This window comes from Neltuma alba, unplaced genomic scaffold, assembly GCF_004799145.2.
Source record: "Neltuma alba isolate B1F8T4 unplaced genomic scaffold, ASM479914v2 tig00012190_pilon, whole genome shotgun sequence".
Lineage (NCBI taxonomy): Eukaryota > Viridiplantae > Streptophyta > Magnoliopsida > Fabales > Fabaceae > Neltuma > Neltuma alba.
The window spans coordinates 11,831-115,084 of NW_021636730.1; the positions used below are offsets into that span (position 1 = coordinate 11,831).

The 103,254-nt window shown below is 35.7% G+C and overlaps 9 protein-coding genes and 1 pseudogene across 11 annotated transcripts in view; 5 read left to right on the forward strand and 5 right to left on the reverse strand.

Moving 5' to 3' along the window:
• Positions 1–5,448, forward strand: part of LOC114724487 (RRP12-like protein) — a 10,569-nt gene extending 5,121 nt beyond the window's left edge. For all 3 annotated transcript variants that reach the window (XM_028910842.1, XM_028910843.1, XM_028910844.1), the window contains exons 6-18: positions 168–349; positions 423–641; positions 1,112–1,284; positions 1,857–1,950; positions 2,061–2,117; positions 2,198–2,332; positions 2,460–2,531; positions 2,658–2,771; positions 3,362–3,523; positions 3,614–3,742; positions 3,823–3,924; positions 4,531–4,604; positions 4,733–5,448. In XM_028910842.1, the coding sequence (XP_028766675.1) occupies positions 168–349; positions 423–641; positions 1,112–1,284; positions 1,857–1,950; positions 2,061–2,117; positions 2,198–2,332; positions 2,460–2,531; positions 2,658–2,771; positions 3,362–3,523; positions 3,614–3,742; positions 3,823–3,924; positions 4,531–4,604; positions 4,733–5,051 (1,832 nt within the window). In that variant the 3' untranslated portion in view covers positions 5,052–5,448. The remainder of the gene's footprint in view (positions 1–167; positions 350–422; positions 642–1,111; positions 1,285–1,856; positions 1,951–2,060; positions 2,118–2,197; positions 2,333–2,459; positions 2,532–2,657; positions 2,772–3,361; positions 3,524–3,613; positions 3,743–3,822; positions 3,925–4,530; positions 4,605–4,732) is intronic.
• A 7,798-nt stretch (positions 5,449–13,246) lies between these two features.
• Positions 13,247–19,774, forward strand: LOC114724488 (pentatricopeptide repeat-containing protein At2g41720-like). Its single transcript, XM_028910845.1, has 10 exons — positions 13,247–13,692; positions 13,916–14,088; positions 14,358–14,463; positions 15,105–16,214; positions 16,323–16,428; positions 16,522–16,726; positions 17,605–17,737; positions 17,903–18,007; positions 18,483–18,603; positions 19,341–19,774. Exons 1-10 carry the CDS (start codon positions 13,330–13,332, stop codon positions 19,409–19,411), a joined length of 2,493 nt encoding a protein of 830 aa, XP_028766678.1. The 5' UTR covers positions 13,247–13,329; the 3' UTR covers positions 19,412–19,774.
• A 1,388-nt stretch (positions 19,775–21,162) lies between these two features.
• On the forward strand, positions 21,163–25,380 carry LOC114724485 (AP2-like ethylene-responsive transcription factor At2g41710). Its single transcript, XM_028910840.1, has 9 exons — positions 21,163–21,475; positions 22,378–22,460; positions 22,616–22,624; positions 22,734–22,822; positions 23,008–23,081; positions 23,156–23,206; positions 23,754–23,815; positions 23,992–24,626; positions 24,936–25,380. Exons 1-9 carry the CDS (start codon positions 21,243–21,245, stop codon positions 24,987–24,989), a joined length of 1,290 nt encoding a protein of 429 aa, XP_028766673.1. The 5' UTR covers positions 21,163–21,242; the 3' UTR covers positions 24,990–25,380.
• A 4,112-nt stretch (positions 25,381–29,492) lies between these two features.
• On the forward strand, positions 29,493–55,324 carry LOC114724493 (ABC transporter A family member 1-like). Its single transcript, XM_028910847.1, is given in 42 exon segments — positions 29,493–29,510; positions 29,593–29,690; positions 30,199–30,278; positions 30,582–30,750; positions 31,390–31,472; positions 32,288–32,504; positions 33,320–33,549; positions 33,661–33,721; positions 33,911–33,997; positions 34,494–34,726; positions 34,810–34,924; positions 35,010–35,099; positions 35,775–35,995; positions 36,086–36,198; positions 36,681–36,787; positions 37,323–37,385; positions 38,366–38,452; positions 39,110–39,208; positions 39,286–39,470; positions 40,588–40,642; positions 40,765–40,836; positions 41,805–42,494; positions 42,632–42,810; positions 44,130–44,340; positions 44,929–45,012; positions 46,238–46,279; positions 46,364–46,460; positions 47,191–47,318; positions 47,394–47,498; positions 48,497–48,643; positions 49,278–49,368; positions 49,371–49,531; positions 49,640–49,775; positions 50,591–50,670; positions 50,769–50,876; positions 51,868–52,018; positions 52,414–52,550; positions 52,917–52,991; positions 53,080–53,380; positions 54,183–54,316; positions 54,729–54,787; positions 54,873–55,324. Coding segments are annotated over 41 exon segments (5,652 nt in total). The 5' UTR covers positions 29,493–29,510; positions 29,593–29,603; the 3' UTR covers positions 54,955–55,324.
• Positions 55,325–56,364: 1,040 nt separating this feature from the next.
• Positions 56,365–62,067, forward strand: LOC114724495 (thioredoxin reductase NTRC). Its single transcript, XM_028910848.1, has 10 exons — positions 56,365–56,626; positions 57,621–57,828; positions 57,925–58,030; positions 58,236–58,501; positions 59,473–59,752; positions 60,254–60,361; positions 60,661–60,747; positions 60,886–60,990; positions 61,506–61,636; positions 61,816–62,067. The coding sequence occupies exons 1-10, from the start codon at positions 56,392–56,394 to the stop codon at positions 61,874–61,876; spliced, it is 1,587 nt and encodes a 528-aa protein (XP_028766681.1). The 5' UTR covers positions 56,365–56,391; the 3' UTR covers positions 61,877–62,067.
• Positions 62,068–67,295: 5,228 nt separating this feature from the next.
• LOC114724494 (ABC transporter G family member 15-like) lies at positions 67,296–73,177 on the reverse strand (annotated as a pseudogene).
• A 751-nt stretch (positions 73,178–73,928) lies between these two features.
• On the reverse strand, positions 73,929–78,211 carry LOC114724460 (short integuments 2, mitochondrial). The gene is made up of 8 exons (XM_028910813.1): positions 77,996–78,211; positions 77,393–77,720; positions 76,711–76,788; positions 76,155–76,296; positions 75,949–76,019; positions 75,320–75,416; positions 75,015–75,232; positions 73,929–74,541 (listed from the first exon to the last, which is right to left on the reverse strand). Exons 2-8 carry the CDS (start codon positions 77,660–77,662, stop codon positions 74,302–74,304), a joined length of 1,116 nt encoding a protein of 371 aa, XP_028766646.1. The 5' UTR covers positions 77,663–77,720; positions 77,996–78,211; the 3' UTR covers positions 73,929–74,301.
• Positions 78,212–80,862: 2,651 nt separating this feature from the next.
• Positions 80,863–82,164, reverse strand: LOC114724492 (protein MIZU-KUSSEI 1-like). Its single transcript, XM_028910846.1, has one exon. It carries the CDS (start codon positions 81,913–81,915, stop codon positions 81,067–81,069), a length of 849 nt encoding a protein of 282 aa, XP_028766679.1. The 5' UTR covers positions 81,916–82,164; the 3' UTR covers positions 80,863–81,066.
• A 3,261-nt stretch (positions 82,165–85,425) lies between these two features.
• LOC114724462 (agamous-like MADS-box protein AGL18) lies at positions 85,426–87,767 on the reverse strand. Its single transcript, XM_028910816.1, has 8 exons — positions 87,561–87,767; positions 86,868–86,949; positions 86,617–86,678; positions 86,383–86,482; positions 86,116–86,157; positions 85,941–85,982; positions 85,710–85,861; positions 85,426–85,529 (listed from the first exon to the last, which is right to left on the reverse strand). Exons 1-8 carry the CDS (start codon positions 87,740–87,742, stop codon positions 85,427–85,429), a joined length of 765 nt encoding a protein of 254 aa, XP_028766649.1. The 5' UTR covers positions 87,743–87,767; the 3' UTR covers position 85,426.
• A 2,980-nt stretch (positions 87,768–90,747) lies between these two features.
• LOC114724476 (beta-1,2-xylosyltransferase XYXT1-like) lies at positions 90,748–93,048 on the reverse strand. The gene is made up of 3 exons (XM_028910831.1): positions 92,618–93,048; positions 92,452–92,529; positions 90,748–92,158 (listed from the first exon to the last, which is right to left on the reverse strand). The coding sequence occupies exons 1-3, from the start codon at positions 92,835–92,837 to the stop codon at positions 90,912–90,914; spliced, it is 1,545 nt and encodes a 514-aa protein (XP_028766664.1). The 5' UTR covers positions 92,838–93,048; the 3' UTR covers positions 90,748–90,911.
• Positions 93,049–103,254: the final 10,206 nt, after the last annotated feature.

Genomic DNA, 103,254 nt, shown 5'->3' on the forward strand with positions numbered 1-103,254 from the left:
GGTCTGGTTTTCCTAACAGTGGCAACAATTGTTTGATTATGAATAATTTGGTTGCGTGGAGAGATGGTCTTCTGTCTTGCCTAAAATGTTCGTTCCTTGTTGTTATCTGGTTTCTCACCTTTACCAGCTTTAACTGGCCTTTTCCTTTTATTTTTTCCCCCTTCCAGTAAAAAAGTCAGCGATTAGCCAAGATCTGCAGGTTCGAGCTCATGAGCTCTTGGCATTGCTGCCTAGCTTTTGTCGTCATGCAACGGATACTTACCAGAGGTTTTCCAGTCTGTCTGATATTCTTATTACTTTCCTCAAGAAGAACCCTTCTATGCATGAAAATATTTCCATGGCATTACAGGTCTCTCTCCTTCCAAACTGATTAGCCCTATATGATTTAAGTTGTACCTTTCTTACTCTTAATTTTTGTGTAGATTCTTGTAAATGAGAACAGAAGTGTGAGCCAGCAAAAGAGTGAGTCAAGCTGCTATGCACTACGAGATTCTTGGATGGAGTTTGGAACTTCACCTTCCTACTCAAAGAAAGAAGCCAATAGAAACATTAAGGCTCTGGCCTCTTGTTCTAACCAATTGCTTCGTGTACTATCAGACTTGTTTATAAATTCACACTCCGGCAATCACATTCCTTTAAAGGTTGTTCATTTATCACTTATTTCGCTCCCTGTCTTAGATAAGCCCTTCTCTTCTTTCCTTGTGTTGCTTGAAAAATGCATGACTTATTTCTATTTTTCAATAATTTGCACAGCATTACCCTTACCTGCCAGTTGGAGTTGCTATCTTTCAGGCCTAAATTTTATCTCAATTATGTCATTGAATAGAGCCTGTAATCAAGAATTTGTTGGCATTATCATCATTCTAATGAATATTTATTCAGGGAGGTTTCAAGTCAATGCAGCATCTAAACTTTTAGGTGTCATCTTGGCTGGAAACATTACCTCTAGCTCTCCTTATTCTCAATAATAATAAAGATTATTTTTATGGTTTTGTATCTATCACACTCTTTTCAATTTCTCTCTGATATTTCTTTAAGCGATTGCCTGATGATTTTTGTTTATGGACAGGATACAAGTAATTTGAATTGTTTGATTTTTTTTCTTTCTCAGGGAGCAGTTGGATGTCTGGCTTCTATCACTGATTCTTCTGTAACTAAAGAAATCTTTGCGTCATTACTTAAAAGGTTTCAGTTTATTGACTATGAAGGTGAATTTGAAGAGCTGAAGAATGACGATCAAACTTTAGATAGTGAACCAAGTGACACAGAGGGAGATTCTCAAAGGTAACAGTGGAAATTTAATTTTCTAAGGATAATTGAGTCAGTGGTCTTGCATGGCAGTATGGATTTTAATACAAGGGCAATACGTCATGCATGTCTCAGTTTTGCATTTAATGCTAATCTCATAGCATCCTTATTACTTTCCCTGTCTTTTCTGTTTTAAATTGTTAGTTATCTTTATAACACAGGTTATTTTATCTCTGAAGCCTTATAATCCTTAGCAAAGTACCTTTTTTGAGAGAGAGGATGGTGCAGGTATAAGTATATTTTAAATCTAAGCTGATGAACACTTGCAAACATAAATAGGAAAGAATCCATTGATTTGTTATAAATACCAGTTTGTAAATTTTGTCCTTTTACCAACTTTTCGCTTTGGCAGCCTTCATTTTATGTCACTCTTATGCTATAGTCAACCATCTTATCAAATAGCTGATGTTAAATGTCCATTGCTGGCATCATTTTCAGACTATAATATTTGAATTGGAGAGCCCAACAATCGTAAATGATGAAAACTCACTCATTTCATTTATGTGATTGTGAAGTCACTGAATGTTCATAATTACTTATTTGTTCAGGCAATTGATATTGGAATTGGCATCATCTCTTGTTGAGGGAGCCAATGATGATCTTGTTGAGATGATCTATGCTTTAACTTTAAACTCTTTTCAGGTATTTCTGAGCGATGGACATTTCTTTTTTTGTTTTTACTGCTTTTTTAATAATTCTGTTGACTATCCCATATGGTTTAACCTTTTACTCAAATATATTATGCTATTTAGGCTGCTAATGAGCGGGTTCATCATGAGGCTTACTGCACTTTGAGCAAAATTTTGGAGGTTTGCATTTGCGCAACATTCTCATGTTCCATAGTCGTTTTTTTTGGTTCCAGTTTCATTACTGTTGCTGGTTGATGCAGGAACACACATCTTTTTGTTCTTCTCGATATGGAGAGCTTATTGATTTCTTGCTAAATCAGAAGCCTCCAAGTGATATTGCATGTCTTAGAAGCCGATTTGCTTGTTTCCACACTTTGATGATACGCACAATGAAGGTCAGAATTTTGTTCAATTAAGATAAATAAATTTTCTGTAATTTGTTAAAGCTAGACCAATAAGTGAATAACTGGGTGGCCCTTTGAGGGGGAAAGAATATAACTAATTCTTCTACGCATTCTGCAGATGAGCTTGGAGGAGGAGGTGGACTCAAAAGCCTTTTCAATTCTCAATGAAATAATTCTCACATTAAAGGATGTAAGATTTGAGTGAATATTGTTGATGTACTTGTCAAAAACTTCAGATTTAAGTTTTGTCTGTCTTTTTAAATGAAAGAGGAAAAATGTTGGCTTTATTAAACTGACAACCAATTGTAATTTGTAGGGCGACGATGAAGCTAGGAAACAGGCATATAATGTACTCCTTGATATTGGCTCCGCGTTGAGAGACTTATCTTATGATGGCCCGACTGCACCATATCATAAACTCATTAACATGGTAAATGCATATTGTATTTCACTTTGATGTTCCTTTCTGTAAGTGTTTTTTTTTTTTTTCAGTAGTTGCTTGGTTAAAAGTCGATTATGTTCTATATATAAACTACTTCCTCTGGTCTTATTTATAAGCTTTACTTTGGGAAGAGGTGTGTGGCTCATTTTATAAGCTTTAATTTGGGTTGGTCTTAACATTTAGTACATTTTTTTTTTAATTTTGCCCTTAATTATTTATCCTCTCTCATTTGCCATTCTCTTTCTCATCATATTTCCTCATACATTCCTTTTTATCCTTTTTCTCATTTATTATAAGGGCATATTTGGAAACAAATGTATATTTTTAACTTATTTATTGCTTTTAACTAGTTTTAACCGGTTGTTTGTTATCCACAAATTAATTATTTGAATCTTATAATAAGGACTGAAGGGAGTAAAAAAAATAGGTTTATGCAATGAGATCTTATCTTTATGCTGTTTTCAAATCTTTATTTGGTTATTGCACTATTGAACTTGGTTGTGCTATTTTTTAATTTCGCTTGCTTTTTTTATCCATTGGTCGTAAATAGTAAGTGATTGACATTCTATAATATTCAGATAATGGGGTATCTTTCTGGTTCATCTCCGCATATACAAAGTGGGGCAGTGTCTGCACTGTCTGTTTTGGCGTACAAGGATATAGACATCTTTCTCTCAGTGTCTGATCTTGTTCCATCTCTTTTGTCTTTGCTGCATACCAAAGGTGTTGAAGTCATAAAAGTGAGTACTTTCCTACTCAAATTTCAAAGTCACAGTACTTTTAGAGGATCTATACATAACAACAACTGAGCTGACTTACATCTTTTACAGGCTGTGTTGGGCTTTGTAAAAGTGATTGTCTCCTGCTTACAAGCAAAAGATCTGCACAACTTCCTCTCAGATATTGCAACTGAAGTCCTTCCCTGGTCGTCTGTCTCAAGACATCATTTTAGATCAAAGGCAAGTGCAAATTTTAGTGTTATGATTGTAAAATTCTAATCAATGCTTGAGTGTGTGCTTATATAGACAGTTTTGTGCAGGTCACTGTCATATTTGAGATAATAATACGGAAGTGTGGTGCTGCAGCAGTCAAGGCGGTTGCCCCTGGGAAATACATGGGTTTTATCAAGACAGTGCTAGAGGTATGCCCTTTTCTGTTAGTTAAGAGACCACTGCTATACCTTCAACTTGGCCTGAGCCTATTCTTATGTGACAGCAACTTAAGCACAAACGCAAATTTTTTGGACATGTGGACTTTGAAGTTCAAATGCATCAAAGTCACAAACTTCAAATCTCAGTTTTTTTTTTCTTTTTTCACTAAGGCAAAAATATAGTGACTAAATTTAGGCAATGATCAATTTATAAACTACGTTCTTCTTTGCTGCCATAATGAAAACCTTTTATTGATTTACTAATGGTTACTAAGTTTACGTGGGGCCAGACTGCATTTGGTCTCTGGTTTGACTCCCCCCCGGATAGTCATCCTTTTGTTTTGGAGCTTTAAACAATTATTTATCTCTTATGTAGAATTCTTTTCCCCTTGTCTGTTTTTTGTAAGGTGAATTCTTCCTTTCCTTCTTATCTATATGCCAGCTATACAATTTATGTTGTGCACCCATTGGATTTCTTCGATTGGAGTTTTGTCTGAACTTTGTATTACTTTCAAGTTCATTTTATTTTAGTTAAATGGTAAATGCTGACCAATTTTAAACATTTCATTTCACTGTATTGCACTCTTTGCCCTCCAGAACCGCCATGGCAGATCGAGTGCAGTGGAAGATGTCAATAATGATGCAGAAAGTGTTCCTGAATCTGCGAAGGGGTATAGCTTCAACTGTTTGTTAACTAGTTTTGTTATTTACTTCGTTGGTTTTTTTGAACGTCATCCTTGATCCTACAAACCCGAAGCAGCAGCCTTTATCTGATCCTTCTTTCCCCCTTGTATCATAGGCCAAAGCAGAAGAAGCCCAAGAATTTAGATTCTCAGGGGAATGGTGCAGGCAAACTTAAAAAGAGAAAGGAAGAGAAGAAATCTGATCATGAATCCGATTCCGCCAAAAGAGCTAGGCGTTCTTATAATAATAATAATAATAATTCAAAGAAAGGAGGTCAAGAAGGAGGTAAGAAGGGCAATTGGAGTAGTAAGAATAAAGGTCTCGCTGGTGGTGGGAAGAGAAAAGTAATGCCTAAGGCTAAGAGTACTGGGAAGGATAAGGCAGCTTCTCATGGATCCATGAGATCTTCCAAATCCCACAAGACGAATAGGTAAATCACAACCAAAATGAGAAGCAATCTGCATCAATCAGAAAAGCAAGTGCTACCAGCAAATGTGCGAAGCATAAAGTTTTCCTGGGGAGATTAGTGAATCCCCATCTGAGTGGGGGAGATGACAGGTAAAATAGTATCTGCAGGTTTTTTAATGTCTAAGCATAAAGTTTTCAGGCTAACCAAGTGTAATTGATTTGCTGGCTTTCATCAAGTTCTAGGTTTGAATCTCTTGGCTAACTCCTCTAAAGGTTTTTAAATCATAGGACTATTATACTTCGATGCATAAACCGTAAGGTTGCAAATTTTGTCCATTGTTACATGTATTCATATTGTTAATCTACTAATATCTATAAGACAACAAAAAGATCTGTAATGATTATAAGTATTTATCCTGCACATTAGTTTCTTGATTGTTCTCGTACTGTTTACTCGTTAGGATGTTTTTTTTTTTTTTTTTGACCAAGCTCGTTAGGATGTTACTAAATGTAGACAGCTGAAGTTTAATATATTTTTGTGTGAATTTTGGTCGTTCCCTTTGCTTTTTTTTTTTTTTTTTTAAAATTGGTCGTTAGTTTTTTGTTTTGCAATTGTATTTTGTCTATTCTAAAATATAAAAAAAAAATCAAAGATCTGAATAATCTAATTTTAATTTAGATGGGAAGGAGTTGGTAATGTGAGTAGAGTGGATTGATTTCTGAAGTTTTCCACTGTCCTGGAAAAAAATCATTCAAAGATAAAATTGTGTTTTCCTGAAATTTATAATTATAATTTCAAGTGGATTGAATTCGAAAGATAGGGGCTGGCCGAGAAGGGGGAAAAAAATCCAATAACTGAGCCAATAACAGTTGAATTTAATCAATAATAATAGAATAGAATGCGGCTATTGTATACTCCTCTGGTTCTTAATATAAGATCCATTTAACTAATTTGATTAGATTAAAGAAGTTGGGTAAATTAGTTAATTATAAAAAAGTGACATATTTTTCCTAAAACACTATAATTATCTTTCTTAATGCTTCTTCTTTCTTTTTTACTTGATTATGGTTGAGAGAATATCTATATGGGTAATTTATATAAAATTGATAAATATGAGAAATAAGTCTTATATTTAGGACTAAAACTAACTTAATAATTGGGTCTTATATTAAATATTATTATTTATATATAATAAATAATAATATGTTAAACATATCGATCCAACCTAGAATATATATGTGTGTGTACATGTATATAACAAAAATTTATGCTTCGTTCCCTTCTTATATATATATTTTAAATGTGATGAGGAAAATGTTATTTTCAATTATAAACATAAAAAGTGTTGCAAATTGTCATATGTTACTTAAATACTTAAAGGTAATAAGAATTTTGCAGAGCTTAATATAAATGTAGTTATTGATGAATTTTATGTTTAAAAGATCGTAAAAGCAAATAAAAAGCATACCATACACGCTTCAGAGTTCGCACTGGGTTTGTTTTCCGTACATATTGTAACGCACCGCTCATGTTTTGTCCAAAATACACAAAGGCTCGCTGCCCAGAACTGTCCAAAGGTGTCCACAAAAGTCTTGGGTAAGTCTGGAACTCTCTAGAAATGTGTGGAGCTTGTTGGGGAAGCTTGGAAGGTTCCAGAATACTATAGATAGTTGTAGAGACACCTAACCCCTTTGTAAATATCTAGATATTTTAGTAGAGTATTCTAGATACGACATTGTAACCGTCGGATCAAGTAGATCTTAGCCGTCCATTGAGGAGGTGGAGAACTATAAATACCCCCTCCCCCTCATTCATTTGAAACACTCAAGAAAGTGAGAGTGTTGTAAGTACTTTGAGAGATCAATACAAAGTTCTTTCTTTGAGTATCTTGTTCCTTCGTGTTCCTTCGTGAGTAGGCTGACTAGCAACTCGAGGCAAGAAGTTTGCTAGGCCGCACGGTTCGTTGGAATTGCGACCAAGTCCGTGACAGTTGGTATCAGAGCCAAGGTTTGAAGATCGTTGGAACATAGAGGTAGATGGAAGGCGGAAGCGAGACTATCAATATGTCCGAGGGAGTCAAGAAGAAATCTAAATCCCAGAGATCTAGTTCAAGGGAAACCATGGAGGGTTTTGAGACACGGCTAGCCAAGGTGGAGCTTGCAATAGCCGACGGGGAGGAGAAGTTCGAGGAGATGGGGCAAAGCATGGACGAGTTCCGTGAGGAGATGCAAGCCGCCATGAACAAAGTCCTCGCCCAATGTCTCGACAACATGAAGGCCATGGAAGAGTCTCACAGGGATGAGGTTTCTTCGATCCGTGAAGAACTCGGGAGGGTCTCGCGTAAGTTGGAGAGTGCCGAAGAGGAGCTCATCTTGTGCAAGAAGGCTCTTGTAGGGGTGAGTATTCGGTTATTCGGTTCGGTTATTGGTAATAACCGAATTAATCGAATAACCGAATAGCTCATATTTTCATGACCGAACCGAAACCGAACGCTACTAACTAACCGAACCGAATTAACCAAAATAAATCGGTTCGGTTAGATTATTTGTTCGGTTATTTAATAGAAAAGCAACCAGTCTCACAGCATACAGATGGGATCGAGAGGCTAAGAGGAATTAGAATGCAAGTTCAAAATATAACCAGCAGAGAACATACAAGCAGAGGCGACAAGATGGACGAATCAGAAAATATAAAAAGTAGAGAGCAATAAGAATACAAGTTTATAAATCTAATAGCAAAAAATCTATAAGTAGAGAGATAAAAGGAATTGAGGAGGGAGAGAAGGTAGATGGAGTCACCAAGAGAGCAAGTATATAAAGAACAAACAACCGAAAACTGGAGAGTAAGGACAGCGAGTCTGCAACGGCGAATGTGAAGCATGAGACTAAAAAGGGGAAAATGCGATTTGAAGAATGACGATGGAGATTGAAAGAACCAAGAGTGAAAGCTTCTGGAGTTCCACGGTTGAGTGATTGTTTGATTGATGCCTTGATGCAAGCTGTGAAGGTGCATTGGGAATGGGATTTGACGATGAGGAGTGATAGTGGAAGATTGGAAGTGGAGTACAGCTGTATGGGTTTCTTCTTTTGGGCCTGAGGCTTTAGTTTTTGTAAACTGGGCTTTATTTTTTTAAGATAAAATTATTAGATATTTGGACTTAGACTGAATAATAGCCCAACTGCCTAATACAATTCGGTTTTTCGGTTAAAACCGAAATTTTTTTATTCCAACCGAACCGAAAACCGAAAACCGAATTTTTTAAAAATAAAAACCGAAATAAAACCGAACACCGAATTAACCGAACCGAAAAAACCGAATTAAGTTCGGTTCGGTTCGGTATTTGGTTTCGGTTCGGTTTTGCTCACCCCTAGGCTCTTGCACAAGAAAGTCCGTCCATGTCTGATGTAAGGACTACATCCTCTAAAGTAGATGTTCCACGACCTAAGGCTTTCAAAGGGACAAGAAATGCGAAGGAACTAGATAATTTTCTATGGAGCATGGAGCAATACTTTCGAGCGAACGTCGTTACCGACGATACAGTTAAGGTTAGCATGGCATGTCTCTACCTCGAGGACACCGCTATGGTATGGTGGAGGAGGAGACAAGGGGACATAGAGAAAGGCACTTGCACCATAGACACTTGGGCTGAATTCAAGAGTGAGCTCAAGAAGCAATTTTATCCTAGCAATGTTGAAGAAGAGGCCAGGGGTAGGCTAAGGCGTCTTCAACACAAGGGAAGCATTCGCGAGTATGTGAAGGAATTCACTGAGGTACTACTTGAGATCCCTGACTATCCTGATAAAGAAGCTTTCTTTGCCTTTATGGATGGATTGCAACAGTGGGCTAAACTTGAGATCCAAAGACGTGGTGCTCAAGACTTGACCACCGCTATCTCCATTGCCGAGTCCCTTATTGAGTTCAAGAAACCCGAGAAGCCAAAGCTGAAAGATAAGGGCGGCAAGGGAAAGAGTGGGGGAGAGCATCACCGAGGCAAGGAGACCACGGACAAGTCGAAGGGTCCCAAGGAGTACAAAGCTGGAGAAAGGCCATCACTTAAATGCTTCTTTTGTGAAGGACCACATAAAGCCAGGGATTGCCCAAAGAAGGCTAAACTTTCGGCATTGATCGAGGAAAGGGAGGAACGGGAACGGGAAGAGGAGAGAGTAGGATCCCTACAACTCCTCAATGCAATTAAGGCAAAAGTGGAGATGCCCAAATCCGGAAGGAAGGGACGGTTATTTGTGGAAACCGAGATTGGAGGACACACCGTCAAAGCACTTGTGGACACGGGAGCTTCCAACAACTTCCTTAAAGTGGAAGAGGCTAAAAAGTTGGGCATTCACTACCAAGGAGAACGTGGTTGGCTTAAGGCAGTCAATTCAGAACCGAGGGCTACCTTTGGAGTTGCTCGCGATGTCAAGGTAAGCTTGGGCGATTGGAACGGCCTCGTAGACTTCTCCATTGTCACCATGGATGACTATCCAATTGTCTTAAACATGGAATTCATGGACAAGGTTAAGGCCGTGCCAATCCCCTTTGCCAACACGATGTGCATCTTGGAAGAAGGTAACACCCGACTAGTACCTCTAGAACGGGAAACCCAACTCCGAGAGAAGCAGATTTCGGCCATGCAACTCTCCAAAGGCATAAAGAAGAAGCAGCCCACATATCTAGTTGCTTTGGAAGAAGAAGCAGTAGCCTCGCCAACTAAAAACCTCCCGAGGTGTATTGAGCATGTCCTAGAAGAATTCAAGGACATGATGCCGCCCGAGTTGCCCAAGAGGTTGCCACCAAAGAGAGAGGTGGACCACAAGATAGAGTTGGTGCCTGGTGCCACACCACCTGCGGCGGTGCCTTACCGTATGGCGCCTCCAGAGCTTGAGGAACTTAGGAGGCAATTGAAGGAGTTGGTGGACATGGGATATATCCGTCCATCAAAAGCACCTTATGGAGCCCCGGTATTGTTCCAGAAGAAGCATGATGGGTCACTTCGGTTATGCATCGACTACCGGGCGCTTAACAAGATCACGGTGAAGAACAAGTACCCAATCCCACTTATTGCCGATCTCTTTGATCAACTTGGCCAAGCTCGTTGGTTTACCAAGTTGGATCTAAGGTCGGGATATTATCAAGTACGGATAGCTGAGGGAGACGAACCAAAGACAACATGTGTCACGAGGTATGGTTCGTATGAATTTCTTGTGATGCCTTTCGGACTCACAAATGCACCAGCAACATTTTGCACCCTCATGAATCGAGTCCTACAACCGTTCTTGGACAAGTTCGTGGTGGTATACTTGGATGACATTGTCATTTATAGCAAGACGTTGGAGGAGCACGTGAAGCATCTTAGGCAAGTCTTCCAAGTCCTCAGGGAGAACGAGTTGTACGTCAAGAAGGAGAAATGTGCCTTTGCTCAACAGGAAGTAACTTTCTTAGGGCACATTGTCGGAGGGGGCAAACTACGGATGGATGAGTCCAAGATGCGTGCTATACAGGAATGGGAGCCGCCAAGGAAGGTACCCGAACTTCGTTCTTTCCTTGGATTGGCCAACTATTATCGAAAATTCATCAAAGGTTACTCTGCGATAGCCGCTCCCCTCACTGATCTTTTAAAGAAAAACCGAGTATGGGATTGGGACGATAAGTGTCAAGCCGCTTTTGAGGAGCTGAAAGCAGCCGTGATCAAGGAACCGGTGTTGGCCTTGCCTGACCACACCAAACCATACGAAGTACAAACGGATGCTTCGGACTTTGCCTTAGGAGGAGTCCTAATGCAAGAAGGTCATCCGGTGGCTTACGAGAGTCGTAAGCTCAATGATGCAGAACGGCGTTACACAGTCCAAGAGAAGGAGATGACGGCCGTGGTGCATTGCCTGAGAACGTGGAGACATTATTTGCTGGGTACCAAGTTCATTGTGAAAACCGATAATGTCGCCACAAGCTACTTCCTTAAGCAGAAGAAGCTTACACCGAAGCAGGTAAGGTGGCAAGCCTTCTTAGCAGAGTTCGACTTTGTGATGGAGTATAAGCCAGGAAAAGGGAACGTCGTGGCCGACGCATTGAGTAGAAAGGCCGAGCTTGCCTCCATCACTAGCCCGAGTTTCCCTTTGGTTGATCGAGTCAAGGAGGGACTAAAGCAAGACCCACAAGCCAAAAGTTTGATGGAATTGGCAAGTCAAGGGAAGACACGCCGGTTTTGGCTTGAGGATGGGGTGCTCATAACCAAAGGAAACCGAGTGTACGTGCCAAAATGGCAAGGCTTAAGGAAGGAGATCATTAAGGAGTGCCATGACTCAAGGTGGGCTGGACATCCTGGAGTTCGACGCACGATGGCACTCATTGAGCGAGCATACTTTTGGCCCCAGATGCGAGATGATGTTGAGCTCTATGTAAAGACTTGCCTTGTGTGTCAGCAAGACAAGGTGGAATAGCGCCCCGTTTCTGGCTTACTAGAGCCACTTTCGATTCCCGAGAGACCATGGGAAAGTATTTCCATGGACTTCATCACTTGTTTGCCGAAGACAGAAGGATGCAGCAATATTATGGTGGTGGTGGACCGGTTTAGCAAGTATGGAGTGTTCATACCAGTCCAAACCAAATTCACTGCAGAAGATGCTGCGAAGTTGTTCTTCAAGTTCGTGGTAAAGTATTGGGGCATACCAAAGACTATTGTGAGCGATCGGGACACTCGCTTCACAGGAAGATTTTGGATGGAGCTCTTCAAAATTATGGGGTCCGAACTTAACTTTTCTACAAGCTTTCACCCGCAGACCGATGGCCAAACGGAGAGGGTGAACGCTTTACTCGAATTATACTTGAGGCACTACGTAAGTGCCAACCAGAAGGACTGGGTCAAGCTCTTGGACATTGCCCAGTTTTCATACAACTTGCAGAAAAGTGAATCAACTGGGTCAAGTCCGTTCGAGTTAGCCACGGGGCAACAACCGATGACTCCGCACACTTTAGCTGTTGGCTATAAAGGCCCGAGTCCTTCAGCCTTCAAGTTTGCCAAGGGGTGGCATGAAAAATCAGGGCGACTTAGCGTACTTAAAAAGCCGCGAAAAAGATGAAGAAGTGGGCCGACGCTAAGAGGAGGCACTTAGAGTTTGAGGAAGGTGACTTAGTCATGGTGAAGCTCCTTCCTCATCAAAGCCGAAGGTTCGCCAAGGTTCATAAAGGGCTAGTGAGGCGCTATGAAGGACCGTTTCCTATAGAGAAACGCATTGGTAAGCTAGCCTATCGCTTGACTCTACCTTCACACTTGGAGATGCATCCTGTTTTTCACGTAAGTCTACTGAAGCCATACAACGAAGACAAGGATGAACCAAGTAGAGGTGAGTCTAGAAGAGCCCCTACAGCAATTACTACGGTGCCAGAACGGGAAGTTGAGGAAATCCTCGTGCACCGAGTAATACTGAGACGTGGGAGTCATCCGAGCTACATTGAATACTTTGTTAAATGGAAAGGATCTCCCGATAGTGAAGCAAGCTGGGAACACGAGCTGGCTTTATGGGACTATAAGGAGAAGATTGAGGCATACAAGAGGGATGCGCCGAGGACGTCGCCACATTAAGTGGGGGAGAATGTAACGCACCGCTCATGTTTTGCCCAAAATACACAAAGGCTCGCTGCCCAGAACTGTCCAAAGGTGTCCACAAAAGTCTTGGGTAAGTCTGGAACTCTCTAGAAATGTGTGGAGCTTGTTGGGGAAGCTTGGAAGGTTCCAGAATACTATAGATAGTTGTAGAGACACCTAACCCCTTTGTAAATATCTAGATATTTTAGTAGAGTATTCTAGATACGACATTGTAACCGTCGGATCAAGTAGATCTTAGCCGGCCATTGAGGAGGTGGAGAACTATAAATACCCCCTCCCCCTCATTCATTTGAAACACTCAAGAAAGTGAGAGTGTTGTAAGTACTTTGAGAGATCAATACAAAGTTCTTTCTTTGAGTATCTTGTTCCTTCGTGTTCCTTCGTGAGTAGACTGACTAGCAACTCGAGGCAAGAAGTTTGCTAGGCCGCACGGTTCGTTGGAATTGCGACCAAGTCCGTGACAATATGCGGTGTGTCCAGAAAAAACTTTGTTTGCAGGGCATATTGATTTTTGACTAAAAAAATATTTGCTAATCATTTGCCCGTTTATGTGCTTTCTAGGGGGAAACTAAAGACGCGCGCATACGCGTTGGCGGTCGGCGCGGATAGTTAACGACCCATGTGAACCCTTCGAAGGGAAGGCTGGAGTTTTTTTTATCTATAACCGCCATCCACTCGCTCCAGCCAGCTCTATTCCTTGTCGATGGCAACTGCACTTCACCGATGTTCTTTCAAACTCGCCATCACCGCCGAGTCGACTCCACTCGACGCGCCAAAGAAGAAGAAGAAGAAGAAGAACGAAGCGGCGTTCAAGGAGACGAAGCAGGGTTTCGTGGACTACGATGGCGGCAAGCACGAAGTCTCCACCCGGCTGAGTGGGCTCCGCAAGAATGACATTCCTCAGCGCTATCGCTTGCGAGTAGAAGGCAGACGCTTCCAGAAGGACTGGACGGTGTCTGAGGTGGTGGACATGGTTTTGATGCTGAATCTGTCGGAGGATATCGAGGGACTCCTGAATCGCTGGGTTGGACGCTTTGCTCGGAAGAATTTCCCTGTGCTTATTCGGGTATTGTGAAATTCTCTGTTGGCATTTTATGCTTGCTGATTTTGTCTGTTGCGCGTAATTGCGCTGATATAGCTCATTTTGAATTTTCATGGTCACCGGAGTCCCCTGAATTTCTTAGTATTTTGCATTCGCATTTCTGAATACAGCTGCAAAAATAATTCTATTTACCTGTTAAGTTTCAGTTTGATACGCCAAAATCTAAATCTGCATTTTGATTATGTAGGAGTTGGTTCGAACGGGATCTATTGAGCACTGTAATCTAGTGTTCCGCTGGATGAAAAATCAGAAAAATTACTGTGCTCGAACTGATATATATAATATGATGATAAGGTTAAATGCTAGGCATAATCGAACGGATCAGGCGCGTGGATTGTTTTTTGAGATGCAAGAATGGAGGTACCAGGTTTTACTTTGGTGCAAACTCTCATTTTTAGTAAGATTGCGTTCAATATTTGTACGCTCCATATGCCTTTTATATTCATCTCGAATGTGGATATGGATGAAAATGAGATAGACTTTTGCTATTGTTGATGCCTCTTAAGTATGTTTTGCACTGGTTTGCTCATGATTACTCTTGCAATTGATTTTCTGAGTTTGCCTGATTTTCTGTAGTCACTGTTCAGGTTATCATATTGCATTCATCTTTTTTTTTTTTTTTTTTTAAGGTGCAAGCCTGATGCGGAGACTTACAATGCTCTTATCAATGCTCATGGGCGAGCAGGACAATGGCGTTGGGCTCTGAATATCATGGAAGACATGCTTCGTGCAGCTGTGTGTACCTTGTATTTTTCTTCCCTAATCAATCTTAGTGGGTCTAAATTGATGTGAGCAACCTCCTTTTTTCGGTTTCCTCAATTTTTAGTATTAGATTTCCTCAATTTGTTTTTTGTTTTGGCATATTATATCTTCTATAGCATTCATACCGTATCTTTTATCTCTTACAAGTCTTAGGAAGCATGCTCGCTAACCTGGAGGGATGGAAGCAAGTATGTTTAAGTAGTTCACCATATTGTTTGATGATGAAGTGTAATGAATGAGCTTTTTTACTTGTGCCAGACAAAGTATGCCCCATGAAATTCATTCCTTTGAAAAAAGGAAAAGAACTTAATAGATTAATGTTCATGGTTCTCTCATACGAAATACTTTAGATCTCACTGTTAGATACTCTTTGAAGTTTGAATTTGCTTAACATGATGGTAGAGGATCTCTCTTTCTCTCTGGAACTATTTATGTTTTTGTTCTAACTGTTGTTGAGTTGTTGGAATGAGTAATTAAGTCTGGTGATAGATATTTATCTGCTATCTGGTTCAGGGGTTGCACTGTTCTAAACAACTTAGAAAAATAATTGATAGGTCTTGACAACTAGTGTTTTCATTTCGAGTGCTGTTTGTAACACTAACAAAATATTGCAGATTCCACCAACCCGATCAACATATAACAACTTGATTAATGCTTGTGGATCTAGTGGAAATTGGAAAGAAGCTCTTAATGTTTGCAAGAAAATGACAGACAACGGAATTGGGCCTGATCTTGTTACTCACAATATTGTGTTATCAGCATTAAAAAGTGGGGCTCAGTATTCCAAAGCTTTGTCTTATTTTGAACTAATGAAGGGAACTAACATTCGTCCAAACACAATTACGCTTAATATTGTGATTCATTGTCTAATAAAGCTTCAACAATATGAGAAAGCTTTTGTCATTTTCAATTCCATGAAGGAAAAGAGGTCAGAATGTCACCCTGATGTTGTCACATTCACTAGCATCATTCACTTGTATTCTATGTGTGGACAAGTCGAAAATTGTGAGGCTGTGTTCAATACAATGCTGGCAGAAGGGTTAAAACCTAATATTGTATCATATAATGCACTAATTGGTGCATATGCCGCTCATGGGATGGACAATAAAGCAGAGTTGGTTTTTAATGAGATAAAACAAGCTGGTCTGCGCCCAGATGTTGTCTCCTATACATCTCTGCTTAACGCTTATGGAAGATCTCAAAAACCCCAAAAGGCAAGGGAAGTATTTGAAATGATGAAGAAAAACAACTGCAAGCCCAACCTTGTTAGCTACAATGCGCTGATTGATGCCTATGGATCTGGTGGTTTGTTAGCAGATGCTGTTGAAGTGTTGCGTGAGATGGAGCAAGATGGAATTCAGCCAAATGTTGTCTCAATATGCACCCTCTTGTCGGCATGTGGACAATGCAACAAGAAGGTGAAGATTGATACGGTGCTTTCAGCAGCTGAGATGCGGGGTATTGAACTGAACGCAGTTGCATATAATTCAGCAATCGGAAGTTACATGAGTGTGGGAGAATATGACAAAGCTGTAGGCTTCTATAATTCCATGAGGAAGAAAAAAGTTAAGCCTGATTCTGTTACTTTCACTGTGCTCATCAGCGGTTGTTGCAAGATGTCAAGATACAGTGAGGCACTCTCTTTTTGGGAAGATATGATGCATCTAAAACTTCCTTTGTCCAAAGAGGTCTATTCATCTGTCATATGTGCCTATAGCAAACAGGCAAGTACCTTGTGAATATGATACTGCTTAATGGAGTAATTATAAAATTTCATGACTCTGGTTCCTTTTGTCATATTTTTTATTCATATGTTTTGGGGTGATTTTTAGGGTGAACTCACAGAAGCAGAATCTACATTTGACTCGATGAAAAAGTCAGGCTATTACCCTGATGTGGTTACATATACTGCAATGCTTCATGCATACAGTGCTGCAGGTAGGGTAGGTTATTAAGTTATTAACCATTGAAACAATACTATGGTAAATGGAATTTATATATTTTTGGAGTAACTTTGTGTGTGTTTATCAGGTCATTGGGAAAAAGCATATGCACTTTTCGAAGAAATGGTTACAAATGACATCAAACTAGATGCTATTGGTTGTGCTGCTCTGATGAGAGCTTTCAATGAAGGAGGCCAACCCAGGAGGGCTTTGAATCTGGCAGAAAGCATGAGAGAGAAAGAGATTCCATTCACTGATGCCATTATCTTTGAATTAATATCTGCATGTAGCTTGTAAGTTGTAACCATGCCCTGCACTTTACAATGATCTTTCATGGTTGATTCTTTGTGAAACTTCTGTGATGTCCATCTCATCTTATTCTCCTGGACTGCATTCTTCTAATCCAAACTGGATTTTTTTCTTGTTATCTTCCTGATCTGGGCTTCATTGCGCATTCACCTCTTTGGCAAAAGTTTAATAGCTAATTTTTATTATTAGAAGTATTTTGCTAGCCATGTTGTTTGATATATAAGATGGAGGGGTCTTCAGTTGTGAGACATAAAGATACTTGTTTTGCCTTCCCTCGTTTGGTGCAATTGGTCACTGGCTCATTGTTGCCTATTAAAGGCATATTTTTTAACTATAAAATTTGATTTTGATGTTACAATTTTGCTTATTTAAGCACGTGTTGCTGGGTAGATCTTCAACTAGGATGTCTAGATATTTGATTTTTTTTTTGGCCTTTGGGAATGTCCCATGGTATGGTATTTTGGTAGAGTTCGTTCTACTTCTAGTTCTTAATATAAGAACTAGTTGGGGTTTGGTCCTAAATATATAAGATCTCAACCGACTTTATTTCTCAAATTTATAAATTTTCTGTTGAAGTATTCTTATTGATTGCAAGGAGTTTCCCCCAAAAGGTAGTTTTAATGTACAAATTAGAGAGGGTAGTTTGGGGAAGTAAACACATATTTGTTACAAATAACTAAACTAATTTTCTTAATATCCCCATATTAGTTTTCTAGCTCTTATATTGAGGACCAGATGTAGTATTATATATATGTCTATATGGTTTTTTTTATATATCTTCCCTTTGATATTTTGGCTGCAAATTTTTTTTTTTTTTTAAATTGTAGTATGTCTGTCTTGCTAAATTGTCTTTTGCTGTTAGGCTACGTGATTGGAGGACAGCTGGTGAACTAATTATCTATATGGAGCCCTTCCTTGCTGTAGCTTCAGTTGGACTTATTAATCAGTTCCTGCATTTTTTAGGAAAAAGTGGAAGGACTGAGACTATGATGCAGGTATCAAATCTTCTACATGTTTATGCTAAATGTTGTCGTGCAATTTCAATATGTTTTGCCACTACATTTATTTAGATCTCTTTTTCTCATTTAATGCATGATTCGAAGTGGTTACTCATCTGACATTATCTTGCTTTCTGGTCATCTTATTTTCAAATGCCCCAGTTGTTCTACAAGATGGTTGCTTCAGGTGCTGAAATTAGCTTTAGCACTTATTCTGTTTTACTGAAGAACCTTATATCCTCTGGAAATTGGAGGAAGTGCTTAGAGGTAACCTTAATTTCCTTCATATTCTTTTATGTATTGCATTTGGGTGTTCATCTAGCTCTTTCTTGAATATTTAATTTAAAAATGCATACAGCTTCAAAGTTCTTGGTTTTCGTTGGATGTGTGCAATTTTTTCCCATGATGTTAACAATGGTTGGTAGGTTTGTTGCTTGGATTTTGGTAAACTTGTGGAACACTAATTCAAGAGTTTTGACTCTTTGAATGTGAACTCTTGTTGCCAAAATTCCTCCCACACTTTTATATATTGGCCCCATGCAATATCTTAGGGTAATGGGATAATGCTTTTCTCTTCCATACCGGTGCCAGTTCAGAACATGGGAGGTTGCATTATTCTTCTGTTTTTCTGGCTGCAAGGCAAATTTGCATATCTGGAACACAACATTTGTTCATTCCTAGTTTTCCACTAATTCCCTCTTTTATGAATGCCTGTAAAAATTAATGCAACCTCTTTCTGCAGGTCCTGCAATGGATGGAAGATGCAGGAATTTGTCCCTCATGTGAAATGCACAACGATATATCCTCATTTGCACGGAAAAGCTGTGGAGCTGAAAGTGCTGCTGTCATAAAAGAAAGACTTGGTATGGATTATTACATATATGATTTGGGAGAATCACATCTAAGTACCTCTAAAATACGCATATGAAATGGCCTAATACCAATAAAGTCCCAAGTGAATTGAATGCTAAATTTTTTGGCACATTGCATAAAGGGCCTTCACTTTTTTTGGGGGGAAAAAAAAACCTTCCTCGTCCATAGTTATTGCCGCTAGAGCTACCATCACTGGCAGCCGGCTACTACTGCCAGAGCTAGCGATGAGAGCTCTGGCAACCGGAAATTATTTGAGAAAGGGGTAGTCAATGTGGAATTTTGATTTCACCACTTTTGTATATAATAACAAGTAGACGCTCGTGAATGACAACTACTATAACAGCAATTATGAGCATATACTTAATCACTACATAGAAGCAAAGTTGTCATTCATGGAACGTGATTGAGAGAAGTCAAAATTAGACAATCCTTGTATGGTTATCTTCTGTAAATTCTTTTTTCTCGCAAATCAAGCTATTTAAAGGTATCTACGCCTGCGTAGTTTGTGCTTTTGTTTTCTTAAATGCCAAAACTGAAGACAGATAATATTTTACAAGAATACAATCATCTTCTTTAATTATGCCTTTGTTGTTTTTTTTATTTTTTGAGTAGGTTTAGATTTTTTTTTTTTTACGTCATTGTCTTTCAAGTTAGAGCATCGTAAGACTGTCATGGTGTTATGAGATTCTTTTGACCTGAAATTCATTTCGGTCGTAAATTTGTACAGAATCATTGAACAGGAAATTTAGGGATCAAACGCCCACAGGACAGTCGTCCGGATCTCATCTTTTAAGTTGATCACTAACCATGGAACAGTTTTACATCACCGCAACCTGTGTTTCTAGCCTTCCGCAAGATTTGCATTTAAAAGCTTGAAGAATGTTAGTCTAGTAGATGTGAAGTTGATGTAAGGGATAGCTGCCGTTTATTTATTATGATGCTGGGAAGAATTATCCCGGGGAAAATTGACGGGATTTTGTTTGACCTGCTCAGTCTGTATGTACGTTTCTCAACTGCATTGATGTACAACTGATGAGTTGTTTGTAAAATGTAGCTTCTGGCATAGCACTTGAATCACACCTGAACTTGAGACTTCTTGCAGATCAGACCAGATTTTGCTCCCCGGAGATATGAGATGAATAAAATTCTATTATAGTCGAACATCTGATATTTGACAATAGAACGTTATAGCGGGTATTGATTGGAAGCAACAAACTTAGATAATCAGGCAAAGAAAAGAAAAAGCAGTGTTTCTCGACTGAAACTACTAATTGTTTTTTTCTCTCTCGCAACGCTGCAAAAACAAACTGTCGTCTTCGAGACTCAAGTGACACAATATTATAACACGGCGTATCAACTGCAAACCCTGCCTTCTTGCTAAAGTAATTACGCTTTCAATTCTTAATATAAGACTTATTTAACTAATTTGATTAGATTAAGAAAATTAGGTAAGTTAGTTAATTATAAGAAATGTGACACGTTTTTCTTAAAATATGATAATCATCTTTCTTAATACTCTATCTTCCTCTTCTACTTGATTATGGTTGGGGGAGTATCCATAGGGATAATTTAGAGAAAATAGAGAAAATTGATGAACATGAGAAATGAGCCTTTTATTTAGGATCAAAATCAATTCAACAATTGAGGACCGAGTATCTCGTTATGTATTTTTAGTACTTTACACATAAAAAAGTAATTTTAGATCATAACCGACCAAACATATATCAGTAGTCACAGTTCATTCTGTTCATTTATGATTGTTAGACTAACTATTTCAGGATTAAAGAATAAAAAATATATTTTTTAAAATTAAGCGGTTAAAATTAAATGGATATTTTCGTAAAACCTTAAAATATAATTATGTCATTCTTTGAACCTCAAGAAACGCCTGGATTTTTAATCAAGCACTAGCATTTAAGTGTAAAGTCAAAATTAAGCTCTTGCAAAAAGGATCCCTGAAAAAAACTAGTAAATCTTAAAATGGGAACCAAATGACTTGACGTGATAGCTTTCCATTTATTTAGTAACAATTATAATAGTCCACACACATTTTTGGGCTTCGTGACCACGCTGATTTCTTAACACAGGCATGAAATGTTTGAGTCTGTTTGATGCATCATGTATTTTTTATTTTTGGCAATAAAAGAAGGTAAAAAATTTCTACTATATTAATTATAAGACTAACCTCCGAAAATTTCTCGGATTCCTTCTGCTCTTGAAAGGTGTTTTTTTCCCGCCTGTCATGCAACGAAGGTTGTTTGCTTTGAGCGGTGGCAGGTGAACCTTGCCTCCTTGTATTTGAAAAACCAACAGACAAATGGAACGTGCATGATCATGATCATAATAATTGATAATACTTTCAAAATGTCTTAAATGACGTAATTACCCTTACGGTGTCCTAGCCGTTATTCTGTCCCCAGACGGCCACAGGGCCAAATACCCACTCGTCATTTTAAATCCAGGAAAGGTTATATCTGTAATTAGAATTGCTTCTCCCCCCTCGCTGAATTTCTGTAGTTTTCTCCCTCCATTGTGAATCAAAATCAACATACCATCTAAAAAGGGCGGACACTGAACTATCTTTGTAGCTCTCTACATCTCTATTCTAGGGTTAGGTTTGGATTCTTCCATGGCTTCCTCTTCTTCTGACCCGAGCAAGTCTGAAGTTGGCTGCGGCGGCGGCGGCGGCGGCGGCGGCAGTGCAGAGGTTTCGGATGCAGCGATGGCAAATGATAAACTCTTACTCTATAGGGGATTGAAGAAAGCGAAGAAAGAAAGAGGGTGTACAGCTAAAGAGCGCATCAGCAAGATGCCTCCTTGTGCTGCGGGGAAACGCAGCTCCATATATCGTGGTGTCACCAGGTACAGACCTCAATTTTCCGTTTGATTGCTACGAAAGTGATCCAGTAGGATAAATATGTAATGGTAAAGCGAATTCCTTCGCAAAGGAGAGAGGGAAAAACTGAAACCTATTCGTTTTGCTTCATGAGTAATAATAATTGACTCATTGACCTCAATTGCTTACGTGGAATGGGAAACTTACGAAGGCAGCGTCACGGCGCCAGAAATCTTATTTGATTTTTAGTGACACCTCAAAATTTATACCAGTGATGGAAGTGGCAATCAATGTCTTCCGACATCCTGCATTGGCATTGCTTTTGCTGACTTCTAAAGTCTTTACCTATCATTATACGCAATTCTGCCTGCCAAAGAAAATGTTATAAATCTCTGGATGCACCATTCTAGTGAAACTATTCTTGCAACGCAGGTAGCAACTAACAAAACGAGAAGCAGTTCTTTGTATATGCGTGATATGCTTGCGTCAATTCCACTGAATTTGATGCGAACTCTAGTTTCGTCAAAATAAGGGCTACCTTCTCCCTTTTTCAGTTTTTTCTTCAAGCGGAAGAGAGGATATAGCTGTCTCTTGTATGTTTACATCGTTGTAAATGACAATTGATAGATGATGTATAAGCAATGTTATAATGCCTTAGTTATATGTCTTAAGTCGTCTCACCTTACGGCTTACGCTATCATTTGACTGCTTTTACACACGCGCGCGCACACTTCTTATTGATCATTTTACATTCCCTTTAGATGATTGTAAGCCGAAACACTTCTTTAAAAAAATTTTGATGTCTAGAACTGTTTATAACACTTTTTCTGCTGTTTCAAATTATCCTGCAAGTTTCTCTTGCACTGCTTTTGAAATGCAATTGCTTCTCTAAGCATAGAACCATTCTTCCGTTTTGATGAATAAACAGGCATAGATGGACTGGTCGTTATGAGGCCCATCTTTGGGATAAAAGTACGTGGAACCAGAATCAGAATAAAAAGGGAAAACAAGGTCTCTTCTTCTCTCTGTCCTCCTTTTGGTCGTGGTACAGAAAGATGTTGTTGAACACTTGACGTACCAAACTCACATATCATTACAATCACTTACATCATTTAATTTTCTGTTATGCATGGCTTGACTGGACAACAATTCATTTATGATGTCAGTCTACTTGGGTAAGTTTGCCATATGGTGATTCCTTCCTTGTTTTCTTTTTAATATCTTTTTTCTTTTCAATTGCTGCGTCATTCATATTGATGCTTGCTTCTCATGATATTTCAACAGGTGCATATGATGACGAGGAGGCTGCAGCTAGAGCGTATGACCTTGCTGCTCTAAAATATTGGGGTCCAGGGACTCTAATCAACTTTCCAGTAAGATATCTGTTTGAATGATTATTTTGATGTGGAGGACACATTACTAGAGGAAAGATTTCCTTTCTTGTCACCCTTATCGTTCTCCTATTTCTAGATGAGTTTAAATCTGTTAAGATGGAAAAGACGCGTCAACTGTTCTGTTGTAAATACAGTATTTCTGTATCAAACTTTAATCCGTGTAGGTGACTGATTATACGAGAGATCTTGAAGAAATGCAAAATGTTTCAAGAGAGGAATACCTTGCGTCTTTACGGCGGTGAGTATATACTTGACTAAAATGATTTTCTAGCACTAAACGAAATCGTTGCTAATATGGGATGCTTTCTGCAGGAAGAGCAGTGGTTTTTCTAGAGGAATCTCTAAATATCGGGGACTCTCTAGGTATCAGAAAAGGATACAAGATGCATGTGATGAACACATTTGTATGCATAAATATGTATATCTGTTACCTGTTCATTAGTGTTCAAACTTAAGTAGAAACATATTACATTGATTTTGACAGAGGATTGTTGCCTAGTGAGCTTTGCATCACACATTTTGAATTCTAACACTATTTATTTAAAAAGAAATTTATACATCAGAAAAACTTTTTTTAAAAAAATTATTATTTTGCAATGGTGAAGAATCAATTTGAGGAAAAAAAAATTAATGGACCTCAATGTTTTTTTTTTTTTAAAGGAATCCACTTGAATTATATTATTAATTGAATGTCTCTGCTCGAAATATCATTTAGTTATCCGTACAGAAACTCTTTTTTACAAGCATTTCCATTTATGTTTGTGTGTATGGTTCTTCAATGGTCTGCATATTGCATGATATATGAGCTTACTAAGTAGTGTATCCCTGTAACCATATGTTATTTTGGAGACGTTTGACATTGATTTGACGCTTAAACTTTTATTCTGCATGTCCTGGTGCCAAAAAGCAGCCGATGGGAGCCATCATATGGTAGAATGGCTGGATCTGATTACTTCAACAGTATACATTATGGTAAATAGAAATCAAATTTCACGTCATCTTCCATTATAAAGACTGCAGAGCTGTAACCACAGTCTTAACTATGCTTTTGTCAATTAAAAAATGTATTTTTACGTGAATTCAATTTACTCCACCTGTTCTTTATCTGCTCACAACTTGAGACTTTTCCACTGTTTTACAATATTAAGGGACCGGTGATGATTCAGCGGCAGAAAGCGAATATGGTAGTGGTTTCTGCATAGAACGAAAGATTGATTTAACAAATTACATCAAGTGGTGGGGATCCAATAAAAGTCGCCAACCTGATGCTGGAACAAAATCATCAGAAGAAAAAAAGCAAGGATTTGCGGGAGATATTTGTGGTGAGTTCAAAACGATGGAACAGGAACTCCAACCCACTGAGCCATACCAGATGCCACAGTTAGGCTTGCCCCATGATAGGAAAAAGCATGAAAGTTCTGCAGTCTCTGCCTTGAGTATTTTATCAAGGTCAGCAGCCTACAAGAGCCTGCAGGAGAAGGCGTCAAGGACACAAGAAAATTACACTGATAACGATGAGGATGAGAACAAAAATACTATCAATAAGTTAGACCAGGGCAAGGCACTTGACAGATCACCACATCATAATGGTGTGGATGAAAGACTTGACATTGCAATGGGAATGAGTGGGGCATTGTCTATTCAAAGAAATGTTTACCCATTGACTTCATTCTTGTCTGCACCACTTTTGACCGCTTATAATACTGCCGACCCCATGGTAGATCCTGTTCTCTGGACATCTCTTGTTCCTATGCTTCCTGCTGGCCTTTCTCGGACAGCCGAGGTTGGTATATCTGCTCAAATATGCTTTACTTTCTCCGAAGTTACATGGCCTCATAGTTGTAAAATGTAGATACATTACTAATCTGTCAGATTTTCTTATTTGTCCGGAGATCAGCTGCAGTTCCATATGACCCAAATTTCCTATTATTATGCAATGATGATATGTCAATAAGTCTAAATTATACCTTCAGTTTTCACCAAACAATTGATTGATGCAAATTCTTTAGTTGACTGTATGGTAAGATGCAAATTACTAGTTGCTTTCCATGTAGATTCTCCTCACCACGAACATATACGAATTGATATGCAGGTTACCAAGACCGAGAGCAGTTCAACTTACACCATATTTCAGCCAGAGGAGTGATTGGACATCGCCTTTTGGGTCTCTGATTTGACGAAAAGCAAGACATCTGCTTAGCAGGAGTGGATTGATACGTTCTTCCCTCGGTATTGAACAAGAGCACTACAGCAGCATAAGCATCTGAGACCTCGACTAGTCCGAGAATACCCTGAGGTTCAATTTTTGTAGGCACCGTATGATCCTTTGAGATTATAGAATGGAAAATATTGCATTGTGCATTAGCTTAATTGATATCTCAATCACATGTATAGAAGATGATAGTGTTACATAAATAGGGGGTCTTTTTAATTTTTTTTTATAGTGGGAATGTTTTTCTATTGCATGTACAGGGTTAGAGGAGAAATCACCAAGATAAGGGGTTATGGCTATTTGTTAATTATTATTAATTATTTTCATAAAATCGAGTTTATCAGATTGTATTTTATTATTTGCTCATGCTTGCTTCAGTGTTTTTTTTTTTTTTTGGGTTCAATGCATGCTCTTGGCCATGTAGGCTTCGCAAGTCTTGTTTGAATTTACATTTCTAGATGAAGCATGGTGCTCTTCGTTTTCTGTGTATTTTCACTTGTACGATAAACGAATGGATTCCAACGCCTTGCACAAAATCCAAAAAAAGATTTTCACGCTGGTTTATCACAAGATTTTTTATTTGCAATTTATTCATTTGGAAACCTAGTTAACGGATCATATTATTATTATTATTTGGTTACAAGAGAGGTAATTACCCAAAAAAAAAAACAGAAACTAAAATATTAGGGAAATTTAATCCCAAAGGCTCCTTAGCCACTACGGTCTGCAGATGTGTCAGAAATGAATCCGAAATGGATCGTCTTATTTGAGAATTAGCATTGTGCATTTTGTTAGTACAATAAATCTTATTCTTAAAGCACGATAAATCTTAAAACCTTTTTGACGCTTATTATATTGCTAGCATACAAGAGTGCCAACAAATCTTAGTACATGTTCTTGCCCAAAGAAAAAGAAAACAAATCTTAATATGATTGACTTCTATAATGATCCACAATTTCCTTATTTCTGAATCTTAAGATCTTTTTAGCATTCTTTTTATCCATCCCCTTTAACGCTTAGCAGAGAAGTCTGCTCTAAACCCAATTTCTCACTCCTCCCGCTATTCAAATTCGACAAAAACTCATCTATAATCTACATCGAACAATAATTAAAAAAATAAATACAAAATTTGATGTATGACATATATTTTTTTAATATTCAAACGTTAAGTGTATAAAACAAAAATATGGATAAAGAGATTTTTCACGTCTCTACTTAAAAAATAAGAAACATTTAAATATAAAATACAAAATTTTTCACGTCACTATAAACTAACAATGAAATAGATAAACTACAAGATTTTTTATCTGTATCTTTTTATCTTTTAATAAATTTGTCTTTTAATGAAAAAAACAGTAAAATTATACAATGACCATCATACAAATAAAATTTTAAAAAAAATCGCATTCCCTTTTCTCTTAATCATAAATCATTATCAACATAATAGAAGAGACAAAGACTAAGATAACATAAGATTTTCTTCTGTTAAAAGTAAAATACTCCCAAACTCCCTAAGATTTTAATTATAAAATTTCAATTCACTAGGTCTATTATATTTATTGTTTTTTTTCCTCAAAATAATATAAACTGGCATGTAATTTAATGTTATATGAATATTTTAGAGAGATTTATAATTAATTAATTTAACTTTCTTAATTTACTTTTATATTAAGAATATTTTTTATTTGCTCTCGTTCGGTTCAATGTGCTTACTGCGGAGGTATCCACGTGTAAAAGGGATATACCGTTTGGCGTTAAAAACTGAGAACTAAGAGAGAGATAAAGGTGCACGAACAAGGAAACGTTTTTCTTGCCAGCCGAATAAGAAAAGCATTCGAGCTTAAGAAAACATCAGTATGCCTTAATTGTTCTTTACCAATTATCACTCTAGCAAGTTATTCTTCGCTAATCTTTTTTTTTTTTTGAAAAAAAATTCTGACTTTTTTTTTTTAATTGTTATGATATCTCGCCCAGTCAGGCAAGGACCAGACAACTGAATTTCAAGTTGTAACGATGACATATAACATGCACAGATATTACCGTTTTACAAATGAAATTCTTGGTATTTTGCATATGATGTTTCCTGATTTAATTTCTATCATTGGGATGATAATTGGGAAGTCTCTCAGACCATAAGATCTTAGATTGTATAGGAGTCTTTTGCAAATTAATTTCCATTTTTTAATAGATGAAACCAATGTTTTATTTCTACTTTTAATAGGCTTTTGAGGAAAATATGATTGATTTTTATTTTTTTGTACTAAGATTCGTTTCTAGTGCTAGAAGCTTGGAACTAAATCGAGCATAATCACAATTAATTTTCCAACCATGCGATAAAAATATCATTAGCTACATAGCCAGATTTTAGACAGCTTAGTGCTTAGCATTTATAATTGGCTTAACATGTATCTAATATTTTAAAATATTTTTTTGAATCCATCCAACACTCTAAAATATTTCGTGATACATCTAGTACTGTAAAACATTTTCCAGATGTATCTAGTATTCTAAAATAAATACATCAAAAAATATTTTAAAATAGTAAACGCACCTAAATAAAACACTTTGAAGTACTTGATGTATTAGACGTATCTAAAAAAATATTTCATATATTAAGATGTTTGCATGTATCATAAGATATTTTAAGTTACTGGACACATAAAAAAAATATTTTAGGTGTGGGATGAATTTTAATCGCCTATAATTTGTTAATTGAGACACCTACTAAACACTACCAGCCATCACCCGAACTTCGAACTTGGACGGAAAGCTGGAAAGGCACGTGAATGATAAAGTGGCATTCCAGTGAATGGTAAGTATCTAAGTGACAGCACAGGGAATATTAAAATTAAAAAGAGCATCAATATCTGGCAAAATGAAATAAAATAAAATTGGGAAAGTTGAGGAAAAATTTTCACTCAAAGTTTTATTAATAAAAAAATCTCATAAATTTTTATATACAAAAATACCAACCCAAAATATTTACATTTTGATTTAAGTCATTCTCATAAGTAAATTTTTTTAATGAAAGCTTAACTGTCTTGTTCCGCAATTATTTTGTTCTTTATCTTGATCACAATTCTCGTGCGAGTTGGGCAGATTATTACCAATATTTTATTAATTAGTTAAATAATTAATTAATGGGAAAAGGACTTTCTCTTTTATATTAAGAAAAGACGTTGCCACAGGGCTAGAGGCCGCATCCCCGAACTAACCGGTATTTGTCCCTTTCAGTTTCAACTTTCAAGCCGCCCATCTTTGAATTTGATTATTAGGTGATTACTATATTTTTTATGATATTTTATTATTAACTCAAACCTGCTTTATTTTTACACCTCTTTACATTTATGTATCAATCAATAAAATGTGTGAACTGTTAGATGTAAATTTAATGTTCGGGTCAAATTAATTGGATAACTTACCAATTATATTTACATGACCACTGTAGCTTGCTGGAAAAAAATGACAGCTGTAGTTTAATCATCAACATTTTTTTCTTTTTATTCTTTAAAAATCTGTTGCATGAAGAAGACAGCAAGTAATCCACAATTACTTGAAAAAATGACCCAAAAAAAATAAAAATTTGTAAATATTAAATGAGAAATATCAATATATTTTTTTCGTCATTTACAAATTTAGTAGTGTTGACACTAAATAAAGTGTTGTTTCTAATCTCAATTTGAGATTTAGTAATTTTTAATTTATTTTTTTATCATTCTTATGGATTACTTTACCGTTTGATTGATGGATGATTCTCAGTGAACAAAAAACTGGTTCAGACCGACCGGTTCAATTGGTAAACTGATCAATAGACTGGTTTGGTTTGAATACTAAACTGGAAAGGAGTTGAACCGGTCAAACCGGTGTGAATCGATAATAAATTGATTTGAATGATCAAGTTGTTATTAGTCTTATTTTTTCTCATGCAGCTCCTGATATGTTAGCCCCTATAAATTTAAATGAATTTTAATGATAATTTTGGTATTAATGATTATTAATTTTAATTAATGATGAATTATAAAAATAAAAATTCTCAATGTTGTTATACTTTATTATTGTTACAATCAAATTATTGTCATATTTTCTTATATTTTGTTATTAGTGATTATTAATATTGTTATATTTTATTATTTTTAATTAAATTATATTATTTTAATATGACTGGTTAGATCCCGAGATGACTCGATTCGACTAATTGAACCTTGAACCACTATCTCAATTGGTTTAGTGTTTGATCCGGTTTTTTATTCCTTGATAATTCTCAGTTTTATTTATTACACTGTGAAGGTTCTGTTGGATAATTAATTAAAAATAAATGAAAAAGTTAATGATCAAGAGTTAAAAATTGAAATTGAAATTGAAAGAAATGTCTTGCCCAAAAAACAAAAGCAATAAATATCAATTTGCGGGAAGCAACTTGGACAGTTAATTGACCTCCGAACGCCTGCTCCTTCGGTATTCCATAGTCTCTCAAGCATCTGTCTCTTAATTCTGCCTTCCCTTGTGAAGTTATCATCGTCTGATGAAGGAATTGTAGGGTTTGCAACGATGGGCACTGCGAGGAGGCAATTGAAGGTCATGCTATGGAAGAACTGGCTTCTCAAAATTCGTCATCCGTTCGCAACAAGTGCCGAGGTTCGTCATTTGTCATCCTTTTCCTTTTCCCGCCTTTTCCCTTCCATTCTAAGTCTTGAAGCAGTCCTTGCTTTGATTTTATTTGCATGTTTCTCTAACCTGTTTTTTGTGATCCTGTATTTGTACCTGATCATCTATACTAAGTTTGTTTTCACATTTTACTCCTTCCGTGTTTTGAGTGAACCTTGTAGTTGAGTGATGTGATGCTTGTATTGAGCAATCCTAGTTTGCTTTTTTTTCCTGAGAGTAAGGTAGTCTACCCCTTGAAGCTGTTGCTTTATTAGTTTTTACCGTATATGTAATTTACTGGTAATTTCGTCTTTATCTTCCTGGAGTGAATAATGGGACAGGACTGTCTCTGATAGATTTGGTGTTGTTTCGCTGATAATGTGGGCGCGTGATCTTGTTTTCCTTTCTAATTTCGTCAACAGTAGTATTTTTCATTTGAATTTGGTGAAGAAGGATTCATCAATGTCAGAGTTCTGACATATCACTCAGTGGTTGACAGGTTTTGCTCCCAACTTTAGTGATGTTGCTGTTAATAGCTGTAAGGACTCGGGTTGATACACAAATTCATCCGGCGCAACCGTGAGCGTTCCCTTCTATTTCTCTAACTTTAATCTATTATCTTCTGGCAAAAAGAGAAACAATGATTTGTTTCCGAGTGTTTCCTCTTTTCATCTCTCACATTTAGGAATTCGAGGAAGAGAATAGAGTATATAAGAATGAAATCTTGTTTAAATTTGAATTCCATTATATGTTATGTAGTAAATCAAATTGGATCTCAGTACTTGGTCTATATGGAAGGAAAACGAAGCAAATAGCATATCTTTTTGAATTTTATTTTTCAATGTTTTTATTTAGAGTAATGTTTTTATGAAAATGGAACAGGCACATCCGAGAAGAGATGTATGTAGAAGTGGGCAGGGGTATTTCTCCTAGCTTCCAACAAGTTTTGGAAGTTTTGTTGGCCAAGGGAGAGTATATTGCCTTTGCCCCTAATACAACAAAGACTGAGCAAATGATAGACATAATGTCAATAAAATTTCCTCTCTTGAAGGTACCCTTTCGTTTTGTGTTAGCTTGTTGTTTTATGCGCCTAATTTTCTTGATTGATTTGTGCAATATTTTTCTTTGCTGGCTGTCCTATTTTTGACTTTTCACTTTTGTATCAGGCTTCACTGTGGTTGGTTGAGTGATTGCGTTTGATTAGTATGGCTGCTTAGGCTTTCTCTAGCTAGTGTAGCTTTGTCTATTGTTCTATGCTGCGCATAGAGAACTGAAATGGTCTATTCTACATTTCACATTACATTTTTCATCCTTTTAAATATTTCTAAATTCATTGTAGAAAAACAATTTCAGCAGTGATTTTTATTGCATTTTGTTTGAGTAGACATCTGAAATAAATATATAGAGTGATGATAGCAGTATATTAAAATACTTTTCTTGTGCATAGAGTTCGATGTACTATCATAATATGTGATTATTTGAAGTTCTCATGGCTCCATGCAAGTGTACATTTTAAAGCTAGCTCTCTAGAAACCTTGTTGCAAAGTAAATGTAGTGAACATACATATGTGTGTTCTCCATTCATGTTCCTTATAAATAATTTTCACAAATCAAGCTAATTAAATTTTGGTCATGATTGTTGAGCAAAAAAAAAAGAAAATGAAAAAAAAATTCCGGTCATGATTTGCAGCTTGTCAGTAAAATATACAAAGATGAGGCAGAGCTGGAGACTTACATACGCTCAGATGTTTATGGTAGCTGCAATCAAGCAAGGTAAACTCTTTTGTGGCGTTGAAGGCTATATGATGGATTTTTAGGTCACTTATTGGGTTAGTTGCACGGTTCAATGGAAATTTAAGTCATATGTTGTTTTGTGATTGATTGAGAGAGCAGATGCTATGCTAATAAACTTGTTTATATGGGCTTAAAACTCAGTGATATTTCTCCATAATATAGATTTCTATGTTTATTCAAGTTTTAAGTGAGTTTGCAAATTATTGATTTCTTCGGTTATATCGTGGTGTATGGATTCACTGTAGGATCTTATATTATGGCCTTTAGTAATCTCAACAGCCATTGCCTATTAATAATGCTTGAAGTGTTGTTAACCAATTGAAATTAGGGTTTGCTGGTTGTTTTGTGGGCTTGTTCCTGCGTACATTTATTTTTTGGTTACATCATTCTACCAACATTTAGGTTCGGGTGATCATACTACAGTTCTCTCAGAATTTTTGTTTTTGGGTGCGTGTGGATGAATGACATACTCACACCTTATGAGCTAATTTTACTTTCAAAGGAGCTTTTATTTAAGATATGCAGCGGAATAGGAGAATATTACGGAATCTTTAGCCTTTTTATATTTCTCCTTTATCTTCTTTTTTGTGCTTCTGTTCATGATCATTTCTCCTGTTCTGCCTCCCCCTGTAATCTTTGCTTCTCTCTTATTTTAGACACCCAAAAAAAAAAAAAAGGGCGTAAGATGAGATGTGTAAAATGTTGCCAAGTTAATAGTAATTAGAGGTTCGTTGATAAGTCTTAATGAGTTGATTCACTCATAATTTTTATCTCTTTACATTCTTTCTATTTAGGAATTGCATATATCCAAAAATCAAAGGAGCAGTGGTATTTCATGAACAAGGTCCCAAGTCATTTGATTACAGCATACGCCTCAATCATACCTGGGCTTTCTCTGGTTTTCCTGATGTCAAAACCATAATGGATACAAATGGCCCTTTTGTCCGTGACTTGGAACTTGGTGTTAGTGCAATACCAACAATGCAGTACAGCTTCAGTGGGTTTTTGACTGTATGTTTCACTTTCTTCCCAACCTTATATTGTTTTTGTCATCGGAGAAATATTATTGGAAAGAGCTGTATGTTTCACTTTCTTCCCAACCTTTATTGCTTTTGTCATGGGAGAAATATTATTGAAAAGAGATAAGAATTTGTGTGTGCAGGAAAGCACAAGTTAGAAGGATGACAAAAAAAATAAAAATAAAAATACAGGATAAAACATAAACTAAGAGGACCTAGAATGATTGAAAGCAGCTCAATCTTTGTATTTATTTGTCGCCTTTTGTGGAAGATATAAGAACACCAAGGTATGCTAATTATACTACCATAACTAATTACTGCTTCTGAATTTCGTATGATTAAGAGAGCTAGTTATGTCCAATGTTCATATTTAAGGACATAATTAAGGAAACATCTAATGAAGGAATTGAGTGATTTAGAAAGTTATCTAAGCCTAAGACCTCCACAATACATACTATTTTTCTTTCTCTAATCATGCCTTTTTCTATTTATGCCTTCTGTAGAATCATTTTTCCTCACAGATGTTTATATTTTGCAACATATACCTTGTGTTGAGAAACTAGAACCTCCTTTAAGATCGATAAGATGGCAAGTCTAATGTTCATGAAAAATACATTTGTCTGGGAAAAGGGTCATAGTTGCTATTTCGTTGTTTTATAGATCGTTTATGTAGATTTACATTACAATTTTGTTTCTCTTTGTCTCGTTGGACCCATGCCTTTGAAAATTTGAGGCTTCATTATCTCCTTTTTTGAATGTAATATTTATATTTTACAGGAGGGATTAATGATTTAGTATTTTCTGCAGCTCCAGCAAGTTGTTGATTCATTTATAATATTCATGGCTCAGCAATTTGACATAACCCCTATCACGGAAAGTGTAGAGCATCCTCTACCACCCTCCAATGATACCGATTTGTCTTTGAAAATTCCTTGGACTCAGTTTAGTCCCGCTCACATACGAATGGCTCCCTTTCCCACTCGAGAGTACACTGATGATCAGTTCCAGTCAATTGTGAAGAATTTCATGGGGATTTTGTAAGCTTCTCTCCAATAATTTTATATTCTATTTAATATATTATTTTCATAAGAACATTTTTTAAAAATATCCAACAAGCTATATCTTTTCTTTGGGATTTTGGCGTGTAGGTACTTATTGGGATTTCTGTATCCAATTTCTCGACTGATCAGTTATTCTGTGTTTGAGAAGGTTTGCTAACATTAGCTTTTGAATTTGAGAGACTGATTTACCTATGCCCTTCACTGTTTGTTACATGAATGTGCTTTTCTATTTTGAATTTCCTTTTTTATTAGATCTCTTTCCTCACAACTGATGTTTTAGAAGTCTTTTACTTACTCTTCTAAGTTCTTCGCCTGATATATTGATAAAAAATTCCAGGAACAGAAAATTAAGGAAGGGCTTTACATGATGGGCCTGAAAGATGGTGTGTTTTATCTCTCATGGTTTATAACATATGCTTTGCAGGTAAACTTTTGCTATTCCTTTTTTTTTAAAAAAATAAAAAATAAAAATTTCTTTTAAAAATAATATGGGGCAAAATACCCTAACGGTACTTATAGCATACTGTATTGTGGGTATGCTGTTATGTTATTCTGTGTGTTTTTCTTGCATTTTTTAAAATATATCACCAAAAATAGTTCAACTCATGCTTTTCTCTTATGGGATAAATACGTTGATAGATCCAAAATATAAATACCAGTATGGCTTTTTTTTTTTTGGGGGGGGTCAAGATGGGGAAGCATGATCGTTTTTTGAGATTAAGTGTTCTTCTCTTCCCTATGAGGCTGCCTTATCTTCTTTTCCCGTAATTCTCATTATCTCTAGCAATTTATTTTCTCTCTATTCGGAAAAAAATTAGAAAATGAATAGAGGCATACCCCATCTGCTCCACTCATTTGGGTTGTGTTAATGACTTAATGAGGTATTATAATGGATCTCCTGGTTCTGCAATTCTTTGCAGTTTGCAATCTCGTCTGGAATCATCACAGCTTGCACAATGGGGAATTTATTCAAGTATAGTGATAAGACATTGGTGTTTGCATACTTCTTCGTTTTTGGGCTTAGTGCAATTATGTTGTCATTTTTTATATCTACATTTTTCAAGCGGGCCAAAACAGCTGTAGCAGTTGGAACCCTTTCTTTCCTTGGTGCCTTTTTCCCGTATTACACAGTGTATGATGAGGGAGTCTCTATGTAAGTGTTCGACCTGTTCTGTATATTGTGCTAACTTATATTCCCAGCTACTGATATAATTAATTTGGGGTTGCCAACTTTAGTGTCTTAAAGATTATTGCTTCTTTGCTTTCACCTACGGCTTTTGCTCTGGGGTCTATCAACTTTGCTGATTATGAGCGTGCTCATGTTGGACTTCGCTGGAGCAACATATGGCGGGTAAGTCTCTGCAACAGGGCCTTTCATTTCTTATTTGGAGCTATTGTTTTCTGGTCCAAACTTAAATAACATATTGATCTTACAGGATTCTTCTGGAGTGAATTTTTTGTTTTGTTTTTTGATGATGCTGCTTGATACACTGCTGTATTGTGCGATTGGTCTTTATCTTGATAAGGTATGTCTTTGATTAGTTGAATCTATCCTCTGTTTTCAGTCTGTGATATAACCTGCAAATCAAACAGCGGAAATGGTAGAGAAAATATCCCTGTAACTTCTATGACATTGGGAAATGTAGAGAAATACATACTCTAATCACTCACTCACTATTGCTTATCACTCCCTAAGCTCAGAACACACGCCTCAATGGAAGAAAATAGGTTCATAGACCCAAAGCATGCAAAAAAACAACCTCATAGCTTGGTTTTTGAGAGACTAGGTCCTCCACTCGGCTAATACTACTAGCCTACCTCCTAATATTCCCCTACACCCCTTTTACACACTCCCACCTCACTGACACTATCAGAACATGCCTTAACCTTCATTGTCCCCATTCTGCCCTTCGCTTTCATGTGCTTGATCTTGGTCTTGGTCTTCTGGACTAGACCAACTCTCTTAGCCTATCTTGTGTACACTCAGCCCCATTTCTTGACAAGGCCCATCATCTTGATTACTCAAGAATGGGACTGTATTTATATTTAATTTCTTCTCTCCCTTCTTGTAGGCTAGCAAATTTCAAGAAGTCCATTTCAATTCTACGCTGCTTTTTACAGGGAAAAGAAGCATACAAGTCTAGAAAGATATACCTTGTATTTATTTATATAACTTCCATGTTCTCTTTCTCATCATGAAGGTTCTTCCAAGGGAGTATGGATCACAATATTCGTGGAACTTTATTTTCCAAAAGGGATTTTGGAGGAAGAAACAAGCTGTAAAACATTGTTTCTCCAATTCAGACATAGAAATTGCTGATAAGATTTCCAAGTCAAAGGAAAATTTTCTAGTAGAAAACGCTATCAAACCTGCTATAGAAGCAATAAGTTTGGACATGAAACAACAAGAGCTTGATGGCCGGTTTGTCTTATACCACAGAAGTGCATCGATTGTGGTGATATTTGATACTTTGTCTACTGATTTTTTTTATCTCTGTTTTGAAAATTATAGGTGCATTAAAATTAGGGATTTGCATAAAGTGTATGCTTCTAAAAGGGGGGCTTGCTGTGCTGTTAACTCATTACGGCTTACATTGTATGAAAATCAAATTCTCGCTCTTCTAGGTATGTGAGTTGAATCTATTCATTTGGTGACAATTTCTACCTGGGTCTATTTCTTTTGCTAATAAATAAGATAAATTACTATATTGAACTTTGATGTCTTGATATTTGATAATTGTAATTCTCTATAAGAGTTTGAAACATTTATTTCAAATATCTCCTCGTGAAATCTGGTGTTTATGGGTGATGACTTCCTGTGTTGTAGTGAGTTGTTCACTAAGATTTATAGAATTTTAGGTATTAGAGTCTGAATTTTTCTCTTATTTTTCACCCTATACATGTTCCTTAGTTCTATTCTGTAGACAGAATTCAGTCAGCTTTGCCGCATCCTTTCTCTTGTTACCATTCTTTGTTTTATTGTTTCTCAGGGATATCTTATCCCTCACCCTTGTACCTTCCTTCTCTACTTTAATAAGCTTTGTGCCTGTGTTAAAAGAAATTTCATTGCTTGTTGTATGTATATATTTTGGTGTGTTGATTTAAAGGGCACAATGGAGCTGGAAAAAGCACGACAATCTCAATGCTTGTTGGTCTTCTTCCTCCTACTTCAGGGGATGCGTTGGTGTTTGGAAAGAATATTTCAACTGACATTGTAAGTTGAAGTGGCTTGATGCTTTGCTTTAATTCCGATCATAATGAAACATTCCTTCGGAAAGGTTAAAACTAAGACGAAAAAAAAGAATCGACCGTTCAAGTATTCCAAATTGCATGAGAAAAACGCTAGGAGAGGCATCTAAAATATATATATGTGGTAAATTTACCAAGAGCTATAGTCATAGTGATCCTCCTATTCAACTACTTTCAACCATTTCCGAGCACCTCATAGCATTTTCAGTTTATTGAATTCTGATAGTCCTAAATGTCCTCAAATAAAAGAAAGGTGTCATCAATGTTACAATAGTGTAAAATGTAGTAAACTTGTATTATCAAATAATAGTTAAATGATGTTGACCAATGTATATACTAATTAGGTGATTTACATGCTTCCTTAATGTGAATGTAATAACTTGAAGCTTTGATCTTCAAGAGTATTCACATGAAGTTATCTTTTCTGCTGCCAGTGGGAAGGTCATCTGCATCTATGGGAGAAATTGTATTGATAATTTTCTTTATCGTTTGATGTGTAGGATGAGATACGGAAGGTTTTGGGGGTCTGCCCCCAAAATGACATACTTTTTCCAGAATTGACTGTGAGTTGTTTTTACTATTTCTAATGTTATTTCGGAGTGGCCTATATGCTTTTTGGAATAGGGACTTTTTACTAGCTACCACCTCAGTGGATAGAGTTTTGAGCTTCTTCTGACAGCCGGTGTGATGAACCTTGTTCTAATATAGTAGCCTTCATGATTATAGCGGGCGGCTCCTGACTGCCATTCCATTAACAACACTGGTCTTATCATCTATTTCTACAAATGTTCACACACATTGGGAATTTCTTTCATTAAAGAAAGGCAAATCCTCAAAATCCTTAGGCAGAGGAGTGGGATAAGAGGAAATGCTGACTGGGATCGAAAGCTTTGATGCTGATAACTATCTAAAACCATATGCTATTGGAGGTTTGGTTAGTTAGTGACTTTGATGGAAAAAAAGTTTTGCCCTTAAATATTGGAACAACGTCTTTGTTCTAATTTTGTAGAATTTGATCATGGAGGATAATAAGCCACGATGGGAGTGGGATTTGGTTGCTTTTATCTGGTTTGTATGGAAATAGCAGAATATTTTTATTTTGGGATGGAGAATTTCGTCCTTGTATTTTGTAAGGGGCACAACCATTTTTTTGGTGGTTGGGGCTTTCTTTGTACCAATCAATTATTGACTTCTTTAGTATAGGGGTGGGTTCTCTGATATGCTTGCAAAAGGATCGGACATATTTTGAGCTAATTTTTGCTTTCTGTTATCCTTAGGATCACACTGGCATTTTCTGCTTTTCCTCCGATTCAAAATTATTTCATTTTCGATTACAAAACTAGATAAAGTTGTCAACTATTTCACTCTGCTGTGTTTAAATACTCGGATGAGAGTATTGTTAATATTTATGATTTATGTCTTGTAACATAGCTTTCTAGTTTTTTAGTTTTTGATGATTTTGCTTTATAAAATAAATCTTTATGGTTTACCTCATGTTTTACCTTTTGCAATGTTCTGATTTTTCATTAACTGGACTACACAGGTGAGAGAACATCTAGAAATATTTGCGGTATTAAAGGGTGTGGAGGAAGACTGTTTGAAGGATGTTGTTGCTAATATGGTAGATGAGGTGAGTTTATTATTTCTCAGTTATTATATGAGGAAAACTCTGATCTGTTTAGACTTCAGAAAATCTTTTCTTTCGTCTAAACCCACTTGGTCTAAGTTGTGCAAAAAACAGTATCATACAAACTGGATTTCACTTGGAAAAACTTTTGAAGCCAAACAACTGCTTCAATTTTAGCTTGGTTAGGTCATTTCTAGTATTTCCTTGTATTAATTTTTCTCTTTTTAGAGCGCAAGGAGATGTTGCCCAGACATTGAGGTTTGAATGGGTGTGAGTGTGCTAAGGAGTAATCACCTTGTTTGGTTGGGAGGTGTTTTGTAGGCCTAATAAGGAAGGGTGATCTTGAAAGTTTGGTGTCTAAAAATTATTGTGCGAGACTGGTCAAATAGTTGTGGTGGTTTCCACTTGAGACATTTCTAGTATGAAGTTAGCATTGTTGAAAGGATTAGAGAATTAATGAATCTGTTATAATCCCTCATCTTGTCTGTGATAGTTTGATGTACTTCGTCAATCTATGATAAGACCCTTTTATGAATATGTATGATTGGAGTTCAATTTTTCACTTAAGAAATCCCCCCCCCCCCCATTTCTTCAATGATTTTCTTCTTTGTTATTTGGTTTACAGCCAACCTGGTTAGTTTGATTCTATTGCTTGGACAGGTAGGTTTAGCAGATAAAATTAACACTCTAGTGGGAGCTCTTTCTGGCGGCATGAGAAGGAAACTGTCTCTTGGAATTGCATTGATAGGGAACAGCAAGGTTGTGTTTATATTGAAGGCTCATCATTGTCTGTTCATGTGTTGGAAAAACTAGAATGTTTTGATCCTCTTTTGCAGGTTATAGTTCTTGATGAGCCAACTAGTGGAATGGATCCATACTCAATGCGCTTGACTTGGCAGTTAATTAAAAAAATAAAAAAGGGGAGGATAATATTACTGACAACGCACTCTATGGATGAAGCAGATGAACTAGGCGATCGGATAGCTATCATGGCCAATGGTTCTTTGAAATGCTGTGGAAGGTTATCTTCGTTTTAAATTTTCTTTCTTATTGTTTTGGAGCTTCATGAAGCAAGTATGAATAATGAATAATATATGGAATTTACTATTTAGGACTGGTCCTAAGTTTTTTTGGTAAAGAAAAATGAAGTTCAATGGGAGGAGAAAATGATCTTTCTTTTTCCCCTTTCTAAATTTCTGGAGTAGGTTTATAATTGATGGATATAGTGATTACCGCCTGGCATTTGAATCTCTATTTACTATGGCCAGTAGTTCAATTTTGGACTGTAAACTAGAATACTTGATTGTTGCTTTTGTGTGTCTCGTGACTTGCTCAGTGCTTCAGCAAGAATAAGAAAGCCCAAGTTTTATTCAGCATGTAATTTAGTCAGTTCTTGGTGTATTTGGTTGGAGCAGAATGCTTTCATCTTCAAGGTTCATTTTGACCTTGCATATGTGATGTGTATGGTTGCGATTAAGGCTTTTATTGGTTCATGCTTGTTTTCCATTTCTGGTATACAGCAATTGGAAAGTGCTGTAGCATTTTTAACCTTTTTGGTTCTCTATTTCCTTTAGATTCTGTTTCGGATTCATGTTAGCAGAACATAAACAGCTGAGGGTGTTGAAGTCGTTAATAACCAGTTCAACTGTCGCTGTTAGGAATTCAGTTGCCCCAACTGACTTCCACATAAATGAACCATGTGCCTGGGTGGGATAAAACACCAATGGACCAAGGAATTCGTCTTCCCCCTCACAACACTTCTCAATCTCCTTCCATTTCCTTATTAATTTATAGAGGAGCTTGATTGCTCTGCCTAGCTAGAGATTGTTTATTTATTGATCTTCTGTTGGTTTTGGGAGATTTACTTGCCCTCCATATTTTTAATATTTTAATTTGTCAGCAATAATTTTTTTTGTAAGGGATGCAAGGTAAATTATGCTTTAGTGTTATTTTCTAGTTGAACTTGTATCTTCTAAATATTCTTTAAAACCTTGAAATAAGTTACCATATCTTCTTATTTTGGTGTACTCAAAGTAGTTGATTGGTAGAAGTAGTGGGGAGTATATTCAAGTTTTCTTATTCTAATATTGGTATACTTTTTTCTTTCCCCTCATATTGTGTGATCATTTTTTTGACAGTTCCCTTTTCTTGAAGCACCACTACGGTGTTGGTTACACTTTAACTCTTGTGAAGGTTTGCTTCTAGCCCTAATATATGTCTTCAATTACTTTTTAAGTTGCTGACGCTTCATAATTGGAGAGTCTTTTAATAGTTTTTCTTGGATTTTGGTTTTGTCGTTCTTCTTGTCTTTTCAGTCTGCAACCACTGCTTCAGTAGCTTCTGATATTGTCAAACGCCATGTTCCGTCAGCTAGTTGTGTGAGTGAGGTATTTTCCTTGCTTAATATATTATATATCCATTCGGATAGCCTGCTCGTCCACAGTGTGTGTATGCTAGCTGACAAATAAATGTTGGTGTGATGTACTCTTCTTGTTTAATTTCAAGATTTCCATATAGCCTGCTCTTGCAATACATGTACGTATGGTTTTGGGGTGTGTGTGTGTGTGAGCTGTGGGCTCCATTAGTATTGTTTCTCCCTTTTTATGGTTATGAATTGAATGAGTGTGTGACTGAATGGGTGGGTGCGTGTGCATGCATGATTTCTTGACTGCATTACCATCTTCTCTTTCATTTTATGCTCATGAAAATGGGGCAATTCTCTGCTTAGTTTTGATAAATGTTCATTCTCGTCTGTATAAATTTCTCTGTTATTCCCTTTTTTGGTTTAGAAAACGAAAAATTAATTAATCTGGTGATCATTTATTGCTGCTTTACTAGTTTGCTGGACAGTTGTCTTGTCTAACTCTTTTTGTTTTTGTATTCTCTTCATGCTGGTTGCCATCATTGTTTTTTTTCGATTTGGGGTTGCTCAAAGAGACCGATTGAAGAGAATTGATACATAAAACATGGAACATCAAAAGAAATGGGAAAGGAATCCCAGAAATTATAGTTGTTATTCTTGTAAGAAAAATACATAATCTAGTGAATTGGCGCTTCTGACTTGACCTTAATGAGCTTTTGGTGAACTTCATGTTTGACATGCATCAAGCAGGCTTGATGTATCTACTATCTACATTTCATCATACTGTCACTCTTAAAAGAAAATCATATGCAGCAGTGGACTTGAGGCCTTTGTGTGGTAAACAGTAATAATTGCTTTAGTAATGTGTAATGTTCTTAGCATTCCATGTTATTTAAAACTTGATTTGATGCAAAACAATTTTTTTTTTTTTTTCATATCAGAGATTATGATTATTGATGTTCTTTTTACCATAATATACTGGACGTGTTTCAGGTAGGAACTGAGATTTCCTTCAGGCTTCCTCTTCTGTCCTCATCAGCCTTTGAGAGCATGTTCAGGGAAATTGAAAGTTGCTTGAGAACATCAGTTTCTAACTTGGAATCCACTGATCATGATGGAAAAGAAAGTCTTGGTATTGAAAGCTATGGAATATCTGTCACAACCCTGGAGGAGGTATTTCTGCGAGTTGCAGGATCAGACTATGATGAAGTTGAATGTTTTGAGGAGAAAAAGTGCGCTTCTGTATCAGATTCTTTGCCTTCTCATGCTTCTTATGATCATCCATCCAAAACTACAGGAACTTACAGGAAGATTATTGGATTCATATCTAGCACAGTGGCAAGAGCTTGTTATTTATTCTTGGCTATAGTGTCAAGTCTCATAAGCTTCTTGAGTATGCTGTGCTGTAGTTGTTGTGTTATTTCCAGGTCCACGTTTTGGCAGCATTCTAAGGCCTTGTTCATTAAGAGAGCAATATCTGCTCGCAGGGATCACAAAACTATTGTTTTCCAGCTTCTGATTCCTGCTGTCTTCTTATTTATTGGCCTTCTTTTTCTCAAGCTTAAGCCACATCCTGAGCAGCAGTCCTTGACCCTTACAACATCTTATTTTAATCCTTTGCTGAGTGGAGGCGGTGGGGGAGGTCCAATTCCTTTTAATTTTTCTTTTCCAGTTGCTGAAGAGGTCTGTTAATGACTGTTAATTTCATTACCATCTTTCCCCCTGAATAAACAGTCTTACGACATTGTGCTCTGTTGCTGCTTTAATTTAACTTTGGTCCTCTCTGATGGAATCTAACTTGATTTACTATCATTTTGAAGGTAGCCAATTATGTCAAAGGAGGGTGGATTCAAAGGGTCAAACCAACTGTATACAAATTCCCTAATCCAGAAAAGGCATTACGTGAAGCAGTGGAAGTAGCAGGGCCAAACCTTGGACCTGCTTTACTTTCGATGAGTGAATATTTGATGTCTAGCTTTAATGAATCCTACCAGTCTAGGTATGCAAGCTAGAACCTCCTTCTTCTTTTTTTTAATGTGTTTTAATTTTTATAATCTATTTGAAACAGTTAGGCAGTTAGGATAGGGTTAAGGATATAGAGAGGTTGCTACTTATAGTGCACTGAAGAAGGTTACAAGTTCCATTTTATAGTATCATAGGACAGCTCTTGTCAATCCAATTTTTGTTGTTTTGATTGTAATCAGATATTTCTTCCTTGCAAGTCTTATCGGTCACATTGTCTTGGCATCCCTGCGCGTCTTAGTTTGAGTGACCTTAAATGATTTCAGGAGTATTTTTCTCCTTTAATGTTTTCTCAGTTTGAGTGACCTTAAAAATTAGCATCTAGTCGCATTCAAGATCAAAGTAGTGTTTTTCTTGAGACAAAAGGTGGATGAGATGGGTAGCCACAAAATGACATTATATCCATTTGCAGCAAGGAAAATTCATAGTGCCCATGGACTCAACTACTATAGGCTATATGCCCCTTGGCTGAACATTTTGAAATGGATTACCTGTATATTGAAATCCCAATCTTTTTATCTTGAAATTCATCACTTCATTTCCATTTTCTTTCTTACTTTTATTGGATATTATAGCCTCTATGATTAAAACTCATCGAGGAGTAAAAAGAAAATGAAACTGCCCTGTGGTATCAAGTTGCAATCTGAACCAACTAGAAAAACCTTGGAGATGAGAAGTTCAGTTCAGTTCTCCTGGGAACCTATTTCATACAAGTGTGAAAAAGAGATTGGTCGTGCCAAAAAAGGGCTGTATTCAGACGGAGAATATTTGCTCAATGTAATCCATTTAGTCAATAGAAAAGGACAATCTCAGCTACAGATTAATTCAGTGAACTCACAAAGCACGGGCCAGAAATGCCAGTTCTATGGCATTTCTTTGATCTATCGAGTTCTTTCAATCCATTTTCCAAATTCTTATTGAAATTTCTAACCCCCAAAATTGATAGTATCACACCATTGACAATAATAACCATATAGCGAGGTTTAGACTCTACAGTTGACTGGGCGGGCACATGTTTCAGTTCTTTAATATTTAGGACAGCTTTCTTTGTTGTGGTAATTTTTGCATATGAATTGACAGTCATGTGCTTTTGACAATTTTTTAATTTCTTAAGTTTTGAAATTTGTGTGGGAAGAATTTTTAAAAATTTACTTTAGAAAACTAAGGCAGGATCAATATTTTTGTCTGTTGTACTTTACACATCTTTTCAAGAATAAAAAAAGGCATTTATTATTTAAGTCTAATGTGATGAACAAATCTGTTGTACATTTGTTTGCAATGTATTTTGCTAAACAGGTATGGAGCAGTTGTAATGGATGAGCAGTACAATGATGGAAGTTTAGGCTACACTGTTCTACACAACTGCTCTTGTCAACATTCTGGTCCAACCTTTATCAATTTGATGAATGCCGCAATTCTTAGGCTTGCTACTCGTGACATGAATATGACAATTCAGACACGTAACCACCCTTTACCAATGACACAAAGCCAGCTTTTACAACGCCATGTGAGCACCTGTGACATTTAGTACTGTTAGGTTGAAATTACACCGCATTGCATACTGTTATATTTTATTACTAATGCAGCATGTTGAATCCAGTTTTTACTTTATTATATTATTGCTCAATGAGGCTAAGACTTTTTTAAAAATGCTGATAATACACATTAAGATGCAAGTCATGGTGCTTGAGTGAAAGCTGGGGAAAAACCACAAGGGAAGAGAAAGGAGGACTTCTTTATCTATAATTGCTTGCTACTTCCACCATAGCTTCACATTTTTTAATGTATTAGTCATTCTTTTCTTGATGCAAACAATATATATGCTGTCTGAGGGGTAATGCTAATTGCTTTGACTTGGTGCATTAGACTCTGGAGAGATGAAAGGACCAAAGAAACTAAAAGTCTCAAGACGCATTGTATAACCTTAATATGAATATATTTTTTTAATCTTCAAATAGAAAGTACATCATGGGCTTGTTAAAGATTTTTTTTACTTGTGTGCTTGTGAGCTTTGTTTAAGCAACATTTTAGAGTTAGCAGTGCATTCTCTCTTTGACCTATCAAAGTTTTGATTAGCTAAGATGAAATTTTGTAGGATCTGGACGCTTTTTCTGCTGCAATAATTGTCAATATTGCCTTCTCTTTTATACCTGCCTCATTTGCTGTTTCCATTGTAAAGGTAGGTAACTTCTAATGCACAGCTTGAAGCCAACTTGGGATTTTTTACTAAGTTTGCTTGTAGCTTTTGGGTTAAGGATGTTTCTTTGAACAATTATTTATAACTTCTATTGTTTTTTCTAATAATTAGAAACTTCAAGTGGTATCAACTAGGATAAGTTGGGCCTAAAATATTATGGGTATAATGCGTCATTGAATCATCTGATAGAATTGTGTATTCCATGGTACCCTTTCTGCGTGATTGGCAATCATCCCTTTCAACTAAATGGGGTGTTACCCCTTTTTCCCATCCCGCTGGAAAAAAATGCTACCCTTTGCTGTTTGCTTTATGCTTCTTTTGGTGTAATTCCTACTGTTTCAAGAGTCAAGACAGTTGATTGGGATTTTTTTGTTATTACATGCTTGCTTTTATTCACTACTGTATAAGCATTTTCTAGTAGTAATAGGTGTTTTTGTTGGAATCCCATGATTCTTGTAAAGCATCATATGGGATATATGCTGTTAATGGGACGTAACTCTTGGGAAGAATTATGGTATTGAGGGCTGAAGTCAATTTTTTTGGTGTCATATGTTTATTTCCTTTTATGCCAATGATTGATTGGCCGATTTTCAGTATCCTACTTGATATGTTGAAGCTTCTGTCTTAGAATAGAATAAGAAATTTTCAGATTTTCATTTTGGAAGTTCAGCTTGGGGCAATATATTTTGACTTACTTTACTAAAGAAAGTTTATATGACTCATCCTGACATCACAGAAGAGATGAAAAGAGATTACTAAAAATAAGATCATTGCCCTTCAAACATATCTGCAAAACGCTGCAAAGACTGCGTATTATCCCGAATTTCTGGCTTTCTTGTTCCTGCCAAGAACTTATATCACCAATTCTCATATTAAACCTACATTTAACGGTACTAATTTTTTCATTTAATTTTTTTTTTTTTTGCATGTAAAATTCAGCTGTACATAACTTGAAATTACCCATTTTGTGATTGCTTTGAAGTGTGATTTTCTTCCCTCTTGTATGCTGCTTTTAATTTGTATACCTGCCTGCCAGCTATCCTAATCCTTGCAATGCTTTGAATTGTATTGTTGCTCTCATTGCTGTCGTTGTCCTTGTCATAGTGGCATGCCAAAGCAAGTTTTCTGCCACGTGAGTGTCTGAGGATTTTTATTCTCAAGCTTTCTGTTTTTTGGGATAAAGAATTGTAATGTTTTACTGGTGCAGGAGCGGGAAGTTAAGGCTAAGCACCAACAACTAATCAGTGGGGTAAATTTCAAAAGAAGCTGCTTTTTAAGATACTCTTATCTGTCTTAGTCAATACTTATCTGATGTTGATTTATTTTAATTCAGGTTTCTATTTTTTCATATTGGGCTTCTACATTTATATGGGACTTTGTGAGCTTCTTGTTTCCTACCTCCTTTGCAGTTGTTCTCTTTTACTTATTTGGTATGTTTCCCATTCTTCTATAAATTGTTTTCATTTTCGGTAATTTTTTGACATAATAGTTTGGGCCTCTTATTTTCCCCCAAAAAATTTTTACTTCTCAATTTTGAGTTTTTTTCCCCCAACCCTTGGGGTTATAGAAGATTTGGTTTATTATTGTAGATGTAGATATTACTCCTTTATTGTAGGGATAGGATATTATTCTGTATTTATGAGCTATTAAAGCAAAGGCTCCTCTCTCCTGTATGCATATCTCTCGTCAGAGTGAATAGATAAGATATTCCAATCATATCAATCTGCGAACTCCAAGAATACACGTTTTCTATCACATCTTCTTTAATATGAACGTGACAATTATACTGGGGAAGAACATGGCTGAGGCATGACCCTGCAGCCATTTAGAATTTGGGAAATGTGCTTAAAATTTTTGCCTAAAATAAAAGCTTTTAGTTTGGCGCCTATTTTTAAATATTATATACAGATCAAGCTGAGTTGGGCCAAACTGGCCACCTTGGCAAGCTCTGCTAATTTTACTTTTGCATTGACATTGCCTGATTTGGCGCAGTAGAACTAGTGGGCCAAGCCCATGTTCAGCCCTTGTAACCACCCCAACTCTACTAAAATCCTAATCAAGTCATCAAGAAAATCTAAATATGACCTTTTGACATTATCATTTTGTTTTGCAATATTATGATTGCCAATGCTTATTCGTGTGTATTTTATATTACCATAGGTCTGGATCAGTTTGTTGGAGGGCCTTCTTTGCTGCCAACAGTCCTCATGTTTTTAGAGTATGGACTGGCAATTGCATCATCAACATACTGCCTTACATTTTTCTTTTCTGACCATACCATGGCTCAGGTGCGGGGGGATTTCAATCGCCCATTTATTTAGTTGAACAAATTACAAAATTTAAGATATTCAGTTTTCTTGCAGAACGTGGTTCTCCTGGTCCACTTCTTCACTGGTCTGGTACTGATGGTTATTTCGTTTGTTATGGGACTGATACCATCAACAACAAGTGCCAATTCTTTTCTTAAGGTTAGAAACCCTTATTCTTCAGGTGCTTAATACTAATACGTCAGTTCAGGAGCTGGCAATATGAATCGCATCCTCTTGCTGAAATTATTTTTATCCCAACAACTGGCAGAGGAGAGGGACGTGGAAGGGTCTATCTAGGCTCTATTTTTCAAAGGGAAAAAAAATTCTGTCAATGACTAATCTAAGTTCTGAAAAATGATTGTTTGCGATAAATTTTGAATTACTATGTTTTTATATTCTGTGGTAAATATGTCCATTTTACCTTGATGGTGCAAATAGGCAAGTTTCGCTCTATCACATATGATCAATTGTAGGTTGGGATTTAATATGGTGCTCATTAAGTGGTTACTATCATTGGTTTTCCTTGTCTGATGTGCACAGGGATGAGCGAGCTTTAACAATAAAGTATTATTTCTATTGAGTTTCTCTCGTATGAAAATTTTATGATATTATTTTATTATTCCTCTCTCGTCTCTTACTAGTAAGGTTTTTTTTTTTTTTTTTGGGAGCAAAAATAAGATTGATGAAGTTGTTGGACTATATTGTTATGGATGTCTATTTATGCTTCTGTTTCCTTGCAATTTTTTTACTTGGAAATTATGTCAAAGATAGTGCTGGTATGTATTTTACTTGTAGGCAAACTAATTCTCTTAGTAGAGGTAGTCATTGCCCGGAGAATAACATAATATAGGAATATCTTAGTGCGGCCCTGAATTTCTATAAATAACTTCTAATTGCCCAATACTATAATTATATGCCCTGTTGTTGGATAAGGTTGTGTTTCAACTTTCAAGTAATTGGCTACAAAGCTATATAGCCGGCACTTCCTGGTCATGATATGTAGGGTATGAATCTATAATCTTGGTGGCAGTGATGACATGAAATTTGTTTTAACTATTTAAATCCTTGTATGCTCATTCACTTTAGTAAAGACCTACACTTAATGATGTCAAATATTAGCTTATCTGCAATGCTTAACGTGTTTTGTTCTCTTTCAGAACTTCTTCAGAATATCTCCTGGATTTTGTTTTGCTGATGGGTTTGCTTCTCTAGCTCTTCTACGGCAAGGGATGAAAGATAAAGCAAGTGATGGGGTGTTTGATTGGAATGTTACCGGTGCTTCTATCTGTTATCTTGCAGTAGAGGTTTGTGTAATTAATGTCATGGTTTTTTCCAGGATGAATTCTCCAAGAATATATAAATGTTTGCTAATATTATGTGTAGAGCATATGACTGAAAATTTTCTCCACGTCCTCTTATAATAATTAAAATGTGGGGGGTCATGTATGCTTGTCAGAAGGTTTTTCATATATTAGAAGAACTATAATAGTGTAAAGAAATATTCGAAACACGAGGAAAAGATGGCAGGACCAAATTACTGGTAGACAGTTTATTGGTTGCAGCTGATAAAAGTCACATGGGAGGACAAACTTAAGTGGCTTAGTTGCTTGAATGAAACTACTGATTGCAGTATAAATGTTGAGCATATGTATCTTTCTAGTCTCCACTAAACCCATCCCTTTGTTCACTTGTACTGTAAATCCCCCGTGTTTCATGCTTAATCCCCCCCCCCCCCGGGGGAAAAAAAAAAAAAAACTTCTCTTGTTGCTCATGGTATGGTTCTTTTCTATGTTGCTCACATGAGTTACATTTAGATCAATTTGAACCAAAAATTCTATTCCTCGGTTCTATCTTCTTGATTTGGATGCAGTGTCTATGCATATATACACATACGCATGAGCTTTGGTCAATCTAATCTTGCCCCCCCTTTCATGACAGAGCATTTGTTACTTTGTGTTAACACTTGGAATTGAAGGTTTTCCTTCTCTCAAATGGACTCTATTCGTGATCAAAAGGTGGTGGGAAAATATCATCCCACGTCATACTCCTCCTTATCTGGAAAATCTATTAGAACCTTCCCTGGAACTGTTGGTATGGACTTTGATGAAGATGTAGATGTGAAAACAGAAAGAAACAGAGTACTTTCAGGTTCCCTTGACAATGGCATCATCTATTTGCGTAATCTTCGCAAGGTATTTTCCAACATGATTTGATTTTGTTTGTTTCATCACCAATGCTGTTTTATAGATGATGATGGAATATTTCGGCATTAAATTACAGCGCTATTTTCCTCATTTTAGGTATATTATGAAGGGAAGCTTCACCAGCAAAAGGTTGCAGTAGATTCATTAACTTTCGCAGTTCAGGAAGGAGAATGCTTTGGTTTTTTAGGGACAAATGGAGCTGGGAAGACTACAACTTTGTCTATGTTGTGTGGTATGTCATATTTCTGACCAAAATACTGACACTGCATCTGCCACATGCGATGTTTGTAACACTCTAATTTTGAAAACCAGTTATAAACCATTATTTAAGTACTCTATATTGTGGTAATAAAAAACTTAACCCCAAACACCAATGACTACTGTTGTAGAAAGTTTGAAAGCTAACCTCAAAACACTAAAAAAACCAAACTTATCCAAACAATTTACAAGTGGGTTGTGGCATATTTGAGGCCCAAACGTTCACTGTTACTGAATATCCTTACTTACCTGACAATTTATGACATATTCTGCATTTCCTCCCTCTGTTCCTAATTATAGGTTAAAGTTTTAAACCCTATTTGGTCATAAATATGGGCCAAAGATGTGGTAGTTAATTTTTTTCAATATTGCCCCTTCTTAATTGCACCCAACCATCGGCAAACTTCAAATTGCTAGAGACATTTTATTGTGGCCATTAATTTTTGTGAAGAACAAAATTGGAAAATCACAGATTTTTCTAATTTTAAGGGATATTAACTATTAATCCATAAGAACCGTGAACTTAGTTAACTTTGCTCTATAATTAGGACTGGAGGGAGTACTTTATGCCTGGTGAATGTATTTTTTGTTTCATCAATGGGATTTTCAATTTGAGCAAGGCTGACAGATTGGATTATTGAGATTATTCAAAATCTTGGACAAGCATACTAGTAGGAAAGCTTTTGTAATTATACTTGCTCACACTGGGTTATTGTAAACTTACCATTTTGTTTCTTCTGTTCAAGAAGATTCAATTTTGTATATTTTTGTATTGCTCTGTCCATACAGGAGAAGAATCTCCATCTGATGGGACTGCTTTTATTTTTGGCAAGGATATATGTTCTCATCCCAAGGCTGCTCGCCAGCATGTTAGTAATATTTTCTTCTATAATACATGCAGAGTCAAAAATGAAGACTTGCCTGAATCCATCTGATACCGACTTGTTTGTTTGAATTCTCATTTCAGATTGGTTATTGCCCACAATTCGATGCTCTATTGGAATATTTGACCGTACAGGAGCATCTTGAGCTTTATGCTAGAATAAAAGGTGTTCCAAGTTGCATAATAGATAATGTATGTGTAAGAACTTCCAAATCACTCTGTATTTTTTCTGGTTAGGATCTCTCATGGTGACTATTTATTTATTTATTGCACGGAGGAGCCAGTCGTGTTAGAAGCTAAAATATTGAACTTTTCATAGTACAAGGAAAAAAAATTAATGAAGTTAAAGTCTTCCGTAGTCTAGATGTTCTTTTGATATGGAAATCGATACTTGGAACTCTGATTGATTAGTGTTGTAGTCTAGTATGCAAGTGTTCTCATTTGGACATCCATAGTTGCTCTATTTAATAATTAGAATGTTAAATTAAGATGTTCAGCACAAGGCATAAGCGTTAACATGAGGCATGGGGGCAATCCTTCCGATTAATACTTTTCTTGGAACCGACTTTGTTTCCTTGGACCATATGCCATTATATTCCCACTCAAGAGCAAGTAAGAGAAAACCTGAGTGAAATTTTACTTCTTTTATCAATGCAATCCAGATTAGTGGACTGCCAGACAGTCAAGTTACACAAAAAAATAATGGCCGTCTCACATGATTGAGGGTAATATAGTTCACAATGTTACCTAGTTTAATACGTGTCACTTTTGCTATCTAAATTCCCTCACTTCTCTCCTAATTCAGGCCTGAATAGTTTTAAAGGAAACAAAAACATGCCCCAAATGTCTCATATAGTGAATTTTCGCAATAATCAATCAATCAATGTATGATATAAAAACTCTAACAAGCCACACTATTCACGAGTTGTTAATAACGTGACTCATTTCTCAGGCTCTTTACAACATATACAACCTTAACTAGTTCTCATGAATAACATGTCCCCCAAACACTAGAGTTCAGTAAGGATGGCTATCTGCTTTCTTATGCATTCAAAATAAATGTGACTATTCTTTTTTACTTTTACCATCAAGGGATGGGAATATCAACCTTTTTAGTTCAATGACATGATTATTATTAGCTATGATATATTGGCCTTTAATGCCCATATGACCATCTGGACAGGTTGTTTTGGAAAAGCTAGAGGAGTTTGACTTGCTGAAGCATGCTAATAAGCCATCATTTTCTCTTAGTGGAGGAAATAAAAGGAAATTGTCTGTCGCAATTGCGATGATTGGAAATCCTCCTATAGTCATTCTTGATGAGCCATCCACAGGTATAATAACTCAGTTCTTTTTATTCTGTTTCATTATTTATCTCCAAACATCATAAAAAGAAGCCTTATCTTTTCATGTTGTTATCAAATATATTCTCAAACCCTTCCATCAGATCAAGCTATTGTTTGACGTGGTGGCAGCCACATATGCAACCTAGTGAGATTTCCTTGCGAGGGGCAAGTTTGAGTTATCAAAACACGTCCATGGACTCTTGCTTAATAGTTAAGCTTTTATGTCATCTAGTTTTTAACTCAAAGCAACAAGGCCTTTCATGTGATGAAGCTGCTTACAGATAAACAATATGAGAGCTTGTTGCATAATTTCTTATTCTTGATGAATTGCAAAAGCATCTGCTGTCAGGTCTGCTTTAAAATCTAATTATTCATACTTTTAGGTATGGATCCCATCGCCAAACGTTTCATGTGGGATGTAATATCTAGGATTTCAACAAGACGAGGAAAGACAGCAGTAATTCTAACGACCCACAGCATGAATGAAGCTCAAGCATTGTGTACACGAATAGGAATAATGGTATAAGTTTGCTTTTTATTTGCTTGGTTAGGCACTGACATGAACATTTTTGGTTTTTACTTGTATTATTTTTTTCCTTCAGTATTTCCTAGTCAAACCTGCTTATGATTTGTTTCCTTAATTGTCCCATAATTGGAATGTGCTATGATTTATTTTTATTTCTACTGCTCATAGGAATTGATTGGTCAAACTTGTGTGACCGGCTTTTCCTCTTGTAATTATTTAATGTCATAATTCTGAATAAGAAACTCCAGAGGAAGACAATCTCTCCCTCTTCCTGTGCGTCTTCTTACCTCTCCCTGCCCCAAAAAAAAAAAAAGGACGACGCCCATACTCATTTTTTAATTACATTGTCTCTGTTGTAAGGTTGGTGGTCGATTAAGGTGCGTCGGAAGTCCACAGCACTTGAAAACAAGATTTGGGAATCATCTGGAATTAGAGGTTACTTGGATGACTAATCTACGATTTCTTTTTTACTTTTTCAGATAAAAGCATCTTCATATATCTAACTATTGATTCATGAATTCAGGTGAAACCGACTGAAGTGAGCTCTGAGGATTTAGAATTACTCTGTAAAGCTATACAAGAAAGACTCTTTGATGTTCCATCTCATCCTAGAAGCCTGCTTGACGGCCTTGAAATTTGCATTGGAGGTGCTGACTCCATTTCATCAGATGCCTCTTTTGCAGAAATTAGCTTGTCACGGGAAATGATTGTCTTCGTTGGACGCTGGCTTGGCAATGAAGAAAGAATAAAGATGCTTATCTCTTACACACCTGTATCTGATGGGGCTTCTAGCGAACTGTTATCTGAACAACTGTTCCGAGATGGTATGTGCGAACCTTCAGTTCATGCTTTTTCTCCTCACTGATGATTATTTGTGTGATAATGATTGATGGCCCTTTTGTTTGGGCTGGAAGGTGAGTGAATAACTGAATGATCTCTTGTACACGGGTCTATAATCAGGCATACCATGATTCATCTTCACCTTCACCTTGCTTTTTATTTAGTGTAAAATCATCTTGCTCGATTTCATTTCCGTTGTACTTGGAGATATCATATGGAAATAACATGCCTATATGTTATTCAAAACAATAAAGTGCAACACTTTGACATTTTATAATTATTTTCCTTTTCCTTTTCCTTTTTCGGGGTTGTGCATTCTAACCTCTAATTAAAGATTTACTGATTAAATGTTCGATCTTTTTGTTTCAAAAAAATTTTAAAAAGAAGTTTCAGATTGTGGTATTTTTCAGTCATGCTGGCACACCTTTTGATGGACCCCTTTCGTATTGAAAAAATCATTTCTATTCTCCTGTCATTTGAAGAATTTGTCTTCTGCATGAAATCGTCTAGTCTATAGAAACTCTGAAATCATATTCCTTGAAGATCCTAGAATTATTTGTGTAACTTAGGCCATATAAATGCCTGTGACACCGTGACTGAGTTGAGTTCTCATGTGCACATGCGGGCGAACTTCACCTTTGTGCATGAATCATGTGTTTATGTGTTCATGACATTCTTTACAAGTTGGTGTCACTTCATTTACTTTACAAATAGGTGGTGCACGAAATTTGTTCTTTCATCGTTAAGTGCTCTCTACTTTATCGGTAACTGTTTGAGACTATCTAGGTGGCATTCCATTGCCGGTATTTTGTGAGTGGTGGCTGTCCAGAGAAAAGTTCTCGGCAATAGATTCATTTATTCTATCTTCTTTTGCTGGGGCAAGATGTCAAGGGTGCAATGGTTTGAGTATGAGATACCAGGTATTTGCTCAGTTAATTAGACTATTTTTTTTTTTTATGGAAAGTTCTCCCATGATGGTTGATAGCCTCAGTGCTTGTTTGATTTCCGGATGGAAATGGCGTTTTACAACTTTTGAGACAATACTACTCTCACATTGCTTTGATCAAAACTATGTTTTAAACCCGTAGTGGAGTCTCACTTTCTAACTGATTGATTAGATTTTCTGGTGATCAAACACCTGGCATATTTTAATTATTGTTCTGGTTTGTCTTATTTTTGTATCTCGGGTAATGTACGACATATATTTTCCAGGATATTCACCAGTTCAGCTTCACTTAGTTATTCCATAAACAGGCTATTTGCATATATTTATATGCAGTAGTGCAGGGGTTTTAATTTGTGGGGCATATATTAATTCATGGTTTACTGCAGTTACCATATGGTGAAGGTTTCTCTCTGGCGGATGTTTTTGGACTTCTTGAAGGAAACAGGTAAACTACACACAATACATTTCACACGTTTGGTCGTGATCGTTAAAATTAGAAGGGACTCATTTTCACCAAAATCTTTTTACAGAAATAGACTGGGCATTGCAGAGTACAGCATCAGCCAGTCAACTCTGGAGACCATATTTAACCATTTTGCAGCTAACTCATGACATGTGCCATTCATCACTTTCTTCTGGTAGAAAGTATTACAGTGATAATGTTGTATAATTTTTTAGTGATAGGCCATATGTAAATATCAATGACTGAAAATCGAAGAATCGTCAAGTCATGAGTTATGTAAGATGACTCAGCGTGCCGTCGAATTGTAAATAGATTCCTTATTATCCTGCCAGTGTTCCTCCATTGGGAGAAGTGTCGGGCGCTGATGTTTAATTTTATTTTTCTGCAAAGTTTTAAGAGTTCTCAAGGTCATAGTTTGATATGCGAAGATATTGACAATGATATCTTTATTTTGAAACTCTGAAGTATATAAAAATGACAATGAATAGATATTGTTACAATGACAAAATTCGATGCTAAGGGGATTTTTTTTTTTGGTATGGAAATCATTTTTGTTATATTCTAAGGAAATTAATTCCTCAAAATATTGTTGCATTATTTGATATTTTACTTTCTTGAAATAAATTTATTGTGCAATTAATATTGTGAGTTTGAGTGATAAATTATTTTGGCATGATTTTTTTGGCTAGATAGAGGCGTGGAGGTGATCCTGTATGGGTTCAAAATTTAGTTCACTATATTATAAGGAACTTTTTTTTTTTTGGGGCTAGATTCAACTCTCACTTGTTTATGGCATCTCACTTGTTTATGGCATGATCTCCACGAAGTCGATTTTACCTATTCTAAAATTCAGGCCATCTCAGCGCATACTGTATAGGTCGAAAGTTTCATCAAATTGATCGGTCCGTTTTCTTTGGCACAAAAATGGGTCGATTATTTTTTATTTCGCCTATGGATCCAGGAAGAAGAACTCGTGGCAACATCCATAGACCCAAATATTCGGCCCAAAACATTGAGCCGGGGTCCGATTGGACCATAGGGATCGACTCTGCTCACTGGCCCAGTTACAGATCCAAAGCCCAAATTAGCATGGGCCAACCCGACAGCCAATTTCCAGTAATAACAAAAAATTCATAATTAGTGTGGAAATGTTTTGTTGATTGGTCAAATTTTATTTTATTTAAAATTTTAGTAAATAAATAGGATTTCTTTTAAAAAAATTGTATTCTTCAAATTTTTTTAATTAAGGTAAAAAAAACTTTTTTTAATCAAAATTTTCCCTCCCTTGAAAATTTTTTATGATCTTAAAACAAATTTGTGAATTGCTGGGCGAGTTTCAAACAATCTACCAATCTACTTGCAAGTATTGATAGCGATTAATTATTACTACTACCGCATGACGAGTTATTAGTGTGGGTTAGTATACAGATTAATTTATTTAAAAAGAGAGAGAGAAAAGAAAAAGGGGGAAAAGAAAAGGACAGAAATCGAAGAGAACAGGTGGCAAAATGACTGCAGGTTGTCTGACTTTTTGTCTTGATAAATGGCCGTCTAACCCAGCAAGTCTGATTGCAGTCTCCCATTGTATGGTCCGGAAGCAGGCAATGTCTGCTGCGACGATAGGACTCGGAGTCGGAACCGTTCCGACTCACCGAGTCACCATGGCCACCCATTCCTCCAGCGCACTTCCTCCGTTGCACGGTATCATCTTTCTCAGGACGTGGCCGGCGAGGCGACGGCTTCTCCGGGTTAACTCTCTTAGAACCCGTTCCTCCCTGCTCAGTGTACAAGCGTCGTCCGCGGACGAATCTCTCTCACCAGGTTTGGCATTTACTTCCATGCTTGCCCGGTCTTCATACTGTGCTTCCTTGTTTGATGTCTGAGTGGTTGGAGTGGGAGTCCTGGTGAAAGGGACAATAATTTGCGGCAAGTGAGGGCGTTGTGTTCAATGGATGGGTTCGGTTCACGTTCTTTTCATTGACTTGTGTAGTGCGGCTTTGGAGAAAAGATATGCCTATTTTTATTTGAAGTCTCGGCTTACATTTGCAATTATCGGTTTGGGAGAATTAAGTCTGATGCTGTATTTATTTCGATGGGAAGAAGGGTCGAAGCATCTTGTAAAATTGCCTACAGAAGAATGAGAGTGCTTGTTAGTGTCATGGTAACTTGACTTTTGAGCGACCCACGCAGCCACTTGATTTATTTGTTGGGGAGTTAATGAAAATTTTCGAATTGGAATACACATCGGAATGCTAATCAAATCCTGGTTGCCTGACACTCTTTACTTATCAAACAACATTAGACATGAACTCCAAATTAATTTAAGGGACAGATGTGGTGGAATTAGTTAAAATGGTTTTGAAAATGATTTTTTAAGACGAAGTTATAAAATTTTCGGAGTTTAAAAGATGATTATGGTTTGCTGTGTGTTGGACAGATTTTGTGTTGAATTTCAGCCTTTTTTTTATACTGATTATTGAACGCATGCCATGACGTTATCATGGCTTCACCTTTCTAGGGGCAATTTTATGGTTTATGTTTCTTCCTTGTGTTAATGGACAATCCAGTGTTCTTACCTCAGGGATAGGGTTAAATTTCTGGCGTATGTTTCTGTTATAGCATTGCATAGAAGTTTGAAGTACCTGCTGATTCAAACACTGATGCCCTTATGAGAAAAAATTACGGATTTGTCAATTCAGATTCAGATTTATTATATATCATAATAATGTAAATCGTGTCATTGATCTTTCATTTTATTCTTTTTAGGAAAGGCAAAGTTAAAGTTGACTTCTTGTGTTTTTTCTTCTTCTCACAGGAAAAGGTCTTGAGAATGTAGTAATTATAGGTTCAGGCCCTGCAGGATATACAGCAGCAATATATACAGCACGTGCCAACTTGAAGCCTGTAGTGTTTGAGGGGTACCAAGTGGGTGGTGTTCCTGGGGGTCAGTTGATGACTACAACTGAGGTAGAGAATTTTCCGGGATTTCCAGATGGGATAAGTGGTCCTGATCTGATGGACAGGTATATGAAAAAGAAAAGGAACTTGCCATAACCCATGTTATATTGAAATTTAGTCAATCTTGGAATTCACATATTTTCTACCTATCTACTATCTAGGATGCGGCGTCAAGCTGAGCGATGGGGAGCGGAACTGTTTCAAGAAGATGTTGAAGTGATTGATGTAAAAAGCCGTCCTTTTACCGTACAAAGTAGTGAACGCAAGGTGATATTTTTGTTTAACTAGCTCTTTGTATCTGCTTTGTGTTGCTCTTCTTTGAATGAGTGAAAACAACACTTTTGTGTACATACTTGGTGATAAGTATTTTTAGATTTTAAATTCTCCTGTTCTTTGGAAGGCTAGTTGTTGGTGCAGTTTATTAGCTGTTATTGATTAAATATTTGTGTGTGTGTGTGTGTGTGTGTTTCAGATTAAATGCCATACTATCATTGTTGCTACCGGAGCTACTGCAAAAAGACTTAGGCTGCCCCGAGAAGATGAATTTTGGAGCCGGGGAATCAGTGCTTGTGCTATTTGTGATGGAGCATCACCTCTCTTTAAAGGCCAAGTTCTTGCTGTTGTTGGAGGTGGAGATACGGCTACTGAGGAAGCATTATACTTGACTAAATATGCTCGTCATGTTCACTTGCTTGTACGTGGGGACCAACTAAGGGCTTCTAAAGCAATGCAAGATAGGTGGGTCTGATGATTACGTCCCAACATCTGGTACTTACTAGTTGTTAAGGAATGTCAAACTTTACAGCTGCAATGCAATCAATGAGTAATGAATATGTTACTTATTAAGTAATTTGCCATTTATTCTGTTTGTACTGTTATCATTGAATTTTTTCCCTCAAATGCATGATGGCCATATGTTGAAGGTTTTTAATTACCTGTAAACCTTGAGGTGAACTTGTTCAAGTTTCTTATAATTATTCGTTTCTTAGATTTTGGTTTGGTTCTGATTCTTAAATCCTACTTCCTTGTTTGATCCCAAGCATGATTCACCATCCACTTTTTGCTTATAAGATACTCCCTCTGTTCCTTATTATAAGAGACATTTGATGCTTATGGCATGCTCCTATATATAAGAGACACTTAAAAGTTGTCTCTATTTTTTTGTATTGATTTCTTATTTTACCCCTATTTATTTTGTCTCCAACTCATACTCTCTCTCCCTCCCACTTCTCTTTCCTTTAATAATTTAATTGTTCTCTCTCATACTCTCTCTTCTTATTAATAGGGGCATTGTTGGAAAATATATTATACTTTTTACACATTAATTGTCCTCAACTAATTTTAACTAATTTTTTGATCAACGTAATTTAGTTATTTGTCTCTTATAATAAGGAACGGAGGGAGTATTGATTTCACTTTCTTCGCATGCCCAACAACAGACAATTACACTAAGGTACATGCATTGTACCATAGACAAGTGGTTGTAGAAAAATGTTATGTTTGACATAGTAAATGATTATAACATGAAACAAAACTCATATTGTATTTTGTTTCTTATTTTATTGTCTTTTACTTGCCATTATGTGTTGATTTAAAGTTACCTTTTGGGATTCTTTGATGATGGTGGATTATATACTAATAAATAATTGGTATGAGTTTTCAACTCCCTTAATCTTTGTTTAACAGGTTAATTATCACGCATGTTTCAGAGTGTACAACAATCCCAATGTCACCGTGCACTTCAATACAGAGGCTGTGGATATTGTGAGCGATGCTAAAGGACAGATGTCTGGTATTTTAATTCGAAAGGCTAATACTGGGGAGGAATCTGTGCTCGAGGCAAAAGGGCTATTTTATGGCATAGGTCATTCGCCAAATAGCCAACTATTGCAAGGCCAAGTTGAGCTAGACCACTCTGGTTATATAGTAGTTGAGGAGGGTACTGCAAAAACTTCAGTGGAAGGTGTATTTGCTGCTGGAGACGTGCAGGTAAGCAGATTAATATTTTATTTGAAAGAGCTTATTGTTTAATATTAACTCAAAGATATTAGTTGAATCTCTAAAGGAATAGCTGGAGGCCTGGAGCATGAGGAGAACAACATTTTACCAAGTTCTTTGCTTACATTATGTCTTAAGTTTTTTTTAACACTCTTTGTTTGTTTTGTCCTCTGCTTATGATCTTCTGAGAATATCAAATGGGATGTATTTTGAAGTGCAGATTTGTTCTCGGTAATCTACTTATAAGACATCCTTGCAACTGGCTAGAATTTGATCTTTTATCCTTAAACTAGACCATTTGGTTTTGCTTTTCTTAAAATTTCAGATGAGCTTCACTGTTCATGTTTGTGAACAGTGTGGCTTCCTATATTTTTGTATATTAGGTATGAATACAATATATTGTGAAATTTTGGCAAAAATATTGAGCATATGAATATGCAAATTTATGAGGAAGTAAAATTACTAAATTCATCTCATGTTTTGATCATGTAGGACCACGAATGGAGGCAGGCCGTTACTGCTGCTGGATCTGGATGTATTGCTGCTTTATCTGCTGAGAGATATCTTGTGAGCAAAGATCTTCTTATAGAGTTCCATCAGGTATTTAACTTCAACTTCATGTGCGCTTAATGTCCTTCAGAAATTTAGCACTTGATGATAAGCTCCAGGTATCTAATCACCCTGTATGCTATATACACCTGTAAGCCCTAGACAGGCATCTACCTTTTTTCAAAGAGGGATTTGGTTTTAAACTCTGAATGTTCTATGACTTGAAGAATTAAAAAGGACTGTTAAAGCCATTCTCAGTATTGTAAGGGACATAACATTTTTAGGCATACGTAAAATCAGTTAATTCATGCCGTAATTATACAAAATGCCTTCCTCTATACTTTTAACAGCCCAAAACTGAAGAGGTCAAGAAAGAACTCACGGACAGAGACGTTCAAGAGGGCTTTGACATCACACTTACAAAACACAAGGGACAGGTATATGCTTGCTTGCCCGGTGCTTATGCTAATGGGATTGAGTTCTAGCTTTTGTTGTGTTCAATCAATTCATTTTCTTATCTAGTTCCTGAGTTTGTATTATATATTTATTCTTTCCATTTTAATTTGTCTTCACAGTACGCCCTACGGAAACTGTACCATGAAAGTCCAAGGCTTATATGTGTACTATATACAGCACCAACGTGTGGTCCGTGTAGGACTTTGAAGCCAATTCTTAGCAAGGTATGTGATTCTCAGGGTTATTTCTGATCCTAACAGGTCATAATATTAGTCATTACTATAAGCCTCTGACATGATGTTTATGCAGTTATTTACATGCTAGGAATGGATGTGAAGGATAAAAATACATACTATATGTTGTTGAATATTGTCTATGGCTCAGACCTTTCTGTATTTCCAAATTGCACCCATGCAATGATGGTGTTAATTTAACAGAGTTCAACTTCTAGTGCAAAGATTCTCCCTTTAGAGGTTAGGAGAATAATAATACCAAAATGTTCCAGTGTTCTCAGTATTTGCTCAGCTATTTTGTACTTGTGATTGAGAATAGTGCATTTTAGTATACTACCATCAACTTCTTAAGTGCTCAACTTGAAAGTAGCAAGGTCTTGTTGCTTGTTACAAACTTTCACTAATACATTAGTAATTGTCGATATCCAAAAGCTTAAAGCATAAAGTATACATAGAAAATGGAGAGTTATGATAAGTCACTTTACATTCCTAATTTCCTGTGGCAGGTGATTGATGAATTTGATCAGGAGGTTCATTTTGTCGAAATTGATATAGAAGAAGACCCAGAAATAGCGGAAGCTGCTGGTATTATGGGTACACCATGTGTGCAGTTTTTCAAAAACAAGGAGATGCTTAGGTACATATTAAACATCTTTATTTAACATCCATCTATGCAATGTGAAAGAAAAATGGTAGACGTGGGGGAGACTTCTAAGTATGCTTGGTGCCGTCAATGTCTGTATTAACCAATTGGCCGGTGTCGAATATATGCTTGCTTAATGGTTATGTTTTGTTGCTGCTAATTGCATTTTGCAGGACCGTTTCAGGAGTCAAAATGAAGCGGGAGTATAGAGATTTCATTGAAGAAAATAAATGATGTATTTCAAACGTTCAAGGTTTTGATTTAATTTTGTTCTCTTTTAAGAAAATGGCCGGTTGGGTAATGCTGTCAATTTTGACTATTGTTCCTTTTACTAATTACCAACTTCTTTGATTGTACTTGTACATGCAGAGTTGCAATTGTTTTTTTCCTCTGGTGAAATGCAATTTTTTTTTGTGGGTTCTACTTCTGGTTGAATTGGATTTGAGCCGCTAGTGGCCACAAACTTCCCGTACCCTAAATCCCCGTTTTCAAGTTTCAATATGAGTTACCTGAAGCTAAATGGGCCTTGTTCGGCTTTTACTATTCTCATCTTTGTATTTTCTTGACAAACTTGATTGGGGAACTGCCCCATGAATCTAGTTTTCTCGCGGCAGTGTCGTATTGACTGGTTGTTTGGCAAACCATAAAATCACTTTAAAGAAAATTTTTAATATTTTACGAGACAATTTCTCTTATATACTTGGTATGCTTCGTACAGGTACATTTATGAAGTTAAATTCTTATCAAGTCCATATAACCATTTTTGTTGATGCTGGAAGGTTTTCTTTTCTTTTTATTTTATTTTATTTTTTTGGCTAAAATATAGGTATTCTTCTATTAGAGGTAATCCTATTAGAGGTACTGTCGGATACTAAATGTAGGAATCTTGGTTCTTTTTATACTTTTAATTTTGTATAGGATAATCACATATTTTGTTCTTGATATCATTGCGCAAGAATTGTGAGGGCAAATGTACGAGTCTCTATTTCTTTTTAAATTATTCATTATAGCTACTATTTCCGGTCCTAATTATAAAAGCCAGTTGACTAATTTGAGGAGATTAAGAAAGTAAGTTGAGTTAGTTATTTGTCCTAAAAAGGTGTTTTTCTTAAAATATTCTTACTAATCAAGTATATTGACTAAAACTATCATTATTAGAAGGGTTATTTTGAAAAAAAAATGTATAAATATGATAGACAAAGTAGATTGGAATCTTATATTTAAGATAAAAATAAAAATTAAACAGGGTTTTATATTAAAGAACGGAGGTAGTATTTTGCAAAGTTTGACCACCAGAGAGAGAGAAGAAGGGGGGAAGAATATGAAACATAAATCAATATGTCAGTACAAAATACAAAAAAGATAAAATGTTTAATTATAATCTTTATTACTCAACTTTCTTAATACTTTATCAAAAGTTAAATTAATTGATTCGTCCATAATTTCACTGAATTTTAATCGGCTTCTCTTCTAGGATAAACAATATTTGTATTAAGTTTATGCATAGTTTTTTAATCACATATGATTATATATATTATTTTTAAAATATTAATATTTAATAATATTTACTTATGAACTCATATTAAAAAAAAATTAGAACATATTAGAACACTTAACATAATAAATATAAAAAATATGCCTTAAATATAACTCAGTCTCTGTAAAATCTTTGTAGTTCTAACTTGCTAGTTGAACCTGCAATCCCATCATCTCCATCATACCCGACCCACGTTTCAACCCAAGCCCGACCCTACAACCCCTGAACAGTTGAACCTTGAACGTGTGTTATCTAGAGCAAGACGTATTACGTAAGATGCCGCTGGTGTGGAGACGAAGTGAAGCACGACCTTGCGACGGATTTGGCTTCTATCACGACAGATCTTCTTTTTGGAGACGAAGAGAAACATGAACTTGCGGCGGAGGAGAAATCGATCGGACACCTTGCAAATCCGATCGGAGGCATGAGAATAGCGAAGTCACTATTCTGATCGCAATCTTCTCCTCTTCCCCTCTTCTAATTCTTCAGATTAAGCAATGAATGACCAAGATTCTTCCGATTGATCCATGAAATACAAGGATGATCGTAGTCACAGTTAATATCTAGTCTGGTTTAGGCTGTGTTTGGATGACACCCCAAACCATGGTTTGGGGAATAAATCACCCAAACACCCACCCAAAAACCAAAACCATGGTTTTGGAAAAAGTAAAAAATTTTTGCTTTTGAAAAAAAAAAAAAAGAGTGTGAGAGCTTATAGGATATGTATCTTGTTATTTTTTTATAAACATATTTAATCTTATATTTTATAAATATATATACATATTAATTATTTATTAATTATATTATCTTATGTATTATTAATTATGTTAATAAAAAAATATATTATTAACAATTTTATTCTTCAAATTAAAATATATCATAAAATCTATTTTTCCTGTAATTATCATATTAACTTATGTTTTTTTAGTAATTTGTATATATAAAAATGTTTCTGATAACAACTATCCAAACACTCTCACTTCTCAAAACCACTTTTTCATAAAATATATTTTTCTAAAATCTATTCTTCCCAAAATCTATTCTTCAGAATCATTTTTTTAAACCACGGTTTGGTTTCATCCAAACACACCCTTCCGTTGTTATTCTTCTTTTATTAGGGGGAGAATAACGAGATTGATATTATATTCATGGGAGAAAACGCGTCAATATCTACTGCGATTCTATACCACGCATCGATATTAAAAGCTGAGTTGGTCGGTTATGGATGTATTGTGCTGCAGATTTGGGACTGCTGACAGCATCAAGTGTATATTGAGGATGATTCTTCCGTCGGCAGGGCCACACAACATAGTGTTATTTTCGGGAGTGTGATTGAACATTTTGGCATTGGATATGTATCGAGATAGGAGACATGCTCATTTATTGTATTTGATTCTTCTGTTGCTGCGCAGAAACTCGTTACTTTCGGGGTTACATGGTCGGGTTGGGGTGTTTGAAACGAGGGTGATTTGGCAATTGGTTGGTAGTGTAGCTTTTCAATGCCTTGTGAACGAACGAACATGGTTTCAAGTTAAAATTGAGTTGGATTGGATGAGCTAGGCACTGGGTCTGAAATTTTGTAAATTAGAGGACTAAGTTGTAAGTTTTTAATGGGCAAATCTCCTCACTTCTCTTCCTCTTTATTTCTATACACATCCTATCTCAACTGTTAAAATATTAAGAATAAAAATTTAGTAGTCTAGATTTCATATTTTTAAAAATAATTTTATAAAGTATTTTTTATTATTGTTTTGAATTATACATATTAAAACTTAGTAGTTTTATTTTATTTTATTTATTTATTTTTAAAATTTTAATATTTTATTTATAGTTTTATAAATATGGAATCTAAACCGTTAAAATCTTAATCTTATGGCTGAAATAAGAAGTGAATGAAAATGAAAAGAAAAGTAAGCGGAGACACTTTGCCCGTTTTTAATATCTAGAAATTTAATTGGCAATTCAGTGAAATTATAATGATAAATTAGTTAATTCTCTCTTATTAAATTTTATTGATGCTACTAATTGAATGTTACTTTATTATTGTAAATAATATATATGATTTATATCAACCGTAGAATAAAATAAAAGAAATATATATAAACACCTAACTAAATAGCGTGTGTAATTGAAAGCATCTTTGGCAATCCATTTCTTCTTATCCTCCCATTCCATTTATTAGGTCTCGGTCGACCCATTCTAGTCCTGGTCTTATTAGGATAGGATGGGCCCGATTGAAAAAATTTTCAGAACGGGACAAAAAAGGAACCAGGATAGGATGGGGTTGTCTTGTTTTGGTACTTTTTTTAATTTTTTATCATATTTATATAATTTCATTTTTTTCATTTTTTTTTAAGATTTAAGACTATTGTATAGAATTATGGATCCATTTATTTAGAATTTTTATATTTGTTGATGATTTGAGACTATTGATGATTAGAATTCTCGGTAAGCTTTTATTGTGTTAAAAGCTTTTATTTAGAGTTTTTAATGACTATTATATGTAATATTTTAAACTTTTATTTAAGGGTGCCCAAAGAAATAAAAAAAAAGATGTTTTTACAAGGACTAAGCCCAAAAAACTACAATTAAAAAAATCAAATTTTATTACAACAGGCCCAACAACTGAAAAAATATTTTTAAAAAACTATATTGGGACGTCCCGATCCTTAGCGGGACCGGGACAATATCGGGACAGGATGAAATGGGGGACAATTTTTTTATCCCCTTACTGTTCATTATCAAGAGGAAATCGGGACGGGTCTGTTGTGATCACGAGTGAGTGAAAACATTTTCAAGTATTAAAACAAACCCATGTCCCATCATGATCGCCAGCAAAGAATGATGTGATTTCGGTTGTATTGAAAGATACTTCTGCCTCTCTTATCAAAATTTAAAAAGTGGTTAAATCATAAATTATTGATTTTATATAAAATTAAAATAAAATTTTTATTTTATCAATAATTAAATAAAAAAATTTTATATTCGTGTTACGTTCTCTCTTATAATCAATAATTTTAAATTAACTTATAACAAAGACCATTCATTTTTGCTAGAAAGTGACTTGTTACGATGATAAAAAGAAGGAAACCATTATCAAACATTCGTATTTATGCATGTTTCCACGTTATTCCGCATGCTACGAAGTACCAAATGTCACCAGTGAGGAGACTATGCTAATATTAATTACCAAGGTACGAAGAAGGCCCCATTATCTGACTTCTTGCTCGTGGAGAAGGGAATAATTATGTACCTCACCTTTCAAATGAAAAGCCTTTTTTTCTTCTTCTGCTAATCAAATGAAAAGGTTGTTGCATTTAAGGCTAGTACAGGTTCCATCTATTTGATCAAGAACAGATGAATTGACGGAAGTGGCGTGGAAACTTTCAACCCTCGTTTATTTTGTGAAATGGAACGTAAGGGCAAATTGAATAAAAGATAATAATTTTCTACATATAAATTCTAAATTGTTAAAATTTGTTTGGCTAAGAATTTCTGGGCCCCAATTTTTTTAATATTCGATACACTGACTGCCAACCCTGCTCCGATAAACTCCCTATCAAGTCCTTCAGAAAATCTTAATATCGGCATCTGACATAATCATTTTGATGTGCATTATTACAATTGAGATTGTTACCTTTATTAAAAAGGTGTTTGGATGGAATCAAAACTATAATTTTAAAAATATTTTTACGATATACGAAATAAATATGTGAAAGAGTTTATCTAGATTTGTGAAACAGTGCTTTTTAGAAGCACTTCTAGTACTATCCAAACACCTCCTAAGTCCCATCAACTTACTGCCTTTCATTTTGATCTGAAGGGGAAAAAAATCCTTGTAACATTTTGCTCAAAAGGTTTTCCACTTTTTTTTTTAAGGTAGGATAGTCACACCCCTTTTGCTCCAAATGTCATTCCCAAACAATTAATTGCACGGGCAAATGGGATTCAAGTAATAGATGGGTCCATATTTTTTAAGTGTTTATTGTAAAGTTTTGGTAGGGTTTTGGGGGGAAAAAAAAAAAGAAAGAATATAAGGAAAAAGAAAAATAAATGGATAGTGGGTCTAGGGCTTGGGGAGAAAATAAGGAAGTATAGAGGAAGCTAAGAAAAACGTGAGCCAAAAATAGATAATCTACGAATAAGGTCTTGTAGATAAAACAGGAGATAGTATAATACAACACAAAGTACCAGGAATTACAAATCATGGAGAGATATAACACATACGTAGGCACTCTGCCCCATCCTAAAGACACAGAGAATAACCGTTTGAATTTGCATCACTGCAATATATACCCAGAAGCATCAAATTGTAAAATTCGGAGACATGAGACCCTCTTGAGAAGATAATGGCCGAGGAGCAAGTTGCTTCTTGGAAGAGAGCGATGGCTTTTTAGTTGGTGAAAATCTTCCGGCAAATGCCTTTGCGTAATACCACAGCATGCATATTTTGGGCCTATTGTTGTACTTAAGGACAACAAAGAGGAGCGTTCGATGAAGTAATAGTAATGAAAGCAGCGCTGTTAAGTCCCACCACTTGCCATGATCCAATGGAACCCCAAATATTGTCTTTAGGATTTGCTCTCCCTTCACTCTTGACTCACCAGGCAGCAGAGCATCAAACTCTAGCCCCACCATGTCATTCTTGTACTGTCCCTGCACTCCGAAACACGAAGGAAGTTCACTTGTACTCTATTGTTTCAAGCCAAGATGCAGCCATATATAAAGCAGTGTTCATCCCAGTTTCGGTGTATGAGCAGCGTTATTGTATTTGGTTTGGTTTAATAGGTCTAATGATGATAAAATTTCAGTAACTTTGGAGTTTGGACTATGATATAATGAACCTGTACAGCCCAGGTTGCAAAACTGAGGTAGGACATAGGATAGCGCCAAAAGAACTTAGGAATATCAGGAAGTGGTCTAAAGATTTGGGAAGACATCATCATAAAGACCTGCAACCACCACCAATTAAAGAGATCAAACTTTTGAAAACAGATAGGAATAAATATGTATGTTAGGTATTTGTTTTTCCATAAGATTTGTAGATGACATGTCTACGTACAACGATGATAAGTTTGACAGGAGCAGAGAAAGTGGTTTGCTTACTATTACACCAGTTCCTATTCCTATACCCATTAGGACATTGGGAACCATTGAAGCAACAACCATAATGCATCCCTCAACAACTGATAAGCAGCAGAACAAGTTGATGCAGAAGAATGCATAATGAGTCAAGCCTGGATGAAACTGCACCATGTAGTATATGATCGTGCCAGATAAGAGCGATGTAAGAACGAGGAAAGGGAACGAGGATATGAGGTTGACAATACAAACTCAGCCTCCCCGTAATGTCCTTTGGACCTTTCACCGTAGAACACCTAAATTTCGTTAAATATTGCATAAAAGAGTATTTCAGTATGATTTTTAAGTAGCTACTGTACAGAAACCAAAGGATAAGTTCTTAATTTACCTTCAATTCTTCAATGAAAAATGGCAATCCTCCACATGATAAACAAATCATGAAGCCGTAGATGAATGATATGCACTTTCCTCTGGCTAAGATTGAGGTGTTGTGTGTACCAATATGATAAAACTGGGTTCCAACACTGATTGAGACCATTAAGTAGAAAATAATCCTAAGCCAGTAATAGCCCATGTCCCTAGTCATGTTCAGGAAGGATCGTCGGGTCAATGTGCAGAGCTGCTTCCACCAAGTGCTAGTGCTTGTTCTCATGTCGGACTCAATCACCGTTTCTTCCTGCGACTGTAACAGTTTGCAAACTCATCACTTTTCTCATTCACCTAATTGAGGTTTTCCATCAATTGCCTCCCCCCAGACCTATAGCAGGGTTTTACTCCGGAGAGAGCCCATTCGAGTACACAATTCTAAGTGATTAATACTTAAACAAATTAAGCATCGCAGAATACATTTATCTGTCACATGTCGACAGCATATATGCTCATGTATAGCAATACGTGGAAAAACTGCATTTAATACCTTCAACTAAGGCCTAACTTCAAAGGTATCACGTGAACTTTAAAGTGTATTCAAACACTATTAAACTTAAAAAGATAAGAGCATTTTCTTAATATTATTCACCAACCACTGTTCCAGAGGAATGTTCAATTACATTCTAAAGTTTATGGGTGTTTTATTAAATTTTAAAATTCATTAATTGATCCGAGAAGTCAAATATAATTTTCTGCAAACAAAATAAGAATCTCGTACATCAGATATCAGATTTTGAATCTTTCTTCTTGCATTGACCATTGTCTCTGATGTTTTGTAACTATGAATAAGGGCCGCTCTACTCTCTGATGTTTTCAAGTCCATTGCAGAATTTGATGATGTTGCCTGTCAATGACAATTCACATTCAGAAACTTGACACAAAATACTTCCAAATAGAAACAATCTATCGACCCAAAACTTACGATCAATTCAAAGTCCAAATTGACGCACAGAAGGAAGTGATCTGGAGGGTTTCTTGTAGTTGGACAAGGGAAGCCTGCATTAGCAAAAAACTGTTCCAAGGATATAATCAGGAACTCCAAATTTCCACAAATTTCATCGGAATCTCAATGTTCTGCTTAAATCAGTTATACCTCTAAAGCCATCTTTGCTTCGCCGAAATAAACAGTTTCTCCACCTGAGAGCAGAAGCAAATCATCAAACAGGTGAAAGATTTCATTACTCGGTTGGTGAATCGAACACATGATTATTTTTCCACCATGAGCTATCTGTCTCAGGGAGTGGATTACGTAGAAAGCTGAGGCACTGTCAAGTCCGGTGGTAGGCTCATCGAGAAATAACACATTAGGTTGCGTCAGAATCTCGAGGCCAATGGCCAGCCTCTTCTTTTCCCCATTACTGATTCCTCGCAAGTGCCAGTTCCCAATATGATTATCAGCACAATCTTCAAGTCCCATTTCCATTATAGTCTGTTGAACCACCTTACTTATCTCTTCTTTTGTCATTTTTGAAATCAACCTTATCTTCGCAGAGTACGTGAGAGTTTCTCTCACCGTCAAAGTTCCTAGGAAGGTCTCTTCTTGAGCAACATAAGACTAAAATTTCCACACACACAAAAAAAAAAACGCCATTACAAATCAGTTGATTAGTTAATTTTTCTCATGAGCAATACATATATATATTGTCTCCATAACGTAACAACATGAATCGCAATAGATTACCATCTCCCTGTGATGCCACTTTCTCTTCTTTCCATTGATTAGAATATTGCCGGTCATTGAAGCATTCGCATCAAGTGTTCCTGCGCTCAAATTATCAATTCAGACTTCAGAGTCACAGCTATTGAGGGAAAAATTACACAAAATTACCCAGAGATAATTAATCATCCCACAAATGTTATCATCTACCTTCATTTCTTACCAAGTACCAATTTACAAAGACTTCAGGCTCAGAGAGAAAACTTGGAAAGAATTGATATATCAACACGATCAAAATATAAATCCTACACTTTCACATATCACAATCACAAATAATATACCAAAATCCATGAATTACTAAAAATAATTACTAAAAAGTATCAATATTAAAAGAGCAGCCTACAATAGCAAGAAGTTTTAGAGCAATAAATGACAACTACTCACTTATTATCAGGATTTACTGATAAGTAATTTTTTAGATGTTTAGTTATAATAAATATTATTGCTAATAGTCATTTATACTAATGTCGTCAATATTACTATCAATATATGTCAATATGGATATAAAACTTAAAGTAAGCTTTGTTTTTTTTTTATTATAAATTTTAAAAAAAATAGCTGATAAACTTGATAGCATATATGAATAAGTGTGTTCGATTAATATCAACATGTGACAATAAAATATCATTTTAGTATATAAAATTTACAACAAATTTCATTTTTTTTTATGGAAATGATATTAGGATTTAAAATGAAATAGTTCTTAAATTTTAAATATATTTTAACATATGATATTAAGTTATGGGATTGATTTAAAATTTTTAAACAACACTAAAAGTTTAAAAAAAATTTGTGGTTATTATAAAGTTAACTTATTACATAAAATATACTTAAAAATCCCATAAAATCACTCAATATTTATTTTAAAAAAAAGAGAGAGAAAACAAATACACACTTTTTTAAGGGCCAAGCAAACTACACTTTGTGGCTTGACTTAACTAAGTGTGACAAAGGATACTGGGCAAAACTTGAGTTCTGTTCGTCATCATGTTTGAAATAACTTATAAACATATTTTATGTAAATTGAGATAAAAGTTCTTTGATATATTTACTTCGTATTTCGTAAATTATGATTGAAAAGTTGTTTATAAGTTATTCTAAACAGGTTTGCCTACCGAATTAACTACCAGCACGGCTAATGAACATTAATTGAAAAGGAGAGAAGAATAAAGAAAGAATGGCGTTGAGGAAATAGAAATTAAAAGGCATTATGGGATCTGTTTGTGAGAGAACAAGAGGAAAAAATTCTACTTAATTTAAAGGACTATATTATGATTTTAAAAAAAATCTATTAAAGGAGTTTAACAGGAAGAATTTTTTGGGGAACCGCTCCACAGGCACACAGACACAGTTATGTCCATGCATGGTCTTCTAATTTTATATAAAATCTTATTTGATTCCTTAATTTTATAAAATGTTTTTTAGTTGTTTAACTCTAACACTATTAATAAATTATTGACGTTAAAATTTTAAGTGTTAATAAAATATTCTTATATAAATGCTGAAATTTTTTTTAAATAATAATAATCAGCACAAAAATTAATATTTGAAAGTAGCAAGAGATTAAAAATATTCTTATGAAATGAAGGGACTAAACCGAAATATCATATAAAATTAAAAATAAATAGTAGTGTAGTACACTAGTACTTTACAAACTAATTTGAGAGGGACGTGAGATGATGGGGAGCAGGCATGGGGGAGCGTCGGTGTTAATGCATGCATAGATCTGTCCGTCCCCAGCATTAATAGGATGATGCACGGCAGTGGCAAGCTTTTATTTCTGTTTAAATCCCCCAACAAACCCAAAACGCAGCCGTCTCCATCCATAAAAACCACAGCACAGCCATCACTGTACGTTCACATGGCTTCGTCGTTCGATTGCGAAGCCTCTGTATGGATGAAGCCCATGAATATTGTATTATGCTACCATTATATCTCCTACACATCAATCATCATCCACCGTATATACACATCCGCACATATATGAATTTGAGACGCAAACACAGACAGAAACATATGATGTCTGGCGCAATACCAAGAATAAAATAGAAAAAATAATCTTGTGAGCAAGAAACAATTATTTGTGCCCTAAATAAATAAATAAATAAATCTGGTTAATAAATATAAGGGGTAGTTAAATTTTAATGGTAACATAGTAAATATCAAAACACACATATGTCATATAAGACGCGAGACGGAGTCTCTCCACTTCGAATTCTTTGCTCTCCATTTTCCTTCACTTCTTAAAAATTTCTTGATATAATTAAAAAATCGTGAATCTTATGTCATGTGAAAATAACATGTTTTGTGGGCAAAAGGAAGAAGGAAAATAACTTGCCTTTCCCCAGGATTAGCAAACGGGATAAAAGAGAAAGTTGGTGGTGAATGAAAAGAGAGAGAATAAATCTGAGACATCACAATTAAAGTTGACGAATGATGTGCAGAGAGGAGAGAGAGGAGGGGGGGAAGAGAAAGACCAGCGAGAGAGTGGAGGAGGGTGGTTTTGCCGGAGCCGGAGGGACCCAAGAGAGCCAAGAGGCGAGCAGACTGAGCGAAGCCTGTGACTGCATGAAGAAGTGCCTTCTTCTTCTTATTGGCTTCTCCAAAAGCATCAGCAACCCGCACCGATAGATCTTCCCACACGATATAATTCCTACTGCCCACCGTCATATTGGCTGCCGCCTCCTTTTCTGATTCCTATATCTCTGCACTGCACACTACTCCACCATGCAAGCCCTCGTCTGCCGCTGCCATATATAAATAAATGTTGTACTCCTCATGCCCATCACCCATCACTTGCACTGTTGCACATTTATTTATCATCTCTACCCCCCCCCCCAAAAAGAAAAACGAGCATCTTCCCAAAATCTATGGGTCGGCCGTCATTTTCGTCCATAAAAATATTGATTTTAAAAATGTGCGTACTTAAAGACTTTTTTGACTGGTGTGTGATGAAGCATTATTAAGCCAAAAAAAGAAAAAAGAGGTCGTTGGGAATTGTTAACTAATCAACGTCAATTTTTGGAATTGGATGCCGGACACGAGACTGTGTCGGGACACACAAGCGTTAGTAGTCTCTATCATCATGTGATGAGCCGCTTCAAAGTAATTTTTTTTTAATAGATGTATAATTTTACGTTTCAATTATTATTATATTTATTTTGTTTATATAAGATATACTGTATATTAAATAGGAATAAAGTTGAAAAATTATGAAATTTTAAATAAGAGTTAATAAAGTTTAATGTTTTTCTTAATCTATATGAAATATGTTGAAATTAACTTATAAATAAGACCAAGTAAGTAAGATTCAACACATGATTCAGATGTGTAATTAATAGGATTCTAACGTATTGTATGGAACTTGAAAAGATAAGTCACGTTATGCGTAAGCAATATGCTAGCTAACTTCTATATCTTATACTGAAGATTATGGCAGCCAAAAATATTTTATATCGATGATTACTCAGTGAAAATGCGTGATAAAAATCAAGCAAAGCAATCATTAGAATTAAGTACGATTGGTTAAGGAAGTTAAGCTCTTGATTATTCATCAATAAACGTTCAATCACGTCACGCCAAGTAGTTACCGCCCTTTTTGGTTTGGGGGGGAAAATGGTTTAACTGAAAAAATATCAATTTACTCAAACTACTTGCAGACATGTCTGTTTAGACATTTTTTCAGGGAATGCATGGAGTAGAGTCTAAAACATGAACCGTATGAGTTGGGGCCTCACTGTGGTAAATGGGGGCCCGGGTAGTGGGGTGAATGACCAACCAAACTTCTATTTTCAGCCTAAGACCCACCAAACTTTAACACACAGGGACACAACCCCCCTTTCTTTTCCCTCCCTCCTCTTCTCTCCATCCCTCCCTCCCCTAAAAGCAGAATGGTCAAGCATGAGGAACGTCATCGAGAATGAAAGGTCCAAGTTTGCCAGTTCTAAACAGAGTAAGGAACTTCTTTGATACCATTAAACGTGCTTCTGAAGCTTTGTGAGGTATCTTCAATGCCTTCTGCAACGTCCCAAATTGCTGCTCGATCAGATCTTCCAAGTCACCCTCATCTTCTGTGTTCCCTTTGAATTCTGTTAGCGTCACATATAGTGCTCGTTGAACTTCCATTACAAGATCCTATAATGCATTAACAATAACAAACATAAGAGTGGCAGTCAAAGGAATATGATCCAACAAGCATAATGCTGCAGGCAGTGAGCTTCAATAAAACATTTAACTACAAACCCCTATCGAAAAGGCATGCTAAATTGCCGATTGACCATGAATATTATTGATATTGGGTCATTCAAATATTGATATTGTACCCTCCCAGAAAAAATGAAATGCATTAATGGCTGTGTTTTGGAGAACTTTTGTATATTTGAAAGTATTTTATGCAAGTGGCATTGTAATAACTTTGGACACATTCCCAACACAAAACAAGAAAAGATGAGACAATATGACTGTAAAAAACATATGCTACCAATGAACATCCATCCCACTCAAAAGCAGCGTGACGAAGCTTGGAGTAAATCAAATAAGGTGCACATGAATATTCCATTTACCCACAAGAGAAATTCAAAAAAAAAAAAAAAAAGGTGGCATGGTACCTCGATATAAACCACTTCAGATTTATTTGGTGGACTTGTGCTCTTTCGTTTAAGGCTTTTCAAATTGTATTCATGCTTTTCCTCAGATTCATATCGAATCCCTTCCATTCTCCTATTATTCAAGTGCTTCCAGTGAATTGGAGTCCCTCGGGTATTCAAAACTGCCAGTAAGTACTGAGCAATACGCTCCTCACCCACTACTGAATCTTTCACAGATCCTGCTAGCATATAGATAACTTGTCGTCAAATTACAAAACAAAATTAAGAAAGGAATCTAAGATCGATCATTTTAATGGATACACTACCTGCAAGAGCCAGCTTTAACCCTGTTTCTATGTCTGGGATACTTGGAACCAGCACCCCAGGAGTGTCTAAGACATATATGCTCGGGTGGTGTGCTATCTGGACATCAAGTCAGGGTCAGAGTATAACCACATGTCCATACGCATCATTAACCCAACATATGCGCATGCACAAACACACAAGTGATGTTTAAATAAAAAAAAGAACCAACAACAAGCAAAAAGATGGAAAGGGATGGAGAAAGCCAATGTACTATTATATCGAAAAGAGAATTGACAAAGCTAGCAAAAGCAAAGCAGTTCTCATTTCCCCTTTGCCTCTCACTCATAATCTTCTAGTCAAGATTCTACCGGTTCAATATTATGACTTTTCAAAATTGTGGCAACGGAAACGGAGACAAGAAAAACTAATATAATAATACTAATACATGATGTGATGAACTACAGCAAATCCAAAAGGACACGGCAAATACAAGGATCTAATGCATACCACCAACAGGAATGCAAGGCCAGCACTTCTCAGGTTCTAGACAAATTCATGTTTATCAAATGGCGGAACAATTCAAAACGCCAGTATATTAATGGGGAAATCAAGAAGAAAGGAAGAAATTATGGCATTCAGATCACTGGACCTTGTATCCCGCAATATCTTGAGTAACACCAGGCAGAGGACCCACAGTAGCTCTCTTCATCTTCTCCTGCACTATGAAAGCAAACTAAAACATCACCCATGCACATTCCATTAACCAAACTACGAACAAAAAAGTAACAACAAAAAAATCTGACAGCTTGACGTTCGTTAAAATTGAAGCTTTCAATTGCCGTGCAAAATTTTTACCTGGAAAGCGAGACAGTGCAATTTGATGAATTGAATTAATCAAAGCTGACTTCCCAACATTTGGAACACCAACCACCATCACTAGGAGAGTAGGTTCCCTGGAAATCACTTCCTTCAATTTGAACTCGACAAGATCAAGAAGCTTCAATGCACGGACAAGAAAGATCAGAGCAGGGGATAAATTAGTACAAATATATTAACTTTATGAAAATGACCTAACTTGTTCAGAATCGTGTTTTAGAACATGCTCATTGGACTTTCTTTTTTCTTTTTTTTTTTGGATGTATAGCGGGAAAGGTAACACTTGAAAGGCCGGCATTTCAAATTATGCACTCATTATCACGTAATTGATAGGCTTGGCTCAGCAGGAACAATGTCAACATAAAATCACATATCCCATAATTATATGGATTAAAGAACATTACAGTAGAAAATTATCAAAAAAAACGAAGGAGCACATTACGGTAGAAGTATTTTCGCCCTTCAAAAGATAGAAATCCACAGGGCAGTAGGCAGTGGTAGAAATGTAATGATCAGAACAATTATGCCAACTCACCTTCTTAACAGAGCTCTTGCTATGGGCACTTATAGGAACACAATCTTGCTTGCACGAGTCAAAATAGTGGATCCATTTCTACAGCAACAAAACCAAATGGCAACGTGACTCATAAATGGAGGGTGAACCGCTTTATGGTAAAAAAATACATTTCCTGAAAACGATACTGATGAAAGGTCACTAAAATTTTCCCGAACTGATACATCGAGTAAGGAGCAGGACATTTTGGTAAGGCATAAAATTGGCATCAAGCAAGCAAAAAGTTTTATCACGTAGTCACACAAAGCAAGCTTCTATTCAAGCTAAGAAGCGTAATAAGAATTGCATTCTTCAGTTCAAAAAAAAAAAAGGAGTTGCACTCCAATGCCAAAAACCAAATTTTTCCTCACTATTCTGCTTGGAAATATGATCAATCTTCACGTCGATGATGCCTTGGAATGTTGAGAAACATCGTATTACTCCCGAAAAGATAATTGAAACCATCAAAGTTTACTATTTATACATCACAGCAAGGAAATATTGATGCAACATAGAAAGATATATGACGCTAAAGTCGTGCGGCGAGTAGCCGCGCGACAACATCCAAGGAACATGTAACGGCTTTTAAGCCTAACCTTACCTGGAGAGGACACTAATTGAAAGTTGAACTGAAAATAAAGTTCGGTGAAAACGAGGGTTATACATGCATGATATTAGGGTTGGCCAAGTCCTTTTTATTAAGTGCAATGACACGGCGCTTCCCCGAGAGCTGAGGTTGAAGATCGGCATGAGCAGAGGACAGAGGAATGCGCGCGTCTCGAACTTCGATGACGAAGTCAGCAACCTTAAGGCGCTGGCGAATAGCATGAGTGGCGGCTGCCATGTGTCCCGGGAACCAGTTGATAACTCCGCCGTCGGCCATGAAGCCCATCTCCCCTAACCCTTTCTTTAAAAGTCCCTTCAACCCGCCCATTCTTTTTCACAACTCTCTCATCCACAAATCACAAGCACGCTAGCTGGGACTGTTTAATCTGTTCTCAGACAGGAAAAATACATCACTTACAGGGATTTAGGGTTTGAGTAGTAAAAATAGAAGTATGACATATGAACAAAACTAATTTATAATTAACAACTACATTTCGCTTGAATCAGAGTGGAGGTGTTGGCGGGCAGCAGCTCAATGCTGAGACATTTTATATGCTATTTTATCCTGATAAAAACAATACTTTTTTTATGCCTAATGAAGAAAATAGCCGGCACGGTAAGTTTCATCATTAAGTGATTCGTGGAAGACGACGGAGCTCACCCGGGTCGAAGTCTCGAGGACGACTAGAGGAGGCACACACGGACGATGGCGGGAGCGACGATCGACAGCGACAGTTCAGTTGGCGGCGGCCGCTGCTACTGGAGGAGGAGTGGCGGCAACGATGACAGGAGGAAGAGAACAACGCGCGAAGTAGGAAGGGTAAAATTGGGAGATCAAGAAATGGTACGGGTAATTTAGTCATCATGTGATAAATTATCTTTTTTTTTTTTTTGGTATACTGATAAATTATCTTTGCCTTATGTTTTCTTTCCCTCGCTTCTCCTCCCCTTCGGAAAAAAAAGCCCCAACCAAACACTACCCAATGAGAGGAAGTCGACATTGGACCTTGGGGACTGACTGTTTGTCGGAATGTGGGCCACAAAAGATGGGCCATGACAAACTCCTGGTTGAGGCCGACAAGAGTACTCAGGCCTAAATTCAAGCTTCATGGTGAAATGAAGGAGGAAAGGCCATTTGGTCCGAGGCTCCGTGTCGCTTGAGAAAATATCAAGCCTGGGCAGCATATAAAATATTTGACGGATAGATCCCTTTGGCATTTTCTTTTTAATGCATGAGTATATGTATGATTATCTTATATCTAATGTTGTTGGGTTTTATTTAAAAATTGTTAAATTCAATTGAGTGAGGAGCTCGACCAACAGCGTTTTCTGCATTCACATATGATTGAGCGAGCTGGTAACTTTATTTTAATAAGATTCTTTTGATTCTATTTATAAGGTATTCCTGATATATTTTATCGAAACTATGTACTCTGTGCTTAGAACAGATTTAACAGTGTGAACTATGGGTGTGATTTGTGAAAAAACTTTCTCAAGTAGAGGCAGAGGAGTAACAGAAATGGGCCGTGAAGAAAACGAGGAGGGACAATGGGAGGGAAAGATAGGGTCGTGGGATGAATAGTGGGGAAGAAGATGTATTATGGTGTATCCCACGAAGGTGATCAGTTTGCCCATGCGATGGGAATTCGGGTGCTCCCCCTCGCATTACTATGTGTTTACACTTTCCTCAACATTCACCGGTGCTTTCCATTCTCCACTCCTCCATTTCGCTGCTTCTTCCTCCGGATAAAGCCATTGCTTAACAAATATAACTGTTCTCTTTTAACCCACACACATATATATAACTGTCATTGTTAGAGTTGGTCCATTTCATAAAAAGTAAATCATCACACATAAAATCATTAGTTTAAATTTCATTGTTAATGTGAAGAGGTGAGTGACTATAAGTGTCTTTATAAGTATTTTTAAACTCAAGACATGTCATGATCTTAGCGAGCTTTTAAAAGCCAACTCATTTCTTTTTCTTTTTTTTTCATTCAGATAAAGTATGATTGTTCCCTAAATAGGTTAACTGCATTAACATCAAGAATCTATATACTCGTCTTTTAATTATGAACCTAAACGATTGGTGATACTTGTTGTATTAAAAGAGGAAACTATTTTGGAGTCATAAATATTGTGACTTGAAATACAATCATATTATATAGTCGTAATACTACCTTCGATCCTTTATATAAGATCTGGTTAACAAATTTAAAGAGATTAAGAAAACTAAAAAATTACTTTAAAATATTTATATTTATCGTTTTTCTTCAAACTAATTTGTTTATAAATTGATGTATAATTAATGATATACATAAGTTGTTTTTTAACTTTCTTAATCTCTCAAAATTAGTCAGTCGAGTCTTATATTAAAAAATAAGAGGTAGTATTGATGATTAATAATGTATGTAAATATCTATAATAAAATAGATATACTTGTTAAGTTATCATTGCTAGTGAAAAACAGCCATTAGGCTTTCTCTTTTTGTGCAAAAGAAATACAAGTGTAATAATTTTAACTAACATAAAAAAAATTAATGTCTACGCCCTACACATTCGTAAGTCATGTTTAAAGCTTTCTGAGTGAAAAAAGAAATGTTAAGCTTCTTCTTCTCGGAAGCTGATTTTTTTTTTTCCCCCAAGAATACGCGAAGCAATTAGTTTTTTTTTTTAAACCAAAAATGTCCACAACATAGGTAACTGAATACTATTTCTTTATAAGAATAATTGAATATTATTGAGTAAATAGTAGAGATTAATAAGACTGTCTTATAATTTGAAGAGGGCATGAACTAAGTTAATTAATTTTACTAATTTGCGTAAATTAATTAAAAGTAATTAATATAAAAAGAGACAAATAATACTTTGTCAATCCGCAAATATTGAGCACGTAGTTCCTTTAATTAATACTATCTTTGTTTTTTATTATAAAAATTTGTTTGACTTTTAATTTTGTCCTAAATATAAAATCTTAATTCACTTTATCTTTTATATTTATTTATTTTTTTTAAAATAGTCGTTGTAGTAGTTATATATATTAAAAGTTTTATCAAATAATAATTTTAACCAATATACATGATTAACAAAGGTATTCTAGGAAAAACAACACATATTTATAACAAATAATTAACTTAACTAATTTTTTTAATCTCTTCAAATTAGTTAATTATATCTTATATTAAAAATCAGACATAATAATAATAATTATCACGTCACCCATGCCAATGATCCCTTCCCTCGCAATATTTATTTTCCCGTCTCTCAGCTTCTAATTATAATTATAATTAAGAATTCCCTGTGCTGCGTGCACGACTGCACGTATACATTGCACACGCACACAATTGAACTCGCAATTATTTACAGCTTCTGGTTATGTGTTGGCCAATTACTTAAAGCTTCTCTAATATTACAACTCCTTTTTTTTTTTTTGCCAGATACAACAAATTTTGATTACAGTCATAGAGGGGAAGAAAAATACCACTCCACCCATATAATTAAGAATATCAGGATTTACGCACTCCTAAATACTATCAATTAAAAGTATCAGACTATCAATATCTGATAAATAAATCACATATGTATACATATATCGTCTCTCATGATTTTGTACCAAGACCAAAGGGAAAAGGGAAAAAAAAAAAAAAAACCAAAAGAAGGAAGAAAACACCAAACTGGCAATCCTAAACATTATAATTATTTATCTTAATCTGTCTCGAACAAGCTTTTCTTTCATATTCTCAACAGAAAAATGCTAAGTTCAGGCCCTCCATTACCATCGGGATTCAACATATAAAATGCCTCCGAGTCACGACTTCCCACGACTCGTTCAAACCTCGCTCTCATATACAGCAACTCGCCATCTGACCCGCCACTGCCTTTCCTCGCGCTTTCGTCCTCCACCACCGGAATCACTCCGGCTCCGACGGACACGCTCTGCACCGTGCTCAGCACGTGCCAATCGGGATCCCCGCACGTGCGCGACACCGCGTACCCGCACTTCCTCCCGTTACAGTACATGACCCAATTCGGCTCCTGGAACAGCTTCCTGGTCCGGCCTCCGGTCTGCGCCGCGGCCGGAAGCTTCTCGCACTCCAGCGCGATCCGAACCAGACCGGAGGACATCTCCTTGACCAAAGAAGAAGTGGACACAGCGAGCTCAAGCACTAAAAGAGGCTCCGAACGGGGGTCAAGCTGGACGGCGAAGGAGACGTGACCGCGTCGATGGCCGAAGAGAGTCCCGGTGACTTTGCGACCGAGGGAAGGTGCTATGGAGAGGTGGGAAGGAACGGTGAGCCATTTACAGGTGGGAAGAATGGTGGGAAAGGAGAAGATGTTGAGGAATGAGCGAAGGAGAGAGGAGAGCTTGGTCTGGGACCTGGTGGAGTTATGGTGAAAGGAGACAGAAGGAGAAGAGCCTCTGCGTATGAGGAGGTTGTCGGAGACGGAGAAGTCGTCGGGGTCTGAGGGACGAAGAGCGTTGTGATGATGATTAGAAGGAGTGATTCTTCTGCTGCCGGATCTGGTGGTGAGGGCGGTGGTGCTGGTGCTTCTCTGGAGGGTATAGTCTTGCTGTTTCATGGCGGAGGGGAGAGAGAGAGAGAGAGATGAAAGGAGTGAAACAGAGACGTGGGATTGATACAGAGAGGGTATGACTCAAGGCTGGCACATGAATAGAGAGAGAGGGAGAGTGATAAAGGAGCCGACAAGGTGATGATAGTGTTGGGGGAGTGAGGAATATAAAGGAAAGCTATGGAGGCTTGTGCATCTCATGATGATAGTTCGTGAGACTTTTGTCTTGTACATGGTGAGCCTGACGAGCCTTGGGAGAATTTTGTGTTAACACTTCACACTAACCCGGGCCTACCCAAAAAACAACGCAATAGGGCATCTGTAATACCGTTTTCTTTTCTTTTCTTTTCTTTTTTTCCCGGTTCAGTTGGAAGTAGCAATGACTAATCAATTCTTGCATTGTCGATGTTGTTCATAACTGTAGGAATAGAATGCATAATTAGATATTTAAGGAACTTAAGCAAGCGCCAACTAGGATGTGCCTAATATTGTTGTTATTGTTGCATTCACCAACCCCATTGACGAATGACGAGCGACGGCCTCATCTTTCCAGCTAGCCTGGTCCATAGAATATTCATTCACAGAGTAATTTCACCAAACACCTAGCAAACACGTATCTTCTCTCAATAATTTAGACTGTTTCTGCATCACTCGGGGAGAAATCTTGTGTCGGGATTCCATGTGTGCTCGATCTCAATCCAATCTAAAATATTCGTACCCTCGCATTAAACTCGGTAAACGAAAGGCTCTAATGAGCTGAGAGGAGATGGGCACAATAGTTTAAAGAAGCCGAAGAATATATATTGAGGTTGAGAAAGACCCTGAGGGACGTGTATGTAAGCCGTGAGTGAGCTGGTTTTGACGTTGTATTAATTAAATACTCTTCTGGTCCTTAATATAAGACCCATTTAACTAATTTGATTAAATTAAGAAGTTAGGTAAGTTAGTTAATTATAAGAAATGTAACAAGTTTTTCCTAAATATCATAATCATCTTTCTTAATACCCCCTCTCCCTTTTCTACTTGATTATGGTTGAGGGAGTATCTATAGAGGTAATTTAGAGAAAATTGATAAATATGATAAATGGGTCTTATATTAAGGACCGGAGGAGTATTACGTAAGTAAGTTGTGAAAAAGGGGGTTTCATGGTGACCGTTGGATGAAGACGAAAGGGGATGATATGATGGTTACGGAGAGTGACCCACGCAGAGAAAAGAGGAGAAAGAAAGAAAGAAAGTTGAAACTGCATGGTATGCTGCGAAACAAGGCACTTCATGGAACTTGAGAATGCAAGCGTGCGTATCACAAAAGGCCCTTTATATTATATGGAACGTGGAAAGTATGTGGGAGAGGGATGGTTCATGGTTGGATGCTATGGGAAGAGAGATATTAGAAAAGAGAGGGAAAACAAAAAGGAGGAAGGCGCGTGCGGGAAGGCAGGCTAGAAAGAAAGGGTAGGGGCATGGTCTGAGGATGTTGATTATGCTGTTTCTACGACCAGCTTTGCAATAAAGCCCACTTCCTCTCATCATTTTCTGTCCCTCTCCCTTCATTCCTCTTTTTAATTCTCATCTTAAACCTTCCCTCCTGTGTGTCCCTAGGATTCTTTCCGCTATTATTATATCCATAGAAAAGATGCTAACATCACCAACTGAGCAGGAATTTACTTTGGTTAAGAGGTAGCCTGCATATTTAACTGCGGGGGCTTCCATGCGTTATGCCGAGCCGTGAGATTATTGTTATTTATAAGACGATTATAGTATCTAATTAGAATTCATTTGTTGGCTTGAAATAATTAATGGTCGTCAACGTGCATTAAAGACGAACAAAATGTACTCTGTATTAATTTGCCTGTCCTGGACGGTTCCAAACCCAGCAGGCTTGTCTGTTGCGTTCTTCAACTAACAAGTCTAGCTTACCTCACCCTCTGCAATTCATTGGCTCTCTTATTACTTTTTTCCCTTTTCTTCTCGATTTGCATCACCGTCTACTTCGTTGCTGATCCTTTTCTTTTTTTTTTTTTTTTTTAAATTTGCACAACGATCTGATTTTCGATTAGGAAAAGAAAAGAGAAGTTCAGAAGAAAGAGGCTACGTGGAGGGAACCAATCAATCACGTAGGAACCACCACCCTCCCTGTGTGCCGTGCTTTTGTGGAACTTGTCTTTTTTGGAAGACTCGCCTTTCTGCTATTCTATGATCACGTCTCGTGGGTATACATTGTACAGTTACAAAGAGAAGATCATGAGAAAATTTATAATTATTTTTTATTTAAAGATTATTCAAAACAGAGTGACTTTGTTTGATACGATTCAATAGTTCAGTTGTCTTCATTCTCTTAAACAAAAGCGAAGTTTTCTCTTTGTTTTGGGTAAGTAATGCTAAAAATGCAAACAAGAGGGAGGAATATAATGATGGGTTCAAACGAAATCACACAAAGTCCAGTTTTCTGGGTTTGATTCATTTGTGGTATTTTGATGATAAATTAGAATTTCCCAGAACATATTTCAACTAACCTTTTTCTTTTGCCAACCGGGAAATAACTGACCAATTAGTAAAGTCGTGGCGCTGATCGGTTCAACTATTTATTTTAATGAAATGGTCTGTGGCTGATTACGTACATCTGTCCCAATCACACCGCCTTGAATCTGAGCAAATTAATAAAGCAATCCAAATTGACCTCCCAATAATAGTAGTTATAATAATAATGAATCCAATGCATTGAAAAATATAATAGGACAGCCTAGTATTTCAAATAGATTAGCAAGTCAAAAAAAATCTTCTTAAATTTTGCTTAAGTTACACAGAACACTGAATTTTTTATCTGGAAAACGACGTATTTATTTTTTCAAAAAAAGATATATAGTTCGATAAAAAAATAATTATACTAAAATGCCAGGTAATTTTTGTTACACGTATACATTCATATATTAAAGGCTAAAGTATACATTTGGTCTTTTAACTCTATATAAGATTTCAGTTTAGTCCCTTAACTTTAAAAAGTATACTTTTAGTTTTTTAACCCTAAAATTGTTAATCTTGAATGATGATTTTTTGTATCCATTATGGTTATTTTAAACATTAAACTTAATATGTTAGCACTTAGTAATATTTTATCAGCATTCAATAGCTCAATATTATTATTTTTTGTTAACAGTTTTAGGGTTAAATGACTAAAAGTTTACTTTTTAAAAATTAAGGAACTAAAATGAAAGCGTGTGTAAAGTTAAAGAACTAAAAATATATTTTAACCTATATTAAAAAAAGAGAGATGTGTATAATTTTAATAAAATAAAAGATGCATCTTACTCTTCAGAAAATAGCGCATGACTGGAATTTTAGCTTTGCAAAATGAAATCGATGGTCAACATGTAATCATGTAGGTAAAATATAAAGAGGCTGTAAAATATTAAGAGGCTTGCTTTAGCTTATAACGACCTTTTTACTGTAAGCTAATCTATAGATGACTATGATACAAGATACTGAAAAGAAGAAAATAAAATAAAAGGAAGAGAAAGAACTAGGGAATGTTTTGGGATGCAGAGGCCAGTTGACTGGCGGCTGAGTCGTTGCCGGCTTCTACTTTCGGTGCTTTCCTCTTCCGACCAAATTCTGTTGACAACCTATACGACACCCCACAACTATGAATTCGTTAACCGTCACTTATGTCTCTTAAATCTGGTTTTTCCCTTAGGTTTATGTGGTCTTATCATATTGCTGCTTCTAAGCATTATCCAAACTCAACTTCGATTATACTAATGTATATACATATATATGTGAGAATTTCGGAAGAGAGAGCATACCCTAACTGCAATGAAGTGTCAGAAAGGTCTTCTCTTTCATGGGAGGCACAATGGAAAATGGGGTTGGAACCATCGTTGATGCAGAACCCGCTGTCTAAGGTATTGAAATAAACAAAGTGTGTTGTGTTTGATTTATTCTGCATCTCCTCAATCTAACATATGTAATAAATATCAGATGATTGGGGCGTAGCAAGTTAATAAGAAAACACACATATATCCTCAAATTCTCACTTGTTTGCGCAGGGCTTCATTCTCCAGCATGGCTTGTTGCTCCTGCATAGCATTTTTTTTAAAAAAATGGAAAAAAATGTATCAAATCTGGACCAGCAAATTCTGTAAATTCCTGAATTTCTCTTAAAACTAGTAAAATGAGATTGAAAAAAGAATGATAATGCTAGTCAAGTACCTGTAATCTTGACCTCCCTAGTTGATCTAGAAGTAATTGTTCCTGCAATAGTTTTTTACATAACAAGTGGCTTAGGCTTTTGATAGCACATTCAAGAACGAGCCTTGTTCAGAGAAACCGATGCTGACTTTGCTTTTTTTTTTAACCAATATTGAAAAGAACATGAGAATATTGTATAACATTTGATGACATTAACTGAATCAGTTCATAAACACTTAAAATAAGCAAAGATAATTTTGAGTGCTATTGAGTTTTTGTCATTTGTACCTTCTTTTCTTTAACAGATAGTATCCCTTCACTCAGTTGATTTTCCAACTTCTGCAGCTCTTTAAATTTCAATCCATCAAGCTCCTTCCCCATCATTCTTCTGCAAAATTTGGAAATTAATATCACTAAGAAAATCTGAGCCAATTTTTAATTTTAAATTGTTCTTTGCCTTGAGATGTGTGTGTGTCCGTGTATGCATAACAGGCAACAGGCTCAAAAGTCAGAATAACTTACAAGTATGCTAAACGAAGCTTTCTTATTTCATCCCTTAGAAGGTCTGCATCAGACTCTGTCTCCTGCTCAGAGTGAAAAGGTAAGGACTAAATAAAAATAAATAGCACTTTAGGAATAAATTAGCCAAGAAAAAGATAGCAAAGAGGGAATCAAAATACTGTTACAAATTATTATTATTAAGAGTTATTTAATTTAATGATGAAGAGTGAAGCTTTCTAGAAGGGAAGTGGGTGTGTGAAAGTCATACATACCTCAGCCGGTGGCACCTCACAAGGTTGCTCTGTAAAATCCAATTCCACTCCTTTAGTGTACCTTGAAAGGGTGTGCTCCATGCTTCATGAATGAAATAAACTTTTTGATGATCATAAGAATAAAGAATAAAGAACCACTTTTTTTCAGTAGAGAATGTCAAGCTACAAAAGCATGGGCAGGAGTGCCCAAAAAGATAGAATAAAAGAACCTGAGCTTTGCAGTACTGGGAACAACAAATTATTTAATGGCTATTTTGGAAAGCAATGCAGCAGAAATCTGTATACTGAAGTGAAACCCAAAAGACATACCCACGTTTGCTTTCAATAATATCTTTTGCATGCCAAATAATCCCACATAAAAGGATTCTGATTCTAACATATCAGTAGGTGTCTCCTCTTCACCAATTGAACAGTACTTAAAAGAAATGGGGTTTGGACATTCTTTGATGAAAAGCACAAATGATTGAAACCAGTTCTTTACATGCCTGGAATTTTCCAGGATAGTTCTTTAGTATTCAGTTTCTCCAATAAAAGGATTCTGATTCCAATATGGTAGTGTGCAAGAGAACGCACCTCAAGTAAACAGAAAAATGAACATGTAAAACAAAAGAACAAAATCACAAACCCCAAAAGTTCTATTCAAATTCAAATTTCCAAAGAAACCTCGTGCTCTGGAGATAAAAGGCAAAGTACCTTGTGTTGGAAAACTCATAAAGCTTGCCGGTGCTGGAGAAAATGATGACAGCAACCTCTGCATCACACAGAACGGACAACTCCTTGGCCTTCTTGAGCAATCCATTACGTCGCTTGGAGAAGGTGACCTGCCTATTATTCAAATTCTCTATCTTCTTAATTTCAATTTTCCCTCTCCCCATTTTCCCTGAAACTTGCCTCCGACCACCACGGCCGCCGTCCCGCCGCCACCGCCAATGAGATGGTGTAGAGAGAGAGAGACTCAAGCCACCTTTGAATCCTTTTTCTATATATAAAGACGCAGAGGCGCAGAACACGAACAAAAGTATGATTGTTGCGTAATGTGGAAATGGGAGTGGGATTACTTCTTGTGCATGAAGAAAAGGCCAGAGAAGAAAAAAAGGAAGCAAAATTAGGAATTTAGAGGGAAAGGTGACAGATGGAATACTATATGTGGGTCGTGAATCCTAATATGGAATTCTATTTTACTTGAGGGACTGGCCGTCTGCCTCTTTAGGAATGTTCTGTTTCGCCAATCCAGTGTTTGGTTGCAAGTAGCAAATCCCCTTTATTTTCGAAAACCTCACATTCCTACATTCTCGTCGCTTTTTCTTAATTCCTACTAGATTCCTATAATGGTCGAATATATTTTAAAACAGTTTCAACCATTGCCTTTAAACTCATGCGACATTAATACAAATCTCGGATTTTAGTAAGTTGCTGTTTGACCACAAGTTCACGAAGGACTTAAATAAAAGGCATTATATCACCGAGAAGACTTCTGGAGAAACGTGGAGTGTTTATTTAGAATATGTTCTTGGAAAAGGAGGAATGAACAAGTAGTTGCTAGTCTTTTGAAAAATCACACATTACAAATAGGGAATTGGATATATAGGCTTTATATGTATGGGCAGAAGTTCATATATTTTGGGAATTAATAGCATGCTGTTCACGGAAGAAATATCTTTGAAGTAAGATTCCATGTGCACAGGAGACTTGGGAGTCCTGGTTTATTATTGATCATAACAAAGGCATGTGTTTATTTTAAGGACGTGATAATAACTTGTGAGCCTAACAAACTCCTCTCAACTACGTTAATTAACCACTTGGCTTAGCAAACCTCTCACTTACATTAACATGAATTAGTTATTGTTTGTCGGACTAAAGTATGTATTTGGTCTTTTAATTTTATGCAAAGTTTCATTTTAGTCCCTTAATAATAATACCAATAATTGTCAAGATTTTTTATTATCATTAAAAGATAAAAAGATATAGATAAAAAAGTAGGTCTGTTACAGAAAGATTATTTGTTGGGATTTCTTAGGATTAGGTATCAAGTCAATGATTTTTGTTAGCAATATAATGAATGAAATTGTTAACAAAAAGCATTGGCTTATGTATGCATGCAAGTAACTATTAACTACTTATCCAATCCTAAATGTACGAGTTAATTTGAGATTGAATTTTGTTTTAAAAATAAGATTTTAATCCATTATACCTTTTATCATTTTTCTTTAGACTAATTTACTTAACTAATAAATTAATATATACTCCAAGATTATATAGAGGTATTTTATGGAGATTACGTCACATGTTATAATTAGCTAATTTATTTGACCTTCTTATTCTATTTAAATTAATTAAATAATTCTTATATTAAAAGAAAAAATATTTTTATAATAACAAACACGACAAATAAGACTAAAATATATATTTGATCATTTAACTTTATGTAAGGTTTCATCCTAGCCCCTTACTTTTAAAAAATATACTTTTAGTCCCTTAACCCTAAAATTATTAGTCTTAAATGATATTTTTTGTAACAATCATGGTTGTTTTGAATATTAAACTTAATATGTCAGCATCTAGTAATGTTTTATCAACATTCAAGAACTCAATATCATCATTTTTTGTTAACAGTTTTAGGATTATAGGACTAAAAATTTACTTTTTAAAGTTAAGGGATCAAAATGAAACTTTGTGTAAAGTTAAGGACTAAATATATACTTTAGCCTATTATTAATGGTTCCTCGCCAAGTAAACGAACACCGTTGGATCATATCAGTGCGATGGCCAGACGAACGCAGGTCGCTCTTGGATGGTCCGAACCATATAGTGGCGGATGCACCAATTTTTATTTTGGGCCTCCGTCTAACGACAAGTAGGCTTTTATTGGCCCTATAGGTAGGCCCAGAAATCACTATTCTGTGTAATCCCGTCATTGTCTTACCTTATTCCATCTCCAAACAAAACTTGCGTAGCCTCCTCGGATTATAAAATATCTTTATTCTCTCCAACAAGGTTGTCTTTCCTAATAACAAGCTTGGCAATTGCATGTGAGAGAAGCCGCCATTGAATTTTTGATAAGCTAACTCTTGAAACATATACAGCAAAATGCCTGCAATGTTAAAACAATGGCAAGTGTTTGAGGCAGAGCCACAAGAAGAACTTCCAAATTAAGAGTCTTTTCAAGAAACTTGCATTAGTATTTTGATGGACAAATGACGCACGCAAAGGCGAGTTCAATTAGCGAATGTGATGGGAAGACTTCTCTTGCACGAGTGAAAATCTAGAAAAAGGGACAAATTGATTATTTTCATACAGAGAAAAATTTTAACTTATTCAAAGTTATGAATCAATTTTATTGCATCAGGGAAACACATCACCTGGAAAATGGTCCCCATTCATGAGATCTGCCTAACACAGAACTCGCCAACACAGAACTCGCCATTCTCTAACAAAATAATACATCTCTCCCCTAATACTGCTGTCCTAACTCACGTGGCCTATGGACCCCAATTTTTTTTTTTTTAAAAAAAGATATACATATTTCTTGATATGATCACGACGTTACCTCTCGAGCTAACACCAGCAGGCCATCAATTTTCAGAAATCTGCAAACACACTGCTTTAATTTCACATGGCTCAAGGATGAGTCAAGTTTTAAGTGTAACTTTTAACAGTACTTTTGCACACCCATTGATTCTGGCAAAACAGAAAACACAGTCAAACAATTAGTCTCTTCCCGGAAACCAAATGCTATTGGCCAGTCAAAAAGACATGGCTTTGAAATTCTGGGTCGCACTCGAGAGGTATTTATACCCCCTAACTTGTAATGGATGCATTGTATTCTAAGAGTTCAGAGTTGTACAAACTGTTTTTCACCACTGAAAAGGAAAGATGGAGATGCTGTTCCAGATCATATTGTTATTTTATTTATTATTAAATGTTTGGATTTCCACTGTACGCACATTTACAACAGAAGGAAACTCTGTGTTTCCCTATGCACAAGAATACAAGACTTTGAAATGTGAATTGTGAAGATCAAAGAATGAACACGAAGGATGAAATTTAATGTCGACTATGCAGATTTAATCTTGCCACAGTGTAGTCATACGCACGATGCAGCCTTTTCTGGAATCTTGTGAGATCTAATGTGACATTTTGGTGGTCTAGATAGATCTGCTTTGTGTATTCCCACCCTTTCTTTGTAATGCTTCTTGGGTTTGTCAGAACAGGATCGTTCTTATGGTATTTCTGATACAAAGAGCTCTCTTTGGGATGAATTTCATAGCCTATGTACTTCAATCCTAATTTCCTAGCAGGTTCTCCATAATAAGTTTCTGATGCCCATGGGGTACCTAAAGGAACCACTTGAATAAACACAGAACCAGGTCTCAAGAACAGAAAATGAGTCATAGCAGCCCCATGAACACCAATCATCACATCACTTTCATTCAATGCCTTGTAAATCTTTGCCAGTTCGGTTGTTTTATCAGGCCCTAGAACTTTCACTCGGAACCCAATTTCCTCTGCCATTTTCACCATCAAATTCTCGTTAGTTATTGCTCTTGACCCAGTTCTTGAGATAACAACCAATTTGGGTTTCTCCCATTGATTTTCTTCTTGCACTCTTTCTCTAACCTTGGCCTGAGCTTCCCTTTCCTCTTCTTGAATCAAGCTTTTGATTCGAGGCCAGTAGGAGCGATCCAGGAGGTTTCTAAAATCAACAATACTCTTGTTACCTTCCATCAATGCAGGGTTCACAGTCAACTCATCATGGATTCCTAGACCAACAATGGCTTCTGGGAAGCAGTGGGTCCGGTTGTCCCTGTTGAAATCGATGACTGGGAAATCTGATAATTGAGAAAGAATATCTTTGTACTTCAACATCCACCAATTATGGTATTGAAGAACCACAAACACAACCTTTTTGTTCAAATGCTGGGAAGTAATGTACAAAGGTATGATTCCATCGTTGAACTCGTGATAGACGTTGCCTGTATATCCCCCATTGGAGAAGAACACTGCTGGAACATCATGCTGAACATCACAACCATGATCCGTTCCCAAATTTTCTGTCCTCGATGTTAGGTGCAATTCATCGATGAGATTCATGATGCTCGTTTCCCATTTTCGAGTGTACGGCTTGATCCTTTCGTGTTGGGATTCCTGAGCTTCATCTTTGCTGCCTTCAAAATTCTCCCTTCTTGAGTTGAAAAGGAATACCGACGAGGAAGCAGAGTGTGTTCTTATATCTCCTTTCATTATACAGATATCAGAACGATAACCGCTTCTATCACAATATATGATTCCTCCTGAGAAAATAAAATGCTCTGTGAGCAATTCAGGTAGGTGACTCGGACTATGATCATGGAAAAGAACAAAGTAAGATGGTATGGAATACAACATAAAGTGTCGAACTCGGAAGTTTCTGGTATTCAAGACATATCACCATTTTCTTAGCATAATTTGGCCGACCAGGTTTCATTATGCTCGTACAAGATGACGGACCATCAAAAATGGATTTCATACAAATTCACCGCCTAACAGATAATATTACAGAGGCAACAACTAAGTGGCAAGAAGGAAAGGGAATGAGAATGATCACCATTTGAAACTGAAGAGCACGAAGAAGCATTTGCAGACAACCGCATAGAGGAGCTATCATTTTCAGCTTCAGGGGAATCTGAAAATAAGAAAACAAGATCAACAGAGATGAAAAAACGGGAAAATAAAAATGGCACGAGAGCATAGGACGACCAGTAGAAACTTACAGAGGAGAGAGAAAGTGAAACAAGAGCCAAAGAAAAGAGGAGCCAGCACAAAGCAGCAACAGAGAAGAGCGAGAAACAAGAAAGGGAAGGAGTTGGGCCTGGTTCTCTTGCAGTAAGAAGAGGTGGAGAAATCAAAGTTAAGACCGTGGGACTCAAAGATGCCATCTTTTGGGAAATCACCACCCTTCTTCGGCGCAAGGTAGCGGTGATACTGGACCATGTTGCAGGTAAAGTCGCGACGCAATCAGAGAGAGAGACAATCAAATACGCGAAAACCAAGAGAGCCTGCTTAAAAAAAAAAGTTAATGCGGGAATTGGATTTTGGGTCAAGGAGGCCCTTCTTTTGAGGAAAATACGGAGAATGTATGAAACAGTAAATTAAACGAGAAGTAAAGATGATTGACGATAAAGGGCTGAGGAAGGTGGGGGGCTTTTGAGCTTTGAAGGGATGGTTGGCGATAGAAGGAAGGAATAGAGGAAGGAGGCGTCTGAAAGAGGTTAGGACGAGAAGGGTTTTATATGGAAACGGAGGGCTCTGTTTTTCAACGTTGTGGGGGATGAATACATTATACAGTCGACAGCGTTCCTCGCATGAAAAGACGATGTCCCCTGTGACCCCAGGAGAGAAGGAGAGAGAGGAAATTCCGCAATAGCACAGCGTTTGGGCTTCATTCTGGGAACTAGGTGGCGCCTCCCTTTGAACATCAGCTCCACTATGCTTGATTACGCGCCTTTGGAGCGTGCACTACAGTTTTCTCGGCTTCAAGTTCAATGCGGCTCCTCTCCTGAGATGGTCTCAGAGCAGCAGTAAAGAGAGAAAATCCCCAGGCAAAATAGGGTATTAAACACCAGTGAAGAGAGTGAGGTGGCATTCATTAAAGAAATTACGTGATTGAATACTGCCTTTGCAACAACCAGTTTGGTACAGCATCGATTTGGCTCGCAGTTTGGCATGCAGCGTCGAAGGCTCCAGGAATAATTTCTGAAATATCCCCAATGTAAGGTTCATCCCCTCACTGTCGTCCGTGAATTTCGGTCATACCGATGGTTTTAATATTTAATTTCAGCCTATTATTCTTTTCGGTTATTGTGTCCTTTTGCTCTTTTTCCTTCTCGTGAATATCAATATTTTTACATGAATTTAAATTTAATATTAAAAAAAGTCAGTTTTAGTTATCTCCAATTTAATTAAAAATAAATAAATAAATAACCCAATCAATATAACGATCATTTGCGCTTTTTGCCCAACACATCATTCAAGATAGACACATCCTGTAACTTTTGAACCGAGAAGAATGCATTTCTTAGCGGAAAATCTAGGGTCAGGAGTATAACTGAAATGTAAAAGTGTTTTTTTTTCTTTTGTAAAATTATTCCATGCCGATATACTCATTCCTATTTTATGTATGATGTAATTTTTTTTAAAGATAAAATATTAGACATTAATATCATTTTTTATTTTTTTATTAATTACTGATTATTTTCACGGTATTCATGAATAGAGATACTTTTAAAAAATAAATTATGTTTTTTTATATGTTTATTGCTTGTATCCTATTTTTAATTAAATTTTTTTATATAATTTAATAGTTTGTATCATAGAAAAATGACTGTAGAGGAGCGTTAAGCGGGTATTGATACCTACGATGGCGCGTGGGAAGCGTGGAATTGGCCTGTTTCCGTGGACGGATGATGGAGGCTGGCGGCGCCTTCGTCAGCAAGCAGCCAAGCTCTTGAATTACTTCTTTTCCGATTCGGGTATATGACAAATAACGTTACTCCCAAGTCCTGCATTGCCCGGGGAATTGTTCATTTCTGGCCTGCCGCCTATTTGTTTTAAATATTTGGTTCAACCCTTGCTTTTCTCCATGGCAAAATTATATCTAATCCAGAATCGGATATTGAGTCACATCTTAGTTTTGTCCGCGTAAGATAAGATTCTTCGTTTGTTAGCCATATATATACACATAATTCCTCATAAGTATAAAAGCTAATTTATAATACAGTTTATATTACAAACTAAATACTCCTTCGGTCCTTAATATAAGACCCATTTAACTAATTTGATTAGATTAAGAAAGTTAGGTAAGTTTGTTAATTATAAGAAAAGTGACACATTTTTCCTAAAACACCATAATAATCTTTTTTAATACCCCTTTTCCTCTTCTATTTGATTATGGTTGAGGGAGTATCTATAAGGGTAATTTAAAGAAAATTAATAAATATGAGAAATGGGTCTTATATTTAGGACCAAAACCAACTTAAAAATTGGGTCATATATTAAGGACCGGAGGAGTATTATAATTAGGATTGAATGCGGTATAATATTAGATTGTTGGTAGCAAAGGCACAATCAAATATAAGGGCATGGCCTCGCCCACAGATTTGGTCTCAACGTTACCTGTGTTTGATTCTTTTGTTTTGCGTTTAGACTGTTTTAATTGTTTTAGTTCGTTCTCTTATGAATTGTTAAATATAACTGTACACATGACGCATATGATAGAGTAAATGTCATGTTTCATTTTTCAAAGCTGGGGTTGCTTAATTTCCATCATATTCTTTCAGCATGGTCCGAGTGTAAGATCTAGTTAATTAATTTAAATAAATTAGTTAATATGCTATGTTTTTTTCTTTAAAATATTATAAATATCTTTTTTATTTCCCTCCTCACTTTCCTGTTTAGGGGTGTTTGGTTTCCCCTAAAAGTACTTTTTAAAATCACTTTTAAATAAGTCGAGATAAAATTCATCTCATATACTCATTCAGTATTAAATATAAGACTTATTTTGTAGTGTAGGACTGAAGGAATATAAATTATACTACCAAATGAGTTTTACATTTATGACAGGAGGAGTACTTACTTCATATACTGTAAAATTACTTTTAAGACTATAATTTGATAACATCCAAACACCCATTTAATTATTGTTGTAACTTGTAAGAATATCAATAAGATTAATTTAAAAAAATAATAAACATATAAAATAAGTCTTATATATATAACTAATATCAACTCTCAAATTAAATTTCATTAGCCACCGGAGGAGCATTAAAAATATAATGTTGTCGGGGAAAATTTAAAACAAGAATGCTTCCATGCCTTCGCGGTGCGATCAGATGACAATATACTGCCCCACAATATTTGAATATAATATAAACAGATTAAAATAACACCATCAATATTCCATATAAAGCTATATAATTCACATAAATAAATTATAAGCAATGCATTTCACGCGAGTTCTTTTTTTGGAATTATCTCTCTCTTTTTTTCTGAGGTAAGTACTCATATCTTTCTATTAAAATTAATTCTGTTTAAGATACTGTTATACTAAAGGATTAATTAATCTATAAGTCCTTATAGTTTTAATTAATTTTGAATCAGATCCTTATAGTTTTTTTTCTTTTTATTAGATCTTTATACTTTCATCTATTTTTAATTAGATCCTTGCATTTATTCTTCTTTTTATTAAGTCCTTATAATTTCACTAAATTTTTAATCAGGTCCATCTAGCTTTAATTTTTATTTGTTAATTAAATATAAAATTAATTAAATAGATTAATATTGAAATATAAATATTAATAATTAAATTAAATTAATAATTATATAATAAAAATAGTAATATAATTAATCAATTCAGGAAAAAAAATTTAGAACAATTAATTTTTTTACTGAAAAAAATAAAATTATTATTATTCCTAGAATATTATTGTTTATAAACTATTATTAAATAATATATACTATTTTATGTTTATAGAATAGTACTATTGGAATTTATAAAATAAAGAATAAAAAATTCAAGGACTTAATTAAAAATAAAGTGAACTTATAAGGACTTGATTAAAAGAAAAATAAATGTAAAGACCTAATTAAAAACAGGTGAAAGTATAAGGACTTAATAAAAAGGAAAAAAATTATAGGGACCTAATTCAAAATTGGTTGAAACAATAAGGACTTGTAGATTATTTTTTAACAAAGAAACTATCTCATTTTCTAACTTAAAAATTCCCCCCTCTTTCCCTCGCAAAATAAACAATATCAATATCAAAAATATTTTGAAAAAGACATTGAAGGTGTTATGTTTTGGAAAAAAAAAAAACTCCATGATGTATTAGTTGGCATGAGGCAAATAGAGGGGATGGGAGGGGAGAAGATAGAAAGAAAAATTTTAATGAGCTCTATTTAAAAAATTGAAGAAACAGGGTTTTGAAATTTTAATAAAAAAAAGAAGTAATATAAAAAAGTAATAAAAATTAATTAAAAGTTTTTAGCCCTACTTTTTTAATTTTTTAAATCAAGTTTATCAAAATTTTTCTTCTCCTTCCCTCCTCTCATTTTTTCTCATACCAAGCAATCCCTAAGGATTTGTGTATCTTAATTTCTTTTACTTTGCAATTTATCTTTTTTTTATATGCAGGCAATATTCTTTATGGGCAAGTTAATAATGTTTTTTTTCCAGAACTTTACTTTTCTCATGTACATCCTATCTTTTCCCATCTGATTTATCATTACAGAGAACATCCATTACTCAATATTTCAATGATAGAATTATGAATTATCCTCATTTTTAATGATATGTCACTTTAGTTATTTACATGTGCTTTTATTTTAGACAAATAAATAATTTTAAAAGTTATAGGCGCTTTTTGGGACCCCGATTTGCAGGGGGAATGTGGATTCTGGGGCGAAGCATATGACGCGCTAATTGAGGCATTGATACCCACTTGAGCGACATCACTTTCAATCTTTCACGACCTCCCTTTGCATGCAATCCACATGCTTTGTTCTTTTGTTACTCGCTGCTCTTAGTTATTCCCAATATTTGGATACGTGTTAAGAGAATTTTCAATAAGAAAGTGTTCTGTTATAAATTATAAATAACTAAAAAAGATAATTCAAAAGACTGGGCACATTTTTTTATTACTATTTTCGATCTTTAATATAAGAGTTGATTAATTAATTTGAATATATTAAAAAAATTTGTTAAGTTAATTCTTTATAATAAATATGTGTCATTTTTTCTTAGAATATCCTTACTAATCATCTGTATTAGATATAATTAATTTGATAAGACATTTAACATATGCAACTATTAGAAAGATTATTTTAAAAAAATGAATAAATATAAGAAGCAAAGTAAATTGTAGTCTTATATTTAAAACTAAATTAAATGTCAAACTGGTTCTTATATGGAGAATCAGATGCAGTAATAATTTAGTTTTTTAATATCTACAAATTAATTAATTTACTTCTTAAACTGAGAACTAAGGTGAGTGATTAATTTAGTATTTAATCACCACGATTTGAAAAAACTAAAGACTGTAAAATAGGAAGGGGATGAGGCGCTAATCAAGGTACTGCGCCCCCTTTAACTAACAGATGACAACGCCTCACATCACATTCCTGTTCACTGCCAATCAAACAGTCTGATTCTCATTGATTTTGCAACATAATTATATTATTATTATTAAATTTAAATTTAAATAACATATAGACATTGCTCTCAGAGTTGTTTGGAATTATTTATGAACAACTTTTTAATTGTGATTTATTAAAATATATTAAAAAATTTATTTTAATTTATATAAATTGTGCTTATAAACATTTATATAAATAATGCTAAACAAGCGCCTGTTCTGAGTGCGCGCGTGCTGGGGTACGCATGGAAGTGAAAGTGTATATTTATTTGCTTTGTATTTTTGTGACGATTTCTACGGAGTTATTCTTTCCAGAACGAGAGAAATTCCCAAAGATGCAGCCATCCTAATCATCGTTAATGGAGACTTCCATTGTTAAAACTTCAATCCGAAAATAAATGAGGCCATTGAAAGTCCATCCATGACCACAAAGTCATTATAAGGAGCAAGAGCACTAATAATGAACGTCACATTAAACATGATTATGGGTGCTTAATCTCAATTGCCATAGAATGCATCTAAAACTTATGACAACACTAAATCCTATGTTCTTCTATGTATTTATTATGTAAAGTTTTTTAATTATATATGATCACGTGTCTTATATTTTTTACATGTATTTATATATTAATAATAATATTTTAAAAATAGCACACACCATTATGTGTAATTAAAAAATTTGACATAATTAATACTACTTCCGGTCCTAATTATAAGAGCCAATTGACTAATTTGAAAAGATTAAGAAAATAAATTAAGTTAGTTATTTGTTCTAAATAGGTGTTATCTTTCCTAAAATATCCTTACTAATCAAATGTATTGACTAGAACTCTTATTATTAGAAGGGCTACTTTGGAAAAAATGTATAAATATGAGAGACAAAGTGGATTGGGGTCTTATATTTAGGACCAAAATAAAAGTCAAATAGGGTATTATATTAAGAACCGGAGGTAGTATGAAAGACTTGATATAACTATTATCTTTTTATATTATATCCGTATCCTATTCACACTGAAATGAGTCTGGAGTGGAAAAATTATAAAATGTGAACGATAGAGGGGGAATCTCAGCAATGGTTCCTCCCCATGTCTGTTGCCATACTTGAATTTTATTAGAGAGTGGCTTAGTGTATAAATCGAACAATAACAGAAAGAGTTAAAGGAGCAGAATAATTGTGTAAAAAACAAAGCTGTAATAAAATTCAAGATAGGTTAAAATTCCCAGAGGGGAATTCCGGTAGTTAACCTTTTGGTAGTGTTCTTTTGTTTGGTATAAGAGTGTTTTACTTTATACACCATGAAAATACTTCAAAATTATGATTTTATTTTCACCTAAATATCCCTATAATTATGGACAAAGCGTCCTTTCAAATATTTCTTTTAACAAAGCTGGAGCCTGGAGGATCGGAGAATTAACACCATCGGCGCCAATTAAAAACGGGCACTACCTTGTCACGTTTGTGCTGTACAGTTTATCCTCAAGATAGAAACAAAAACGGCAACTTCAATAGTAAGTCATGACATGCTTGGCTATTTGCAGTTTCGCGGCATATTTATAAGGAAAAATAATTGCTCCTACTCATCAATTAAATTATTAATTAAAGGAATTTATGGTGGTAACTTAATCTCTGTCAATTTTTTGAATGCCCCCCCTGCCCTGTCATACGGTGGGTTCGGCTTTATATTTTTTCACCGGGCCAACCGCCCCAGCAGGTGGCTTGCTACAGGTTATGATATGTACAGGGGATCTCTAGATCAGATGAAGGGGGGAAAATTTTTAAAATAAACGTAATGCTATCCATATTTAAGAGATGAATTTAACATGTGAGTTAAAAATGGCAGTAAATTAACTGTTCTTTTTGTCACATACTGTAATTCATTGTAGTTCACTGCAACAGCCACTTTGTGGTGACTTAGCAGATACACTCATACACAGCACTCGAACATCATTAAAATTGGTATTATAAATGTCAATATAAAATATCAATATTTATTTGTGGGTAATAAATATGAGTAGGACTTATTCTTCAAATACTGCGTATGAAAAAATAGGTGATTAGATTTGATGCAGAGACAGAGAGCAAAGCACGTGAGCGTTGTCAGGTGATTTGAGGCAATGGTGAGCTCTGAAATCTGAAATCTCTGATCATCTGGAGGGGACACCAATGGAGGGCACCATTCCTCCTTCCTATTATCTCATGCCTACCAAATAATTTAGTGGATATAAGTCTTCGTGTGAGTGACAAGTCACGAGCTGAATCCCATTTGTATTACTTTAATTTACTAGTATTTTTATCTTAATTATAAAACTAATTGAATAATTTGAGAAGATAAAAAAAATTAAATTAGTTATTTATAATAAGTAGGTGTTGCATTTTTTAAAATATTTTTACTAATCGATTATATTGGTTAGAACTATTATTGTTGGAATAACTACTTTAAAAAAAACATAAATATAAAAAACAAAGTAAATTGAAATCTTGTATTTAGAATCAAAATAAAAATTTAATAAGATTTTATATTAAGAATCGGATGTAATATAATTTACCTCCTATGAGGTTATATTTTTGGAGTTTTTCTCTTATATATTTCCGAGTTCTGGACTCTGGAGTGATGATAAGCCAGTCAAAACAACTAGACAGGACAAACGGGGACTGGGGGATTGCCGGATTGGGGAAGAAAGGTTCCTCCTCCGGCTTTTTGACAATTTGATAATATGCACAGCTAAGTTATTATACTCTTTATATTTTTAATGTAACATCTTATTATTAAGCTTATTTTTTAAAAATGTAATACTTATTTTTTATATTTATCAATTTTTTTTAAATTATTCAAATTGATTCTCCGTTACCATAATAAGAAAGATGATTATGGTGTTTTAGAAAAAAACATGTCATGTTTTTTATAATTACTTAAGCGACTTATATAGTTTTTTTAATATAATTAAATTAGTTAAGTATGTTTTATATTAAAAAATGGATGAGTGGGTATATATATATATCCAATGATTGTGCTTATATCGCCCTTGCTATTAATATGAATGGCAGGCTTATTTTATTTCGCAAAAACAGTGTTAGTCTCTCGTTTTAATTAAATTAAAATGACTCGTTCATTCCCTGCCTGCTGGTATTCCCAGCAACCGTCTTTGTTTATAATAAAACACGCGAGCCCAGCTAACGATTTGATTGTGAATTCCTAACCCCAGCGAAAACGATCCCCTAACTGCACCGCACGCCCATACTACATTTTTTCACGATCATTCTTCTCTGACCATCCCCTGACTGCCTATTTTAATTTAATTATACCATGCCACGCATACAAATATATTCTACCATTTTTGTATCACTTCTCAATATTTAATAGGAAAAATCTCAAAAAAATTACTGTTAAATTTTAAAACTTCAAATTAGTATATATTACTATACTCGTAAAGAAAATAACTATATTTAAAAAGCAAATGACAATATATTTTTGTTTTTTTATTTATGCGTTCCGAACCTTCTCAAATCAGGTATCATCATAGCCCTTCTCCTCACGTTGGTAATCTTCGATTACTCGAATCCAGTGACCCACTATTACGTGGGTAATGTATTCTCCTTTTGTGCTTTCTTAATTCTTATGCATAACACAGCCATGCGTTAAAAATAAAAAACCAAAAATGCTTATCCGCGTGTATCAAAGATTAAAGAAGGTCCCATGTGACAAAACAAAGGGAGAAGGGAATTAAGAAGCTTGGGCCTGTCAAGAGGAAGAATCATACTAAAGGGGGTGTTTGGATATCGTCCCAAGCCACCCAAACCATAGTTTGGGGAAAGAGTGAGGCAAACAGAGAGAAATAATCTGAAACCACAGTTTGGGCTAAAACCATGGTTTCAGGAGAAGTGAATTCATTTTGCTTATAGTTCAAATTGAATAGTATGATTGTGCCTGTAAGAATAGATCTCAACAATAATATAACTTTCACACCCCTCAATTATTTTTTTATAAACATATTTAATTTTATATCTTATAAATATATATACACATATTAATTAATTATTAATTATAATATCCTATGTATTATTAATTATGTTGGTAAAAAATATATTATTAACAATTTTATTCTTTCAAATTAAAATATATTATAAAATCTATATTTTATGTAATTATCATATTAACTTGTCTTTTTTAGTAATTTTTATATATATATATATATATAAAAAGTGCTCCTGATAACAATTCTCTAAACACTCTTATTTTATTAGAATCACTTTTCCACAAAATCTATTCCTTACAAAATTTATTCCTCCAAGAATCTATTCTCCAGAAGTTATTTTCTAAACCATGATTTAGTTTCATCTAAACACCCTTTAAATTGTTTTGGCTGTGACTTTGAATAGTAACAGTACGAAAACACGATGAGGAAGGAAGATTTGGAGCGAATATTTCTTTTTTGCTAAATATATGTCTTGAATTTTAGTTTGTTATATTGGGAGTGATCAGTCCTTTGCGCCTGACGAGGTGAAGATAAACTCGAAATGGGAAGCCCGCATTAGGGGGTGTTTGGGAAACCCAAACCATGGTTTCAGAAGCATTTTCGCAAAACGAGTAATCTCCTCCACATATTTACTTCGTAATCCGTAAAAGCACTTCTGAAACCATGGTTTGGTTTCATCCAAACACCCCCTTAATTTGAACTGTCAACGTCCAAATTGCGAGAGGTTTTGGGGAAACTAACAGGCGCCTCTTAAATGACACTCTTTCTCAGGCCTGAGCATAGTAACGGGCCTGATCCCTGCTTGTTTATGAATCTCACAAGTTAACGGTCTCGCACTGCCCAAAGATGTAGGCCCAGTGAATAATACAACTTAATTAAAAACAGTAACTCTTTTTAATTCAACGCGGTGCTTATGAGTCCGTCCCATCAAAACATAAAATTTTATCCAGTGGAGGCAAGAGAAGTAATGTTAATCATAACTTCGAGTCCTTATATTTTGGAGTTGGGGGAAAAAAGTCCTCGTATTTTGTATGAAAAGTAAATTCACCTCTTGTTATTATTTTTTGCACGTCGAATGAGGAGAAGGGAGTAAAATCCCTCCTCCCTTGCCAGTCGTAACGATCAAACATTAATTACCCAGTAACCTGTTTACGATATTCTCCCAAAATTGTCAAATAAACACTTTTAAAAACGATGTTATTGAGTGTGACCAGTCTCTTCAAAAGCTGATTTCCTAATCAAAT

Coding starts and splice junctions, on each gene's coding strand:
- LOC114724488 (XM_028910845.1), top strand. CDS start 13,330: ATGGCAACTGCACTTCACCGATGTTCTTTCAAACTCGCCATCACCGCC. Junction 14,089..14,357: donor TTTGAGATGCAAGAATGGAG/GTACCAGGTTTT, acceptor TTTTTTTTTAAG/GTGCAAGCCTGATGCGGAGA. Junction 16,727..17,604: donor TTAATATCTGCATGTAGCTT/GTAAGTTGTAAC, acceptor TTTTGCTGTTAG/GCTACGTGATTGGAGGACAG.
- LOC114724485 (XM_028910840.1), top strand. CDS start 21,243: ATGGCTTCCTCTTCTTCTGACCCGAGCAAGTCTGAAGTTGGCTGCGGC. Junction 22,823..23,007: donor GGACTCTAATCAACTTTCCA/GTAAGATATCTG, acceptor TAATCCGTGTAG/GTGACTGATTATACGAGAGA. Junction 23,082..23,155: donor TACCTTGCGTCTTTACGGCG/GTGAGTATATAC, acceptor TGCTTTCTGCAG/GAAGAGCAGTGGTTTTTCTA.
- LOC114724495 (XM_028910848.1), top strand. CDS start 56,392: ATGGTCCGGAAGCAGGCAATGTCTGCTGCGACGATAGGACTCGGAGTC. Junction 58,502..59,472: donor TCTAAAGCAATGCAAGATAG/GTGGGTCTGATG, acceptor CGCATGTTTCAG/AGTGTACAACAATCCCAATG. Junction 61,637..61,815: donor AAAAACAAGGAGATGCTTAG/GTACATATTAAA, acceptor TGCATTTTGCAG/GACCGTTTCAGGAGTCAAAA.
- LOC114724460 (XM_028910813.1), bottom strand. CDS start 77,662: ATGGGCGGGTTGAAGGGACTTTTAAAGAAAGGGTTAGGGGAGATGGGC. Junction 76,297..76,710: donor GCAAGAGCTCTGTTAAGAAG/GTGAGTTGGCAT, acceptor CGTGCATTGAAG/CTTCTTGATCTTGTCGAGTT. Junction 75,417..75,948: donor AAGATATTGCGGGATACAAG/GTCCAGTGATCT, acceptor CTTGATGTCCAG/ATAGCACACCACCCGAGCAT.
- LOC114724492 (XM_028910846.1), bottom strand. CDS start 81,915: ATGAAACAGCAAGACTATACCCTCCAGAGAAGCACCAGCACCACCGCC.
- LOC114724462 (XM_028910816.1), bottom strand. CDS start 87,742: ATGGGGAGAGGGAAAATTGAAATTAAGAAGATAGAGAATTTGAATAAT. Junction 86,158..86,382: donor TATCTGTTAAAGAAAAGAAG/GTACAAATGACA, acceptor AAACTATTGCAG/GAACAATTACTTCTAGATCA. Junction 85,983..86,115: donor TAGGGAGGTCAAGATTACAG/GTACTTGACTAG, acceptor AATGCTATGCAG/GAGCAACAAGCCATGCTGGA.
- LOC114724476 (XM_028910831.1), bottom strand. CDS start 92,837: ATGGTCCAGTATCACCGCTACCTTGCGCCGAAGAAGGGTGGTGATTTC. Junction 92,530..92,617: donor TTTCACTTTCTCTCTCCTCT/GTAAGTTTCTAC, acceptor TCTTATTTTCAG/ATTCCCCTGAAGCTGAAAAT. Junction 92,159..92,451: donor GTGCTCTTCAGTTTCAAATG/GTGATCATTCTC, acceptor TTATTTTCTCAG/GAGGAATCATATATTGTGAT.